General features: G+C 25.4%; 3 protein-coding genes across 6 annotated transcripts in view; all 3 read left to right on the top strand.

Moving 5' to 3' along the window:
* Positions 1-36,305: 36,305 nt before the first annotated feature.
* LOC145829887 (nipped-B-like protein) lies at positions 36,306-84,221 on the top strand. The gene is made up of 44 exons (XM_082937762.1): positions 36,306-36,478; positions 38,286-38,388; positions 39,733-39,880; positions 40,315-40,400; positions 40,762-40,874; positions 43,342-43,445; positions 44,024-44,202; positions 46,904-47,648; positions 51,035-51,122; positions 58,226-58,417; positions 61,453-61,629; positions 61,977-62,159; positions 62,295-62,506; positions 62,971-63,054; positions 63,752-63,977; positions 64,040-64,194; positions 64,442-64,623; positions 64,730-64,958; positions 65,089-65,168; positions 65,353-65,485; positions 67,518-67,751; positions 70,220-70,315; positions 70,585-70,847; positions 71,450-71,657; positions 73,247-73,393; positions 73,541-73,675; positions 74,006-74,158; positions 74,311-74,428; positions 74,575-74,647; positions 76,194-76,356; positions 76,516-76,750; positions 76,949-77,106; positions 77,303-77,518; positions 77,663-77,776; positions 77,866-77,985; positions 78,127-78,294; positions 78,976-79,149; positions 79,814-79,909; positions 80,056-80,202; positions 80,321-80,547; positions 81,020-81,209; positions 81,446-81,604; positions 82,955-83,020; positions 83,161-84,221. Exons 1-44 carry the CDS (start codon positions 36,376-36,378, stop codon positions 83,221-83,223), a joined length of 7,245 nt encoding a protein of 2,414 aa, XP_082793888.1. The 5' UTR covers positions 36,306-36,375; the 3' UTR covers positions 83,224-84,221.
* Positions 84,222-95,671: 11,450 nt separating this feature from the next.
* LOC145849997 (rhophilin-2-B-like) lies at positions 95,672-118,979 on the top strand. 2 transcript variants are annotated; one of them, XM_082955131.1, is made up of 14 exons: positions 95,672-95,786; positions 97,158-97,273; positions 98,468-98,596; positions 105,215-105,293; positions 105,652-105,860; positions 107,587-107,753; positions 110,571-110,758; positions 110,981-111,134; positions 113,837-113,950; positions 114,114-114,314; positions 114,836-114,912; positions 115,058-115,198; positions 117,398-117,553; positions 117,952-118,979. In XM_082955131.1, the coding sequence occupies exons 1-14, from the start codon at positions 95,715-95,717 to the stop codon at positions 118,249-118,251; spliced, it is 2,103 nt and encodes a 700-aa protein (XP_082811257.1). In that variant the 5' UTR covers positions 95,672-95,714; the 3' UTR covers positions 118,252-118,979. The 2 variants fall into 2 exon arrangements, with proteins under 2 accessions (XP_082811257.1, XP_082811258.1); XM_082955132.1 differs by lacking the exon at positions 98,468-98,596.
* Positions 118,980-134,219: 15,240 nt separating this feature from the next.
* LOC145829386 (1-acylglycerol-3-phosphate O-acyltransferase ABHD5-like) overlaps positions 134,220-144,179 on the top strand; it is a 10,432-nt gene continuing 472 nt past the window's right edge. Inside the window, exons 1-5 of one of the 3 annotated variants that reach the window (XM_082937156.1) lie at positions 134,220-134,345; positions 134,411-134,505; positions 138,229-138,365; positions 140,766-140,998; positions 144,067-144,179. The exon at positions 144,067-144,179 is cut by the window's right edge and continues 3 nt beyond it. In XM_082937156.1, the coding sequence (XP_082793282.1) occupies positions 134,317-134,345; positions 134,411-134,505; positions 138,229-138,365; positions 140,766-140,998; positions 144,067-144,082 (510 nt within the window). In that variant the 5' untranslated portion in view covers positions 134,220-134,316 and the 3' untranslated portion in view covers positions 144,083-144,179. Of the gene's footprint in view, positions 134,346-134,410; positions 134,506-138,228; positions 138,366-138,861; positions 139,057-140,765; positions 140,999-144,066 lie in introns of those variants that run through there. The other 2 variants (XM_082937158.1, XM_082937157.1) reach the window with 2 other exon arrangements.

The following is a 144,179-nucleotide window of genomic DNA, read 5'->3' as shown; positions in this document are numbered from 1 at the left end:
GTGCATAATTACACGTAGGTACTGTCCCTATATCGAATACGTGTGTTTACGGTGATGAGGTCGTGCATGGCGAGCTGTTTGTCACATCACGTGTTTGGTTTTATCCACGTCATACTCGATTTAAATTTGAGGTTCTCTTTTGTTGTTTTATTTTAGTTTTATTTTAATAGTAAACGACTTATAACTACGTTTTAGCAAAAAAGTATCTGAAACATGTTAGTTAACTTGTCTGACCATTATACAAATATTGAATAATTTTCAGCCGACAATAGAATAAGTATGCTTTTTTATATAAAGAGAGCACTATGTAGGAAATGGTCAACCTTGAGTGATAAAAATTTACGTCGAAATAAAAACTTTTTTTAAGAACATAAAAATCAAGTATTTGGTTAGTACACAAGTAAAACAAATAACATTTTATTTAGAAAGTTTAAATAGTTAGGCTACTTTTTATCTATCTTTTTTTAAGCTAAATATCTTTTTTAGATTTATATAAGCACTGACGAGGTCTTTGACCGAAACTTAGTTTGTAAAATAAACTTTTGAAAGAATAGATTCATTATTTCTCCTCCAGTAGTTGAGATCTCTCTATTTGTTTTCTTAAAACCAAAACATATAATAAGTAATAAGTGAGCTTAAGTTAAGATGCATTTTAACCAAGCTAATTTTTATTGTGGTTTGAATACTTGAAATTTAAGTAATTTTGTGCTTGTAATAGTTACGAAAATTTGAAATTTTGCTTAAATTATTGCTATAAAAAAACTTTCAGTTTCAAGAAAATAATAGCTACACAAAAGTTTATAAGCATTTAAAAAGTTCATTATTTCTTCTCCAGTAGTTGAGATCTCTGTATTTGTTTTCTTAAAACCAAAACATATAATATAAAAACTATTTTATACTCTACAAATGAAATTTTAACTTTACCAACAAACGGTCACTTCATTACTTCCTATTTAATCCCGCTTAGTTAAATCTCAACAGCGGTTTCACGCAACTATGCCTGTCTGATGATTCCTAATTAGGACGAAACCAGTCGTAGACTGTCCCGGATGCTGTTGTTGTTGATCTTGCGTTCATAAATTACTACAGTTGTTAAGAAAGAGTGATGATATATAAGATATTTTATGTAGATGTTTTTCTATTGGATTTATGGTTTATTTCAACAAGTTTTTTTTTTCTTAAAATTTAGCCTATTTCTTCATATTACCTTTATGATTTTTATCTTAAGTTTCAAACTAGGGGATTTTTAACTTTACAATGCCAATCTGCAGCAACCTCTAACAAAAAAAAAACACGCGATGCCACTGGCTTCACTGAATTGAGTAATGATAAGGGAAAGAAATTTGTAAAATAACTTGATCAAAGATATAATTATTTCTTAAGGTTAAATTACGTTAAAAAGTATATAACAAAAGGAATTATCTAAAACAAAGTTTCCTTTGCATAGTTTGATTAAAGCATTTATAAACCTACATTACTCTCTATAAAACTATACTAAGATACATTTAGTCAATCTCATCAACAAAACAATCAAGAAACTAATGACAAAAAGTTAAGTATAATTCTAATAAAATATTTTAATTTCAGCTATAAGCTTGTTTGTGTTGATTGCTTTTGTTGACTTGGTAAAGAGCTTATTTATATGGGAACGGGTCAAAATTGCACGTAGACAAAATTGCACGAGGTTACTAAATTGCACGAGAACAAAACTGCATTAGTGCACAAAATTGCACGAAGAAAAATTTTCACAAGGGCGCAAAATTGCACGAAGACAATTTTTTACGAGTTAAATTTTCGCACAAGAGTAAAAAAATAGAAATAAAATGAAAACAGAAAAAAAAAACTAAAAAATAAATTAATAAAAAAAGGAAAAGTATTACTGACCGAGAGTAAGGGTTAGGGGTAAAAGTTATAATAATAATAAAAAATTAACATAAGTTAATACTAAAAAAAAAGTAGCTAAAAATAAAACAGAAAATTACCGACCGAGGGTTAAGGTAACAGTGAAAGTAAAAAATAAAAATTCAACCCGTGCAAAAATATCTCCGTGTAAAATTTTCTGCTCGTGCAAAAGTGACCCTTAGTGCAAAAATATCTTCGTACAATTTTATCCTCTAGTGCAAAATGGTCTTCGTGCAATTTTGTGCCCTAGTGCAAATTTGTCCCTTTTTGCAATTTTGTACGCTAGTGCAAATTTGACAGCTACCCTATTTATATAATGATATTATGAATTATTAAATAGAATAGTTAATTTTCACCTCTACTATGATCTAAATTTAAGCTATAAAGAAATTAAATATACATATTAAGTTTCTTTTCTAACAATTTTTTTTCTTATAAAACTTAAATTCTTTAGTTTGTCTTATTATAGTTTTGTTTATAGTATCGGTAATTTGGTTTAGTCTAATTTTTAATTTAAACGCAACTACATTAAGAAAGTTACAACATTATAGGTTAGGTACTTTTAAGTAAAATTTAATGGTAATGCTAATATCAAATTACTCCAAAATTAATTATAAAAGTTTTGCAGTTTATGTTTTTAGATATTTAAATGAAATTATTAAAACTATTTTTTAATAATTATTACCTTTGTTTGGCTGGATTGGCGGTTAACTTACGTAATTTTATAGTTCATCTTCTAGTATAGTATATATTTTGGGCATAATGAAGTGTCTAAGAAGTCTGTTCTAAATACACGGTTTTGGATGGAAGTTCATGGTTATAGAATATTTTTTGCTGGTTTTTGAAGTTTAATTTGTCAGCCTTGTTTTTTATACCTTTCACGACAATAACTTAAAATCGTTAAAAATACCTAATGTCTCACAATTTTGTTTGTAATTTGTCTTCTATCAAATTTATCTTCCAGATCACAAAAACCTGTATAACGATAAATTTATTCAACGTGGATTTAAACAACTAAAATAATACAATGTCATTAATTTACCTAAACAAAATAAAAAATTGTGTAGTTTACCTTTTCTTTCTGTAGTTCTATTAAATCTAAAAAAAGCGTGAATAGTTCCGCAAACTAATGAAATTACAGTCTTTAAAAGATACACAAAAAGAAAAAAAAAACTTACTAAGTTACTGTCAGAGTATCCACAACTGTATGACAAACTTTAAAACTGTAGTAAAATTTTACAACCACAAAATCTACACAACTCTAATACGACATCAAAACTCTTTAATTTTAGAAAAGGTATCTCTTGCATATTCGATAATGGCCGGTACCTAAAAGGCATATAGATAGCAACTATCTCTAATTAAAAGAAATAAAGGGTGTTATTTTAAGACAAGGTTGAGTCAGCATAAACGTAAATAATAAATGTACACAAGCTACGCTATCAAATTGCATGAAATTATTTTAGATGATAGTGGTATAACCAAGTTCATAGTTTTCATAGTAAAAAGGAGCGTAGCTATAAAACCAGAATGCTGCTTAATATGTAACATGGAAGTAGTGGCACCCAGGGGCTTCACGTGGGGTGGCATGACACTTTAGCACGGGTCGTCAATTCAGCTCAGTGCGTCACTTTAGCACGGTGCATCAATAGTGCACGGGTGTTCACTTTTGCACGGCGTCATTTTAGCACGATGGGTCACTTTAGCACCGAGGGTCACTTTTGCATAGCTTTATTTTAGCACGGTAGGTAATTTTTGCATGGCGTCATTTTAGCACGGTGGGTCAATTTTGCACCGATCCTTATTTTTGCACAAACTAAAGCTTTTCAATAAAAGGATTTTAAATTTTTTTATTCAACTAATAAAAAATAAATGTTATTACTCTGAATTTGTAGGAATTTTATACTAGAATTAAAGTTTTTTTTTATAATTTTTCTATTAGTTTTTAAGAAAACTTAATTTCAATACTTTTTAGTACTTTGTAGTTTTTATAGTGTAAAATTTGATATCAAACCAAAAAGTATTACACTTTGTTACATAATAATCATATACCATTCAAACTAAACAAATAATACGTTAACATAGTAAATATAATAATTATAACACAGTATTTGTATTTTTTAAGACTTTTCAATTCAAAAAATTTTGTAGTTAAAACAATCTTGCAGAAATTATTTAATTACTTAACGTTTTTTTTAATTCCATATTCTGTAATAACATCTTTGATTTTAGTTTAAATTTGTCTGCAAGATTTTCATTATAAGCCTTTTATTCAATCGTAAATATGAAAAATCGTGAAACGTAAAAAAAAGGAATTTAAGATTTATTTATATGTGTATGAATGTTTTCTATGAACTTGATATTTTAAGTATTTAAAAATATGTATCAAGCAAATATAATTTAAATATACTTTTGTTTTGTTTTTATAGTTAACATCAAAACTTAAAATAATATTGTTAAGCATTTAATAACAGAAGTATATTAAACTTTGTTTTTAAGTTTGCAAGATTTCAATTTCATTTTATAAAACTGAAAAATAACTTAAATAAACAATAAAGTGTATTAATGTTTATACCAGTAAAACTAGCTACATGTTCGAAAATATAACTTAAGTATTTAGTGTTTGCTTAACATTTTTAGTTATATTTATTAAACTTTGTTATATTTATTTTACACCGTTGTCAATAAAACTTAGTTGAAAAATTATATTTAAAAAATTACATCCAAAACAAAATTTTAAATAAAGTTTGGACTTTTTACGAATCTAATGCGTGTTTACTTTTAGCTTTTTAATTAAACACGTGTTTTATGTATTACAAAGTTCTAAATGTTTATAATTGAAAATGTGTTATCCAAAAGTTTTTAAATGAAAGTTTGAAAAAGTTTGGTTTGTGCAAAATAACGCTCAGTCCTGAAAAAACTGTTAAAAATGACGCTTCAAGCAAAAATAGAAGAGAAAGAAATATTGCAAAAATGACGCTCGGTGATAAAGTGACGCCGTGCAAAAGTGACACATCGTGCTTAAGTGACGCTGTGCAAAAGTGACCCACCTTGAAAAGGTGAACCACTGTGCTAAAGTGACGCAACGTGCTAAAATGATGTCGTGCAATAATGACCTACCGTGCTAAATTGACGATGTGGAAAGGTGATTCACCGTGCCAAAATAACCTATATTGCAAAAGTGACGCATTGTGCTAAAATTACAACGTGCTAAAGTGACACCCCGTGATAAAGTGACGCCGTGTTATTTTGACCCGCTCCCTTGTAAACTTAGTATACGAACGTAAAGTTTACACTTTGAGTCGTCTATTGCAAGATTAAAACCCAGTGATTAACACGTATACAACAAAAAGAAAACTATCAAAGTCAAAAATTATAACAAATTGTTGAAAAGAATTATTCATAAAAATTACAAAATTTTATTGTTTTGTGTTTGTTTTATTGATAACTGTTAAATAATTGCTAATAAAAATTAACCATCTTTTTCTCATCATTACATTCTTATTTAACTTATTTACCAACATGTTTCAAAATCCCTCAAAAGTTGGATGAACACAGGTTTAAAAAAACATCTAACAGGTCATCAGCGATTGATGAACACTTATCAAACAATTCTGATTGTGCAAATAATTATAGTGACGGTAATTTTTCAATTATAAGTAAAGCTCATAATGATTATCATCTAAGTGTTTTAGAACCTTTATTTATAAAAACGTTCAAACCTAACTTGTGCAAGCAACAATACGTTTATAATCATATTCTTTTTAATTTGTTATGAACTTTATTTTAATTTTGTCGCTTATTTTTTTGTTTGTTTTGTTATCGTTGCTTATCTTAGTAAAATTGCTGATTAATTATTTATAAATATGTAGTTATGAATTGTGAATGTCTAATTAATTTTGCTCAATTATGCTAATTAATGTCAATTGATTGTTTTTTCTGATGAAACCTCTAACTATTTATTTACTCAAAAATTAATCTTAAATTTAGTTACTAACATAAGTAGTTGATAAGAGTTAGCCAAAATCGATTTTGCTTGCTTGTTTCTTTAAATAAAAATATTTTTGAACGAATCATGTCTTAAATTTCTGTGCAATATTTAACAATACCTTTAACTTTAAGTATTTATAGAAAATAAATGCTACTTATCCTGTCCTGTGCATGACTTTAAACTGTATCCTGGTGTATAACTCGATAACCGAATGATGGTTTTTTCGTGCACCAGGTCCTAAGCCAAATGTTTTAAGCGTTTTTTTTTATCTTATGCACATATAACACTTGGATGTTCTTAAAAAATAATTAAATTAATTTTTTGATGTTTTTTACCATTTAGAAAAGCAATATGTATCTAACAAGTTACATGTAAGTTTTAAATGTGTTTGCCTTTATTGATAATACAAATTGGGTAAAAAAAATACTCTTTATAAATAAGTTTGACAATAACTTAGTACGATAAATTGTTGTTAATAGCAAAACATGACTATTTCACTAAAATCCTTTATTTTCCTTTATTTATAAATCATTTATAAATGTTTTGTAAAAAATAAGGATAAGGTCAGATTCACAGCCTTTTATTAATTAAGGTCATGAGCAGGTGGGGTAGTAAAAAAAATTAAGTTAGGTTATAAATCTTTAGCTAGCCTACAAACTTATTTTACTGATTTTTAAAATTAAAATTAAGCTATTAAGGCCAGTCAAAGTAAGAATCTCTTATTGGATGGAAAACAAAACAAAACATTTAAAACATTATAAAACATATTTCTTCTTTTATTATTTAAGCAAGTAACCCAAAAAGTTTAGGAAGTCTTCCTAGCTTGGTTTGAAAAAAAAAACCTTGACATAACTTTAAAGTGTTTAGTAAAAAAAAAGGCAAAAAAAAAAATTAACAAAAAAGTACTCTAAAATTAAGAAAATGTTATTCTAAAAACATTTTTAAATCTTATATATTTTGCTGAAAAAAGTTCTATACAATTACTAAAAAATCAAGGAAAATAAAGGATTTTAGTGAAATAGTCATGTTTTGCTATTAACAACCTTACATAAGGAAGTTGCTGTTATCTTAATTTTTAATTCAAGTATTTTTTAAATTCTGATCAAAATACTGGTCTTTTTTTAAGAATTTAAAACTTTCACTGTTCATGAATAATTTAAACTTGAAATTTAAACTGATATTAAAACATTGGTAAATAAGTTTTTAAAGCTTAATCTTACTTTGTAGACTTTTAACGAAACTATAAGTTATTTTAACTGCTCTTTGGAATTAAATTTTTACATATAGCTGGTTAAAGTTGGAGCGCTCAAAGTTTTCTTTATGTGTGGGAAATACGAAATTTTCCAAAAAAAAAATTATTTATCTCCAATTTAATTTTTCAATTAAATAAATTTAAATTTTAGTTAAAAACATACCTACACAATATAATAAAAGCATATTAAAAAAGTTAAAAAATGTTTGGAAAATAAATAAGATGATAGATAAATCTTATACTTAAACTTACATCGACCTTTGTTTCAACTCATTGCATTTATTTTAAATGAAAAGTTATTTAATATGAGATTATAGAAAGTTGGTTAAACTGTTTTTGTTGTAGTTTTATAGTAGGGGTGGGCAACGTACAGCCCGCGGAGTGAAAATGACCGGCACCTGACAGTTTTTTAGATTTTAATGGAATCCGGCCCGCAAATGAAAATTACCGGCCCGCGAGTTAAGTGTCCGGCCCGCAAAGATCAATATTTGTATAGAACTTTGTTTTATACTTTTACAAAACCAAACTGTAAGAGTTTGACTTAAAAAAAAATGTTTGAAAATACTTTAATTTTTAATGTCTATTGATAAAAACACCATTTTGTCTTATTTGGCGTCCGACTGTAATTTAACAATGTTTCCCCTAATACTTGCTGAGGCACCTAAATATATTTTTTTTTAACCTATATCCATTACCCACCTTACCTAAACATATTAAAAGTTTATTAAAAAGTTGTGAAAAAAAAAATTTAATAACTAAAATTAAAAAAAATTGTGAAAAAAAAACCTTTTATTTTGATGACTTAACAAGTATTAAGGGAAACAACGTTAAATTGCAACAAGACTCATATTTTGTGTTGTTCTAGTTTAGTTGGAATATCTTGTTGTCAAATTACCCCAAGCAAAGTGTTTATTTAAATCTGATATTTTACATACTTACTTTGGTCAATAACTATGTCAATTCTATTTGAATACGTTATATAAACATATGACATGTCTTATTTTACATCTTAAGTCGTCACACTTCACAAATTTTTGTGAATTAGAAGGATTCAGAAAAGTGATCAACCGTATCCATTAAACAAGATTCCGACCGGATCAAAAACTTCTACTTAAATAAGAATCCGACCAGATCTGGATCTTGATATTAGTATTTAAACGAATCTAAAATCCGTACCTGCCTAATCCGGATCTAAAAAGGCATCCAGCTGGATCCAGATAGTCGATTCTGAAAATAACTAATTTTAAATGCTCCGGCCCGAAAAAAACTAAAATTGTCCGGATCCGGCTTGCCGATCAAAAACGTTGCCCATCCCTATTTTATATTATTTAGCTTCTTTTTTTTTAATTTTGTTTTATGTCTTTAAAAACAAGTTACCATCTAGTTTTTAATGTTTTCATGAAGTTTATCACTCTCTATCCTATGACATCATAAAGATTTATTTTCAGAAAAAATATTAAATGAAAATACCTTTGTCCCTGAATGCCCTTTTATTAATGATTACACACGAATGTTTTTTAAGTTATTTTACAATTTTTAAATCTCTTAGTTTGCAAATATTTTACTATTTCATAGTATTTGCTTTATTTGTTAATTTTGTATTTTAAAGCTAATTTAAATTTAACTTTATTTTTTATTTGATGAAAAAGTTAGTTTTTCCAGGATAATATTACTTGAAAAAATAGTTTAATAATTATACATTAATTTAATACTTTTATTTTTTTTAGTTTGCAAACAAGGATATTTTAGAAAAATTTTGCTTTTATTGTTAATTATGTGTACTTAAAGCTAAGTCTGACAAATATTTACTTTTTAGTTTTTTATAGTTTTTGAAAATATCTATATCTTTTATAGCACAGATGTTTTAGTGTCAAAACTTTATCCCGACTAACGACGTTTCACTACTCTCAAATAAATTTAAGAACAGATCCACGGAGTCTATAAAGCATTAACACACATTAGAAAAAAAGCATGTATAATTATGTATAATATTTATGTGAGTAGTAATTATAAACGAATTTTAAATTAAGTCTGAAAAAAGACTACCTTTTATTTTTTGTATATAAAAATTTTAGACATTTTTTTTTGTTTTTTACTACTAGTTACTCAATTCTTAATTTTAAGCTAATAAATTTATAACTGTGCAAATACAGAAACTTAAACGGTTATAAAAAAATAAAAAGTAGCTATAGTTGTTAAGAAAGAGTTATGATATGCAAAGGTATAACATATGTTTCTTTATATATATTTATTCTTTGTATTATACTTTTAAATTTATTTAAACAAATATGTTCAAGTTTTTTTTTTGGAAAATTCGTTTTTTCCTTATATTACTTTTATGATTTTTATCTAAGTATTTTAAGCTAGGTGATTTTTTAAATCTATAATCTCAATCTGCAGCATCCCCTAACAAAAAGACCACGCGACGTCACTGCCAAAGCTTACAGAGTAAAGTAATTTATTTAAAAAAAATAATTGTTTATGTTTTTTCTATATTTTAAATAAAATTATTTTAATCATTTATAAGTCTAGTCGCAATGTACTATATTTCACAACATGTTTAAAATATGAACCGTTTGGTATGTTTTAGTCCTTTAAGTTTAAATATTTCAAACTTTGTTCAAATGTGTTTTTTCAAATTTAGGGTATTTAAAATTTTAGTATTTTTTTCAATTTATTCATACCACTTGCTACTTATTTACTTAAAGATATGATATGATATTAAAGATAGCTTAAAGATATGATAATATATCTTTGATTATTTTTAGGGCTTATAGAATATAAACTGATTTTATAATTTTTTTTTAATACTTTTGCAAACCTCTAGTTTACTTACTAATATACTTTATTTGTTTTAAATTATGGTTTTTTAGTTTAATGTGCTGGTAATACAGTGAAACATTTGTTATGTATAAAAAAGCATGCTGATTTCGTTTAGAAAATTTCCTTCTAGACTTGGAAACAAAATGCTATGTTGTTAAGCCTTGTTTTTTTATACCTGATAGATTAGTTTATATAAATAGAATTTTTATCAGCTTAAAGTAAATGTCACAATTAAAGTTTTATTTTTGTAGAAAATCACAAAACTTTTTATAAAGTATCCACTTTAAAGATAAAAAACTAGCTTAACGATAAAAATACTTAGACTCAAAATTATTTATCAGCTATATTAATTTGCCTTAGTATACAAGTCAGATAAAATCTCAATAAAATTAATGATATGAAGTATTTTTGTAATACTTTTTATACGGATTTTTGCTTCTTTTTTATTATATACTATATTAATTTTTATAAAAATAGAGCTTCTACATTTAAAACACATCCAGCTTTAACAAATTTATTAACGAGAAAACGGTTATGAAGAGAAAATATATATCTCACATTAATTCATTTAAAAACCTTATTAAAAAATCAAAAGTATTTTTATATTTAATTTAATAATAACTTTTTTGCCGATATCATTGAGCAAAGTTACAATTGATCAAAACTAAATAATAATTTTAGTGGTAGGTGTCAGAAAAGCACAGCGTCACTTTAGCACGGAGAGACACTAAAGCACAAAGTGATTCTTTTGCACGGGGTGACACTTTAGCACGGAATGACACTTAAGCACAGAGTGTCACTTTAGCACAGAGTGTCACTTTAGGATAAAGTGACACTTTAGCACAAGTAATTAAATTAAATACTAATTAAGTGTTTATTATTGGTAAATATGAGTCCTAAAACTTTAAAAACTATCGTCTTGATATTAAAAAAAATTACTATTAAAATTTTAAATTATACTGTTCCTTAATATTTTAAAAGAATAAAAAAGCTTAATAGATAGAAAAAATTTTGAATTAAGTTTAATTACCTTTGCATTAGTTTATATATAGATCTTATAACACATACATACGGATTAAAAAGTTGCGACACACGTAGATGTAGAAAAAAGAGGAACTTTAACTCTTTTTGTATTGCGATGTTCAAACCTATATGTATTTAAGTATTTTAGTCTTTTTGTAATTTAAGTCAATTTTTTTATCAGTATTTAATAATGTTTATATTTTACACCATTTATTTAAAACTTACGCTTTAAATCTAAGCTTACTAAAATTAATTTAACCTTTAAAAAAATGTTACAACAAACCTGGATCTAGGCTTATACAAATAGTTTTATTTTGAAAACATAAAAGTAAAAGTTTTAAAATACCTTCGTTAAAATGTTTTGGTTAAATGAGTTAATAGAATTTGTAAAATTACTTTTATATTATTATTAAAAAGTCAAGGTTTGCTTTAAGACAGGGGTCGGCAGGCAGTTGGTGGTCGCGGGCCAAATTTCAAGTTTCCAAAGTCTTCGCGGGCCGCAGTTTTAGTTTTAATGACATTTGAATAATCTTATGGTTTTAGTTTTAGTCACACTAGAGAAAAGTTTTACTTTTATTCACCTTATTATTTAAAATGACTTTTAGCTATACATAGAATGCCTATTCAAATTAATATTCATTAGATTATGATTTACATTGACTAATATACTTTAAAAATATGTATTAGTATTGTTAATGAAATATGTACTTTCATAAGCACTTAATAAGTTAAACTTAATACTTTTTTAATTTTACTCACAACCTAACTGTATAAAAACTTACTTGAAAGACAATTTATGGGTTACTTTTATACATTTGTTATATCATCAACACTTATTTAAATTTCTAAGAGTATTTACTTCGGAAAAAGTTTTTGCGAGTTAAATAAATTACACTCATTAAGAATTTTAGTAATTAGTTAACATAATAAAATTAATACCTGTTTGTATTCCAGAAAGCTAAAACAAATGATTTAACATAATTATTTCTCAAATACTTTAATAAAATATTTTATTAGTAATTAGACTTTTACATGGTTGCCACTAAAAAGAAAAAATGTCTGAGATGTATCAAACCAGCTTAAACTTATTAAAATTTGCAAAAGCTAATAAATAGTTGTTAATCAAGCTTAAATACCTAGTTAAAATATCATCATTATCAAAAAGTACACAAAGTGTAAGAAATCAAGAAAAAAATGCAATTAGTAAACTACACAACAGTCATAAAAACTATACTGAGAATTGGAAGATTTCTTTAAAGTGTTTGAAATAAAAGCTTAACACACCGGAGTTTTAAAGCTTTTAAAATAGCCTGTTTGTGTATCAATCCAGTTAATATAAAGTTCACTACATAAAGAAATAACAAAGGTTATTACAAGTAAATAATTACATGCCAAAAATGTATAAGTCAGCTGGAATGGACAATTGAGTTTCTTAAACTAGTTTAACAAAAGTATAAAATTTTATTGAGTCATTAGCGAAGTAGAATTTTTTTTTTATTAAGTATGATAGCAATTCTTTATTTGCAATAGGAATATTGCATTTAAAAATATTAATTATAAAATATAAGACGAGCTAAAAGAATAAAAAAAGCGTTAGTTAGGATTAGGAGTTATTGCGAGAAACAATAAAAAAAAATTATCAAAGTCATTTCCGACAAAGCACATTATTATCTTCAGTAACTACAGACTAATCAGAAAAAATTGTTAAGGTAAGTAATAAAGTAGCAAAATTTACTACCTAAAATGAGTTATCGTTTATAATTGAAAACTTTTATAAAGAATTGATATTGGCGGTAATGAAAAACTTTTGTTTATTTCTTCAATGACAACATGAAGTCGTGTTTAGGAAATGCATTAAGGTTATAAAGTCGCATAAATCAAATTAGGACTTTAATCAAACTGTTAACATGAGAGCACTGATAGAAAAACTATTGCTTATCTGAGAATTTTTATTAGAAATGTTTTTACTAACTTTGACATTTTAGTAGAATTTCTTGGTTTAGTTCCAACGCGAAGAGCACAACAATCGGTGAAATTTTTCAAGTAAAGGTGCAATGTACCAATACGGAGTTTTAGGAAGTACAATTCCTTCTTTTATTTTTAGTATAAAGTTTAATTGAAGTTTAAAAAAATGTCTTAAAACATTTATCAATATTAAAAAATACTGTTAAGCTACTATAATATATTTTTTAATAAAAAAACATTTATTTGGTAATTTTTTTTGAGTCAAATCGAAATTTCATTACTTTAAATGTAAAAATTGTTTGAAATTCCAGGTTTTTTCAAAAATTCTCGAATTCAAGTTTTTTTCTAGAATTTTTAACCATATATTCACAAATTCAAAGCTTTTCCGGGATTCAACTTTTTTGGCAACACTGATTGTTCATTCTTTAATGTACACAATAGTATAAATAGTATTTTGAATTATATCAGCTGCAAGACTTAAAATTTAACATATATTAAAACTCAAACTAACACTGTGAATTGAGCAAAACATACGTCATAAGTTTAATTTGCCACTCTTTAAAGCAAAAAAAGCCAGCCTGAGTCAACAAAAACATTCCTGATATTTTTGTATACAAAAAGAAATTCTAGCCAAAAACTTAAAAAATGGCTTAGTTGACCTGAAATTTGAAGTTTTCAAATAGTGATAGTCTGAGTGTTTGGCAATGTTTAGTTGTTTATTTGCTTGAATTTGAACTATTTTGATTAACAATGTACAAACTTTATAAATTTACCATCCTTATATCTAGTTTATATTAAATAGGTAGCTCAAAAAAACAGCAATTGTGTGTATTGATATGCAAGGCATGAAAATTAACTTAGTTTGAAAAAAACAATGTTTAAAAAATGGAATGCATACCTAACAAAAACTATATTAACTTATGTCATATATATTGTTTTAAATGTGTCTGTACAAATTGTTAGAAAATTATGCATAAACTAACTTAAACTAACTAAAGTATTAAATAAAAAGTGGTTTAAAATATGAGCATTTTTTTAAGTTGGTGTGCATAGACAACTTATAAAAAATTAAAATGTGTCAATACAAAAATCAAATGAACCTTACTCTTATTACTATGTTATTTTAAATGTGTTCACACTAAAATATAACATTTACAAACAAAAAAATTATAAAAGAAACTGAGGTATAAAAAATATTGAAAAAGAATATCTAAGCTATAAAGAAATGACACTTTAGTTAATTACTGTGCATTACTTTTGTACAAAATGGAAGATATTTGCATTTAGTTAATTTTATAAATAGGTATTATATAACCAACTTATTAAATCCAAGCACTCTTGACACTATTTTTTCAGATAATTACCTACTGTTGTAAAAAAGAAGTAATTATGAAACTGAGAAATATATCCTGTTAGAACGCTAATCTGTCTTTTTCACATATTTAAACTAAAGCAGTAATTACTTGAAGTTATTTTAAAATGTTATAGAGAGACTTAAAATCAAACTAATCAAATTAAGTCGAATTACCGAAAAATTTTAACTAGAAATATAATTTTGCTCAGCGGGCCACATTTACATGCTCGCGGGCCACAAAATTTTCTTTCGCGGGCCGCATTCCATTCAAAAAAATAACATGCTCGCGGGCCGCAGATTTACCCTTTGCGGGCCGCAATTGGCCCGCGGGCCGCAGTTTGCCGACCCCTGCTTTAAGATAACTAGTAATGTTATATTTAAACACGAATTTTTACTTAAAGCTTTAACTTGTAACATATTTTAAGCTTGTTAACTTTTAGTCTACATGTTGCATAGTTAGTTTTCAGATTTTTAAACATAAGAGTAAATATTTTACGTAAGCATAAAAAAAGAGTGTCAGTCAATGCTAAAGTGACGCCGTGCTAAAGCTTGAGTGTCATTCCGTGCTAAAGTGTCAGGATGTGCTTTTCTGACCCGTTTCCCCATTTTAGAGCATTAATTTTCACTATGTTAATATTAATTGAAAATTAAAATTTTAAAAAATTGTGTTAAAAACTTAGCACTCAATATGATAAAACAGCTTAATATTTTATATTTTTTTACGTTTTTCTTCATTGTATTCAGGGAAGTCCAATTAAAAAAGAATAAAATTTAAAATAACATGTTCACTACACAAAAAGGTATAAATTAATCACCTAAAATAAACGCAGTAAGTTTAATTGAAAATAAATAAAATTTAACACAAAAGGAGTTTTAACTAAATAAGAAGTGTTATATTCAAATTCTATTTTCCTACTTAGTTTAGGTTTTCTTGAATTTATTAAAACAACATTGAGTCTGATTAAATCAAAGCTAAGTAAACAATGCCTCAAAACAATAAACATAGATATTTTAAAATGATCTCCACAAATAGAGTTGTTCACTAAGTGATCTACCAGGGTTGCCAGAATGATATTGTTGATATGTCAACTAAACACTTAACAAAATGTTTTTTTTAATTAAAACTTCATGTAAGAAATGCTAATTAAAACGCCAAGCATTTATTCTGCTATATGTAAAACAAAACCAAAACTAATTTTCAATTCATATTAAAAAATACTCAGTAAATAGTTGCGCATAAAAGTAAGTGAAGTGAGCTTCTCAACTACATTTGTGTTTTCTTATAGATTAGTAGTTTTCTTCGTAAAATATTATTCCTCAGCAACAACATATCATTTAAAATAATCTTTTGTAATAATGCTTAAAACTAAACACTACATTCTAGATTAAGTTTATATAGTTTAAATTTCATACTTGTAGTTTTATTTAAATTGTCGGTAAAGCTTTGAACGTATTCAAGCTATTTTTTCTAACTAAATCATTGAAAAAAAAAACTATATTCGAAATTAAGTATTCGTAATTCAAACTTAGTACTTGTAAAAATTGTTAGATTAAACTTTAGTAAACTAACTTTGTAGAGTTTACGTAATCATTAAAGTTCGTAAACAAAATCTCGTCTTGGTGTTTTAAATTTAAAAATATTGTAATACTTGTGTAATTCAAGTATTAAACTAAAATTTTATATTTTAAGCAAATAAGTTTTAGCATTTAACATTTAAGTTAAATAACGGATAACTGTCCTGTCTCTATCACTAACCAGGACCTTAAAACCCCTTTGCCAAGACGAAGTAACCAGCTTAACAAACCCAAGACTGTTGCTACCGAGGAAAATAATTCCTCTGAGTTTGATGAAAAACGAAAATGATTATATTTATTTTAATACAAAATAAAAGCAAAAAATATTTTTTTATATTAATAAACTTTAAATGTTGAAATACCTACTTAAGGAAAACTTAACATTGTTTGAACAAAATTGATAGTTTTAAACGAATAAAACTTCTGAGTTTGACTTAATATTTCTTGGTATTTTTTTAGCTTAAGAAAAAACACTTATCTTTAAAAATAATTCTTTTAATGAGTAAATACCATTGTAAATACTTTTATCAAGTTGCTGTAAACCAGAAAAATAGACATATATATTTTTAATACGAAAACTGTTATAAGGATTAAATTAGTTGGAGAACTTAAACATGCAAGACTTTAAGATGAATAAATTAGGGCTCATACACCAAAATACTATTCTCTTTATTCTTTAAACTAGAAAAAAAATACCTGTCAGTTAACGAAATACATAAAAAAGTAAAAAACAAAACAAGTCAACAACAGACTAGTAGATTGTAACTTGAAAAAAATCGAATAAAATAATAAAAACAAAAGATGCAAACTACTAAAACAATAAAAACAACGTATTAATATATCATTTATTTGTTACAAATTCTAGTATTTATTACTAAATAAAAAAATCTTGAGAATTTTATAGCAATGAGCTATTTATGAAAATTAATTTAAGTTGCTTTGATAATTTATTTAAAAAAAAAATTATAGATCAGCATATTGTTTAAACATTTTAACAAGAGCTAAATTGTAATAACATCTTATATAAACTTAATCAATAAGACAAAAGAAATAGCTTTAAAATATTGATTTAGTACAACCGTTTAGTGTTAATTAATTTTTTTTAGTTAAATTTATTAAAAAAAACTTACAGTTAAAATTACAAATACGTATCTACGATATGTATATTTAATTCTAGAACTATATTGTGATTGTTCATTTAATAAAAAAGTTTAAATGAAACCTTATTTTTAACTAAGATACCACTCAGTAAAATTTATTTAGTTTTATCTTTTAACATAATATAAATATATAACATAGTTCTACTAAAACTACATGCAACATAGTAGTACCGACGTGTGGTAGATTTGGTAGGGATACGGAAAGTTTTGAATGGCAAAATATTTCCCTAAGCTTAATGATTTTTAGCTAGCTTAACAAATATTTCTAAGTACTACAATTACATTTAATAATTTACAAACTTATTTATTGAAAATAAAACTACTATAAAAAAAGTGTTACTAATTTTAAATCATCAGTCTTTCTTAACAATATCAACTGCTTTTACAAATAATTGTAATCATTTTAAGTTTATTAATTAACAGTTAAAACTTTAAATTCTGTTAGTTTTACGTTTTAAGAACATTGAGATCGTTTTAAATAAAAAGTTATTTTTATTTTACAAAAAACTCTACAAATTTATAAGTACTCGTTGTATTGCCTAAAGTACTTTCAAACTCAGTAATTCGTCTTACATATATTGTAGTCTACAGCGAAGCTTATCAGCCCTACAAAACACGGCCCAAATAAATGTGTAGTATATTTAAGACTTTCATATTTAGGAAAGGAAGCTAAGCTTTTTGAAAACCAAGTTTTAGAAACCGTAGATAACACTTTTGGGGCAGTTATAACCCTCTGCTGTTATATTCTCTTCTACTTTGTATGTTTCTTCTTTAGTAGGTACAGTTTCTACAGTTGAAGGTTTGGTTGTAGATGTGTGAGAATCTGCTAACAGCTCGGAGTTACTTTGTTGAGTTTGCCTATTGTAACTCGAAGCCTTATCGGCCGAGTGTGCACGCTTCGTGTGCTTCTTGACCATACCAGAGATGCTGGATGTCGAAAAGGTTTTGAGTTTCTTATTATTGGAACTCATACGTTGAGGTATTAACCAAACGTAGAATTCTCGTAATCAAATCAACGGCAATTAACCGAGTTAGAACTCAGTAATGCGAACAGTTAAGAATTTACCGCAATTAACCGAGTTAGAACTCAGTAATGAAAACATGTAAGATTTCTACCGCAATTAACCGAGTTAGAGCTCAGTAATGCGAACTGTTAAGATTTCACCGCAATTAACCGAGTTTGACCTCAGTAATGCGAACAGGAAACAAGGTATGGTTAATCGAAGCTCGTCTAGTATTATGTTGACCACTTATGGTGGTCAATTGATTTTAGTAACTACTTAATTAAATAAAAGTTATTTTTGTAATTAAACGTTAACTTCCTATGCTCTAACTTAAGAAGTTAATATTTACTTAATTATATCTTACTATTACTAAATAGAAAATTAGCAAACTAAGTTTATTTACAATTTTTAAAAATACAATACAATATAAAAAGAGACACTCACACACGTGCAGGTCAGAGCCCAGAGGTTGATAATATCTCACTAGATTTTACTCGCGATTTGGTTTTAAAAGAACCAAATCAGTCTATGATGAATCAGATAGCAGTCGCCTAGGGGTGGTTTCTAACGCCGGTAGTCGTCTTGTGTTGAAACTGAATCCCTGAATCGAACGTCTAAGCGGAATGGCTAAGTGGAAACTGTCTCTTCGCTGAATGTGTATACTCAAAGCCTTCTGTGAGATCATATGCTTAAGTCAAACGTCTTCGCTGAGTGTGTAATTATGAATGCCCGCGCCCTTACTTTGTGCGGAATGGCTTGCGTAGAAAAAAGGTTCCTCTCTTCTCTCGGAAGCAGTGTAAAGCAGGCGCAATGCTTACACAGTTAATTTAAAAATTACTCATTCCACCAGAAAACCCCTTAACGGAATTGTTAAAGATCTCACTCCTGATCCAGAAAAATGCAATATAATCTATAAATACAAATGCCACTGTGATAGTGATTATATTGGGAGAACTTCGCAACGATTTCACATAAGAAGGGACGTGACCAACGCCTTAAGAAACTGGATGATCTATGGGACTAATAAGCCAATAAAAAGTCAATCGGCAATAGGTGAACATTTGTTAAATAATTTAGAATGCGCAAAAAACTATAACGATAATATGTTTTCAATTGTTTTTAAAGTTCGTAACATGTATCATTTAAGTGTTTTAGAGTCTATATTTATAAATACTAATAAGCCAAGTTTATGCAAACAAAAATTTGTTTATAACTCTAATTTGTTTAAATTATTGTAAATTCGCTACTAAGTTTTGTTTTTGTTGTTTAATTTTATTTTAAAGAAAGTTTAAATAAGTCGGTTTCCTATTATTAAAATTGCTATAAATACTTTCAATTTCTAGTACTTAAGCTTTCGACTTTAAATTTTGTTAAACAACTTTATATTAGCATCGCCTAGTACATGTAATTTTATTTACCTATTATGACGCATAATCTTACAATTTTATTAATTTTACTATTTTACAAAAATCTATTTAGTTATCTACAAGAACTATTGAAAAGGGTAGGTTGAAAAATTTTTAGTTCACAAAAAATAAAATATACTGCAAAATCAATTGTTGTCTCAAATTTTCATATAAAGTTAGTACCGAAACGAAAATATTTACTAGTATCTCTAGTTTAAACTCGCAAAAACTAAATGAAATAAAATAAAAAAAAACATGAAATAAAATCAAAGACAAAGGACTAAATGAAATTAGATTGTTAGACTTTGATGTGTTTGATTTAATGTTTTATAATACTTTAAAATGTAAAAATAAAATAAAAATAGTAATCGAGCCTATTGTTGGTTAAAGTTAAAAAATCAAAAATAAATAGAGTAAATAATCATAATAAATAAGTCGATAAAAGTAGTAGTGCGTATTACCTTAACTTATTAAGATATTTAGGAATGTATTAATCATTATGTTATATCATAATGTATAATAATATAAATAATGTCTACTTTTATTAAATTTGTATTTTTTGTAGACAACTTTATAATTTTTTGTTTTTATCCCAAACTTTGTTTTTAAACCATAAAGTTCATTTATAGTTACTACCTACATAAACACTATACACAATTATACATGATTTTCTGCTTTTTTTCTAATGTATGTTAATATTTTATAGACTCCGTAGATCTGTTCTTAAATTTATTTGAGAGCAGCGAAACGCCGTTAGTTGAAATAAAGTTTTAACACAAGAACATCTGTGGTAATATAAATAATATCATAATGTATAATGATTATACATTTCTAAATATCTTAATAAGTTAAGGTAATACGCACTACTACTTTTATCGACTTATTTATTAAGATTATCTACTCTATTTATTTATGATTTTTAACTTTAACGGACAATAAGCTCGATTACTATTTTTATTTTCTTTTTACATTTTAAAGTATTATAAAACATTAAATCAAACACATCAAAGTTTAACAATTTAATTTCATTTAGTCCTTTGATTTGATTTTATTTTATATTTTTTTTTTTTTTTCATTTAGTTTTTGCGAGTTTAAACTAGAGATACTAATAAGATTTACTATTTGAAAAACTTTTCAAATTTTTAAAGCCAGGCATTTTAAAACAAAGTTTTCTTTAAAACTTGATTTATAATTACGTCATAGTATACTTTTTTAAAACTTTTTATATGCACGAAAATTTTGAATTCAGTTCTAATTTAATAGCCTACTGAAGACGAATTACTGAATTTGAAAGTACTTTAGGCAATATAACGAGTACTTATAAATTTGTAGATTTTTTTGTAAAATAAAAATAACTTTTTATTTAAAATGATTTTGATAAAAACAAAAAAATTACGAAGACTAACACACAACTTAAGACTTGAGATACTTAAAACTATAATATTTTTACTGTAAGAACATTGAGAGAAAGTTTTAGAAGCTTAGTCTCGCTAGACAATCTTAATGTTTAGACACAAAAATGATGAAACAAAAAACTCTATCAAATTTCAGCTAAGTATTGTAGGAAAACTTTAAAGGCGCAACCTAAACTTACGTGCATATTCTTATAAGAATTTTGCATTGATAGCTCACTTTTTCTTCAAATCTGCACTTAGCTGTAAAAATAATGTATCAGTGTTTTCAGCAAAATACTTAGTATTTAAGTAGATGTTTCATAAGAGGCTTGCTTTAAAAACAAAGTTAAAACATTTTAGATATTTTTTTAGATTGTACAACAGCGCTAATGCCCCATCCTACGAGTCACCACTGCTCATAGTACTGTTTTCTTTATTATGATGCATATTAATAACCTTATTAATTTATGATAAGTATTTGTTTTTTCTTTGAAACTTAGCTTTGTAATTATGTTTTCATACTAGTTTTTTTTATTCACAACAAAAACCTGTAAAACAAAATTAATTTATAAACTATACTTGAAACAAAATTTAACTTTTTTTATTTTCTAGCTTTCTTTCAATTTTGGTTAATAATATTGTTCTTTACAAAAAAATAGTTTAATTAAAATAAATTAAGTATAAGGCTTAAAAAGGGTACTAATTAATATTTTTATTTAATCCACTATAGTTTTATAGCAAATTTTTGTGCTATCCAAAATGAAAAGCCCTAAGGTAGACTTTGTAGTAACCTACAATCATAAAATAAATAAAGCTGCTGAAAGCAAATTGTAAATAAATAATTAGTTTTATCTAATATCAAAGCAAATTACTTTTAAAGTCACTTTTTATTGATAACTTTAGCTATAATCAGTGGCGACAGTAGTATTTTTTAAGGGATGCGTAAAATTTACAAGTGAACCCCCTTAATTTGATATTATAAAGCATAGTTTGTTGGTATCAAATTACTGCAATTAAAACAGATCGTTTGTAAGCAATTTTTTATGTAAAAACAACTATTTTAACTGTATTATAATGATATTATATGTTTTTTTTTAGATGGAGCATCTACTCCAATCCTCCACCCCCGCAAATAATTTTTTTTTTGAACAATAATGATAAGTTTATATACCATTTGCAACTTAATACCAATAGGTTCATTTTGTTTTTTATATTTTATTACACAAAGCTTTTCAAAATCATGCAAGATTTCTTTGTCAAGTGATAAATTTTAAATGAAATTTGAAAAAATTTTCGTTGAGTGAATAGCTTAAAAAATAACTTTTAATTATGACGTATGAATAAATTAAAACAAATACAAAAATTAGAGATTCAGTAATTAAAACTAAAGGCATGTTTATTAATAGATTGTTAATAACTTTGTTTTGTCATTTAATGCTACTTGCGTATTTAAGTTAGGTCGCTCTTCTTCAATCAATATTGATTCCAGGCTGTAAAGTTCGCTTTTCTTACATCGTTTTAAAACTTTAAAATTTTGAACAATGTCAGAGTTTTGACAGGATGTGCAATTAAAAAGATGTTCAAATATTGCGCTGTTTTTATCTGTTCCGCAGTGGTCTGTAATTCGTCGGAATATTTGCCGTGATGTTTCTCCAATGTAAGAGATGCTCTGATCTGCAGAGCAGGTATATTTATAAATAACATTTGCGTCAAATACTTCCGAGCATTTACTTTTGTTGCTGAAGTAGTCAGAAACCTTTTTGCTGGTGTAGGCCGGTTTAATACTAATGTTGTGTTTTTGAAATATGGATGCTATTCGTTTTTGGAATCTTATTGAACAGCTTCCAACGTAAACTGTTGTGAAATAAGCGTAGTTTTCGGTTTCTGTTTTCTTTTCATTTTTTGTGTTAATATTTTCATTTTGTTTAAATGTTGAATTGTCGATTTTGTGAGCTTCAAGAAATTTGTTGATTTTGGATTTTATAAGGTTTATTGGATACTGATTCTTGAGTAATAAGTTTTCAATTTTTGTAAGTTCATCTTTAAAAGCGGTAAAATTTGAGCATATATTAAGCGCTCTGTTTAGATAAAAGTTTATTAAACCGAGTTTCCAAGATTTCGGACAAATACTAGTATATTGCATAATTAGACCTGTGTCTGTTGGTTTTCTGTACACATTTGTGTGTAGTTGGTTTGATATTTGTTTTACTTCAGTGTCGAGAAACGGTAGTTTTCCGTCAACGGATCTTTCTAGAGTGAATTCTAAGTTTGGGTGTAGAGTATTCATTTCATGATAGAAGTTTGTTAGTTCAGTTTGGTCTTGTGTGACTACGAATATATCATCTACATACCTTGTGTAGAATAGAGGTTTTGTTTTTGAATTTGTTTGTAATTGGTAATTTTCTTTTGATGCTACAAACCAATTGGCTAGGATTGGGGCTAATGGGCTGCCCATTGCAACACCGTCTATTTGTTTGTAGATTTTTTCACCATAAAGGAAAATACTTTGGGAGCACAACTGTAAAATTTTTCTTAATATATTTTTAGTAATTTTAGTTTCTTTAAAAATTGATTTGATATTTGTGTCATAAATTGTTGTTAATATGTCTTCAATTACTTCTTTTAGCGGAACGTGTGTATATAGGCTTTTGATGTCTAAACTAGCAAAAGCGTTTGAGTGTTTTATATTTAGCTTGGATATTTTGTTAACAAATTCATTTGATGATGAAACGCTATATTTGTCATACAAGCAACTTTTTATTTGTTTTTCTAACCATTTAGCTAGATTGTACTCTGGGGTGTTGATAGCTGATAATACTGGCCTTATTGGATAATTTTCTTTGTGCGTTTTTACTACACCATATAATTTGCCTGGTTGTGAGCCTCGTGGATAAATATTGTAATAGGTTTTTTGGTTAACTATGTTTTTAATATAATTTCTGCAATAATAAATGACTTTGTTTTCTTGTATAATCCATGGGGCTAATTTACATTCTTTTGTGTTTACGGAATTAAGATTATACTTTATTTCTTCAAAACGGTTTTTGTCTAGAACAATTATATTAAAAACATAGTTAACCAAAAAACCTATTACAATATTTATCCACGAGGCTCACAACCAGGCAAATTATATGGTGTAGTAAAAACGCACAAAGAAAATTATCCAATAAGACCAGTATTATCAGCTATCAACACCCCAGAGTACAATCTAGCTAAATGGTTAGAAAAACAAATAAAAAGTTGCTTGTATGACAAATATAGCGTTTCATCATCAAATGAATTTGTTAACAAAATATCCAAGCTAAATATAAAACACTCAAACGCTTTTGCTAGTTTAGACATCAAAAGCCTATATACACACGTTCCGCTAAAAGAAGTAATTGAAGACATATTAACAACAATTTATGACACAAATATCAAATCAATTTTTAAAGAAACTAAAATTACTAAAAATATATTAAGAAAAATTTTACAGTTGTGCTCCCAAAGTATTTTCCTTTATGGTGAAAAAATCTACAAACAAATAGACGGTGTTGCAATGGACAGCCCATTAGCCCCAATCCTAGCCAATTGGTTTGTAGCATCAAAAGAAAATTACCAATTACAAACAAATTCAAAAACAAAACCTCTATTCTACACAAGGTATGTAGATGATATATTCGTAGTCACACAAGACCAAACTGAACTAACAAACTTCTATCATGAAATGAATACTCTACACCCAAACTTAGAATTCACTCTAGAAAGATCCGTTGACGGAAAACTACCGTTTCTCGACACTGAAGTAAAACAAATATCAAACCAACTACACACAAATGTGTACAGAAAACCAACAGACACAGGTCTAATTATGCAATATACTAGTATTTGTCCTAAATCTTGGAAACTCGGTTTAATAAACTTTTATCTAAACAGAGCGCTTAATATATGCTCAAATTTTACCGCTTTTAAAGATGAACTTACAAAAATTGAAAACTTATTACTCAAGAATCAGTATCCAATAAACCTTATAAAATCCAAAATCAACAAATTTCTTGAAGCTCACAAAATCGACAATTCAACATTTAAACAAAATGAAAATATTAACACAAAAAATGAAAAGAAAACAGAAACCGAAAACTACGCTTATTTCACAACAGTTTACGTTGGAAGCTGTTCAATAAGATTCCAAAAACGAATAGCATCCATATTTCAAAAACACAACATTAGTATTAAACCGGCCTACACCAGCAAAAAGGTTTCTGACTACTTCAGCAACAAAAGTAAATGCTCGGAAGTATTTGACGCAAATGTTATTTATAAATATACCTGCTCTGCAGATCAGAGCATCTCTTACATTGGAGAAACATCACGGCAAATATTCCGACGAATTACAGACCACTGCGGAACAGATAAAAACAGCGCAATATTTGAACATCTTTTTAATTGCACATCCTGTCAAAACTCTGACATTGTTCAAAATTTTAAAGTTTTAAAACGATGTAAGAAAAGCGAACTTTACAGCCTGGAATCAATATTGATTGAAGAAGAGCGACCTAACTTAAATACGCAAGTAGCATTAAATGGCAAAACAAAGTTATTAACAATCTATTAATAAACATGCCTTTAGTTTTAATTACTGAATCTCTAATTTTTGTATTTGTTTTAATTTATTCATACGTCATAATTAAAAGTTATTTTTTAAGCTATTCACTCAACGAAAATTTTTTCAAATTTCATTTAAAATTTATCACTTGACAAAGAAATCTTGCATGATTTTGAAAAGCTTTGTGTAATAAAATATAAAAAACAAAATGAACCTATTGGTATTAAGTTGCAAATGGTATATAAATACATTCAAAAACCTTCCTACAATAGTACTAATGATAAGTTTAAATATGATAAAATTTCATATAGTAAAATAGTTCAATTAAAAATTGTAATTTTTAGGTTATGATTATTATTTTACAAGTAGTGTTTTTATATTAAGATAAAATCACATTTATTTCATTTTGTTTCGTTTGACTAATTCGTTAGATTAAAAATAAAACCAAGCAAAGCGACATTTATATATACATATTAAGTTTTTTTGTTCAAATATTAATGACTGGTTATGTTGTTTAACATTATTCAAAATTAATAACAATTTACATTTAAGTTTAATTAATCATTTTTTTTGCTTATAATAAAACTTTTTATAACAATAAAGATGAAAAAAGATCTTATAAGTGCCTGCCTGGTTTAACAAAAAGCACTCTTTTTGTAGATTGAACAGTTAATGAAATATAAAATTAAATTAGTGCAATATACTGCAAAAATATTAGCAGAAATTATATTTTACACAAATGTAAAATTTTGGTTCCCTTCAGTATAAAAAACATTTCCTTATTTTGTGTGCAAAAAAAACACGAATTTTTGTTGCTTGAATACAGATTTTAAACAAAAATTGTAAACTTACATATCAACGAAAAGTGATAAAGAAGAGCTAGTGAGAAGTCAAATAGTACTGTTTGTCAGTGTAGAATAATGAATAAATATTTTATTGTTTTATTAAAATTTGGTATTAATTCGTTAAACTTTGTAACTTGAATAAAATTTTATTTTTTATGGTAGAAACATATACAATCTGTTTATCTTGTCTATATGTATGTTTATACTTTAAATGTGTGTGTGGTGTGTATACCGTATAGTAGACATTTTTTTCAATCAAAGGAAATAACAAAAATTACTCGGTTATGCCACTTAAAGCTAAAACAAATTTACGCTTATTAACAATAATTTGGCAACTCATTATCATTCTGGTAACCCTATTGTATAGGTAAAATGTAAAGTATAGACACCTTACACACACAACACAAGCATAAGTTGAGAACTCTAGCTTATAAAACAATTATAATGAATACTAAAACGTATTTTTTAACTTAAATATAATGCTAGAATAATTATGTTAAGGTACGTTAAAAGCCAGTATGGTAACTTTGATGTACAGATAAAAACACAAAATGGTGTTATTTTAATAAGAATAGGCGATTGTGTAACTTAGTACATTTGACTAATACTTTTTTCATTCAGTAAGTAACGGTTTCAGCTACAATTGACATACGTTAAAATTTAAAATTTTTGAAATCTTCCTCGAACTCTGATTTTTTATTTTGAAATGATAAAGTTCTATTTTATCTACCTTCTTTTTAGATCAAACCAAACCTTTTAAAATATTAACAGTAAAAACTTGTTAATTTAGTATCGTTTTTTATTATGGTTTAATGTAGAGTTGCAAGAATAACAGAAATAAAGAGATCTGATAACTGAACAAACTTAAATGTCATGCTGAAAAATATGTGTGGCGATTTATAACAAAATCTAGCAGCTATAGTTCTAAAATTTTTTTTTTGTTTGTACATTTACCTTTAAAATAAACTTTCGGAAAATTAAAAATACAGTTACTTCATCTCACTACAGTTTTTTATAGATGTTTTATGAACATATTACATTAAAATAACTATTTTTTATAGTTTGACTCAAGTAAATAGATTAAAAAAAAATTTTTGTCTTAACCATAATTGGGTATGCAACTCGATAACTGAGAGGCCTTTTTGCGTATCCAGGTCCTTGAACCAAAAAGTTTTGAACAATCTTGGTTTTTATTCAATAAACTACTATAAACACATATCTTTATGTGACTTTTTAAATCCTTCAGTACTAATGTTTTCAAAAATTTCAGTCAAGATATTGTAAAAATTTAACATAGCATAAAAAACATCATTAATTATAAACAAAGTACTGTAAAAATTTTTGATTATTATTATTTAATGTTTTTTTTTTTGTTTCTATGTGTAGTGAGAAAACATTTAAAAGAAAAAATTTAGAAAGTCTTCATTTGATATTTAAAAGGAAAACCTAGAATTAATTACAGTTTAATAGTATATTTATTTAAATTCTAAAAGTCTGAGTAAAGAGTAAAAAATATTTTTAACAGCTCCTGCTTTTTACTGCTTCTTTTATGTGAAGTTGCCTCTGTAGCAGGTTCGGCAGTCTCGACAGGGGTCAGATTCGCATTAATTTCGGGGCAATCTTGATTTTTGGTTGAATTCTCGGTCTGCTAAGTGCAACGTGGTTTAAGAGTTAAAAACTTTTTAATAGTTATGTACAATTTAAAAGTCAATTAAATACCCCTTTAAATGTTTCTGTAAGAGAAATTTTATTAACAAATATAAACTAAATATAGACAAGCAAAAATCTATTTGCTTTTTATTTACAATAAATTTACACACAAAATAAAAAGGTGTTACAGTTATATACTTTAAAAGGCCTCTTGTAGTTCACGGCTTTTAGTTGTGCTGCAAGAGACGGTTGTTCAGGTAAATGACTTAATTCAAGATCTGATTTACCCTTTTTTATACTTGCTTTCGCGTAAATTAATGCCATTTAAGACCATATATGGCGATGTTTGACGCATTTAATTCACGTGTGATTTAAATTTTTGAGCTAACGCAACTTATCAATTACATTCCTTTATCGATTTTATTGAGAGTTTACTTTAGTTCAATATTCACAAACAAGTCATTGTAGTTAAATCGAGAAGTCAAAAAATACAACTAGAATAAATTTGACTTTTATTGTCTCTTATTTGTGAAAAATTGGTTTTTAAGAGTATGATTATGTATATTTACTTTGAAATATTAATTTTTACAGTTTTTATAAATATTTATTTGAATTATTGAACTTTGGACACTTGAAGCAAAAAAGTAAGATTTTGCCTAAAGTGTCCTAAACGCTTTACTGAACATTACTGTTATTGTATTCATTCAAACATACATTTTAAAGTGTTCTACCCTAAATTTAAAGGTTTCAAGCAGTTATAGGAGTGGGACCCCGTGCGCTTTATGTTTTTTTGTTTATCAAACATTTGCTTTTCGTTAAAGATAGAACTTATTACTTAATTTGTTTTTTTGCCTTTAATCTAACAGGTTTTATGTCAAACAAAAACTAACTCAAAATTAACTTTATTTTAAATCTTTTAAAATTAAATAAAGCTTTAATAAACTTTTCTGCACAGCACTCTTTGTCAGCATCAACATTAAATCAGTTGCATAAATAAAAACCGAATAAGCAAAAGAAAACTTGTTTTTCTGATTTTTCGCCCAACATGACAAAAATAAGACTTTATAGTCTTAACCAATAGCAGCTCAGAATAGTCATGTATTATTTTGTCATTTAAAAAAGAAACTATTTGGTCCAGGCCTATACACTGTATAACAGCTTGTTGGCAGCCAAGAGCTGTACAACCCTATTACCCAAAGTTGATTTTCAAGACATTAAGTTTAATTAAGATAGTATCCATAGCTTAAGAAAAAATAATAGATAAGTTTGATTTATTATTTAAAAAACTATATTTTCATTTTTATTTATTGAAATGCTGTTCATACTTATCACGATTTTTGATATATTCATTTATTTTATGTTAATCTTTTTAAAGAATAGAAAAACTTTATGGATTTCTGGAAAACCATAAGGTTTAAAACGTGAGCAAAAGCACTGGTAGTATCATGGAACTTCTTATACTTTGGAAACATCCTGAGGTTGAAAAAAGAATGCTCCATAATTTTTAAATATTTTTTTAAAGACTTAAACATTCTTATATTAGACAATTTTTCAGTAATTGAGCACAAAAAGTTATAAACCAAGTAAAATATAGAGAAGTTATTACTCGAATTTTAAAAGTTAATTCTTATAACGTAGAGTTAATTTAAGCAGCAGTATACTATCATACACTTTCTAAATATTACTAAAGCTTTTAGTAGTTTTAAAAAAAAAAAGATTAAATTGGTTGGCTGTAAAATACAAAAATTAAAAATCAAAGGAAGAAATTAAAAATCAATTAATCTATCTTTCTTAAATGCCAATCTTTAGGTTTCAAAAAAGCCTGCAAATACCTCAAATTTGACAATTTAGGCTAAAAAACCTGGAATTTTAGAAAATTTGTAAAAAACCTATAAATTTAAACTATAAAGAAAAATCACTAATAAACCTGAAAAAATCAAGTATTTATAATAATTTTTGCATGTAAAATAATGAAATTATAAATAAAAAATAAAAAATCTATTGTATACAATTTAAAAAATACTTTTTAACTTTTTGAAAAGTTTTAAACACAATTTAGTAGAACTACAGTGTCATTTAATTTTTTTATACAGTTTAATTCAACTTTAGCCTTAAGTTTAACTTTATACTTAAAATCAGGGTTGCCACTTTACCTGGAATCCTGGCAAAACCTGGAATTTGACAATTTAGGTAAAAAAACCTGGAATTTGAGAAATTTTCACATATTCTATAGTCAAATTTTGATTTGACTCAAAAAGTCTTTCATATAAATAAAAGAAAATTGTCATCATCAAAATTTTTTTTATGAAGAATATATTTAAAGTAGCTATACAGTATCTTTTCAATGTTTTTATTATTATTATTATTAACACAGTTTTTTACCCTAAACTTAACTTAAAACTAAAAATAGATCCAAAAATATGTATTTTTAAAAACCTGGAAAATTTGAAAAAAAAAAACAAGTGGCAACCCTGTTAAAATGGACAAAGAACTTTTATTTTCAAAAACCTCATAGAAATTATAAAAACATGGAAATTTTTTTAAAGACCTTTGGCAACCCTGCAACCTTTGTAGATTTTTAGACTTTGGAAGTCTTTTCATTACTGACTAATATTTTAATGATTTTCAGTTAATTTTAAATTTATTTATTATTATTATTAAAAAGAAAATTATTAATTAAATTTTTTCTTACAAAATTTTTGTTTTAAAAATAGGTCTGCCAAAGAACCTTGAATTCTGGAAAACCAGGAATTTGAGTTACTTTGAAACAAACCTAGAAATTTGCACAAATTTCAATAAAAAACTTTAAGTGTAAACTATTTTTGCATGTTTAAGTAGAAAATTTCAATGAGATACCAAAATCTATGACTAATATAAAATAAATTTTGTATCACTTATATTTTTCATTAATAAACACATTTTAAGTAGCTCTGCAATATATTTTAAATGTTGTTAAACTATAAAGACAGTTTTTTAACTTAAGTTTAATTTTAAACAAAAATTAGTCCTAAAAACTTGCTTTTTGGAAACCTGGAAGAAATTCAGAAAATCTGGAAGAATTATCACATAAACTTTTAGCAACCAGGTAAAAATTTTTTTCAAATCTAAAATTATGAAAAGAGTAGTTCTTAAAATAAAGAGGTCCCTAGCTACGAAATTTTTAAACTCTAAAATTTTTAAGTAAAAGAAAGATAAAATAATTCAGGTGGATATTTTTATATGAAGAATTATAAAGGATAGATATATCTTAATAGTTAAGATAAAAATCAACAACTAAGTTACCAGTTGTTATTTATATTTATAAAAATTAAATGTAACTTTTAAAGTTAGAGTATTGAAGACGTTCCAAACTTAAGACAAAAAAGACTATTTCATACTAAAAATTTATCTATTACTAATATTGAGCAATTACTTTTAAACTTTTCAAGTCTAACCTTGAATTAGTATTTAACTACTTGTGAGAAACAATTTTTTACATTTTTCACTAAGTTTTTTAATAAAAAAGTTAATTTTTTTGAGGTTAGAAATGAAATATATATATATCGTTTTTTAATTTGTGTCTTTAGTAAAAAAGTTATTTAATTCTCAAATTTTGATCTCTTGTATAGCCTTAAAAAAAAGATTAATAAAATATTTCAAATAATATTAAGTATTTTTCCTATAGTTGATGCTAAGTAAAAACGTAATACAGTTCACTTAAATTTAGTTGTCCAGTTTGAACACCTTCAGAATAATAAACTTAAGTTATTTTTTAAATTTTAAAGAAATTTGTCATAAAAAAAAGTTTGTTAGTTAACAAAATTGACCATATGCAAAAATAAATAACTTAATTACTAAATATATTATTGTTTATGCTATATGAGTTGTTCATAGTTTATGCTAATGCTTTCTAATGATAATACTTGCAAGTTTATTTTATTGAAAACTTTAGGTCCTTTTTAATTCATTAAAATTCAAAGCAGTTTAAAAGATATAACGTTCTATTTAAGTTTAGGGTCAATTTTTTCTTATAAAAAGTTTAAATAAAAAAATTTAAATAATTGTTTATCATATAGTTCTTTCTACAGTGTTTAGGCAATCTTTTTTAGCATTTTATAATTTTAAACAATCTAGTACGGGAGAAATAGCAGTTTTTAGTTAGTTATATTTGATTTAAAATAAAAAGATTCTTGCATTTTAAATATTTAAATATTAGGAATGGACCTACTGTGAAAATTTAAAGATTGCCTAAAAAATGAAGGTAATGATAGAATTTTAGTGAAATAGTTTTTTTTTGTGTTAACGGTTTGATCTGTCTGTAAGAAAATTATTTAGCTCACTGACTTTGATTGCATATATCTCTACAACAACATGATCAACTTGTATGTAAAAAAACAAGCTTTTAAAAAATCATTATGATAATGTCATCATCAATAACACTTTAATCAATTTAAAGATTAGTTTTTAACAAAGTTTAAGATTAATAACTTTTTACTGTCTCAAGCAGAGTTGCTAGACTGCAAATGTTGCTTTGCAAAACATTTGTTATTTTTGTCTAGTGTGAATTTAAACTAGTTTTATGCTGGAAACTATGCTGTAAAGTTATAAAAGTATATTGAAGTGATAGTAAATCTTTCTAAGTTCTGTGATGAAGTCTGATTTAATATAACTATTATTTTTGTTTTCTTTGTTTTAATATTTTTATTTAAATTGTATAGTTTAAGGTATTGATTATTTGTCTTCTAAAAAATATAGCTGAATTTAATGGAATGTAAAGAGCTTACTTTAATATTACTAGTTCAAAATAAGTATTTAATTCACTAACAGGTTTAGGAGGCAAAAAAAAATGTCTAGTATAATAAAATAGTAAACAGTTTTTTATTTTATTATACTTGACAAGGTCATGAATTGCTTTTCCACCTAAACCTGGTAGTAAATAAAATACTCAATTTGCACTAGTATTATTATTAGGTAAAACATTCAACATTTTTTATTGCAAAATAAGGAATAATTTCTAACACTTTGCAGGGTTGCCACTTTACCTGAAATCCTGGAAAAACCTAGAATTTGACAATTTAGGCAAAAAAAAACCTGGAAAAACCTGTAATTTTAACATGTTCAGTAGTCAAATTTCTATTTGACCCAAAATTTTTTGTATAAATTAAATTTTTTATCATCAAATCTTTCTTTATCAAAAACATACTAAAATTAGCTTTTTAATGTTTTTATACTATTTAACACAGTTTCTTACCTTAAACTTAATTTTAAACTAAAAATAGACCCAAAAATATGTACTTTTAAAACCTCAAAACATTTAGAAAAAAAAGTGGCAACCCTGACTTTAATACTTTTATTTTTAAGATCTAAACAGTGTTACTACACACCAGTGACATAGCAAAAAAGTTACAAATCTTCAAAAATTAAATCATCTGAAATGATCCGAAATGACATCCTAGCGGGAACATAACAATTTGAACTACCTCTAATGTTATTGAATTTATGGGCATAGGGGGGGTAAACACCCCTTTTTGGTTTTTTATCTTATTTTATATAGTTTTTACTAAGCTATAAAATACTTTTTACAGATTTAAAAAATTCAAAATAATTTTTGAGATATAGCCGGTTGAAGTCGGAGGCAACAATAGGTTCCTTATGGGAGGCGCAAACTAAAACGGCAAATAACTAGAAATCACTAAAAATCTATCTTTTCCTACGTTTTTTGAGATAACTACCTCAAATTTTTAGGAAATGTTACTTGATATATTTAGAAAATTCTGTCGGAAGGAATTTTAAAAAAATTTAGAAAAAAAATATAAATAAAAAAATAAACAAAAAAAAACAGTTTTTTTTAGTTTTTTTTGTTATAATTTTTTTATTTTTTTATTTTTAAAAATTATGTTCCAATAGAATTTTCTAAATATTGCAAAAAACATTTCCTGAAAATTTGAGGTAGTTATCTCAAAAAAGGTAGGAGAAGATAGATTTTTAGTGATTTCTAGTTATTTGCCAGTTTAGTTTGCGACTTTCATAAGGAACCTATTGTTGCCTCCGAGTTTGACCGGCTATATCACAAAAATTATTTTGAACTTTTTAAATCTGTAAAAAGCATCCTGTAGCTTAGTAAAATAAGATCAAAAACCAAAAAAGGGTGTTTACCCCCCCCCCCCCCCCCATGCCCTTAATATGAAAGTATGCAGTTATGTTAGTACTTCAAAAATTAGTGGAATGTTGAAGTATGAGTGATAACTGTACACAAGGTCACTTGTGTTGCCACTTGTGTAAACCCATAAAAAACTTTCATTGAAGATAAGTATAAGGAAGTGAAAGTTTTACTCGAAAACAATTATATAGTTAACTAAACAAATTTTTTAATTTTGTTGGATTTTTCAAATCAATCATTTAACGTATTTGACATTTAATTATTTAAATTTTGTTTGATATTTATAGATTTAATTTATTTTATATATAATAGAAACAACGTTATATTATGAAAATTTTTGTAACATAAAATTGTATGATTTTGATTAAAAAAAAATTCCACATATTTTATTAGAATCAATTTTGCAATGCATAGCCTTATGATAAATAAAATCTATATCTGCTAAATGTATTCAATTTAGATGTATTTAATTCATCCAATTTTTAAGACACAAAAAGTGCTGAGAAGTACATATATGTCAAAGTTATATCTCAGAAGTGTAATACTAAGTGTAAATTAATACTAAAATCTAAGAAAGAAATTTATTAACTGAAGAATTATAACAAAAACAACTTTTTTTTGCACAAAAGTGTACATTTCTGCAGTTTTGCAAAAACGTACCAAGCTACGTGCCTGCCACACACTCAGGATACTGAGTATACTTGGTACATTTGAAATTTTTGAAAATCTCAAGATAGCTCATGCTAACTCAGACTAGTTTAATTTTTTTACAAAAACTCAGGATAGTTTGAAGATTTTTTGAAATTATCAGCCCATTTTTGTTTTTCTAGATCTTAAATGATATTTAGTTGTTCCAATTTCGATATTTAGATGTTTGATAACCAATTTTGTTCAAAAACTTCATTATTTTAACTTTTTAAAAATTTATCTAAGATTTCTTCAAGAGATTTTTAAAACTCAGGATATATTTTTTAAGAAAGGTTTTTGGTCACTCAAGATATACTAGGTAAATCAAAGAATGGCAACCATGTCTAAATAAAGATATATTTTGATGTATTTTTTTGATATTTAAAACTAATAAGTGATAAATGAATTGCCCTTCATAAGTTTATATGTAAAACTTACAATATTATTTATATACCATTAAACTAAACAAAACTTATTTACTTCAAAAGTTAAATAAAACTTTTACGACTTATATAAATAAATATAAGATAACTTTTAGTTCATACTAGTTAGCATGGGTTTATTTTGGCATTAATGTTTCTATAGCATTAGTAAGATATTGTTATTACTAAAAAATATTTTTAAATATTAGTACTCATACACTATAAAGCATGTTTTTATTTTGCATAAGCAAACAGTCTTCAAAATATTTAAGTTAGAATGCATGACTGGTTTAAAAATATGAACCTTTATAAAATTAAATATATCCAATACTTCTTTATAATTGAATTAATATTAATGCTTGTTAGTAGCTATAGAAAATATAACAAGAATCTTTTTGCATACATTTAAATTGTTTTAAATTCTCAAATTTATTTTTGCTTATTTAAATTAATTTTTGCTTATTTAAGTATATTATATTCACATTAGTGAGCATAACTGGCTTAAGAATATTTGTGCAGAAAGGCTAAAAAAATTGTTTCAGGTACTTTGATAAAATTTTAAACTCAACTAAAATAATTTTCAAGTATTAATTAAATGTTTTATAAATAAACAAATTATGTAAGTTTTAATTCAAATACTCCATATTATAAGTTTCTTAGGAGCTTATAATAAAAAGGTTTTTATAAATTTAAAAGTAAATATTAAATGACAAAAAGTTGTTTATAAGTTTAACAGTGTTGTTGATATAGCATTAAAAGTAATTAACAATAAAAAAAAATAATTAAGCTTATTTTTAATTTTAAATAAATTCAGCTTAAAGTAAACTTTTAATACAGTTTAATAAAAATAAGAGGTGTTATGATTAAAAATTAATAAAAACAAAAAACTATATACAGAATAAAATTTAAAAAAAAAAAATATATAGGCATCAAAAAAGGTTTTAGGTGCTTGTACTTATACCTCTACAAAATAAATTTTCTAAGTTTATTTATTTTAACAAGCTATAATGTTTCTTAGTATTTTTTAAGTATTTTTTCTAAACAATTTAGCTTGATGTTTTAATTTAAGTTACTTTTTTTATATATACTTAAAAAAGTTATCTTTTGTATAAAAAAATCTTTAGGTGAAATATTTAAGCAGTTGGACTCAATAGTTTTTGAAAAAGTACTGACGGTATGAAATTTATTCAAAATTGAAATGAATTACAACCCATATCAACATAACATTCATCCATCTGATAATCCTGGCCCTTCATTTCCTGGTCAGATACAACAACCTTCAAACAATGTTTTACCTGATTGTGAGTTAAATGATTTTTAATAATTCAACATTATTGGTAACTGATATTTTTTATTGTTACCTAGTTGTACTGACATTAATTTTAAGCTAAGATAAAGTAGTTTTAAAATCTATTTCAATTAGGATTTTGTTTGCCTTCTTTAAACTTTCCAAATTGTTCTTAAATTTATATTTAAATGTTAGCTGTTTTTTGCAACTTCAAACTTTTAGTCAAGTCTTAAAATTAAAAAGAATTAGTTTTAAAATCCAAGTAGTATTATACATGCATATATTGTAACTATAATTTATAAATTATTTACTTGGAAGTTCTTACTAAAAAAGCAATTTTTTAAATTGACTTTTAAATATTTTACTGAAAGTTAGACAGCGTTATGTACGTTAAAAAGGTTTAGTGTTTCTTTAAAACATTGAACTTGGTTATTTATTAGTTTTTTTTGACTTATTGTTTTTTTGGTAACATGACAATCAAAATTTTACTAATTCAAATTTTGACTATTGCCAATTCTTAGAAATTCTCATCTCAAATAGCAACATATTTAAAAAAAGCTCATTTAGGTCTAAATAATAAGACTAGGATAGTATTTTTTTTTTTCATAATATAAGTAGTGAATTAATGGATACTAAAAATTAATCTATTTTATAAATTTCAAACTTAGTTTTAGCCATATCTCAAAAAAACAGTTCAAGTTTTTAATAAAACAAAAACACATATTTTTCTAATTAATAAAGTTATAAACTATTGATAAAATGTTTAAGTAATTATTAAAGATAATTAACACTAACTCAGAATAACTAAAAAATGAGTGGTCAGAATTTGATTAGTTGTGCATCCATTGCTTTATAATATAAAAGACATATGGGAGGTCCAACATCTTTTTTACAAAAAACTGACATTGGCTTGTATTTTACAACTTAAAGTATATTCTAAAAAATACTTCTTATAAAACAAAAAAATTTATATTTAAACCTCATTAAAAAAAAAAAACTATATGGAATAAATAAATTTCATTGCCAATTTACTTGGAATATTGAAAAATTCACTAAGAATCTATCTCCACCTTCATTTTTCGAGCAATTTAATTCAAAATTTCAGAAATAACTTTTTCAATTATAAAAAAAATTATAAATTATTAAATCTGTTCCTTACAAGTTTAAAAACCTTAAATTAAAATTTAACTAACATTAGGCTGAGAAAGTTTTAAAAAATAGTTGAAAATTGAAGGACGATATAGATTTTTAGTGAAATAGCCTATTTTTGCCTTTTAAGTTTGCTATTCCCTTAATAAATCTTTTAAACATTCTATTTTTGATCACTTACATCTAAAAAATTACTTAAAACTTTTAAGGGCCGTAAAAATCAATTGTAAGTTTAATTTATTATGTTAAAAATTAACTAACTTTTAAAAATTGATCTAGCCCCTATGCCATTAAGTATCTTTATGTAAAAGTTTAAATTTGCTCTGTAGCAAAAACTGGCTAATATAAATGTTTACATATTTTTATTAATAGTTTTAAAATTGTTTTACATTAGAATATTATTCTGAAATTTTTATAGTAAAAAATTAATATTTTCAGTTAAAAAAATTACCTATCATACTAATTGCTTATTTTAATTGTTTTATAAAACCTTTCTCCAAAAAGTTAAAGCTATTGAGCTATATTTAAGTTAAGGAGATTAAGTCACTTTGAAAATGTAAGTCTTAATTTGTACATAACTACTAAGCTACTAGTTGTTTTTACTGTTTTATAAAACATAACATAGCTTAAAAATTTAAAGTTTATTTAAGCTAAATTTATAATTTTAACAGTGATTACGGATTCAGCTGGAAAAATTTCAAACAGAGTAGATAACAGTTATCAGTTTCAAGCCAATAGGTATCAAAATCCTCAATACAGTATGGAACAACACGTGTAAGTTTAAATGTTGACATTAAAAATTACGAGTTTTTTACAGATTAAATTTGTTACATTTGCTTATACATTTTTTTGGTTTTAGATCTTATTTTATATAGTTTTTGCTAAGCTACAAGATGCTTTTTACAGATTTAAAAAGTTCAAAATAATTTTTGAGATATAGCCGGTCAAAGTTGGAGGCAACAATAGGATCCCTATGGGAGGCGCAAACTAAACTGGCAAATAACTAGAAATCACTAAAAATCTATCTTTTCCTACGTTTTTTGAGATAACTACCTCAAATTTTCAAGAAATGTTTTTTGCAATATAAAAAAAAAATTCTGTTGGAACAGAATTTAAAAAGAAAATAAAATAAAATTTTATAACAAAAAAACTAAAAAAAAACATTTTTTTTGTTTATTTTTTATATAAAATTTTTGTTTTTATATTTTTAAAAATTCCTTCCGACAGAATTTTCTAAAAATATCAAGGAAAATTTCCTGAAAATTTGAGGTAGTTATCTCAAAAAAAGTAGGAGAAGATAGATTTTTAGTGAAATAGTCTATTTTTGCCGTTTTAGTTTGCGCCTTTCATAAGGAACCTATTGTTGCCTCCGAGTTTGACCGGCTATATCTAAAAAATTATTTTGAATTTTTTAAATCTGTAAAAAGGATCTGTAGCTTAGTAAAAACTATATAAAATAAGATCAAAAACCAAAAAAGGGTGTTTACCCCCCACCTTTGCCCTTACATATTTTAATGTGTTCTAATTTTAAATTTTTTAACTAAATTGTCTAAGATTTATCTAGATTTTACAAATAAGTTAATTTTTATTTTCATCAAGTACAAAATTCAAATTATTCAACTTTAAATTATATGAAAAAAAGTTAGACCATGATAGGCAGGTTGATTGATTAAAATAAAAGAATTCCTTACAAACTGCAAGGTTCAAAAAAAAAAAAATTTCATTAGCTATTTTTCTAGTTATGTAAATTTTATGGTTTTTTTTTAACATATTATGTTATGTATTTATTATCCACATTGAATATATATAAAGCTACTACTTTAAATTAGTTTAAAGTTTGTCTAATTTCTATTTCGTTAACTTTTTTTTATGAGAAAATAGATTTGAGTACTTGGAAAGTATTCTAAACTAAACCAAGCATAAGTTATTAGTCTCTTTTACTTAAACAAATTAAAATTCAAAAAATTAATGTCGTTATTTTTATATTCTATATTTGAATATTTTACTTAAAACACTTATGTTGATCTTTTAGAATCATCCAAATTTCAAATAGTGTTTGAAGAAAAAAGGTTAATTAAAAAGTATATTGAAGTTAATGGAATGTTTTACCTATTTTAGACTGCAACAACAACAAATGATGAGGCAACAACATCATATAAATTATAAACAACCAATTTTAGCACAGCCACATCATGTTAACTACTTCAGTTCGCAGCAAAAAGTCACACAAGAGTTCTACACAAAAAAACCTTCTTCCCAACAACAGGTTTTATATAAAATTTTACCAAAACAAATATATTGAAATTAGTTGTTTTTATGCACTAGTTGTGATGTATTCAGTGTAGAAGGTGACATTTAAAGTTTATCTTCAGTAGAAAATTAAAAGTACTTAACGTTCTATATTTAGTCAGTATCTTTTATAATGATTTTGTCTATTAGTGTTTTTAAAGCTTTTTTTTAATAATTTTAGTTTTATAAAGTATAATGCTTTTTTTACTAAGAGTATTAATTCATTTGTTTATTCTAAGTTAATATGTTTATTGATTTTAAGATGTAATTTTTATGAGTTGTTTTCACTTTACAATACTCTTATTAGTTTCAATATTGAGTATTTTTTTAAATTGTCTGAAGAGCTGTATTATATAATAGAGTGCTGTATATTTACTATAAAACTGTTGTTTTTAATGTATTTTTTTGCAGCAAATTGCCTCAACTCAAAATCAGGTTCATTCTACCCTGTTACTACAACCCAATGCATATGATTCCACAAATTTTATACGACCTGGGTAAAGAGTTAAATTTGATAACTAAAAAAAATATATATGTTCTCCCAATATAGTTTAGAAAGTTATTATATTTTTAAGTTTGTAACATTTTAAACACTTTGTAGCAATTAGACAATTTTAGTTAAAGTTTTCATAAAATCAATATAAAATAAATATATAACAATATTTCTAAAAACTTTTCTTTGACCTAGTATTTTAACTTATTAGTTAATAATTATTTCAGTTTATAGTCATTACTTTAAGTAAACACTTTAAGATGATAGAGTGAAAAGTTATTAATCGTTTTAAAACTATTAGGTGTTTTACAAATTTGTTTCATGTTTTAACTATTATATGATAAGTATAGATTTTATTAACTAAGGTTTAGAGATCAAGATTTGCGGACAACAGCTACTTATTTAAATAATCCTTCTGTGAACAGCAGTTTTACAAACGATCTTAATTCCAGAACTTCGTCTGCTATTGGCGCTAAAGGTAACTTTAAAACTAAAAAGTTAAATAGTTTACACTTATACATTAGTTGAAAAGTTTAAAAGGTAAAAGTTTTCATTGTTCGCATACAGTAAAAAAAGCTTACTAGGAATGTTATTATTATTTTCAACTTGCTTGTTTTATATTTCTCTACATGTATAAATTTAAATACTTTCTTAAAAATTATGCGCTATTACTAAAGTTTAAAATTTACAAACAAAGAAAAATATCACAAGTCTTTGTATTTAACTTTATAAACAGTATAAATAAGAATCAATATTTAGAACAAAATATATTTCATGCTTCTTTCATCAGTTGTATACTAAGCAATAAAAATAAAGTTTTGAATCTAACTTATATAGTGGAAATGCAATCAACGTAATTGATAATAATAAAGCAAAGAGTAATTAACAATACATAAGTACTTCTAATTACAATGCAACTAAAAAAATGTTAAAACAGAGCAACAACTTATAAAACAATTTAAGAAAAGAACGAAACAGTATAATCAAAATCTTTATGTTTACACAACTTAGGTTTTCTTAATAAAATACAAATAGCCTCAAGTTTAATTAAATCCGAAATGTGAAAAATTTTTTTAACAATTTTAAATCTTTTTAAATTATAATTACTAGCACAATCAAGGTTATTTACTAAGTGTTCAGAAATAGCAGATCTTTTTGAAGCATTTATTACTCTAATAGATTTAATTTTCTCATTATATTTACAAAATTCATCAATACTTTTTGGAATATGTTCTTTTATTCTTATGCCAAATTGTCTTGAGGTCATCCCGACATAACCAGCTTCACAGAAGCAGTTAAACTGGTAAACTACCATACTTTGTTTAAATTTTGCTATCGGATCTTTTCCTCCAGGTCTGAACATAGGTTTCGATATAAAAATAACAATCGGCTTGGCCGAATGATACGTCCTACTTACTAATTTACAAATCTCTCTTTCTAACACTCCTGAGTTCTTATTGACATAAGGCAATACTAAAGGAATCAAGCATTTCTCAGGCCCTACTGGCTTTATTTTGTTCAAACTATTAAGATGTAAATTTATAGTTTTATTAACAAGTTTTTGTGGATAACCATTTTTATTTAATATCAATTTTATCTGTTTTATTTCATCATCAATTAATTCTCTTGAACAGATCTTATGTGCTCGATGGCAAAGCGTTCTTATTAAATTTGTTTTTCTCTTCATGCTACAGAAAGAATGGAAGTTTAAGTAGTTACCAGTGAAAGTTTTCTTTCTAAAAACGGTTGTCAAAAATTGATTCATGTGTCGTTTTACTAAAACATCAAGAAAAGCTAATTCATCATTGTTTTACTTTTCTGAAGTAAATTTTATTGAAGAATGTGTTTTGTTCAACACATTAAAAAGTTCATCTATATCTTTCTCATCTTTTCCTAGTACAAAACAATCGTCGACATATCTATAATAAGTTACTTTGTATTTAGAGACCACCTTTCTTTCTATAAAACCCATAAATATATTTGACAAAGTTGGCCCTAACGGGGAGCCCATGGCTATTCCATCATGTTGGGAATACATTTGTGAATTAAATGTAAATTGTACACCACTAGTGGATAACTTTAAAAGTTCACGAAAATTTGTTTTTGCTTATTCTGGGTGTCTCAAGTCTATACAAAGTGTCAACACAAATATCCAATACTTCATCTAGCGGTACATTTGTGAATAAGCTTTTGACATCAAAGGATGCCATAAAAGTGTTATTTGAATTAATCTTTTTTATTTAATCAGCAAAAGAAAATGAGTCTTTTAGCATATAATATTATACTGTATTTGATTATACTGTTTCGTTGTTTTCTTAAATTGTTTTATAAGTTGTTGCTCTGTTTTAAATTTTTTTTAGTTGCATTGTAATTAGAAGTACTTATGTATTGTTAATTACTCTTTGCTTTATTATTAATTACGTTGATTGCATTTTCACTATATAAGTTAGATTTAAAACTTTATTTTTATTGCTTAGTATACAACTGATGAAAGAAGCATGAAATATATTTTGTTCTAAATATTGAGTCTTATTTATACTGTTTAAAATAATTTATTTTAATGTCAAATAATGTTTAATTATTAACTTTATAACCGAATTATTTTTCTATTGAAAATTTTCTTATTTATTTAATAGAATAAGTTTTGTTAAAACATACTTGTAAACTATTTTTAAAATAAAAGAAAACATTGAGTATAACGATTAAAAACTTAGTTTTCAAAGTGTTCTCATAGAATGATTTAATTAATTGAATTGACATTTTGTTGTATAGATATTATTAATAACTTAGAACTTTATAAAAATTCATAACTTTTTTATTAGGTTTACCAGAAATTAAAAAAAAAAAATATTTGGTTGTTTTGAAGTCTGTAGTTAAAATAATATTTAAACTTTTTTATTTACGTAGCTATAACTTAAAAATGCAACATTACATATACTATCTAGTACCTGTATCAAATCGACCATCTGGTGTTGCACGCCCAGTCCAAAAAGTTTTTCCTCAGAGGAGGCTTACATCCACTGTTTCCTGCGACAACATTAATAAACAAGTTAGCATGAAGTTAATAGCTCAACAAAGAAACATATTTGTAGACTTAAATTTGATTATAATTTAATGTATTGATTTTAAGAGTAATTATTGGCTTGATAGTTTGGGATTTATTTAAAAAACAGGTTGTTGTTAATTTGAAATTTTGTTTTTTCAGCACTATTAAAACTAATAAAAGTTTATAAGTTCTTTATTGTTTATATTCAATTAATTACATATTTAAAATGGTTTATAAAAAAATCAAATTTATAACCAGCTCTAGCTCTCAAAAACTCGAGTCTTAGTACACCTAAAAATTTGCTACATCGTTTTCTGTAAACAAAATTATTAAATATATTTAATTCAACAAAGTAAGTTTAAAGTAACAATCGAAGTCACTAATAACAATAAAACTTTTATTGTGTTAAAAAAGTAGGTAAGTTGACATATTATAATATAAAGCAAATGTTTTTCTGATCCCGTTTCTTGGTCTTCTTAGCTGAAAGAATTTTAATTGCTTTCTTTTGGTAGATTTTTTGTTAATAAGTTAGGTTTTACGTTTTTAAATCAAAAATTTATTCAGTAGAGACTGTATTACAGAGTTTAGCAGTAGACGGTACAGCGCAGCAAACTGCAGATGCCAATCACTTATTGCAGCAAGAGCGCAGTAAACAACGTTTTGAGAATCAGATGAAGCAAAATGATCAAAAGAGCACAAGCAGTGAATTTAAATCAAAGCCGGATGAAACTAAACAAATTAACAGTTCAGGCGGATCAAGGTTTAATTTTAATATATGTAAACTTGTAATAAAAGGTATGATTAACAGTAAAAAAAACATTAAGCAGTAAAGAATTAGTACTCACCATTTCGATTTATCCTTGTATACTTATAGTAATTATTTTGCTATTGTCTAACGCTGGACCCAAGCATCAAAACCTTGGGTATTTATAAACTGAAAGAAACATAAAAGTATTCTAAAAATGCACAAAAAGTACATTACATTTAATGATTGTATAACATGAGTTTGAGTTAATATTTATAATTAAACTTCAAAAACCAAACAAAAACACTTTACTAACAAGTTAACGAAAAACATTTTATTAGTGGACATATGTAAACTATGAAATAAAATTTAAGTAGAATACATTGAACTTATAATGTTTTCAAATTAAGGATTTTTACAAAAATTATCATTGCCTTCAATTTCGAAGCTTAGAGTATATACTGTAAGAAACTTTTTATTTTGAATTTAATAATTTCAAATAAATTGTGAGGTATAAGCAATTAAAAAAAATCCGATACCATTGTATGGAATCAAAATTTTCAAGGCCTATTTTCTTGAAATTTTGAAAAGTTCACTAGAATTTTATGTGCTCTTTAATTTTTAAAGCAATTTAATTCAAATTTTCAGAAAATGTGTTTTTGAATATTACAAACAACTTGTAGAAAGCAGATTTTTAAAAATACATAAATAAATTAATGACAAAAAAAAAGCAGTTTTTTTGTTTATATTTTGTTATTTTTTTATATAAAAATTAGAAAATCTGTTTCCTACATGTTGTTTAAAACTTATTAAAGATTATTCAGAGAAAGTTTTAAAATATTTGTTCAAAAACATAAAGTAGGGAGATATCTTTTTATTGTTATAGTATATTTAAGTTTTTTTTTAGTTTGCGCCTTTAATAAAAAACATATTAAACCCCCTAAGCTTGATCGCTTATATCTCAAAAGTTGCTTCAAATTTTATCAAGTGATAAAAAGTATCAATAGCTTAATAAAATATGTGAAAATTAAAAAAAAAAGTATTTTACCCTCCGGGACCCCCTATGCCCTTAATTTTTATAAAACAAGTTTTACTCAGCATAAATATGTTATTAAAATACACTTTATACTGTTCGCCAAATACTAAGGTTTAGAATATTAATTGTAACACTGTTACATTTTTTTTTTTTAATTTTCAATTTAAACTTAAATTGTCTAATAAACAACTTTTTATACTAGAAAGGTTTAACTAAAGAAGTTAGTTAGTATTGTTTATTGTACTTGTATACTATTTACGTCCATAACTGAAAAAAATAAATAGATTTACATGAATAAATAATATACTAAATGTGCTGATTTAATATTACTAAACTATTGAAGTTTTATTAATTTTAAAAAATAAAATGATCATTACCTGTTGCTTATTTAGTATAGTATTGAAATAATGATTCTAAACTTTTAATTATTGTTTAGATAAAGAGTATATGTTTGTTTTTAAAACAATATTTTACAACTTATATAACAAACATTTTCGAAATAATTATCACTAAGCACTAAACTAAGTCGTGTAAGCATTTAGCAGCTGTAACTTAAAAGTAATACTATTTACAACTTAAAACGTGAGTTTGTAAAAAAAGAGAACGTAAGTAGTAAGCAAAAGAGAAAGATGAAAAAAGTTTTTGAACATAGTAAATTTTTGTGTGTCTCTAGTCATTAAAATATCTATCAACTGGTTTAACTAATTTTTTTAGTTTTAATCAAGTTTTATCAATTATATTGGTATATTTCAATTTAATATTTGATAAACATTACTATTGAAAACAGATTACAGGTTTTTAGCAAAAAGTTTTAGGCTCTAAATAGTAATTTTTAAAGGTCATTACTTTTTTATGTCTAATTGTTTAACAAAAGTTATAAAATGCTGCAAATTTAAATTTTTTTTTGACTAGATGCAGATAAATAAATAACTTAAAGCAACAAAACCTAACATTAGCACGGGTTATATTTGAATACTTACAATATATAATTGTAATATATAATTGTAATATACAATATATAAATATATAATTATTTTTATACTTACAATAAAGGTAAGGTTTTAAAACTCCATTATATTTTTAATATAAAAACAACTATTTTTAAGCGCAAATACTCTATTAGACTGACCACGTTTTGCTATAGACAGTTCTGCAGAATCTGTGAAGATTAACACACAGTAGTAAAAACCATGCAAAAACTATTATCATTATGCTGTAGTATGATGTGTTAGACATAAATACTACAGCATATGTTTAAGAATACAAGTTTTTTTTATAAAATTTAACTAGTTCTAGAGGCGTCTCGAAGGGTGGAACGCTGGAGCTCCAAAAAAAAAAACTATTAAATTCAGCTTTTTTATTGAACTTATTTGTTAAATTTGTTTATTTTTCAAACTATATATTCGATCTTTAAATATTTAATAAGTTGGAGCTGCAAGCTTAATCTGTCTCAGCTGCAATTTAAACAAATACATATTTTCAATACAAAATGTTCTTTTAAAGCTTAATTCTGCAGCTGCTTAAAGTTCAGCACCATGTTAATTATAAAATTAGTTTTCAAACATTATGCATTAAAAATCTACTGAATGTAAACGAAATATCTAAAACAAAAAAATAAAAATAATAATGTTGTAAATATGATTATTATAGTATTATATTATAAATAATAAATAAAAACAGCAATCAATGCACGGAGTCTCAAAAACAACATGATAAAGATCAAGATCATTTTTACCCAAAAAAATACAAAGTTCAAAACAATTGCTCTGAAAAATCCGGCGGGTCTATAAAACTTAAAATAAGTTTAAAAGGAGAACAAGAAATATTGCATAGAGTAAAAGATAAAAAAAAGAAGAAGAAAAAGTCATCTAAAAACAAGGATAGAGACAGGCACCGCTCTAAAGATCGAAATCAAGAATCAACTTCATACAATTACAAAAGTTCTCAGTTAAGCCAACAAGAAAAAACAAAACTTAACAGCCTGGAACCGTCTGCCCGCTCTGGGCAGCGAAATCCTTATCAACTTGGTTTTCCACAGCGAGATAATGTGCAGTGGAAGCGAAGAAAATCAGTTGATAATTCAACTTACCAAACTAACCAACAGCAAGTTAGCAAAAAATGTGCTGGTCACTATTCCCAACAATCACGACAAGCTCCTTACTCCCATAATGATTTTAGTATTTCACAGAAGCAGCATTCGAGTTATACTACTTACAATCAGAATCATGATAGACATTCTGATAATAAAAGTTCTCATCTAAGTAATCAAATGAATTACGGAGATACGAATAAACCTGAAGAATCTAAAATTCATTCGAAAGATTTTCGCCAGTTAATGATGCAGGCTTCCCGAAATGATGCTAATACTAAGTACAATCGAAATCAAATCTCATCTAACAACTATATTTCTGTCAACAGTAAATATGTAAGTTTTGTATTCAGTTATTTTTTCTAACATTTCAAGTAAAACAATAGTTTACTTAGCTTTAATTTAAAACTAAATTTAATTAGCCTGGAAAAATTTCAATTTATTTGAAAATATTTTATATATATCTGAGAAGTTAACAAACTTAGTTTGTGTTTGTAAAAGAAATTAAGTAATTTATACATGTTTCCTTTTGCTCTATATAAAATTTAATATATTTCAAAAAAATCCACAAAGCTTACACTAAATATATTGCTTGAAGAATAATTGACATACCTATAGGAGGATTTAAGAAACTTAAATATTATAATATTGTTACTGTACATGTTTCCTTATAATTAAAATGTTTTTAAGTTATAAAAGCAATTGCTTATTAGCATGTTGTAGTTAAAAAGATAAAGTTGTTTTTAAATCTTGTGTTTAATTCTTGATTACTTAAATGTTTTTACTTAAAAAACTGTTTTTTTTTGTAAAATGTTTTTTATATAATAAAACTGTATGCAAATATTTGTTTTCAAAGTACCTTTCTAACTGAACACTATTAGTTTTTACTTAGAAGTTTAATTAAAATAATTTTGGCCATTGGTCGTCCAATTTTATATTTACAATAATTAACACTGACCCCTAACTTAAGATTGAAGGATTAAATCATAATTTTTTTATAGAATACATATTGTAATAAATATTTTAGGTATAGTCAGTTTCGTAATAAAAAAAAGAAAGAAACATTATTTTATTGAATAAGTAATTTTGATTGGCAGTTTCCTCAGATATAAAAATATTAAGAAATTTGTCTTTTCTTTATAACTATTTATGCTCAAGATTTTATGAAATGTTAGTTGTATGGTTTCAAAAATCGTGTTGTAGCATTTTCAAAGTATTAGAAACATAAACACCATATAACTAACAAATAAATTACTAGTTTTGCTTTAAAAAAGCTTAAGGAAATATTAATGCGGTAGATTTATTATATAATAACTATTAAAAAAAGAGTACATATATTTATTTACTTTATTTTGTTAATTTATATATATGTATATGTAAGTATTATAAAAATAAGAATATAAACATATATACTCTTTTTTCAAAGTAATCATAAAAAGAAAAAGGCTCTCCACAAGAAATTGTAGGTGCAAATTAGTGTTTAAAAAGATACTACGTTTGTTTACAATAGTTTTACTAGCCTTCAAAAGTAGACCAGATTGTCAGTCATTCTATAAAACAGAGCATAATATAAACCGGATGGTACACATATTAAAATAAAAGCATCTGTATCTAAGTATTCTTATTTTATTAAATTATTTAGTTTTAAAGGAGACATATTAGAATCCCTTAAAAGATAATTTTTTCCTTAATAATAATAGTTTAACAAATGTTTACAATTACTATAATGTGCTATTATTTAAAGATGAATTTAAATGAAATTTTTCACACTCATTCTTTTTCCATATTACAATGAGTTCAAAGATGTTTTTGATTAAATTATTTATAGTAAGGGCTAAAATCACCAGCTAATGTTATTGTCTACACTTTTTTATTTAAAATCCCAAATAATTCTAAAAAAATAGATTTTAAGTTTGTAGTTACTATCGTTAAACAATAATTATGCCTGGTGTATGTGCTTTTAAACATTTAACCCTATTACCAAACATATTGCTCACTGTCCTCCGCTGTCGTCATTCAGCCTTATAGATGTTATTAGTTAGTAAACAATTGCTATCGATCACATATTTTCTTTGAAGCTGTATAGTTATGGTACTTCTGGTTTATCCTCTAACATTTTTCGTTTGCAATACATTATCTGGCTTTCATGCTTGGCTTCACAGGTAGAAAGTTATTAATAATTTTCTTTAAAAATTAAATATTTTTGATGTATTGGGCCAAAGTTGGTTATAAATTTTTAACATCATCCAAAGTTTCTTTGACTGATAACTTTTTTCTAGAACTATTTTTGAAGGCCATTGAAACTATAGTATCACACAAAACTATTTATCGATTTAAAGTACATATTAGATTAATAATTTTAGTACTTAGACCTACTACATGAACATTTTTTATTTAAAAATTTTTAATTAATATTTGAGATTTTAGTAAAATATTTACATTTACCAAAATATAGTAATGTTTGGTAATAGTAAGTTTTCTCTTTTTATAAATAATTTTTATTTTAAATTTTTTTTTAACCATTACCTTTTTACTAGTTATTATTATAACCTACAAAAGAATTTTTATTTTATTTAAAATATTAATCACTTTGTAGGGTTATGGTGTAGTGTACTACCACACTAAAAACCATAATTATATTAAAACTTAACTAAAAAATAAATGATACTTCAAGATAAATGTACTCTATACCACTTATAAAAACTAGGTTTGGCTTTTGGTGGTTATTTTATATTAAAAAACATATCAAACATAAAAAAATAAATAACATATTACTTTAGAAAATACATTAAATGCGGTCAAAACTTTTTCACAAGAATTAAATCTGACAGGAATATACTATAAGAATATATAATTAAATTAGAAATTAACTAGTTGGAATTAAAATTAAAAAAAAAAAGGAAAATATATTGTGTAAAAAAGAACTTTATAATAAACTATATAATAACAAGTAAGTTCAGTTCTGGAACAACATCTTAAAGTTCTTGTCTAGAATATCACTGCAATCACACTGTGACTGGTTTATATAACTATATCTTAGAAATGTAAACTTTCTTCAGATCAACTTGCTTTCGGTTGACTGATTTTATAATATTTGATGTTCAACTAAATGGAACAGCACTGAAACTGGTATACCATTCCACTTTTTAAGATTTGGCCCCTAAAAGTATATAAGAATCTTAATTGCTAGAATTTAACTTATTGAAACCTTACTGACTAGTAGCTATAAGAAAAACAGGAAAAAGAATTCATTAAACTAGAATTATTTTGAGCAGATCTGATCAGTAGAATGCAAAGCTAACATGAGATAAGGTTTTAAAACTAATATAGTAACCAATTAATCAAAAGAGTAATAACAGAAAAAAGCAATAAGCAACAATTAAAACTAATTAAAATAATTTACAAATAATTAACTTTTAGTAAAACTACACATTAATACAATGACAATAACATGCCTTATAAAATACAAAGTATTTCGAAAGAAAAGAAATAGTAAAATAGAAACATGAAAAGCTTTGTATTCTACTGATGAAAATTGCTCTAAATATATTTAGTTTGTTGAACTGTGTGTCCTGTTATTTGTTATATAGAATTTGTATTATCATGTGACCATAAAAATCATACAGATACTTCAGTTGAGTAGAAATTTTACTAAATAGTTGTTTTGATTTATTTAAGCTTTGGAAGCATTTAAAAACATCAAAAAATTGTTTTCACTTTAGAATCAAAATCGAGCAAATAAGCTAAAAAGTGTGCATCACCAACATACCACTACATCACATTCCTTCACCAATAACAAGAGCAACAAAGGTAATTATTTGCCGTGATAGATAAACATTTAAAAGAAAATTATAATACTAGTTTTATAATAAATTATCCTGTTTTTTGCTAAGTTTTATAGTTGTTAAGTTATAAAATTTTTGATTTTTAACATTATAAGTTTAGCTGCTTAGTTATATAAATTGTAAAATAAAAAGTATTACATGTTTATATTTTAAGAACCGATTATATCTAAATTTGAAATAATTTCAATCATTTATAACAGTGTTTCCAAAAATGTGCACACACTTTTTACTGTGCACAAAAAAATCGTGAGTGATAATATTTAAAGATTAGTTTTAATTGTTTTTTTATTATTACTAGTTCTTAATAAATTTTTATGAAGTTTACATGGTTGTCACTTAGTCAAAAATTTGGATGTTGTTAATGAAAATATCAGGAATGTATTATAGGTGTATTCGCCTTACAGCCAATGTGAATTCAGGGTTCCCACTTCCCTATAAATTTGCAATATTCTGAAAAATCCCTATAAATCCCTAGAAAATTTTTAAAAATATGTGAAAATCCCCAGAAATTACATTTTTTGGTTGGTGATTTAAATTTGAAATCCATAACAGCGACACCGCGTTGTGAAAAAGCCCGTATTTGTATTTTTTTTATTATTTATTTTAGTTCAAAATCTCTAATGGTTTTCTTTTATATATTAAATACAGTTTATCTAAAATTTGCTTATTTAAATAAAATTAGAGATCAAAACCCCTCGAACGTTCGTAAATTTTTTATTAAGGCTGTGCTTATAAACGGTTAATGACATATTTTACTTCATGTACCTTAAAAATATGCTAGTAATGTTTAACGTTCATTGTTTTTGATTTTTGACAATTTCCCTATAAATTTGCTATGTTTTATGGATTTTCCTATACATTTTTACTTTGAAATTTTAGTGGGAACCTTGTATCTATTTATTACTTTCTTAATTTAGCATTAGTAATTACTTATGGTTTAACAATCTTTTTTGCTCTTTAGATAGCTTAGCTATTTTAGAATTTTAGATTTTAAACACGAGTTCAGGGTGGTCACCGGTTTTTTATAAATTTCTTCCATGTTTCCGATTTTCTTCTAGGTTTTTGAAAGTACAAGCTTTCTTGTCTATTTTCCACTTTTAGGTTAAAATTAAACTTAAGGTACTAAAATAAATTAGAAAAATATACTGTAATGTTTCTTATAATGTGCTGAAATTAATTATAATTTTTTTAATAAGACTAATAAAATAATATATTAATAAGGTTTTATAGATCTAGAACACCTAACCTATAATAATGGTTTATTAAAACACTGCTACTGAACCTAATACAAACACTATCCATACTTTAAATTTGAGATAATACAGTTCACTTTTAATTCCAAATCCTTTACACTATGTTTATAAAATGTCAAAAACTGTTTTTTACAAATTATTTTTATAAGTTAAAAGTAAACAAAAATTTACATAAAAGATACACCTAAGTAACTTTAAACAAAGTAAGACAAAATAGAGTATGGTACAATAGTTCAAACCATTGAGGTCTAAAATGGCCAGACGATGTAATTACCTGTTTTATGATTTATAAAAATGACTACTAGCGTCTAAAAAAGTGCGCCCTAGTAGATAGTCTTTACAATATATAATTCTTTTAAAGCCGGAAAATTTGTTTCATGTTCAGGAGTTTTATTTTCGATATTTCTAGTGGCAACCATGAGTTAATATTATTAAAGACAATAAATGATAGAAACAGTACATTTAGAATTTTTTATTTTCATAATAATTTATCCTGTATATAATTTTTCTTTAATAATTTACTGTGCTCAGTTTTTTGGAATAACAAATTTATACTACTCATCCATTAATTTTTTTGTTTTTTTGAAATAAAATATAGAATAAGATTTTAATTTGACTGGTTTGTATACCCTTGCAGCTGTAGTTTTTAAAGAAAGAGCTTGCTTATTTACTCAAGTTAGGAAGTAAAAAAAAATATTGAATATAATTTTGAACCTATTAATTTGTATATTACTTTTTTATATACCAATCATGTTTTACTGCAAATAAAATAAGTAAATTAAAATTTTCTAATAAATTATGTAATATGTTAAGCACTTTTTAATGATATAAGTACGTACAGCAAAAGTATTAACAAGTTTTTAATTAAATTACATGACCTTAATTTCTATCTTACATCTTAGATTAGATGCAGTAAAGTGTTTTGTAATAAATATAAACCATTTATAGATTTCATAGAATGTATTTTAATGTTAAGTCTTTTCTTACTTGAAAAAAATTTATGGTTTTTTTTCCATTATTAAATGCAATGAAAGTAAAGTAAAGATTTTCTCCATACACTTATACTAAAGATGCACTTAATACGTTTAGCATAGACTTAGTCAGGTTTGCTTATTAAAATTTATGTGAAGCTTACAGGGTTCCCACTTCCCTATAATTCCCTGTAAATCCCTATAAGTTTGCAATATTCTGAAAAATCTATCAATCCCTAGAAAATATTGAAAAGTAAGTGAAAAACCCTATAAATCTCTAGAAATTACGTTTTTTAGCTTGGTGATTGAAGTTTGAAAGCCAAAAATTAATTATTATTTTTAAATCAAAATATTTGCCATCTCCGAACAAAACTGTGACTGTTGATGCCATCTAGCGGACAAAATTGTTCCTTTTTATATTAAGTTCAATTTATCTAAAGTTTGCTAAAATTAGAGCTCAAAAACTCTCGAACTTTCGTAAATTTCTTATTTAGATTATGCTTATAAACGGTCAATGACTTATTTTACTTTATGCACCTCAAAAAAATGTTTGTAACGGTTAAAGTTCAGTGTTTGTTGTTAGTAGGTTTCGTGCCCGTCAGGCTAAATCAGGCTAAGTCAGGCTAAATCAGTTTTTTTGAAAAAAGTTGAAAAACGTCAGGCTAAATCAGTTTTTTTATTTAAATATTTTGAGAATCTCAGTTTTTCTCAGTTCAAATGCTTCACACTTTTTGATTAAAAAGAATTGAGAAAGATGTGAATTTATTTCTAAATAATGATTTAGTTATTTAAGACAAAATCAGTCAGTATTTGTAAAAATAAATGCTTAAAACCTTTTGTTGAATCTCTAAAAATTTAATATGAATCTTCATTGTTTTGTTTTGAGTAGATTATATACGTCATAATTATGAAAATTCATAAAAAATACAGTTTAAACATTAAAGTTTAGTTCAACAACTTAGCTGTTTGTTTGAATTTCAATACTCGTGTAAGCGTTTCATTTTAAATTTTAATAAAACAAGACAATGCACGTTGTTTTAATATAAATCTTCTGGTTATAATGTTTTTACTTAGTGCTTAATTAAATTGAACAATTGTCTTTAGTAATGTATATTAAATTTTTACACTAGTATAGATATAACACTAATTTTAAAACTTATCACTGAATCTGTTATGTTAAGGGCATAGGGGGGGTCAATCACCTTTTTCACAATTTAGTCTTATTTAATTGAGTTGTAACTAAGCTATGAGTTGCTTTTTGCAGATTTAAAAGCTCAAAATGTTTTTGAGATAAAGCTAGTTGAATTCGGAGACTATGATAGTACTAATTAAGACTAGTGATGTACCGGACTCACTATCCGGGTCCGGCCGGATATTGCCATTTTTGTCTGATATCCGGATCCGGCCGGATTCTAAATTGAAAAAAAAGTCCGGATCCGGTTCCGGCCGGATTCTAATTTGAAAAAAAAAGTCCGGGTCTGGTTCTGGCCGGATTCTAATTTGAAAAAAAAGTCCGGGTCCGGCCGGATCCTAACAGAGATCCGGCCGGACCCGGATCTAGTTAGTAAAAAAGAGCATACTGAAAAGTATTTTTTCAAAAACAAACCCTGTGTAAATTAATAAGAGTCATTTTTGTTAGTTAAAATTAAACACCTACCGTGATTGGCTCATTTTGTACACGTGACTAATTTCCATTTGTTTACATTTAAACTATGAAATAAACATTTTATGAAATGCAACTCTTTACATATGTTGTAAAATTGAAAACTTTGGAATGAATACTTGCATTATTTATTGTTTAAAGTTGAGCTCAGAGAATATTTAGAGTTAATACGTTTGAATGTGCAAGTCAATGAGAATCATATGACGAAATGTTTCAAACTAAATACTGATGCAACAAAACATCAGAACATGACAGGCAGTTTATATGTAAGCAGTTAGTTAGTTTGGTGTGTAGCTTGAAGCAACAAAATATCTTGAACGTTTTTGTGAATGCGTATTGTAAGTAGTGTTTTGTTTTAAAAGTGAATATTTCAACATGTGTTTAATTGTTTAAATATTTAAGCCAGGTTTATAGTTTAATAGTTTATTAAAAGTTTTACAGTTTCTTGTTTACTAAAAGTTTTATTTAATTTTTAGTTTTTTGTTTTAAGTCTTTTGATATAGATTTAAATAGCTTCCAGTTTTTAAAGTGTTACCAAAGTAATTAATAATTTTGTATATGCTAGTATTTCTTGTTGTATTTTATATAAAAGATTCATCACTCAAAACTATCGTGTCTGATTATAGAAAGTAGTCTCAGTTGGAATTTAGTATTTGTTCGATATTAATTAAATAAGTCAGGATTTAATCATGATGGGTAGTACTAATAAGTTAAGTGTACCACAATCAGTCCACAACTTTACTACCAAATTGTCAACCTTTGCTAGCTGTTCTTCTGATTATTAGATTAAAGTATTTGTTTCAGTTTTTAAAAACCTCATTCTGACTCAGGCTTGTTTATACTCACTCTAGCTAGTTTTAATGACTTGAACAGTGGCAACCCTGCTAATTTGAAAATTTTTGGGAATTTTAACTGCCTCATGCTAGTTTAGTTTTTTATAAAAACTCAGGCTAGTTTTCTTTTAGATTTTGAATGAGTTTGAGCTGATTTAGTTTTCAATATTTTGTTATTTTCTAGTGAATTTTGTTCAAGAACTTGATTTCAGATTTTTAATTGTAAATAAAAGTCCGGATCCGGTTCCGGCCGGACTCTAATTTGAAAAAAAGTCCGGATCCGGTTCCGGTCGGACCCGAAAATGTGGGTCCGGTACATCACTAATTAAGACCCATCAATATCTAAAATGACTTCTAAAAGAGATTTTCCTTACTTTGAAAAAATGTCAGGCTAAATTGGTCCCAGTCAGGCTAAATGAAAAAAATTTCTAACTACCTCAAATTTTCAGGAAATGTTCCTTGCAGCATTTAGAAAATTTTGTCAATAAGAATTTTTAAAAAGTTAAAAACAAATATTTTATATATAAAATAAACTAAAAAAACAGTTTTTCAGTGTTTAAAAGTTATAAATAAATGAAATAAGATCAAAAACCAAAACAGGGTGTTTACCCCCCTATGCCCTTAAAATAACATTACCTTTAGAGTCTTAATTCTGAATTATTACATTTTTTCCTTGACGTTTTTAAATCAAAATTTCTCTATAATAGATCATAAATTTATTTATTTTCTTCAGTATATTCACAAAAAAAAGAGAAATTTTTTATTAATATAAATTTTTCAAAGTGTAATTTGTTATATAAGTTTTTGCTATATAAAATTATATTAACTATGTAAGTTTGACATATTTAAATAAATTTATATTAAGTATATAATTTCTTTAGTTAAAAATTGTGGATTGTAAGCTATTGTAAGAAAAAAGTTATTATAATTATTATATTTTAATTTAAAATTTCCTATCCGTTTTTTTAAACTTTTAGCCAGTTTACAAAAATTTGTTTTTTCGAGTTTTGTTATGAGTTATAGCAAAATTTAAATTGTCTTTTAGATTACGAAAAAGAACTAGAAAGCATTTAATAAACTGAATTGTTTTGTGGTTTAAAATATTTTGTTAACTTTTTGTGTTTAGTTGTGTTATATTTTATATTAGTTTAATACAGGGTTTCCTAAAGTGGGCAAAAAAGCTAATGGGTTAATAACTAGCTAAGTTATCTAATAAATGTAGGAGGGGGTAGTTATTTTTAAATTTTTTGTTTAGGGGGTGTTTTTAAAAAGTATTTTAGGAAACCCTTGCTTTAAATTTCAAAACTAGTTTTTAGAATTAGCATGGTTTTGTGTTTGGAATGCCTATTAAAATTGTTTGTTGTTTTTTTATTTTTTCATCTTAGTTTTTTTTAGTTTTAAGTTATGTTTAAAAATGTATATTTCACATGAAAAGATACAACTGAAAAGTGTTTTAAGAACTATAAACTGGATTTTTATCCTGTATTTTTATTATTAATTAAGTTGTTTTTTCAAAATCTGATACTTTAAACTACACTTCATAAAAAAACTGCAAAATTTTGCAGGATTGTATAAATTATTATTTTAAATATTTCAAAAAACTCAAAGTTATTAAGAAATGTCAGATGAGCCAAAAGTAAAAATACGAATAGTGTTAAAGAAGTTGAGTCCTTCAACATTGCAATTTTATTCAAATACATATATAAAAAGTAATTTTTTATAATTCGTTTTTTAAATGTGCGACGTAAAGTGTACATTAACCATTTTGTTTTTGATTACTTAAAACATTTGCATTTAAGTAGTTTTGTTTTTAAAATCAGTTTTTAAATATCAGTTTGTCAAAAATAAGAAGTATATTTACATTGTTAGTTTTACTTAGTTGAGATATGTGTTAGATTATATAACATATTAGATAAGTGAAATACGTTTTTTTGACTTTGTTAAAAAATTGATAATTTTTTTTTAGTTTTATGATATGATGATTGTTTATTTTGTTTTAAATAGAGGAATTTTGATACATTACTTCAAATGAAAAATAAAGCTATGCAAGAAAAAGGTTTATGTATGAACTAATAAAGAGCTGTTAAATTTTAGTATACTATATCTAAATGTAAAATTTTGTAAAACTCTTTTAATATTTCGTTTTTAGCTATTTAGACTAAATTGATAGGTTTTAAAATGATTTTATTATTCATAAAGTTTAGTTTTTACAGTATTATGTAAAATTATGCGAACTTTTTTTTTTGTATTTGGCTAGTAATTTGATTTATATGTGTTTTTATAATTATGTAAACGAAGAATGAAGCTGTTTGAGTTTTCTGCTTTTGCTTATTTCATTAATACTTTAGAAGTTCGAGTGAGGTTTGAAGCTGATAAAGAGGAACTAAATATCTACAGTTTAAGAGACTTGTTGTATACAGATGAAAAAGCTGTTAAAAGTTTTGATGAACTTGTTCCAGGTACAAAATTAAAAGCAAAATGGCCAAATAATAGCAAGTTCTATGAAGCTGTTGTAATAAATCCTCTTGCTGAAATAAAAGGTTTGTTTTGTTTTAAAACTTTTTAACTGTGTTTTCACGATCAAATAAAATATACTCAAAAAAAAAACTTAAAACGTACACTTTCAGTTCATAAATTTATTAATAGTAGTTACAGTTATATCTTCTTGTTTATTTTTTGTCAAACTTAATGTATTTCGACGTTAAATCTTTATCTAGACAAACAAGGTATATTTGAAAGTAAAAGCAACTGTTTTAGTATGAAATCTGACATTAAAACTCATTAATTACAAAATTTTGTAATTTGTATTTCCTTTTAAAGTAAATATGTTCTAAACTTATTGAGAAAAAAGTTGAAATTCTTTTTTGAAAAATCTTTAAAAACTTCTCTCTAACTTTGTTTGGTTAAGATTAGTTTCAATGATTATCCATTTAAGTTGGTAATGCAGCAATTTAGTTGATGTTTTCATATAAGTGAAAATTATTACAAACGGTTATACCTAGTTAAGACATAATAAAGTATATTAACAAGCTACAGTAACCTCTTGCTTAGTTACGCACATTGTGTCCACAGAAAAAATGCGTAAAGATACAAGAGATCGTAAAGATACGAGAGGTACCAAATATATTTATTATAATGGCTAGTTTTTGATATTGCTTCTATTTAAAAGCAGACTGGGGACTTAAACAATTTGTTTACTTTGTATATAAATTAATAAAAAAGATAAAACTATACATATATTAAAAGAAGGATTTGAATTAATATAAAATAATAATACTAATAGAAAAGTTTTACAGATTTTAATAATAAGTAGATTTTATCTATATCTTTATTTATATGTGAATAATTTGATACTAAACACTTATATTCTATTCTACTTAGCAAATTCAATTTATATTTAAGCATTTGAACAGCTTTTTTCCGGTGCATAACTTACTAAAAATATATAACAGAATACATCTCATTTTCTCTAAATTTATTTAAGTACTTTCGTAGTAAGACTCATCAGAAATAGTTTCTTACTGAATTGGAATGAATACAAATTGAAATAAAATCATACTGAAGTTTAAAGTTTCAAGATATAAAATGACGTAATAATCAAATCTTGTTAAATTTTATTTTTAAGCATAGTTTTAATTTAAATTTTTATCGCTTGTTTATTTAGATTGTTTAATTAGTATACCAAATGTGTTTTGCATTAGCACTTATTTAATTTTTAACATTTGATTATTACGTCATTTTATATCTAAAACTTTAAACTTCAGTATGATTTTATTTCAATTTGTATTCATTCCAGTTCAGTAAGAAACTATTTCTGATGAGTCTTACTACGAAAGTACTTAAATGAATTTAGAGAAAATTAAATGTATTCTGTTATATATTTTTAGTAAATTAAGCATTTGTTTACAATAGTTGGTGTCTATATTAAAATTTGTTTCTATAGCCTTTTACAAAAATATGCATTTGGTGCTGTAGTGCTTCTTTTGAACAAAAATATATAAAAATAAGAAAAATGTTTAATAAAAATTGTTTATGTTACTACAACTTTTTTTAATTTGACCTTTGCCCACATAAGGATAAACTTGTCTTGCATGTTATTAAATATATATGTGAGGTTAGTGGTGAGTTTTATATAGGTGAGTTAGCATTTAAAAACATATTTAAAAAAAATATACAATAAACCTAGTTTGTGCAACATTAAAAAAAATATAGTTTTTATTTTTTGAATTTTTTTAGAATTCTAAAATGCGTAACTAAACGAGAGTGCGTAACGTCCTGAGTGCGTAACGTCCTGAGTGCGTAAAGATGCGAGAGGTTACTGTACTTGCTTATTGAATACAGTCTATTTTTTTGTATCCGTTTTATGAATACTTAAATTGTCGTTGAAGATAACTAAGATATGTGTGTCTTTTAGTAGATTCAATTTTGATCAGTGTAACCAAATATCATAGAATTTGGACTATCGTTAAAATAGTAAAGTAAAAAACTAAAGTGAAAACCCATGAAACTTAGTATTAATAAAAATCATTAGATATCCTAGAAACCTGAACAAAAATCATAGGTTATCATGAAGTTTGAACACTATTTTAAAATTCTTAAGTTTTTGAATTTTATAAAAAATGTTTACTTGTAATTTTGTTGTATAATTTTTGTTTTGATAAAATAAGTTCTTACTTAATTTTTAACGTTAGGACTTATTTTGAAAAATTTTATCTCACTTACAAAACATTTTTCACAGTTAAACAAAATTTCAAGTAGTTTTTGAGATCAAATTTGGTTAATTTATTAGGTTCCGTATATAATGTGCCAACTAGAACTACAGTTATTAACAAATCTTTACAAACTTACTTAGTTTAAAATTTTTTTTTTTATACTTTCTAAATTTTTTAAGTTATTTTGATTTTAATAAACACTTATTTTTTTCAAAATCAACGGTTTTTTTTACGCTAATTGTCACAAAGTTTTTTTTTTTTTGATACTTAAAAAATAAATTTGTAACCTTTCTAAAATTATTCAAAGTATGTTTGATGAATACAGAAGTATCTAGCTCAAAAACAAAAATAGATTAACTTTTTGTGAAGTTATAAACTTTCAGCCAAAAGACGATTTGAAAAAAATGTATTTAAGTACAAAGTTTCCTCAAATAAGACTTAATCTCAAAAGCTAAACATTTTTTTAAGTATCTTTTCAATGTTGGTATACTGTTGAAGACATTTTTTTTAACTTAAATTTAATTTTTCCTGAAATTGACCAAAAAACTTTCTTTTTAAAAACCTGGAAAAAATTCAGAATACCTGATAGTAATTTACAAAAACTTTTGGCAAAACCGTAGCTAGACAAGTTTGTAGTAATTTACTACTATAAGCATTTTAATATAAATCTGCTATGATAAATAAATAAACGGTATATGTCTTAAGTGTTTTTTCATCCTTATTTCAACTCAACACAAAATTCTAATTGTTTGTATTCTAGTTCTAAATCAAAAAAATTGTCTACAAAAAATATTAGTTATAAAGTTTTAGTTATAATTTTAAATTTTCGTGATATTCTAGTAAAATTATTTTATAATTTTCAGGGCGGAGATTTCGTGATAGAAAACCAGCACCTAAGCCATATCAAGCGTCAATCTCACATAATGATCATACAAAATTTAACAACGATGAAAACAGTAAAGGTTTTGAAGCTTATAAACGAGTAGAAGATCGAATTAAGAACAGAAAACGTGAACTTAAATCTGGCGATGATTGTAAAAGTTAGCTTCATTGTTTATTAGAATTTAATAAATTAAAATTATTTTCACCGAAGTTTAAAGATTGTAATTATGACTTTGATCGTTTTACACCATTATCTTTTTTTTTTTCTATATACTTTTAGGATTCGTAAAAATCTTGTTTACGCTTGTTCAAATAAAGTTGTCTATGTTTTAAGAACTTTAGTTAAAGTTGTACGTAACATTTTTTATACAACCTACTTTAATTGACATTAAAGAAACCTGAAACATTGGAGTTGTGAATATTGACAAGTAATTTAATTTAACTCAACAAGTAATTAAATTTTAGTGACGTTTTTTTTTTGAGGTTTGTTATTACAAATAAACAGTTGCTGCAAAAAAACGTAAGAAAATTCCCGGTTTGATTCAATTAGAAAGCGAAGAGAGTGCTAATGAGTCAGAAAATGAAAAACGGAAAGAAGAAATGAGGAAGCGTAGAAAAGATCGTCGAATTATGGAAGAAAGAAAAAACGAGAGAAGAAATCAAGTTGAATCTCGATTTCAACAATCTGGTTTGCATTTCTGACAGCTTGCCTGTCTAAAATTTTATTTTGGTGTTACATATTTAAACTTTTGTTCTTAAGTGTATGAAATTAATATTTGAGAAACTATACTACCATGATAACTTGTAAGTTTTGTAATTTCAGAGGAGGCTGGACCACACAATAAAGTTTTATCGTTAATTAGTAGAATATTTGACAAAATTGATGCGTTAGACGCAGGACTGCTTAATGAAATCATGTCAAATGATGAAAATAAAGAGTACAGTATTCGCCCATATAAATTAATTTCTAAACAAAAACTAGAAGAGCTTAATGAAGAAACATCAAAGTTGAAAGATAAAGGAACCTTAAACCAGGTTTTTATCCAATACAAAGTATTTTAGCAATAAGAGACTTAAGTAATTAAAAAAATGTCTTAAAACTGTAGCTAAAATAAGTTTTAAACTATTTTGTAAAAATAAAATAACCAAAAAAAAAAAAAACAATTGTTAGAAAAGATTTGGTTTTAAACAATTGACAGTAGTTATTTCATAAACTTATCAATTAAAAAAATAACTATAAGTATAATTCTACAGTTCTTTAATTCCTAAACATTAAATTTTAACAAAATTTATTTTAATTAATTAAACATTATTAAAATCATTTTATTGATTCAATATTGGTACGTTGTTGATTTATGATTTTATTTTGGTAATATATTTACTTTTTGTGTTTAACCAGCTAATTTTTTACTTATAATTTTATTTTTATTTTCCGGTTGGATTATGAAATTTTAATTTTAATTTTTTGTTATAAAATATGCTAAATATTTTTCAAACAGATTCCGAGAAAAAAAGCAGTTAAACTACTAACATACCTTATACCCGTAATAAGGGCAGGAATAAAGGTGAAACCCTTATTAGAGGTAATGTTTTTTCGTTAAACAATAGAAGTATAAAGAACTAAAATAGTTTATCATTTTATTCTTGTTTCGCATATTGTTATTACTTATAGAATGAACATTTTGTATTTGTAGATAAACTATTTCATAGTATATTTGCGGACACTTATATAATTTTTACCTAAAGTTGTTTTTTATTTTATGACAAATTTTTATTTGAGGTTTCTTTTTTATTGTTAGCAGGGTTGCCACTTCACCTAGAAACCTGGTATTTGACAATTTAGGCAAAAAAAACCTGGAAAAACCTTGAATTTTAACAATTTTCACATGTTAAGTAGTAAAATTTCGATTTGACTCAAAAAACTTATCATATAAATAAATAAAATTTGTGATCATAAAAAATTTGTTTTATTAAAAATCACATTTAAAAAAGCTTAAAGATATTTTTTCAATGTCGTTATACTATTTAACACCGTTTTTTACCTTAAACTTGAACTAAAAATAGAGCCTAAATCGTGTAATTTTAAAAACCTGGAAGAAGTTTTTCAAAAACATTTAGTAATAATTCAATAATTTTTGTATTATTTTTAATTATATTTATGCTAAACTTATTAATATAACGTTTTGTCATTAATGAAAAAAATTATAACATAAAAATATATAACATTGTCTGTAAAATTGTATATTAGTAGTACCAGTAGGAAACATTTTTTCATTTTAGAATCGTAATGAAAACGATAAAAAAATGAGCAAAATCGAAATGGTTCATTGTTCTACTGAAGCTTCACTGATTGCTATGAATATTATGACGGCACCAAACATGAGCAAGTCGGTTTACATTGACGAAGTCATGGAAAGATTGGCTCAGTTTATGCGAAACCAATTAAACAATACTGTATACCCTGAGTATGACCCTGTGTATAAATCTCCTCTGAGTAAAAAAAAAGGTAAAGTCTGTTAGAGAAAAATTTTAGGTTGTGTTAAGTTTATAATTTTCTTCTGAAAACAGAAATGACGCATTCTAGTGGAAGAATGAGGCGTGCTCATTATAAAGGAACTAAAAACAGACGGATTCTTTCATTGTACAACAAATTAAATCAACTTATTGAAAACTGGACTGAGCTTGTTAATTTACAACCACTAACTGATGATACTGTAATAAAAGTACCTTAATTTCTTATAGTTTTCTAGATTTTATATGAATTATATTTAAAAAATGATTATTTTTAACGTATTTTGAAATACCTATTATTATTTTATTAAGTATCGTTTATTATTTAAATTTTTTTAAATATATGTCTTCTAGCCGATAAGTTGATGAAGTTTAATCAGGTTGTTTAAGTTAAAACAAACTACAGTTTACTATTACGTGCTTACAAAAAAGTTGTTTAACGAAGTTTAATTTACACAGATTGCACCTGTTGGTGTGTCAACGTTTTTTGTTGAAAATATTAAAGAAATTCAATTATCAGCTATCAGACTTACTACATGCCTGTTCTCTAAGTATGAAAAGCATCGTAAGCACATCATGGACGAAATTTTTCAATCCATGTCACGCTTGCCAACTAGCAAGCGAAATCTTCGTAGTTTCAAGTACTTAAATAATTAAGTATTGATATTTTACTGAACCAAATATTTATACTTATATGTATTTTTATGTAAATATAGATTTTGGTTAATATTGTTTTTATCAATATAGGCTGACGCATGCAGAAGAAGCTGTTAACTCTTCAGATGACGAAGAGGAGCATGTTTCTTCAAAACTAAAATCTAAAGAAGCAAGTAATCTACAATATATTCAAATGATTACAGCTCTCATTTTGCACATGATACAATCAATCATTAAATTACCACAGCCGATTAAAAAGCATTTGATAGACGATGTGTACAATTCTGATAATACTGAAATTTTCACAGAAATGGAAACTGTTAGTTTTTTAAGCAACTAAATTTTTGATGTAGTTAATTTTTTAAATTGTTTTTATGAATATAGTCTCAAAGTATTTTTCTTGCTACTGCAGCTAGTTTATTATTTTCATACAAGTACCATTATTTCAGGCAAATGAGATAAAAATGGTAAGCAGTTATGACCAAGCAAGACATACAGCACAGACATTTCTTGGATCCTTCCTTAAAAAGTAACTAGTACTTTTATGTTTTTTAAATTTTTTTTATAAAAAGTATTTATATCTATGGTTGTAATTTTTAATTTAAACAATCTTATTCTATCCATTTTATCATTTTATATCTCTTATCATTCATAGATGAGGTTTTGAAATAGAATTTAAATGAATTTTAAATAGATACATACTATACTTATAGGTGTACTAGCAAAAGTGATGATACAGACTTTCGACCGTTGTTTGAAAACTTTCTTCATGATTTATTAAATACCGTTAACAAGCCAGAATGGCCCGCTTCTGAAATGTTGTTAACGGTATTAGGAAGGCTACTTGTTAGTAATTAACAGTTTAATACTAGTTTTTATTTTGATATGCACTGTTATCGTCGTTAATAATGTAATGAATGATTTAGATGTTTTTGTACGTTTTCGTCTGTAGTAGGATTTGCTTTTAATAACAAATATATATAGTTAGTTAAACTAAAATACTATTAACGGAAACAAAGTGAAACATTTAACTAAATAAAGACACTTTGTAATCAAATTCATTTTGTTTTCACAGTTCATGTTTCTTTAAAAATATAGAGATAGCCTCTAACTTAACGAGATCAAAAGCACTATTACAAAGATGAATTATTTTAAATCTAAATATCTCATATTTCCTAGCACAACCTCTATTATTTATTAAATGTTCTGCTACTGAATGTCTTTTAGCTGCGTTTTTGGTTGCTGTTGTCTTATTTATTTCAGATTCTTGTTCAATACGCAAGCAGGTAAATGTTCCTTTATCCTTGTTTTGAAATGCCTCGAATTTTGACCAATATAGCTTCTTTCGCAGAAGCAATTAAATTTTCTATATTACACAAATATTGTTTAGGTCTGGTATCGGATCTTACAACTGCACTTTTAATAAAGGTATTAAGAGAAATATAATTCTTGAACTAACTTGATTGTAAGTTGTTTTTGTTAAATATTTTACTTTATTTTCAAATATACGTGATGTTTCTCCAATATATGGTAATTTCAAAGCTGCTAGGAACGGCTCCGGTCCGTATATCTTAGGTTTGTTTAGGTTATTATCATTTGATTTTATAACCCTCTTAATCAATTCTGGTGAGTATTCATTTTTTATCAAAATATATTTTATTCTCCACCTCAAAATGAAGGAATTCTTTAGAACAAATGTTGTAGGCTCTATGGTATAGTGATTTTATTAACTTTAGTTTTAGTTTCTTACTACAAAAAGATTGGTAGTGCAAGTACTGCCCAGTAAATGTTGTTTTCCCATAAACATTCATTAGATAATTTGTTCTATCTTTTGTTATCAATATATCTAAAAATGGCAGTTAATTGTTCTCTTCCACTTCTCTAGTCAAAGAAAATGTTTTATGTAAATAATTTAATTTTCGAAATATAGCTTCGTTTTCATTTTCTGTTTGGATATAACTAAACAATCGTCATCGTATCTAATGTAGACAACCTGTGAAGACAGGTCTTAAGCAATTTTGAATTCTAAATATCATACAAAAATGTTAGCAAGTGTTGGGCCCAACGGCCAGGATAAATAAACATTTACCTGCTTGCGTGTTAAAATTCATTGAAAAAAAAAAGAACGTGAAATTAAGATAACCGCAACAAAAAACGCAGCTAAAAGGTCTTCAGTTGCAGAACATTTAATAAATAATAGAGGTTGTGCTAGGAAATATGAGACAAGTAGATTTAAAATAACTCATTATTGTAATAGTGCTTTTTATCTCGTTAAGTTAGCGGCTATCTCTATATTTTTAAAGAAACCAGAATTGTGCAAACAAAATAAATTTGATTACAAAGTGTCTTTATTTAGATATATACTTATTTAATTTTTAAATTTAATTTTATCGTTTTTTATCTGCTCATGCGAATGCTTGCTCCTTTGAAAAAATCGCAGTTAAAGAGTTAAAATTCTTCAAATGTAGATCTTATACATAGGTGATTTATTAATATTATACCTGTCAACGTATACTTAAAGTATAAGTTATGGTACACTTTTAAAGTGATATTGTTATATAAAACATCGTTTTAATCGCTTAATTTTATTGTTTCAATCTAGTACAGTGTATAGTTGTATTATATTTTAAATTAATAGAGTGTTTTTAATCAATGTTAATTTTTTTAATTCGCAAGTACGCATAGTTGAGTAAACATTTAATTCAAAAAACATCAAATATTAAACATAAAAAAAATACTTGATAGTTAATATATAAGAGTTATATAAGTATATTTTTAGCTTATATAGTATATATAGAGTACATTTGAGAATATTAATTACAGAAAACATAATTAATAATAAAATTTAACTTGAACTTAATACGTGTTAATTTAACAGGTATTAAAGTTTAGCAACAAGCAAACAGAAATGTCGCTCAGAGTTGCTTCACTTGATTACTTGGGTGTTGTTGCTGCAAAATTGCGTCGTGATGCTATCACATCGGCAGCAGGCGATGCCACGCTACAAGTCAAACAGTTGTTGAAAAGACTGGAGGAAAGTTACATGCAAAATGTCGATAATCAAGAAGAGTTAGAAGATGAAGAAAATGAGGAACAAACTTCTAACATTAAGGTTAATAAACGATAACTTAAAAACTAAGTGGAAAAGTTTATTTTTTAAAAAATTTTTGTATTTAAACTTGTATAAGGTATTGTATAAATTATATTTGATGAAGTTTGGTTTTTGAAATAACTTAATTGAAAATTTATACAGTTACTAAGCTTCACAGCGAACGGATTTTCAAACTGTGATTCTGCAATGAAAAATTAAAATGACAAACCATGCAAAAATTGTTGTTCAATTATAAAGTTAAAAATAGTTTAAAAATATCGTGGAAAAACATGTTGTATAAATTTTAAATACTAAATAATGATTAAGAATTTCTTGTATAGAAACTAAAAATAAATATGAATAAAGGAGTTTTAAAAAAAACTATAAATGAATTATAATTTTAGGGTTGCCACTTTACCTGGAAAAACCTGGAATTTGACCATTTAGGCAAAAAAAAACCTGAAATTTTAACAGTTTTCACATGCTCAGTAGTGAAATTTCGATTTGGCTCAAAATATCTATCATATAAATATAAAATTTTTATCTTCATCAAAATTTTTATTTATTAAAATACATATTAAAAGTAGCTTTACAGTATCTTTTCAATGTTTTTATACTATTTAACACATTTTCTTACCTTAAACTTAACTTTAAACTGAAAATAGACCTATAAATGTGTACTTTTAAAAACCCTAAAGACATTTGAAAAACCTGGAAAAATTTTTGAAAAAACGAGTGACAACCCTTACAGTTTCTTACCTTAAACTTAAGTTTATACTAAAAATAGACCCAAAAATATGTACTTCTAAAAACCTGGAAGAAATTTGGAAAACCTGGAAAATGTTTTGAAAAAACGAGTGGCAGCCTTGTAATATGTTAAATATTTAAGTTGTTATGTTAAGTTTTGAATTGCATCACTAATTAGTACAAAAATGGCTTAAATTGAAAGAGGCTTATTTCTAAAAACTAATTAAACAGAGCTGTATGATTTTCGTTAAAAGTAAGAGAGAATTTAAACTAAGAAAACAGTAAAACCTATTACTAACAAAATCACCAAATAAGAGATAGTTATCTAGCTTAGAAGTCTAAAAAATATTATAAACGATATTAAATATGTTTACCTTATACAACCTGAAAGACTTCATATTGCACAGCAAATAAATGGAATTAGATAATTACTCAATGCCTGCACTATTTAAACAACATTTTATAAATCAACTATTTAAAAATATATTGAGTGCTCTAAATAAGTTTTGTACTCACCGTCGTTATTAAAATGTTTTAATTCTATATTTAAACATATTTTTATTAAGTTTACTTTTAGATGATTTAGTTTTATTGGTAAAGATCACTAGAAAACTCTTATATTGTACTTTTAATAGTAATAAGTTTTACTGTTTTCTTAGCATTTAAATTCTATCTACATTAATATTAATTTTACAAAAGTCTTGCATTTCTGTTTAATAATCACTTGAGTTTTTAGAAATAAGCCTATTTAAATTTAAGCCATTTTTATACCAAATAGTGATATAATTCTAAACTTGAACATAACAACTTAACTAGTAAACAGCGTTTAACAAATTTTGATTTAACTTTTTTTTCAAAATTTTCAATATTCATATTTATTTTTAGTTTCTGTACAAAACCCTAGTTAAGCAGTATTTATTATTTATACAACATGTTTTGCCATAACTTGTTTATTTAAATTTATTATTTTAGGTTTTTAAATTTAACAAAATTTTTTGCATGGTTTGTCATTTTTATTTTTCATGCAGAATCACAGTTTGAAAATCCGTTCGCGGTGAAACTCAGTAACTGTATAAATTTTTCAATAAATGTAATTTTCAATACATGAGTCTTCAACTTGAATCGATACCTTTGTTCAACTGTTTAAACCATATATGTATTTTTTTCTTATAACCTACCATAATTTTATTCTTAACAATAGTTGGCGATTTAAATCGCCAGAGCTGTACAAATAAAAATAATTTAAATTGATAAAAAAATAAGAAAATGTGTCAAATTTTTAGAAATTAGTTATTTGTTAACTAAAAATAAGCTTTCTAAAAATTTAAAACTTTTTAACTTTAGAACTTTATAAATATTTGAAATAATTGTACACATTTTCACATTTAAGCTTTATATATATAAAGCTGGACATCGATAAAACTTTAATAAAATGCAAATTTTTTGATATAGAGTAAAACTTATTTTATTAAAAATAAAAGCAATGAATAAAATAATAAATTTACATTTTAAAAATTTATTAATTTATATAAGTTATTTTGATAGTTTCTTTTTGATTCAAAACTTATATTTTCCATTAACGGAAACTTTTGACAAGACAAAAAAAAATAGTGTTTTATAATAATAAAATTATAAATAAGTGTTATAGTATTTTGTTTCACACGTACTAAAATCCCTATTTTTTTTTCTATTATTCTTTTCAGTTTTTAATTTGTTTAACTGAACCATTGTAAATTAAACAGAAAAAAGGTTTAGCAGCAAAAACTTTGAAACAAAAGCTACAATGCCTCGTTCTTGGATACCTAAGAAACAACATGAAAGCGGATGATGCTCTTGCAGTAAGTATTTATTTGTTAAAAACAAATTCAAAAAAAAAACAGTTTCTTAAGTTATGTGGTGATTAATAATAATTGCCTTATCTTTGATCAAAAATAATTTTATACTTTAGTACAAGTTTTAGCAATTTGGCAGCGCTTAGATAGCATGAGAATATATATTAGTTTGGAAAAACTGCATAATAAAAATCCATAACAAGTTAAACTTAAAAAAAAGTTATTGTTTTAGTTTGTTAAATAATCAAATACAAAAAAGGTTATTTATTTTTCAGTTTGCACTTAACTTTTACGTTGGTCAGTGGCATCACGACCTGACGACTGAACATAAGCTCCATCAGGATAAGTTAAAGAAAACTGGTGCGTACAAAGCGGAAGAAGAAAATGAAGAAACTAAACAACTTATTCGATGTCAGAAAAAGAAAACTTTTTTACTAAAACTTTCTCAAGCGCAAGCTCTTTTGCAGATGAGTGTAGAAGAAAGGAATAGTTATAAATTTGCTGATGGCATTTCTCAATTTGCTGTTCAGCAAGAAAAGTTTGTTACAATTTGAACATAAAACTTTAATTAGTTTATCTTCAGAACTTTTTTTTTTTGATTTTTCATAAAGTAATTTATTTAAAGTATTTGTTATGATTGATTTTTGTAGTTTGTCAATTTAGTTCTTTATAACCGATCATAAATGTATGTTCAATCAATATAGTTTAAAATATTTCTACTTCTGTGATTTTGGTTTTGCACTTTAAGCTTATTGTTTAATTTGTTGAAGATATTCTTTAGTAAAAGTTTAAAACTACTGTAAAATTTGTAAAATAATAAATAACTAAAAGAAATAAATATAGTAATAAAATAAATAATAACATTTGTTAAAATAAAAAAAACGATTGAAAATTCTCTTCTTTGTTAAGCTAAGTAAAAAATTTTTGAATATATTTAAATTTTACAGTTTGAAATACTTTTTTAAATCATTAATTATAAAATGTGTATATTTTATTCAGTAAAAATTAGTTCATATTATAAAATCAGTCTACATTTTTATTTAAGGAAGAGTTTCTTTTAAACGTTGAAACAAAAAAAGTACTGAAAGTAAATTTTTAAACAAGTTCTTTATATCTTGTTTAATAATAATTAATATTTAGATCCGACAAATTAGCATTGGCAGTAGCCAACGAAGATGCAACGCAGATGACAAGATTTCTTGCATCAAGTAGAAGCTTCAGCAAGTCATTTGACAGTTATCTGACATACATACTAAAAGTTTGTCAAGAAACATCCGGGGCATTAAGAACTAGAGCAATGAAGTGTCTTGCTGAAGTTGTTTCTATTGATCCAGCTATAATGACTAGAGTCAGTTTTAAAGTTTACTAAACTTAGTTTAAAAACATATAGAAAATAGTTTGCTTGCTGTTAAACTTTGTAAAACTCTAAGATTTTTTCAAGTATAAATCTGAAATTTATTCAGATATTACAGTCCCAGTACATTGTAAACTATTGTTGAAAAGTAATCGTTCATTGTTTTAAAGGTTTTGATTTTAAAAAATGTTAATATATTATCAATAACTATCAAAATAATTAAGTCAGTCTACTTAGAGCTAAGTTTCTGGTAAACTTGTGTTAACTTGATAGTAAAAGCAGGGTTCGTGCGCGTCAGGCTAAATCAGTTTTTTTGAAAAAAGTTGAAAAACGTCAGGCTAAATCAGTTTTTTTATTTAAAAATTTGAGAATCTCAGTTTTTCTCAGTTCAAATGCTTCACACTTTTTGATTAAAAAGAATTGAGAAAGATGTGAATTTATTTCTAAATAATGATTTAGTTATTTAAGACAAAATCAGTCAGTATTTGTAAAAATAAATGCTTAAAACCTTTTGTTGAATCTCTAAAAATTTAATATGAATCTTCATTGTTTTGTTTTGAGTAGATTATATACGTCATAATTATGAAAATTCATAAAAAAAATACAGTTTAAACATTAAAGTTTAGTTCAACAACTTAGCTGTTTGTTTGAATTTCAATACTCGTGTAAGCGTTTCATTTTAAATTTTAATAAAACAAGACAATGCACGTTGTTTTAATATAAATCTTCTGGTTATAATGTTTTTACTTAGTGCTTAATTAAATTGAACAATTGTCTTTAGTAATGTATATTAAATTTTTACACTAGTATAGATATAACACTAATTTTAAAACTTATCACTGATTCTGTTATGTTAAGGGCATAGGGGGGTCAATCACCTTTTTCACAATTTAGTCTTATTTTATTGAGTTGTAACTAAGCTATGAGTTGCTTTTTGCAGATTTAAAAGCTCAAAATGTTTTTGAGATAAAGCTAGTTGAATTCAGAGACTATGATAGTACTAATTAAGACCCATCAATATCTAAAATGACTTCTAAAAGAGATTTTCCTTACTTTGAAAAAATGTCAGGCTAAATTGGTCCCAGTCAGGCTAAATGAAAAAAGTTTCGCGCACGAGCCCTGTAAAAGATACATAAAGTTGAAAAAAGGTTACATAAGTTTATCTTATTGTTTATATTTTTATTCTGTAAAAGCAGTTGTTTCTCATGGTAGATAATAATTGTGCTTCTTAGTTTTTTAAACAATTAAAATTTTTGATAATTAATTTAAGGACATATTAAAAAGTTCATTACATATAACTTGACTTAAAAAATTTAGAGCTCTGTGACATATATTTTTATATAAGATAGATAAACTAATAAAGCTATATTCAGAGATGTTTTAGCTTTTAAATTTTTGTATTTAAAAAATAAAGTTTATTTTTTGAGTTAAATCAAGTGCCCCCATTTCTTCAATTTTTACTGATCTTGTATCTTTCATGTAGTAACTATGCTCTTTTTCTAATTTTGCTACAGAGTTTTTTTAACAAGTCAAAATACAACTTTTACTTTTGAGAATAAGTTAGAGTACATTATATGTTATAGGATGATATATCAAAAGGAGTTCGTATAAGTTTGATGGATTCTTCGACAAATGTTCGAGAAGCTGCTGTTGATTTGATAGGAAAATTTATTATATTGAAGCCAGAACTTGTTGATACTTATTACGATATGCTTACTGCTCGCATACTAGTTAGTTTTTTTTTTACTTATTAAAATTTGGATGATCTTTTTTAATACATTGATTAGCAAAAGTTTTACAATTAGAATTATTTCTGATTTAAACATCTGAAGCTAGGTATATGTATTACAAACGTCTTTATATTTAAAATACAATAGGATACGGGTGTGAGTGTCAGAAAACGTGTGATAAGAATTTTGAGAGATCTGTGCCACGAACATCCACATCTTCCCCAAATGACAGATGCCTGCATTAGAATGATCAGAAGAGTCAATGACGAAGAAGGAATAAAAGTAAGTTGTAGTTATCAGGTATAAAGGTATACTTATAAATGTTATAAATTAGCTTGACAGGTATTTTTTTGTTATAAACAGTAAGTTTACAATATCTGTGTGTAAAAGTAAAAACATAAAAAAAAGGTTAAAATTAGTTAATGTTTTACAATTACAATATTTTGTGTGTTGTTTTTATTAGGATTTTAAATTATTATCAAAAATATTTTAATTGAGAAAAAGTGTTTATACTTTTCTAAATAATTCAAAATAAATTTTAATTATTGTAAATTTTTATATAAATACATTTTAATTGGTGGAAATTGAACAAAATGAGTTGTCATTATGTAGAAATTAGTACACGAAGTTTTCATGAAAATGTGGTTTACGCCATTAAAAAGTGCGAATGAGTTAGAACTTAAAAAGAAGGCTTTGCTTATAACTGATATTGTAGCTGCTAATCGGAATAGAGGATACGAATGGATTGAACAGCTTTTCAAAAACGTAACTTTTATAAACACAGTAGTTTTTGTTAAAAGTAATTGTAATTATTAAAATGTTTACTTTTAGAACTAAAGTAATGTTTTTTTTTTTGCAAATTCTTTTAATTTGTTTATGCACTTTAAGCTCTTAAAAAATAATTTATTTTCTTTTAGCTTATTGATACACCTGATGAAAACCTTAAAGTAGAAACTGCATGCCAACAAATTGTAGATTGTTTGGTTCAACATATAATAATCTTAGAGGATAAAGATAACGGTTTACTTGATTGTGGTTCGTTTCTTTTCGAAATTTTTTGAAAATGACTAGTATAGCAAAATGTATAATTGTTTGAATATGTGTTACAATTTTATATTTAAAAGATTAAAAAACACAAAATAAAGTACTTCCTAATTTGAACTAAGCTTTGTATTTTTTAGAAAAAAATAAAACTAAAGTTGAACCAAAAGTTGAAGACAAAAATAATGGTGGAAGTATTGATAGCAAGCAAAGGTTTTTTAAATACATTAACTTTAACTGGTTATTTAAATTACTTGTAAAGTTTTCGTTTCACTTATTATAAATATTTGTTTAAAATAACCAATTGGTTTATGTTAAGTATTTAATTTCTTTTAAAATTAATTAGGTGTATGCAATAAACCGTTAAAGTTTTTGTATAATCAGCAAAACTTTTTTCTTAACATTATGTTTTAACAAAAATTTTTAGTCAGTATATGTTTTTAAAATAACGTATTATAAAAATATGTTATTTACTTTTGCTTAAGTAGTGATAATAGGTTATTATTTAATTAAATTTATTTTTATTAAATTTATAAAACATCACTTAAACAATTTAGTGTTATAATTAATAGTTTTGCAGTTTAAGTTGGTAGCTAACTCAGTAAAAGTTAATTGTATCTACTTTAAAGTCTGATTTTAGATATTATTTTTGTAATAACAATTTTTTTTTGTTATATTGTGGCAATATAAAGTACCGTTTTTATGGGTATGTTTCAAGTTTGCACGTGCGGACAAAATTGCACGAAGACAATTTTACACGGTTGCAATTTTTTATTTATTCATATATTTTAACTTTTTATTAATTTTTTTAAATTAATTTTTTTGATTTTTCTATCACTGTTACCCCTTACCTTTTCCCTCGGTCGGTAGTTTTTTAAACTAATTTATTTTTGTTTATTCTTTTTTCTTGGTTTTTTTAATAATAATTTTTATTAGTTTTTTTTACTATCACTATTACCCCTAACCCTTACCCTCGGTCAGTAACTTTTTGTTTTCTTATTAAAATATCTTTTAATTTTTTTTATTTTACTCTCGTGCAAAAATGATCCTTAGTGCATAATTGTCTTCGTGCAGTTTAGTCCCCTCAAGCAATTTTGACCCCTCGTGCAAGTTTGTCTTCATGCAAAAGTATCTTCGTGCAAAGTTGACCCTTTGTGCAATTTTGACCCGTTCCGGTTTTTATACAAAATTATTACTTTTGTTGTACATGTTAGATCAATATATTTAAATGTTATTTAAATCGATTATCATAGTAAAAAAGAATTAAAAGTTTTCCAATTCGTTTTTACCCCAATTAAATAAAATACTATTTTTTATAAAAAGTTTTTGGCTGCATGACAATTCAAATTTCGACAATTCAAATTCAAAAAAAAAATTTAAAGAACCACAACTTATAAAGTATTATATATTTGAAAAAAATAAAAATATGTATGTTGGTATTATTATTATCTACAGGCCATTTTTTCTTTTTATAAAATATTTATTTTTTCTTAAGATATTAAAAAATAATAAAATTAAGAATACTTAAAACTTATTTTAGCCATATCAAAAAAAAAGTTTCATATTTTACAAAAATAAAAAAAATGGCTCGTATATATTAATAAAATCAACATACATATTTTTTATTTTTTTCAAATAAAATTCTTTTTTTTAATTGTGGCCCTTTATATTATTTTTTTAGAATTATAACTGTCCAAATTTGAATTGTCGTGCACCCATTTTTTTATAAACAGTTTTTAATTGACCATTAATTGAATAGCATTGCTGTAACTAAAGAATTAACTGAAAGTTCTACAACACGAAGTGAAAGGTTAATTGCAACCATACAAACTCTTGGATATCTGGCTAAGATTCGACCTCAATATCTAGTTAAGCATGTCATGCTTTTGCAGCCGTATTTAGCAACTAGTACTAAAAATATTGTAAGTTTTGTTTTAGTACTGTAAGCTAAAAGTAAATTTAGAAAATACATACTTTCAAGTAATATTATTTTCTATTAATATGTTTAGTTCGATACGCTATGCAGCTCATTTTTGTTTTAACTTTTTTTAGGTTAAAGTTTAATTTGTTAATCATTTCAGAACTCTGATTCTATTTTAATTGTGTCGGGTGTATGCAAAATTTTAGAATTATCAGTCCCACTAATGCAACGACCAAGTGGAGATTTTCTTGTAACTCTTGAAGGTGAAATGATGAAGATAATTTTAGTGCAGCAATACCGCATTGTTGTAACTGCAGTTGCTTGTCTAGCTTCTGTTGTTAATAATTTCACAAATAACTACAAAATCGTATGGGACTGCTTTAAACGCATGTTTGGTAAGATAAAGCCTGTAAATACTAATATATATTTTCTTTTAATTAATGTTTTAACTACTTCAGCAAAAACCTTTTTTTTTGCTTGTTTGCGTTCAATTTTATTTATTATATTTTTTAAAGTACTTTTTTAAAACTAAACTATTCACTCAATACCCAAGGAGTTACCTAATTTTAATTTGATTTTTAACGCTTATATAGGAGGAATGCAAAAAGCTAGAGAAGTATTTGAAAGTAAACCTCATATAATACTTCAAAATAAATCTCACACACTCCAACTTTTTCGAGCTATTTTCATTGTTGGGCATTTATCGAAAACATTTAATTTTGAAGATGAAAATTTTGCAGCAAATGAAAGTGTATGTGTTCAATACTTTTTTTTAATCAATTACTTAAAAATACGTTTGTTTCCTAGGTTTAATATATTAATAAGACATTTATGTTAATGTTTTGTTGAGTCTTATTTTAAAATATACTAATTCATGCTCGTCTATAGTTAAGCTGCAAATTTTGTTTGAAATACAACTTTTAAAAAAAATTTATTTAAATACATAGAATCGTGTTAAAGAAAATGTTTACGAGTGTTTGTTTTTCTTCTGCACACTAAACGATGGTAACAATACAACAATGACTAATTTAAGAACCATGGCAGTGCAATCATTAGGCTTGTTAATGATTCAAGATCCTGATATGATGTTTCTTCAAACAACTAGAGATCTCTACAAATCTCTACTTCAAGCTGAAGAGACTAAGGATAGCCTAAAAGCACAAGTATCTATTAAATTATATCTTATTCTAGATATAGTTGATATAATAAGTTTTGATTAAAATGAATGTTTTTTGAATGTTTACCAAATATTTAGTTTTCTACATGTCATATGAGTTTACAGTAAGTTTTAATACTTACTTTTTTAGGTGATGCAAAACTTGCAAAATTATCTACAAACTGAAGACGCAAAACAGCAAGAAGCAGCTATGGGAGTTCTTCAAAAACAACAAGTTTTTATAATGTTTTACTATATAGTAAACGTTTATGAAAAATTAGTAGTAAAGTTTCAAACATATGTGATTTACAAAGCTTGAATACTTTTATAAAACATTTATGAAATCTTTTTAAGGATCCTGAATCTGATGAGGAAATTGACATGAAAAATGAACTTGCTGGTGAAAACATAAAAGAAATATGTGATGTTTCTAGTGGAATGTCATCATCTGTCATGCAACTTTTCCTTAAACAGGTTAACCTACATTTTGATATTTATTAATTAGGTTTTTCTAAGTCTTTAAGTACATAACTTATACACTATAAACACGAGTAATATTATACAGTGAAGTAAGTTTATGTTTTGTAAAGATTAAACAAAAACATAAACTCCTAGATACTAGAAGCATTTTTCCACATTTCACCCAAAATCCGTAGAAACGCGCTTCACACAGTCACGTTGACACTTCAGCTAGGTCTTGTCCATCCAAATCAGTGTGTTTCGTATTTGATAGCTGCAACAAGTGATCGCGAACCAACAATTTATAAGGAAGCTGATCAACAGGTTCAAATCAAATGTTTTTAAATTGCAAAGAAGCAACAGATAAAGTATTTTAGTATAATTTATAAAACTTTTTATAGAGCATGGTACTGTTAAGTTAATATTTTTATACAATTTAATTAGGTTAATTTTTAATGTTTGAATACAACCAAATGAGATATATTTAAAACAGGATTGCCACAAAACCTAAAATCCTGTAAAAACCTGTAATTTGACAATTTGGTGAGAAAAACCTGGAATTTGTAAAATTTTAAAACAAAACCTGGAATTTTAAATAGTTTTTACATGTAAAGTAGTGAAATTTCAATTTGATACAACAAATTTATCATAAAGATTAAAAATTTATCATCATCAATTTTTTTTTAATTACAAAGTACATTCAAAGTAGCTTTACAGTATATATTTTTAACATTTTTATACCATTTAACACAGTTTTTTTTTTGACCACAAATAATGTAATTTCAAAAACTTGAAAGAAATTCAGAAAACCTGGAAAAAATTTCTCAAAAATCAGTGGCAACCCTGTTAAAATTGTCTTTTAGGCTAGGTATAAGCTCTGAGGCAATGATAACTATGAGAAACTTTATATGACGTATTTTTTGATAAAAGTTTGAACTTTCATAGTTATAAATATTATATAATAAGTTTAAATTGTTTTTACTATACTTCCATTATATTTTTCAGTTGGGGGAAATAGGAAAAAAGTATAGTGGTTTTATTACATCTAATGCTAACCAAGGAATCAACATGTCTTACAAACTACAAAAAATAATTAACAACAAGAATAAAATTGTTGCTCGAGGTTTTACTTTGGTTCAACAAATAACTACACTTGATGAGAACGCTGGTTATAACAAGGTTTTTATAATATACATTTCGGAGATGCAATGAATTGTATAATATAGAAAAAAAGTTGTTAAGTATGATTTTTTTATAAAATAAAATACAAATTTATATTGAACGTTGTTTTTAAAACTAAGTAGAGTGTTTTCAAATTTTATTATTTGTAACTGCAAGTAATGCTCTCAAGGTTAATTTTAATAGAAAAATTATTTATAAAATTTTAAAAAACTATAAAACTTGATAAAAGTTTAAATATAACTTCTTTCTTAGCCAAGTTGAAAAATCATTGCAAACTTACATAAACTTTTTGTTGTAGTTATTTGCTTTCTAGTTTAGTGGTGTTTTTAACCGAACTATTTTTAGCGCTATTTTATAAAAAAAATCTAGTTTGTGATCTTTGTCAAAAATGTTGAACTAAAATCTTATACCCATATTCTTCGAAAGGTTATTGATTTTTTATAAACAAGGTAGGCTAAAAGTGCTTGGACTATTTAAACACGGTATGTTTGCAAAAAATACTAAACAGAAATTCAACATCATTAAAAATTACAACTAAGGAAACAAAAAATAATTTCAACTTAGTTTTTTTCTACGTACAGTAATTTCTCTTGAACCTACGCACATTGCGTCCACAACAAAAATAAATAATTAAACGAGATTATTTTAATATTGTTTCCAGGCTTGTTGTTCCCATTTGTATCAACTAGTAAGAAGTGATCGAAAACATCGCAGAAGTCTCATAAATTCTTTACTTCGACTTTTTGATGATACTGTTGTAAGTTTAAATATTGTTCTATACATCTAGCTATTTTTGTTTAGTATTAAAAGTATTTATAGATTCTTATTTTATATCATTTTTCTTTTGTTTTTCTTTAAATAAGATGAAAATAGTCTCATATTAATAATACAATATTTATGTAGATGACAGACATGGGAAAGTTAATTTTTATTGCTGACAATTTAGCATACTTTCCTTACCAAACTGTTGATGAGCCCTTGTTTCTAATGAATGCAATTGAAGTGTTCGTTTCTGTTTCAGGTTCAAACGTTATACAAGCATTAAAAGAGGTTCGTTTAATTTTTTTAAACGTTATTCTTACCGATTTAATCTATAGATTAAAATTGATGTTGGGACGATCGGAAATACGAAAGGCATTTGTAGATAAATCCAATTTAACGTTATCAGGAATTGAATGCCTGTAAACAACAAGTTGGTGTAGGAAGCTCGGTCATTGCGTCATCAGATGATGAAAGTGACGTAGACGAAGAAAAAGCAAACAATGATGTAATGAGGAGAGAATTGTCTCGTATGAGCGAGCAAGTTTTATTAGAATTTAGTCATCATTCACTTGCTTGTCTTCTTCTTCTTTGGCTAAAAGACTTCCTAAAATGCGTGTTTGGATTTACAGACAAGTTAGGATGGTTTTTATAAGTTTTTTGTGATACATAAAATTTTGTATGTTTAGTATACAATTTTTTATCTACATTGTTCATTGATTATTTATTAGAATCTTACAACATGAATTTTATTTTTATGAAGATGATTTTTTTCTTTAATAATACATTTTAGCATCTTAAAAGTTTTGATTAATATTTTTGAGCTAACATTCAAACTTGCACCTATACAACTGTTTCTAAAACATACCTTTATAAAAAATTATTTACTTCTGAACTAGTTTTTTAAGATAATGGCTTTGTTTTTTTTACTTACAATCATTATACACATGGTATCAACTAATGTACTCTTCAAGATTTTGATCATCTGTTGTCTTTATTTTCATACAAATTGCGGTTTTTGTTAAGACAATAAAATGTGTAGTTATTAATATAGCGTTCTTAGCTTTTATGTTGATTATTATATAAAAAATATGAAATTATTTCTTAGAAAAATTCATAAGTACAATCCTATGGAAAAGAATCGAGCAAACGATAAGCAATGTCATCGAAAAATTAAGCTAGAGCAAAAATACAATATTAATATTAAACCAGCTGAAGACCATGTAATTAGATTACAAAATAATGTCAATATAAAAAGTACAACCAGTTTACACGCAATACATAGGCAATATTGTATGGTTTGTTTATTAATAAATTGTAAGCTTCTTTTACATCCATAAAATAAACTTCATATAAAACTTAAAGCTCAATTTTTTAGATTAGTAAAAATAAATTTATGTAAATAAGAAAAAAAGACTTTGTTTTAATAATTTTATATAGCTTACTTTATTAATTTTTAAAAAGTGTAAGTATAAACCAATTTCATGATTCAGTATACCAGAACATGATAATAATATGCAAACAAATTAAACAGCTGAAAGAGTTGATGAATAAGCTTGATCCTAACGAAGAAGACTCGTCCGGAGACGAGCTCAATAAAACAACTACTCTACCTCAATCTTCTCAACAAAACAATCAAGATTCAAGCTCGGACACTGACAATGGCGAATGTAAACAAAAAACTTCACTTGATGTTTGTTTATCTTTTAAAATTTATTGTTTAAGTATAAGTTCCTTTGTTGTACTATTTTATTTTATTGTTGTTTTAATTATCATAATTTACATTTTATGTAAATATAAATAAATAAGGTAATTAATGAATGTAGTTGTATGTAGCATTGCTTAGTAAATAGCTTAATAGACTATATTAAAACTCTACCATAATGTTTTTTTTAACGAAACATTGGTTTTAGTTTAAAAATAAAGTTTACTAAATACTTTTAAAAACTCTAATTACTAATATATATTTATATTTAGAAAAGTCGATTTCAAAAAAAAAAAAAAGAATATACGTTTCATAAAAAAAATCTTTTTTACATGAAACGTATGTTCTGTGTTTTTTTGAAATCGACTTTTCTAAATAATTTAATTAAAAACACTTCTAGTGGGCTCGGTGGAAAGTGTTCAAGTTTATTTAATAACGTTATTTCTAGATATATATATATATACTAATAAAACTCTAAGTTTTCGAATACAATTGTTTCACTGTTCTGTTAAACAGAACAGATCTTCAGTTTGTTTATTGTGATGATATCTTAAAACATAAGTCAAAGTGTACATGAAATTCAGCAAAAACTTTAAGGATCGTTACGTCACTAAATAAATCATTCAAAAATATAAGACATACCTAAATATGCATAAGTGTTCAAAATTATTTAAAATAAAAGCTTGGAAAATGTTTACAATTACTAAAAAGTTTATTTCGTTTATTTAAAGCTAGGTTTGAGTTTAATTTTGATATCTCGTGTTTTTCCATATTGCAGAGAGTGTAGCCATGTTTTAGATTGAGTTTGTTTTTTGTTAATGCTAAATTTTTTATTTCTATCCTTTTACATACAGGTATATAAATATATATATATATATATATAAATAAATATACCTGTATGTATTATCTTATTAGTCGTCTAAGAAGTTATAGTACTCAACACTGTTAAATTTAAACTTAGTTACAATCAAAAAAATTTAAATATTGTTTTTACTCGTTTAACTTAAAACAGTGAAGCAAATTGGAACAAGCAAAATAATATTTTTCTGGTTTAAAAGTTTGTATAATGAAAACTGATTTGTTTAAATGCTGTGTATTTTAGTAAAAATAATAGTTACTATTATTAAAATTTATTAGACCAACACTTCTATTCACAATGTGACCGAAATAGCTGTAATTTAATTTGTTGCACAAGTTAAAGTTGTAAATAAAACTGATGCGTTAAATTTCTTACAAAAACCAAGGACCTTTTAAGTGACCCATATTGTTATTGTAGAATCTGATAAACTTAACTTTTTATGAATAAAACGAATAAAATTAATCAAAATAAACTTACAGCTTATCAGAAAATCCACAGCTCTCAAAAGTCGTCCAAAATCTGGCAGAAAAATAGGTTCAAACAAGGTATGTCAATAGTTATTTTAATATAAACTTTAATAGAACTAAAATAATATACCAAATACAAAAATCTGTGCTCTTTTTTTTTATTATACATTTAGCAATTTTGCAACAAACTATTAGGTCTTAGATGATTTTTTTTAAAGGTTAGGTATGCAGAAGAAAGTTCGAGCGGTTCCGAAAGTGATGAAGATTTTAGAGGGTTATGAGTTCAATATATCTAAATCATATAGTTTGCTCAACGCCACTTAAAGCTAAAAAACATTTAGTAGTTTGGATTAAAAGTAAACTTTCAGTTAGTATGGTAACATAAGTGATTTATGGTGTTCGTTTTGATTTTTTAGCACAAATTTGTAAATCGTCTGAATTTATGATCCTTTTTACTAAAAAATGTTTCTTTTTTAAGAGTTCTCATTGACAGTTTCTAAATAATTTTTTGAAATATTTGATCTTGTTGATTTTTTATATTATTTAAGTTTTTTTATATTGTTTTATTTTCCAATGTTTTAAATATTTATGTTTATATTTATAAAACCTACAAGTAGATAAAGTCGGTTGAAAACCATAACAGTAAAATTTGTGTTTTGTTTTCTATCAAAAATAAACAAATGAGATTTTAAACTTTTCCCTAATTAAATTTGTCTACAGTTATTGTTTTTTTTTGTTTTACGATGGTTTTTTTAATTCTCTACTTCATATTTTTTACTTTTTTAGATTTAAGAGTTTTTTAAACTATGTTAAAGTACAAGAATAAACTTTTAGTTGCTTTTGGTAAAAAATAGTTATTTAATTGTTTGCAATTTGTGCTAATTTGAAAACACTTGATTCTTATATGTATTTTACGTAATAATAATGTATAACAATTAGGTTAAGATTTTAGTCAGTTTTTTTGAAGATTGTTCACAATTGATCTATGATGAAAATAATCTGTCTATGCCAAAATCAATATTTCTGTACGTTTTTCATTGAAATATAAACTAAGTATATGGACGCCTCATGAATGTCCAGGCTTCTGCTCTGACAACTTTTGCCAATTACCAACAAGCATACTGTAGCTGTCTTGCTAGTGTAAAATGTATTAAATGTTGATAAGCTATTACACAAATCTGAGATCACTGACCATACAAGTTTCCAAGTAAAAAATTATAAATGAGCACTAATAAAGATACTTAGAAAATTATATTTTCTCCTTTTCTAACTTTCTGAACATCAGCATTAATAATTTGTATTAATATTATAGCTACAATAACATATTTTTAATGTTATATTAACTTTATATATTATTTTTTTTACTAATTTATTGTATTCCAATTTATTCTAAAATATACTTTTTCAATTTCAACTTCGTTATAAGATGTGGCCAAAATACGATTTTTCTAGTTTTGCACTACGCTACATCTTTTCTTAGCGTATAATTAAATTATCAATGTCTAATTTTTAAGGGTCTTATCATTTTTTATATGACTTTAATTAATTTCAACTAATTTGTTAAATACAAACCTTAAAAATGTACTTTATTTTGATAATTTTTATGAGCTTTATTTATTTACTTACCAAATCAAGCACCAAATTTGAAACAAGTATAATACATAAATCATTTAACTAAAAATTTCTTACTAGCAGCAAAGACTTAAACTATAAATAACGAAGATGTGCTACAATGTTAAAATTAAAATATCAAATCATTAAGAAATATCTTTGTAAGACTTTGTAAGAAACTGTTGATATTTACAGAACAAAGGTTAGCAGTCTTTTACAAGTCGCGGGCCGCAGTTAATTAAAAGAGTTGTAGTAATTGACATAAAAGCATTGTTCTATAACATAAGTTTTTACTACAAAAACTTTTTTACGGTAATAAAAAAGTAAATTTTTGGCTGTAAGTTTCGTCGCAGTTTTTGCTGTCTACCCCTGATATTAAACAACAATTTTATAATTTACATTAAAAAAATACTGTTTTTAATAAAGAACTACTGATCTCTTTTAATATTTATATTAAACCTTAGATTTTAACTGAATGTTCGACTGTCCCACACGATATTACATCCCGTAATTAATTATTTTAACTAGTCTTTGTTCAATAAAATAATTAATTTTGCTATTGGTCGTTTTTAAAATTAGTTTACAACAAAATTAATAGTAAAAGTTTTAGTGGTAATGAGGCGATCAACTACTTAGTAATCAACACTTTTGTATAATATTTTTGGTAAATGTTGTAACTAAAAATTGATTATTTTGTGTATAACAAATAAATCTCTGAATTTGAAACCTCTTAAACTGAAATCGTAAATTTAACATTTTAAACTGAAAAATTAGCAAAACTAATAAACTAAAAGGCTTTTATTTGATGAATCTATCTTGTATATAAACAAGTTAAAAAACATTGAGAAAAAAATTAAGTTTAATAAAAGCTCATCGAAATGAAAATTATATAAATACTAATATTGTCTCAAAAGTATGATTGTTTGAAATAAGGACTCAAATATTTTCTACTATAACTGATATTTTCTAGGTAAAATCTACTTTTAAAACAGAATAAGAAGTAATATATTAAATTATAAAAAGTTTAAGTAATAATTCAAACAATTTTTTTTTTCTTTTAATAGTTCTAATTTTTTTCGATTAGTAAAAGTTGTAAATGATAATAAAATATAACAGAATTTTGGTGAAATATTTAAAAAAGTGTAAACTTAGAAAAAAAAATAGCGATTGATAAAATACCTTTTAATTAAACAATATATTATAATTTTATTGTTTTTTAATTCAAAAATATTTTTTTAAATAGTTAACAAAAAGTGTTAGCAATGGTTACATATTTTAGTTATAATTTTTTTTTATTGTTTATATACTTCTTAGTTTTATTAGATAATAATAACTTTATTGAATTTATGACTAAAAATGTTAAAAATGCTGTTTTAGTAAAAGCAACAGTATAAATCTTAAACAAAATTGAAGTTATCGATTAAAAAAATAATGATTAAAAACATTAATAAAGTAATGGCGCTTCATATTTATAATAATAGGCCGTTTGTAGATTGATGACTACAAGCTTTTTGGTTGTGACCAGGGGCGTCGCGTAGGGTGTTGCACTGCCGCAACTGCACCACCTGGAAATTTTGTAAGGAAAAAATTAAGTATCTATAATATTTTCGTTATTTTTTAGAACAAAATCTCTTTTAAAACTCCAATTTAAAAAACGACCATTTTTCTCACTTCTTTGCCGCAAACTCTTAGCTGACTGCCGCAAATGAACTCAAAAAAGCAAAATTTCTTCAAGAATTACCACAAAATCAATATCTTGCGGTAAGTAAGCTAAGTTGAAAATTCCCTAAAACAGGACATGCTTAAGTATCATCTACAAGCTATTGTAAACATAAAATAAAAACAAAGCTAAGCTACTGCAAAGGATTAAACTTGAGTTTATGTACTCACATGATTTTTAAAATTTAAACTTGTCATAAATTTAATATTTTGAAAAAAAAAAGATAAGAAACTTAAATCACCAAAGTCTAAGAAATTCGATTTTTTATTTTAATCTGCATACATAAACTTAACTATAACTTATTATTGTAATCATAAAGTTAATAAAATATTTAATTAAATAATATTTAAATGTCATTTTTGAGTTCTGAAAAAAAAACTTAAGCAGTTTATTATAAAAACATTTAGAGTTCTAGTTTACTCTTACAGAAAAATAATTTAGATTTATATTAAATAAAAATTATTATTATTGAAACAGTCACGTATTTAAATAAAGTAAATAGCCTTAACTTAAATATTGGTCTGACCCCCCAAGAAACTTTGATTACTTAGAGTAGTTTAACATTTTAGTCTACTTTATATGACTTTTGGTTTAATTTTTTCATAAACAAAGCAAAAATTTTAGATAAAATTGTTGAAATATGGTTGCCTTGCCTCATAATCAGGATAACTTAGAAATGTTAAAAAAACTCAAGATGACCCAAGATAAATTAAAACTGACCAAGTTAGAAAATACTCAGGCTGACTAAAGTAGTTTTAGTTTTTTACTCTGAAAATAACAAGTTTATTTAAAGTTAAAATATAAGTGTTTTACCCCTATGGCCACATGAAAACTAACTAACCAATTTTTTACTGTTATAATGGTTACATATTTATTGATTATCTTTAAATTTCTTGAAAAGTTCAACAGCCTCACCAACTAAACTTTAAAAAGTTGAGCTCCTGAGAAAAATACTGTCATCAAAATGAAAAACAAATTAAATTTAAATACAGAAAAGATACCCTTAAAAACAATTGAATTTTAAACCTCCAACAAAAAAACATGAAGTTTAGAAAAAAAGTTAATAAAAATCTTAAAGTTTGTTTAAAAAAAATTGTGCAAAATAGTGTGGTATAAGGGGGGGGGGATGTATAGGCACTTTTTTACATGTTGTTCTAATTCTAAGTTTTTTAGAAAGCTAATATTTACTCTTTAATAAACTTGAAATTTCCAATCAAACTGTTAGATACAACCGGTCAGACCAGAGATTACATTGATTTATTATACAAGGAGCAAACTAAAACAGCAAAAAAATACAATTTTACTGAAAACCTATATTCTCCATAATTTTTAAAGCAATTTTTATCAAACTTTTTCATCCTAATCTTTATAAAATTTTATACTTTTGTTAAAGAGAAGTTTTAAATTTTTACTATCAATATATATTTTTATATATACAAAAAAATATTACTTTCGTTATAACTTTTTTTGGTTAGTGTTTTAAATATCTATTTTAGCAAATTGTTTTATTTTATAAAAGAAACATCTAAAGATTTTGAGGCCAACTTATGATAAAAGATATGATTTTAGTGATTTGATTTATTTGTTGTTTAATATATATTATATTACGAAGGACTCTTTTGTATCTCTGACTGTGAATTACTATATCTCGAAAATTAAAATGATTTTTTATATTGATAAAAAATGCCTTGCAGTTAAATTAAAACTGTATAAAATAAGTTCAGTAAAATAATTCTAAAGTTTATGTTAAGGGCATAAAAGGGGGGTAAAACACTTTTTTTTTTAAACGCTGTTTTAGTTTGTGCCTCCTGTAAGGAACCTTTTGTTGCCTTTTACTTTGACCAGCTATATCTAAAAAAGTATTTTGAATTTTTAAAATCTGTAAAAAGCATCTTGTAGCTTAGTAAAAACTTCATAAAATAAGATAAAATTGTGAAGAAAGTGTTTCATCCTCCATATGCCCTTAAAAGTAAAGCTTATCTTCAGGTGTAGCAAAAGTCCAGTTGTTTTCAAACTTGATAGTAAAAATATATTTAAAAAAGAATATCTTCATGTCCTTAAAGTTATTGATAAAATGAAACTCTTTGTTTTTGAAATTATTTTATTCTTTTTTTTAGCTACATTCAGGATTGCCACACACTCAGGGTACTCAGTGAAACTTAATGATATTTTAAGTACAAAAAATCTCAGGGAAACTCAGGGTATTTTGATTTTTTCTCAAAAACACATGGTGACTCAGGGCATTTCAAGGTCACTCAGGACAGTTTCTTTTGACTCAAAGAGTGGCAACCTTGCTTTTATTTTAATTTTTTTAATATTGAAATTATTTATTAGTTTACTCTGTATAGTTAGAACAATTTAAGAATTTCCGATTATTATTGGCAAAATATTTTACTGTTTATGAATCCTGTTTTCCTTTAGAACTTATAGAAACAGTGAAGAAGTGTTATCCTGTAGTTGAATGTAAACAGTTAGAAAGAGAACTGAAAACATTTTATTCACATGCATCAGGATGATTTAGTGAAAATACTGTTATGTCTTGAAGAACATAACCTGACTAAAATATTTAACAAAACTACAAAGCTTCTTAGAACTTTGATAACTATTCCCATGACTAGTGTAGACGCTGAAAGAACATTTTAATCTTTGAAAAGGATAAAAACATTTTTGAGAAACACCATGGGTCAGTCAAGATTAAATTCTTTGAGTGTAATTTCGATTGGTAGGGACTTACTTAAAAACTGTACTAGTTTCAAAGAAGAGGTGATGGAGAAATTTATCAGCCAAAAGGAGAGAAGAATGAATTTTAGTTACAAAGTTGAAAAGTAAGAGTCTAAGTATTTATGTTTGCAAAGTTAGACTTTAGATTTAATTTTTTAGGTAGACATTCAGTAGTAACTATTTTCTGTACTAAGCAAGTTTACTTTTTCTTTAAAAAGTTGTAATTTGTACATAAATTTTTCTTTGTTTGTAGACTTTTTATTTTACTTGCCAAGCTTCATTATGTATTCCGTTTTTTGTTTAGTTAAAAATAAGTAAAAATATTATTTTTAGTTTGGTATTTAATCCAATATTTTTCAAGTAAAGTTGAAGCTAAAATGAAATATTATTATAGTTGCTGTGTTTTTTATTATAATATAAGTTTCTTATATCTAAATTGTAAGCTACTTTTAGTTTTAACTTTAGAGCCTTTGTAAAACTTAATATTATTTAGTTTGCTTGTTTTACTTTTGAGTTTTTTACTTATTTAGACTTTTTTTTATTATCATAAATGAATTTTGGATTTCTTTTTTGAGTAATGTAAGTTGTTCTTTAAAAAAATTTCAATTTCTACACAACATTTTATTTGTTTGTAGACTTTTTAATTTACTTGCCAAGTATAATTAGACTTTTTTATTATTAAATATTAGTAAAACAATTATTAATAGTTTGATATTTTATTAATCCAATATTTTTTAACTTAAGTTGAGGCTAAAAAAATATTATTGCAGTTGCTGTATTTTCTTATTATAATATTAATCTGTTTACTCTAAATTGTAAGTTAGAGACTTCGTAAAATTTGGCATTTATGAGCTTGATTATTTTACTTTTGTGTTTTTAACTTAGTAGTCAAGCTGTTTTTTTTTTCAAACATAAAAAATTTAATTAGTTATAAGTTGATACTTGTTTATTTTTTTCAATATTCATCAGTAAATAAGCAATTATTTTCTACTGAGTTTTAATAAATTTTACTTAAAATAAACTTGCAGTTTGTACATAACATTTTTTTGTTTGTTTGTAGACTTTTTAATGTTCTTGCCAAGTCTAATAAGACATTTCTTTTTTTTGTTAAGTTAAATATTAGTAAAATAACCATTCTTAGTATGATGTTTAATCAAATATTTTTAAAATTAAGTTGAGGCAAAAGAAAAACTATTAAAGTTGCTGTGTTTTTCAATATAATAAAAATTTGTTTTGTCCAAATTTTTTTCTACTGTTAGTTTAAATTTTAAAGCCTTCTTAAAAATTAATACTCATAAGTAAGCTAACATTTTTTGAGTCTTGTAAGTAACTTAAAATAATAATTTTCTTTTATTCTTATATTTACTTAAATTTTCAAAGTATTTACCTTTTTTTTAAAGTTATTTTCTTACATAATTTAAAAAAAAAAAAAAATGTTTTATTTCTAAACAAAATATTACAGGTTACATTAGCAATTTAATGTAATTGTTGTAGAAAAAAGTCTTTATTTAAGATAAAAAAGAGTTTTAAATTAGGGGATTTTTTTTTCTAAATTCTGCATCACCTAAAAAAAAAATACCACGCGACGCCACTGGTTGTGACTGACTAATGAGTCCTAATTAGGACGAACCATTCTCAGTCTACCGAAGGTTTGTAGTCTGATGATCTATTTGGTCAAACCTTGTTAACTCGAGCTTGTCACACGGCTTATGAAAGTCCAGAGTTAAGCTTTGCAGACTTTCGCCAATAGTTTCGTTGATCTTTACTTAAGTAGATAAAACTTTTTAGTTCACCAAAAAACTGTTAGTCACGAGTTCACGACATGTAACTAGTGAGTTAGTGACTTTGTGGCTCACGAGCTGACTTGGTAAAAAGCAGTGTTAATTTTTTTTTTAATCTCCGCTAGTAATATTTCATTTAATATTTTAAATTCTACGGTTAGAATTTAAAAAAAACTTATAACATTGCTTATACTTTTACTGAATCTGCTAAGAGTATTAAAGACTAAAGAGTGTTTGAACAAAGATAAAAAATCAGATTATGCTAAAATTTAAAGTTATACTTTATTTAAAAATATACTATGTTAAAAACTTAAATTTAAGTTTTATTCTGCTTATTTACAAATTTTAAATAAAGAATTGAAATTTCTAGTAAGAAGGCATTTAAATTATGTAAATTGTTTCGTAAGAACATATTAATTGAAAATAAAACAATATAAAAGTTTATTATAGCTTACTTTTTTATAAAAAAACTAGTCTTAATTGTTTTAAATTTAATTAGATTATTTCTTAGAGTTTTTTCTTTATACTTAGTTCTTTTTATTAAGTACATCAATCTTTCTAAATAAACAGCTTTATACAGGATTTTTATATTTACCTAAAAAAAAATGATTACCAAAATTTCAAATAAAATAATTTAAACTTAATGTTCTTAATTTAACCATTTACTTGAGCATTAAAAAAAAGCTTTAGAGTGTATATTATATAAAATAAAAGTTAGCATGTATGCATACATATTTAAATATATTTATAAACAAACTTGCTTTTTTATTTTTTTTGAAAAAGAAAAACAATAATTTTTTTTTAATAGTTTTGATTGGTATTCACTTAAACAAGGTTTTGAAGACTTTATAATTCACAATTTTATGCAAATGAGATAAAGTAATAAAACAGCAAGGTAGATTATTAACATAAAAATCGATCCGTTACCAACTTAACTTAATTTTTTAATCTATACCATTAAACTTAATCCACCTTATTTAAAGATACTTTTAAAATGAAAGAAATCAGATTTCAGCCAATTAAAAGCGCATAGACTATACAGCTGACAGACAGAAGTTTGCTTTTTTTATCTACTACTACTAACTATTAAAATGGTGAATTTTTGAAATGTTTTGCTTAGTAACAAGGTACATTATCCTAAACTTTTCACAATATGATAATTAAAATACTATTTTTAAATAAAAAAGTAACAGTGGTAGAATGATATCAAGAAAAAATGTGTACTAATTTACTTTTTTAGTAGTATGTTTTTTTTAATTTTTACTCCAGTAAAGATTTTATTCTTTTGTAAGTGCATCTGAACTATGTTTTAGTTGTAAATTATTTTACTTAATTTCTAATTACTTTCAAACAAGATTTATATATATATTATCAGTTTGAGATTTATCTATTCAAACTAAATTACAAAGATATAAATAAAATCTTAGCAACTATTTAATAGTTTTTTTATAACTTTAATTTATTTTGTTGAGTTTTAACTTAGCAATAAGTTGCTTTTTACAGATTTTTTATATAAAAACAAATTTTCAAGATATAGTTAGTTAAAGTTGGAGAGTACTATAGGTTCCTTAAGGAAAAAAAAAACTATTCCACTAAAAATCTTTCTTCTCATACATTTTCAGATAAATATCTCAAATTTTTAGAAAATGTTCCTTGCAATATTAAGAAAATATTGTTGCACCAAAATTAAAAAAGAATAGAAAATTTATAACAAAGAATAAAGAAAACTGTTATTTTTTGTAATAAGTTTTTGATTTTTTTGAATTTTGTAGCAACAGAAGTTTCTATATATTTCAAGGAACATTTTCTATAAATTTGAGGTATATATCTCAAAAAATATCGGAGGATATAAGTTTATAGTGTTTTCTTTTCTAGTTGTTTGCTGTTTTAATCATTTCCTCCCATAATATACCTAATATACTCAGCAGATTTAACAGGCTACATTTTAACGGCATAGGGGGATTAATCACTGTTTTCACAATTTGATCTTATTTTATAGAGTTTTAACTTAACACATTGCAACAGAATAATTACTCGAAGGATCGCCTTAAAACTAAAATGTGCACCTGTTCAGGTCATCATTAGTGAGTATATAAACTTTCATTCTCATACATGCAGTAACTTTGTTAAACCAAAACTATGGCCAGCTATCCCTTAATAAGAGATCCATGTTTTAATTAACTGGGTTGCCACTTTACCTGGAATCCTGGAAAAACCTGGAATTTGACAATTTAGGCAAAAAATCCTGGAATTTTGAAAAAAACTTGGAACTTTTAACAAAAATCACTAAAAAAACCTGGAATTTTAACAATCTTCACATGTTCAGTAGTAAAGTTTTGATTTGACTCAAAAAATCTATCATTTGAATAAAAATAATTTTGACATCATAAATTTTTTTTTTAATTAAAAAACATATTTCAAGTAGCTTTACAGTATCTTTTCAATATTTACATACTATTTAACATAGTTTCATACCTTAAACTTAACTTTAAACTAAAAAAAGCCCCAAAAAGTTTACTTTTAAAAACCTGGAAGAAATTTGGAAAACCTGGAAAAAAATTTTCAAAACGAGTGGCAACCCTGAACTAAGCTACAAGATGCTTTTATTTATTTAAAAAATTCAAAATAGTTTTAAAGATAAAGCGGGTCAAAGTCTGAGGCAACAATAGGTTCCTTATGGGAGGTTCAAACTTAATTGTCAAGAAAAGACTATTTCACTAAAAACCTATCTTCTCCTACGTTTTTTGAGATCGATAACTCAAACTTTCAGGAAATGTTCCTTGCAATATAAAAAAAAATCAGTCAGAAGGAATTAATAAAAAATTAATTAAAAAAATTATGAAAAAAATGTTTTTTTTTGTTTTTTTTTCTCATATAATTTTTGATTTTCAAAAATTCTGTTCCCACCCACATATTTTTTAAATATTGCAAGGAACATACCCTGAAAGTTTGAGGTAGTTATCTAAAAAACGTAGGAGAAGATATATTTTTAGTGATTTCTAGTTATTTGCTGTTTTAATTTGAGTCTCCCATAAGAAACCTATTGTAGCCTCTGACTTTGACCAGATATATCTCAAAATTTATTTTGAGTTTTAAAAATCTGTAAAAAGTAACTTTTAGCTTTATAACTCAATAAATTAAGACTAAATTGTAAAAAAGGTGTTTTACCCTACCTATACCCTTAAATAACTTTTTGAATTAAAAAAGTCTATAAAAAGCAACTTGTAGCTTAGTTTAAACTCAACAAAAAAAGATCAAATGTAAAAAAAAAATTATTTACACCCTATGACCTTAACAGAGTTGCCACACTTTTAGGCTTTAGGCCAACCAGGCTAGTTTTACAGGTAGAATTACATGTGATGTTACTTACTTGCAGGTGCTCAAGTATTGTTTTTCGAATGTAATGAACAAATTCCCAATTAATTTTAAAGTTAATATTTACATTTTGAAGTTTCTAGATTTATTTTGATATTTCTGTTCAATTTTCCTTATAAGTTTTGAAATCATTGTTGTAGTAATACCCTATTTTTTGAATGTGCCACCTGTTGATCATCATTAGTTCTTTTATTCATCTGCAGAGTTAATTGTTGCTTTATGTATAATGTTTTGGAACAAGCATTTGTTATTGAGGAGGCATTTATTATTTGTTTTATAGTTGCAAAAAGTGTTTTATTTTCTTCATTGTTTTTATACTTTAAGTTTTTTGTAATGTTATTCATGCAACTGTAAGATATTTTGCAATTGCTTCTATTTATTATTTTATTTATTTTTTGATCTTGTTTGAAGTGTTTGTCTAATATCTGTGAAAAAGTTTTTCCAATGTTTGTAATTACTGACCGGCAATAGGACAGATTGAAGTAAATTGTTTTTCTTGTTTGTACTGTTTTTTTTTGTTTTTTGTGTTTTGATCATAACTCACCAGCATGGTTTATTCACTTAAAAATATAGGTTGATTATTAAATAGGTATGCAAAATACAAGTAACAGCAACAGAGACAACCTATGCCTGCCTGAAAAGTCCTAATAAGGATAAAACCGGTAAAAGGTTATCTCTGTTTCTGTTAGTCGCGTAAAGTTCATTATTTATTATTTAAATTATCAGATAATGTTTTATTAACAGTGTACAATTTATATGCATTGCATAATATTAAGATTATTAAGAAACAAAATTTTGTTTTTATACTGCCAAAGACTATTAACAATAAAAGCTTTCCCAACATGGCCGGATAATAAGAGGAAGCACTGTACTGATGTTTCTTTACTATCAAAAAATACTTTGAAAATATGTTAAACACTTTAATTAAAGTTACACCAAATACAGTTCGAAAATTCTAGACACACATGACTTTTATGAAATCTGTCTTGTTTTATTTTAAATATTCTTTTTTTTTTAATTTATAATTTTGTATGTTTGATCAAATAACAACTTGACAAAACAAAAACTTTTCTTATTATTATTTTTAACAATTGACTCCTTGTATGAGTTTGTTTTGATCAGTATGAGTTTTGTTTTTTGCCAGCCCACTGTGCTATTTAATCTTTTCAGATAAAGTATATTAAAAGTCAGGTGATTTAAAAAAAAAATATTCAATCTTAACTTTAAATACAAGATGTACAACCCCTTTTTTAAAATCAAATGACTGAATTAGTTTATTTGACTTTAGTTTATAATCTTTTGTTTTAAATAGTTTTTTCTCTAATATGGGTTTTTACATAAATTAAAAATTTTAGAATTTTTTTTGTTTAAAGTTTTGATAGTTAAAAAACTATAAAACTGCATTAAAAAGTATTAATACATAAGGTACTAAGAAGTAATATATTACTTATTTATTGTGTGCAATTAAATTAAAAACCTAATATGCTAAAAATAAGTTTTCAATTTTGTTAAATATCAACAGTTTTAAGTAGTAAAATTAACAGTATACTAATATAAATAATAAATGAGTCAAAACCACATTCCTAAACTAAAGAGTAACAATAATGATGAATATCCACAAAGCACCTTTATTAGAGTTAGTAAATAAGAGCTTACTTGAAAATAGTTAGGTTAAAAACAACTTACTTAGTAAGCTTATATAGCTTTTAAATTAGATAGACTAAAAGTACTATTTCCATACTTATGTACATTGCCTGATTTATTTTACTTAAGATCAGTATACAACTATAGTGACCGTTTGTTTATTGTGTGCCTGTAGTGTCCAAGGAAGAATACTCTGTTGGAAAAATTAGCTAGCTTAAAACTTACAAATCTGCAAAAAACAAAAAAAAATTGGATGAAGCAATAGGGTGTATAGGGCAATTTATACTTTCTCTAGTGCTATTGTGTTTTATATAAAGTATGCAGTTGAGTTAAATTTTAAAAACAAAAGGAATTTTGATTGATGAGAAATAACTGTATACAAGGCAGTTTATGTTGCTGCACACCAGTGGCATCACGTGGTATTTTTTGTTTAGGAGCTGCAGAGAAGAAAAAAGTCCCAAAACTTAATACTTTTATTTTAGATTAATTTAAGAACTTTTTACATTGCAACTGCATATATTAGTCTGTGTAAAAAAAAATTATTTACTTAAAGAATCAAAGTAGTTATAAAAAAATTTTAATGTAAAAAAATATGTTTTTTTAAATATTTAAACCAACTTTTTTTTTTAACTAAAACTAAAATTGTTTGTCCTGGGTATGACGTTAAACTGTTCTGGTGTATGAAAAGTCCTTGGACCAAACCTTTTGAGCGTATTTTTTTGTCGTTCAATAAACAATATATATTTATTCTGGCCCTGTTCAAGTTTCTCCTGCTCGAGATTTCTCTGCTAAAGTTATTTGTGCTTGCGTCAAAATAGTTTTTTATTGACATCAAAACATGAACTAATCAAAAATCCTTTAAATTGCCTCTAATTTTTTTAGTTAATGAAAAGTATCTTTAAGTTTATACACTTAGCTTTTATACTAGGTTCTATGTTAATTTTTTTAAAAAAAGTGTGGGACCCTTATGGCTTTAAGGGCATAGGGGTAAAACCCTTTTTTTTGAAATTTAGTCTTATTCCTACATAATTAGTTAAGCTACCAGTTATTCTTTACTGCTTGTTTAAATTAAAATTAGCTTTTGATATATAAGCAATCAAAGATAGACAGTTCTATAGGTTCTTTATTGTAAGCACAACCTAAAAAGGAAAAATAGTGTTTCACTATAAATTTAACTCCTCATTCATTTTTGAGCAATCATTTTAAAACTTTCTCCAAATAATCTTCAATAAATTTTAAACAACTTGTAGGAAACATATTTTATAATTTTTGTAGATCAAAAATTGATTTATTTTTCTTTTGTCTGTTTAATTTTGTAAAATGGTTAGTTATGCATCATTTAATTATTTTGTTTATTTTACAGGGAAGTGATTCAAGAATGGTTACTATTAGAAGTAAAATACAGTCAGAACGATTTGTGATCAATAAAAAGATGACAAAACAATTAAGGCTTAGAGCAGGGGCAGAAAACTTATTAAAGTCAGTGCATAAAATTTTTTGTAAATAAATTCTTTAAGTTTAAACCCTAATATATTTACCTGAAAAGTAGTTTTAATTAATTTCAAAGTTTTGTAAATGTACATTGTACATTATTATTGTAAGTAGATGAAAATTTATTAAATTATTACACTATAATTTCACTGTCTTTAATTTTTGAACAAAAACACTTTTTTATTACACATATTTTGCCAATTAACTTATTATAATACAAACTTTGTCAATTAAATAAGCCTCATTCTATTTGTATAAGCCATTATTACTTAATAATGTCTTGTAAAAAACTGAAGTCAGAGTTACCAAAAAACCTGGAATCTTTGAAAAATTTTGAATTTGATATTTTAGGCAAGAATAAACCAGGAAACCCTTTGGGTTTGAGAAATTTTGAAAAAAAAAACTGGAATTTCTAACAAAAATTACTATTTGAACTAGATTTTTAAATTACTACTACATGTAAACTAATAAAAATTCAATTAGATACCAAAAAGTTTTTTTTTTGTATCATTAATTTTTTTATATTAAAATCACAATTGAAGTAGTTTTACAATATCTTTTCAATATTTTTAAACTGTTTTAAGACAGTTTTTTTTACCTTAAGTTTAAATTTAAACTATAAATGGACCATAAACTTGTTTTTTAAAAACCTGGAAGAAATTAAAAACAATTACCTGGAAAGCGTGTTTTTGTTCAAAAATTAGAACAGTGAAATAGCATTGTTAAAATTTTAACAATTTGTCCTCTACTAAAAAATATAAATTCACTGTCTGAACAAATAGTGTACATTTAATCTTAGACACCTGAAAAAATAATAATAGTAATTATTATAATATTATAATTTAAAGTTATATAGTTCCGATTAATATGAATTGATTTTTTTTTAAACATGTATCGACTTTAAACAAAATTTTAAAGTTTTGTTCAGATAACAAGTTTAAATCTTAAATATTCAAGTTATTTAATATTTTAATTAGAAAAAAAAAGTACTTTCAAACTAGAGTATTAAAGTTTTTTCTAGTTTCTAGTTTTAAAAGTAAATCAAAATAATTATAAATTTTATGATGTATTAGTTTGTTTAAGATTGAATGTACTTTCATCTTATTTTGTTATTTTCTTTTTTATTTTAGTAGTTTACTTATTATGTGGTAAGCTACCTTTTAATAGTCAATAATCCTTTAGTGCTTCTACAAATATGAAGGTAAAAGAATCCGTTGCTTTAGAACTAAGTTATCTAAACTCAAATTTACAACTTTTAAAAGAAGAGCTCAGCTTGATAAATTCAAAAGTAGAGCCATACCAAAGTAAAAGGTAGTTTTTAACGTGTTTATATTTTAATTTGGTCCTAATACAGTTCACTAAGAGAGAAAATGTTAATAGTTTTTACAGCAAGGCTAGTCAAATAATATTCATATCAGAGAGTTAGTACATATTGAACACAATAAGACACTTTTTATTAATTTCTTTATACTATTCAAAAATGTTTAATATCCCAAAAGATTTAAACAAATTTCTAATTTTCAGCGGTTGTGTAAAATTAAAGTTCAATCTTTGTAAAACACAAACGTACTAAATATAAAGACATTACCACTATTATATTTTAAAGTAAAAGAAATTAATATTTAAAATAAAAGTTCAATCTCTGTTAAATACAAACGTACTAAATATAAAGACATTACCACTATTATAATTTAAAGACTACATCGCATGTTTTATTGGGGTTGGTCTTTTTATAAGTTTTCTTATATGTGTTTCCTTTTTATAATCTTAATCAATTTAATTTCACTTGATGTATTTTTTGTATTTTTTTTGTATACTTGTTTTGGTAAAGTTTTTTTATAGATAAATTTGTAAAGCTATTTTATTTTCGTTGTCATTTTTGCAGCTTTTTTCAGGTTGGCCACTAAACCTCGAATCCTGAAAAACCTGGAGTTTGATAATTTAGACTTAAAAAACCTAAAGAAACCTGGGATTTTGAACAAAAATCACTGAAAAACCTGGAATTTTGAACATTTTTTACATTTTTAGTAGTGATATGACACAAAAAATCTATCATATTTATAAAATTATATTGTCATCGTCAGTTTTTTTAAAATTAAAAAATATATTTAAAAAGCTTTACAGTATCTTTTCAATGTTGTTATACTATTTTACACAGTTTTTTAACTTAAACTTATTTAATCTAAAAATAAACCTAAAAACAAGTACATCAAAAACCTGAAAGAAATTTTTAAAACATGAAGATAATTTTCCAAAAACTTTTTTTATATAATTTCTAAAATTAGTAAATTGATGGTATCCCTCTTGTTAGCAAGTGTTATATAGCTTCAAACTTAATGGGTTTCCTTTATAATACCATACAGCAGAAAAATAATTGAACATTTATTTTTGTGTTTGAAGCAAAATATGTAAATTAAAACATATATATGCTTACTAGTTTTTTTGTTATAATTTATGTAAAGTTTACTTGCTTTTCATATAAATATAAATTTAAAAACATTATAAATATAAATTTAAAAACAAAATCTAAAAATAAACCTAAAAACAAGTACATCAAAAACCTGAAAGAAATTTTTAAAACATGAAGATAATTTTCCAAAAACTTTATTTTATATAATTTCTTAAATTAGTAAATTGATGGTATCCCTCTTGTTAGCAAGTGTTATATAGCTTTAAACTTAATGGGTTTCCTTTATAATACCATACAGCAGAAAAATAATTGAACATTTATTTCTGTGTTTGAAGCAAAATATGTTAATTAAAACATATATATGCTTACTAATTTTTTTGTTATAATTATGTAAAGTTTACTTGCTTTTCATATAAATATAAATTTAAAAACATTTTGATAACTTGCTAAGACTAGGAAAATAGTTGTAACATTTAAAAATTTAGTTTTGTTATTGTAGCAACCGCTGTTTACTAGTAAAAGAACTAAACACTTTTCAAGTATATTGCTGATGTCACCATAAAAAAAGTTTAGCAATTTTTGCAAAATTTTTGCTGCAACAACAAGAAAACCCATAAAATGACTTAGTAAGTTTATGGGTTCTCTGTTTTTAAAAATTCTCTAAAGCCTTAAATTTTATGGGTTACCTTTATAATAATATACAAAAGAAAAAAAAAATTGTGCTTAATGCATAACAACATTATTTAAACTTATACATGCCAACTTGTACTAACTTTTCTTCATTTTAATTTTTGTGAAACAGTTTAACAAAATATTCATAAAAAGACCAAACATGGACTTAATTTTTTATGGATTTAAATTTGATTCGAAATCACTTTATTTAAACTTTTTTATTATTGTGATAACTTTTAAAACTTGTTTATTTTAATTTGTTTTTAACAATTTACTAACGTTAGTTAATATATATATTAGATTTTAAGTCGTCCTTTTGTCTAAAAGTTCATTAATAGTGAAGAAAATAAGTGAATTTAAATTTTTATTTTTTTTCATATAAAATTTTCATGTTTTTAATTTATCAAATATTTTCAGTTTAAATTTTTCTCATTATGTAAGGAACATTTCATGAAAATTTGAAGTCAATAGCTTGAAAAAATAAGAAAAAGATATATTTTTGGTGATTTGAAAGACTTTTGAGTAAATTGAAAGTGAATTTTTTTAATTCATTTTTTAAATCAGAAACTGTTTACAGAAATTAATATTACTCAAAATTAATGAAAGTTTTTGTATTCTTAAAGATTTACTAACAGTTTATATTTTTAGCTTTTTTCAGGGTTGCCACTTTACCTGAAAACCTGTAAAAACCTGGAATTTGACAATTTAGGTTAAAATAACCTGGAATTTGAGAAATTTTGAAAAAACCTGGAATTTGTATCAAAAAACCTGGAATTTATAATAATTTTAACATTTTCAGTAGTAAAATTTTGATTTGACACAAAAAATCTATTACATAATTAAGATTTTTTTTCAAAATCTATTTAAAAAAAAAAAATTCAACAATGAATCAACAATGTATTAAGAAAATCAACCAAATACCTCCAGTGGCGAAGTTCCCAAGAAGTCTTAAACTGGTACAAAAAACTAAAAAAACACAAATACAAGTTCATGAAGTTTGACATTGTGGAGTTTTACCCATCTATATCAGAAAAACTATTAAGTAAAGCCTTAGCTTTTGCAAAAGAAAGTACAAAAGTAAGCGAACAAGAAATTAAGATCATCTTAAACGCATCTAAATCTGTATTACATAATAAAGAAGAAGTATGGGTAAAAAGAAAGAGTAACACAGAAGAGAATGAACTTTTCGACATCACCATGGGAGGTAAGCATGGAGCGGAAATATGCGAACTAGTAGGTCTCTATATACTACATAAACTCAGGAATGCGCTCCCAAACCTAACAACAGGATTGTACCGCGGCGATGGCTTAATGGTCATAGAAAAAAACAAAAGTAATGTTGATATAGAGAAAATTAAAAAATCCATGCACAACATATCAAAAGAAATGGGAATAAAGTTAGATATTGAAAATCCTTCACGTAAAATTAACTATCTAGACTTAAGCTTCAATCTATACAACCACACATTCCAACCATATAGAAAAGAAAACAGCAAAATTATATATATTAATTCAAAGTCCAACCACCCTCCAGCAATACTGAAACAAATCCCAAAAATGATAGAAGAAAGACTTTCCAAAAATTCTAGCAATGAAAATCTATTCAATGAAATAAGTAAAGATTACAATGACGCAATAAAGTTAAGTGGCTATAATTACAAAATAAAGTTCAAAGATGAAGATGATGAAAAGAAACAGCCTAGAAAAAGAAAAAGAAAAATAATATGGTTTAATCCACCATACTGCAAATCAATAAAAACAAACATTGGCAAGAAATTTCTCCAAATAATAAACAAATACTTCGGAGTAGACAGTAAATTCAAAAAATACTTGAATAAGAACAACATCAAATTAAGTTACAGCTGTTTGCCAAACATTGAGACAATCATAAAGAATCATAACAAGAAGCTCACAAACTGCAACAAGAATGATGAAGATGAAACATGTAACTGTAGAAACAAAGAGAAATGTCCTTTGAAAAGCGGTAACTGTAGAGCAAAAAATGTCATATACCAGGCCACAGTAAAAACTGACAATGCAACTAAATCATATATTGGTCTAAGCGCCAACCAATTTAAAAAAAGAGTGGCAACCCACAGAACGACAATAAATAGCAACCCAGAAGATAGAAATTATATTCAATACAAACAAGCAACTGAGCTATCAAAATACATCCACACATTGAAGAACGAAAATAAGAATTATGAATTGACTTGGACAATACTGGAAAAAGAATATGAATCAAGACCGAGAATCGAGACGTGCAGGTTGTGCTTGAAAGAAGCATTAAAGATCCTACAAGCAGATAAGAACTGTATTAATAAAAGATCAGAAGTAATGAGCTCTTGCAGGCACAGAAACAAATTTTTATTATTCTATTGGAATGAGTCTAAAACCTAATAATTTAAATATTTTTAGCATTTTAATCATCCGTTAGTTTTTTCAGAATTTTGTTAAGAATTTGTTGTGTTTTCGTTTATATTACTGCATTTAGTTTTTTAATTTCTTTTATTTTTATTTTTATTTATTAATTAATACCAATATTTAGTTCACCTAATTATGCATTTTTCATTAAAATTTGAATAGTTAATGTTTATTTATTTTTTACGCATCAATGAGTTCAGATTCACATTACTGCCAATGTCTAAATGTTATTTACTGTTTTGAAATTATTTGAAAAGGTCGGCCAAGGCTCACCGAAACCGGTAATAAACCAAAGCAGTGCTTAAACATTTGTTTTATTATATGAAATTTTTTAACAAATATATTTTATTGTTTTGTATAATTTTGATAATAAATTTATTATTAAACACAAAAAATGCTAAAATTGAAGTTAGAAAAACAAACTTTGTTAATTCAATTCAATAGTATTAAAGTTAGAAACTTGTAAAGCTAGTTAATTTCAGAATATCAAAAAAAAAAAAAACAACAACTTATTAGGTTTAAATAAATTAAAATAAACTATCCAACATAGCTCTTTGCTTTTTCGACCAATTTATTAAAAAAAAAAAGAACCTGCTTGACAAAAATACATTAGTATAATAAAAATTATAACAAAGTTGTAACACAATTTAACTGTTTTAAACTTTAAATTTGTAAACACCACTTCATTATTATTTAGTAATTTAAATCAGAATAAGATTAATTTTGTTTATGCTTAAATTTGCAAGAATAAATGAAATGCTTGCATATAAATTATTCTTTACTTTTCACATATTTTTATATGAATAGTCCTACTTTATAAAAAAAATAATTGTTTAACAATTATATTTATTTCTTTTTGCTCAATTAATTAAAAAATAGAACTTTTTAAATATTTCAATAATTTGCTTAGGTTAGGAAAACAGTTTTAAAATAGCATTTTGTGTTTGTTATTGTAGCAACCACTTTGTTTTGATTTAAAGGATAAAAATTTTTCCAAAGTTTTTTGATAGCGTCACTATAAAAAAGTTAAATAATTTTAGCATTTTATGAAAATATTTATGTCACTAAAACTAGGAAACCTACCGATTTTATTGAAACAATTCTTTTACCTCAGCAAAATTAGATTCTGAAATAAAATACTAAACAGTTATACTTTCTATTTTTTAAACGGATTTTCTTTTAATTAAACCTAAGTGAAATTTTTATTAAGATAAGTGTTCGATGTAAACTTACTTGAAGTAATTCTGAAAAAGTAAAGTTTTTAACTTGTTTCGTTTAGTTAAACTTTCTTTTCTTTGTGTTAAAAAAGTATGTTGAATTTAATATTTCCTTCAAGAAATATATTTTACGGTAGAAGAATTTTTATCAAAAATATATAATCATAGTAATGTTTTTAAGTATTTATATAATTTTCTTTTCTTTGTAGTTTGATAGAATTTTTATGGTTACTTAAATTAGTTGTATTTTAGTAAATATGTATATTTACTCAAAAGTTATTAAAAAAAGGATTAATATTAAACTTTATTTAATTAAAAGTGAAGTAAAATACTGCATTAATATAGATATTTTTGCATATTTAAAGATACATATTTAATTTTTTTTATTTATTTTGGTAAATTTTACAAATTAAAGTTAAATATCATGTAACTTTAAAGACTAGATATACTACATCATATTGGAGTATTTAAAAAATTGAAATCGCTAGCATTAAGTTGCAAGAATTTAAAACTGATTTAATTAAAATAATATAAAATACAAAATTACACAATAATTGTGGACAATAAAGTTTAATTATATCCAAGTGGTGTACTCAATGACCGAAGTTTTTTTTCGTACACCAGGTACTAGCACCAAATATTTTGATCGCTTATTTTGTTTTTAAACTCAGAAACTAGTCTCTTGTCATGATTATAATTTAGTTATTAAAGGTCATAGGAAAAGAGATAAATAACTTTTTTTTAGTTTGATCTTAATTTGTAGAGTTTTAACTAAGCTATAAATTGTTTTTACATCATTTTAATGTTTAAACATACTCTTCAGATTTATCGAATTAGAGTTATAGTGTACAATAGGTAAATTATGGGAGGGGAAAGCTAAAACGATGAATATATAAAAGTCACTTGAAATCTATCTTCCCTACGATTTTAGAAATTAATACCTAGTACTTTATCATACTATTGAAACACTGTTAAAGATAAACATTTATTTTTTTTATTTACAATGTTGCATGTATATTTTTAGCTAGCAAATTTTTAATCTTAATATGCGCTTTTAAACTTTTTACTAATTTGTAGAAAACTAGTTTAGTAGGGACTTGTATTAAGTTCATTTCACATTAATTTGTTTTAATTGAAAGAAAATATTTAAACAGTTTAATTGAAATTTGTTTTTATGGTTTTTGTAAAATAATTACTAATTTACAGTGGGAAAGTAGTAAACATTCCGTTGATTCCACTTGGATTAAAGGAGACTACTGAAGTTAATTGGATTCCGTTTTTAGAGGTATAATATAAATTCAAAGTAATTAGTTTCAACCTTTTGTTAAAAAATTTTATTAATTTTTTTCTAAATTATAGTTTTTTTTTCATATCAAAGAAAATTCCAACAAAATTGTTTACAGTAAAACCTCGAATTTTATTTACCAAAACCTGGTAAAAGATAGAATAGTTAAATCGTGTGTATATACTTTGACAAAAAATTTTACTTGTTAAATAATTATTCATAAGCTTATAAATTTATTATCAGTAAACTTCATTTAGTTTACATATAGTTTTATTTAGTTTTAATATTTTTCAACATAATATTTATATGAATCAATTTTACTTATTTTGTTTTGTTTTTTATAATAATAAGTTAACAGGAAAGAATATCCGTTCATTATGGTGAAAATACTGATAATTATACAGACGAAATTTTAGATTTGCAAGATTTAAGAAATTCTATTAAAAATCCATTTAGAAATGAAGAAGGAATTTTAGCGTTGCTGAAATATTACAATCAACTGTATTTTATAGAAAGCAGATTTCACTTTTCAACAAAGTTCTTTCCGCGTGTTCTTTATTTTCATTGGTAGTTGAAAAATATTTAATTGAAAGTTTTTCTATTGCTATTTTTATTTTTTGAATTATATATCTTTGTAAGACTTATGGGAATGTACGTACCTGTGTAATGTAGTTGTTCAAAGTTTAAACCAGAAGTGTTTTTTGTGTTATTATAGCATTAAATGCACAATAAAAATATTGAAATATCCCCTTAAAAGATAAACATTTAAATTTATAATTATTTAGGAAATCAACACAGTTTTTTTTTGATTACGGGTTTAAACTTATATACTTAAAAGCCTTTTCTGTATTGAACTTCTAATTACGCGAACCTAATAAGAAAATGATACTAAAACCGCCTACAGGCTTAACAGTTATTGAAAACATTTTAACACCGCGCATAAACTAGAGCATTGTTATGTTCCGTAAAAACAATCTTTCAAAGTTTTAAATAATCAAACGTAATTAAATGAAAGTAGTAAATATTTACAAGCACATCATAATAAGTAAGTAAAGCATTATTTTTTATATATTATTTTATTTTATTTACGGTAAATCTGTAGACCATAATAACAACAACCGTAAATTTTAAAGCAAGCAATTCACTGTAGTGATTGTATTGGTTATATGCTCAACTTTTTGTATACTAAGGTGTTTTAGACATTTGATAAGTGAAATTATTTTTTCAGTCAAACGACTATACTACGAATTCGATCCGATTGACATGTTTCGTTTAGATTTTGAGCAATTGAAACCTAAAAATATCAATTTTTTTAACTTGGTTTTTTAAACAGTCCAACGCATTATACTTGAACCAAAAATTTTATTCTCTAAAACTATTGAATGTATATTTTTTAAATATGATTTCTATACTCAAAAATATATACATTTTATTTAAACGTTTTAGCCCAGTTTACATAGCTTTTACTTAAAAGTATCTTAAGTATTGCAGTGATGTAGTTTTATGAAAATATATATTTTTAAAAGAATACTAATTTTTACAAAGAAGTATTGTTTTGTTGAAACATTATTTATATTTTACAAATAGATTAAAATTCAAGTTTTTACTCATCAAAGAAAATTTTGCACTTGTATTCTAAAATTATGAAATTTCTTAACATATTCTGTTATTAAATTAGTTATAATGTTGTGAGCATTTAATTTTTTTACTTAATGTTTAAAATTTAGTCAGCTGCATAATGTGCATTTCTTGTAGCAAAATAATTAGTAGTTTTTAGTATATGATTCTATTTAGTTCTTTCAGGTTGTGTTGCCTTTTAACCTTTAAAATTAAATCACCTAAATTAAAACTAAAGCAAACTGTTGTTTGTTTAAACTCCTTTGCTTTTTATTTGGAATTTTAAAGTATTTATTACGAATTAGGAACACTACTTTATCTGAAGTTTTTTAAGTGTATCAATAATTTTAAACTTTAACTAGAACTATTGTGTAATGCTGTCATATTTAGAAACATATATATAATGTATTTATATAATACCAAAAGTTTTAAATTGTTTTTATTTACTAGTTTACAATACAATTATTGTAAATAGATATTTGTTTTATAATATATTAACTAAAAGATTAATTTTTTAAATGTTAGACTTTCCACTCTTACTAAAATTAATTTTATATTAGAACTTTTATTTTGTTTGAAATTTGTTGTACCTAGTTGTATAAAGAAACAAGAAACTAACTTTAGACTTATATAAAATACTTTAACATTTGAAAATTTCTATAAGATTAAAATAAAGGTATGATTCACTCACTGGAATACCTTCTGTTCAAAAATCTTTTTCGCTCGAAAAAGCTTGTGTGTTGTTCAATGTTGGTTCGCTTTATTCTCAGTTAGCTTGTAAGTGTGATAGGTCGAATAAATCCAAAATTCAAGCTGCTATTGTCTACTTACAACGTTCGGCAGGTGTGTTTTTCTTAAATTTTCTATAAATTTTCTTATTTTGTACTAAAAAATACTTTAAGTAATATTTTTGCTAAAACTTAAGTGTTTAAGCAAAATATTTTGTATAAAGATTTGATAAAAATATGCTTTGTGTTACGCTAATTGTTTAAAAACTCTTCAATATTTTTGATAATTTTAGTTTGTGGTCGGCCTATTCATAAGTTGTTACAATTTCAAGTAAGAACTTAGTTTTTATTTTGTGTTAATTTTATATGTTGCTTTTTATGTTTAATTTTGTATTTTTTAATTTACTATAGTTTGACTTTTATTTTTAGTTTTAGTTTATTTAAGGCTATTAGAAGATTTCTAAGTATTTAAGTTTATAAGTTGACTCTGAGAAATTATTTATTTTTAAAGTAACGATGGCTAACTTAATACGTCGTTTTATTTTTTTGATAAAAAGATGTTAAGGCTATAGGGAGTTAGATATTTTTTACTATAGATCTTTTTTTTCTCATTTTGAATATTTTAAGCTTAGCTAGCGGTTAGTTTTTACCGTTAATTGAAACTCTAATTAGTTTTTGAGATATGAGAGTACAAAGTCTCAGAGTTCAATATGTTCCTGTCAAAGGACCAAATTTAAAAAGCACAAAAAGATTCCTTCAAAAAAAATTTATCTTCTGTATTTTTTAAGCAATCGTTCTCAAAAGTTTTAGTATTATAATCAACAGTTGATTTTAGGGAGTTTATTTAAAAAAATAATTAATATATTTATTATATTTTGGTCATAAAATGTCTAATTTTGAATGTTTATTTAATCGTTAAAACAACCAATTCGTTTAAAGCTGGGAATTTTTCCTAAAAAATTAAGGTTAATTCCTAAAGAAACAAAAAAAAGGGTTTATGTCAGCTGCATTTTTAATGTAATGTTTAAAAATATCATTTCACATAAAATGTTAACTTTTAAAACTTAGGTTACATTACATTTAAGATTCTTACTTTTTTTTTGTAAATTACGCCATACAAGTTTTATTTAAAATTCAAATCAATATATTTCAACAATTTTTTTTGACGTTTAATTGTTTCTTTTTAAATTTATTTTGGTTTTTGATGTAAACCATAAACAGCTTTTTTAATGTATGAAATTTTTGTACTTGGTTTAAATGAATGCTTGCTTTATTCTTGAATATGATTTTTTTTTATTCTGAACGTTTTTTAAGATAATACAGTGCTTCCTCGCTAATCCGGCCAAGTTGGGCAAGATTTTTTTGAAAATACGGCCGGATTTGCCTTTGGCCGGATAAAAACAAAATATCCCTTTTTTTACAAATTATCTACCTTAGTTATATTATAAATGTATACAACAAAACGTACTATAAAATTTCTGTTAATTTGTTATATTTTACTTTATTCTAAGAAAAACGAATTTAAACAAACGAAACTAAACGAAACAAAATTTTATAAGTTCAAAATTAATGGAAAAAAACTACACTGTTAACACTTTAACTAAATTAAGATTTTTTTGAAAAAAGAAAGAATGGAAGATTGTTTTACAGTGCTTCCTCGTTTCTTAGCAGAAAACTCACGAAATTGGACGAGTTTTGACATATCTTCAGGTGTGGCTTCTGGTTGGCAACGATATTAAACTAAGTAATCGTCCATTTTCTGCATGGCTTCAGCATGAGAAAATGGACACTTAGAAGGCTGGGAAACACCAATTTCATCTTCAACGACTTCAACAGCCTCTTTTTTGTTATCCCCAGTAACTAGTTCAACAATTCCTTGCTCGTCCATATGCTCATATCCAGGACCATCGCAACTCATCCATCTTTGAATATCGTCTTTTGTAGATGTGATATTTAATCTCGCAAATTGCTGTACAAACTCGTTGTCTTGAGTTTTTTCTGAAGAGTCTATGTTTTGCATGGAAGAGCTTTGCTGTAATGGCATTTATTTCTTCCATGAGTTTCTAATGGAAAAAGGCTTTACCATACTTATAAAACGTAAATTGAATACTTTTTCGAAGTAAAATGAAATTAAACGCTAAAAACGCTAAATAAGTAAATAAGTCGACTTCTCGACTAAAACCGGCCGGATTAGCGAGGAACCGGATTAGCGAGGACCGGATTAGCGAGGAAGCACTGTACTTCACAAAACATATCTTAGAAACAGTTAGTGTCAAAAATGCACGGATAGTAATTTTTGCACGGATTATTACTTTTAAATGGCGTCACTTTTTCACTGTTGTCACTTATAAACAATTCTTCACTGTCCAATTTTTAGTATAATTTCTAATTTGATTTTTATCTAAACTTAGTTTTGTATTAGTTTCACAAAAAGTCATCCGTGCAAAATTAACGCCGTACAAAAGTGATGCTCCGTGAAAAATAGGCGACTCATTCAAAAGGGAGGCCGTGCTTATTTGACACGGTCTCTTTGGCAGCACTCACTAGTAGATATCTTAAAGACCTGTTGATTTCTTTTGATATCTTGATTGATAACTATAATAATGTTTTGAAATGAAGTTGATATCTTAGCTGCTTAACCAATTCAGCAAACATACTGTACTTTTCTAATTATTATGTGTACATCAGCCAAAGTATAATTATGTAGTTAATGACTCTTATAGTTTGTACCAAAAGTAGTTATAAAAGAATGTTTATTTGATTTTTTTTTAGTCCATTAAAATTTGTTTTTAATACAATGTAATGTTGTAAAATTTTACTAATTATACTTTCATATTTGATTTTTATAAATTGTTGGTATGCTCAATAAAAAAGTTCAGTTAGATCTACTTCCGAAAGCATTTATTTATCAAGTACGTTTTATACTTTGAAGGAGCTTTCAACTATCTGAGATTTAACTTCAGCAATGCGCCAACTCATGATCTCACCCACAATTTTTTATCGTGTATCACTAAGTTGATGCTAGCACAAGCGCAAGAGTGTGTTTATGAATTAAAAGTTTTTGGTGGATTTGAAGTAGAGCTGAGAAAATGCATACACCTAGCTGGTGAAGCAAAAAAAGTTGGTGTTAATTCTTAAACAAAGTTTTTGGTTGTTTTTTAATATACATCGTAATCTATTAAGAACAGCATTGTTATGTATTTGAACAAAAAATATTTATTTAATTCTAGAATTAAGAAATTGTACAACATTTTCTACCATTTTAAAGTATATATCAAAACAAATAGAATATTATTTTTTGGTATTATTCGTAATTTATTTAAAAAGTGTTTTGTTGTTTAGGTTTCGGTAAAGTATAAATATACATTAATGGATATGCAAAGTGAATTATCATCGTTTTTACCTGACATGTGGAGTGTTATTTGTGAAGTTAAAAGCATATATTACGATGCAGTTGCACATTATTACACAGCTATGGGTCTTCTTAAACAGTCCGGTCAGTTAAGTTTTCATTAAATTAATAACAACACACTTGTTGAATATAAGTGTTTATATTTTGATTTACATATTTTTTGGTTAATTTTTTTCAAATAACTTGATTTAAATACATTTCTTGTTGTTTTGGAATAAAAACTGTTTGGTATGTTATCTAATACTTATACTGTATAAGCAATAAGTTTTTAAAGTGAAACTATAGTATTAAACTTTGTTACAAATGGTTTGTAGCATTTATGATACTGCTTAAAGCTTTATTTTGGAATTGCTTAACTTTTGTTAACTACTTAAAAACCTAAACATATTTAAGTAACTTAAAATTCAAATATCTAACGCTTTTGTGTGTATAAACTTTTAAAAATGTGTTAGCTAAAAATTTTCTGTTAACACATATAGTGTATATAAACTAATTAGTGTTATTTTTAGCGTTTTATCAACAATGATAACTTATATTTAAGTAATGATCTTTAAGACATAGAAATTGTAGTTATTGTAATAACATGTAGAAAGATTAGTGTAAAAGTATATTGATAATGTATTCAATGATTTAAAACTAGTGATGTACCGGACCCACAATTTCGGGTCCGGCCGGACCCGGATCCGGACTTTTTTTTCAAATTAGAATCCGGCCGGAACCGGATCCGGACTTTTTTTTCAAATTAGAATCCGGCCGGAACCGGACCCGGACTTTTTTTTCAAATTAGAATCCGGCCGGAACCGGATCCGGACTTTTTTTTCAAATTAGAATCCGGCCGGATCCGGATATCAGACAAAAATGGCAATATCCGGCCGGACCCGGATAGTGAGTCCGGTACATCACTAAAATAAACTAGCCTAAGTCAGAATGAGGTTTTTAAAACTGAAAAAAAAAGAACTTTAATGTAATAATAAGTAGAACAGCTAGCCACAAGGTTTACAAATTTAGGTGTTATTTACAATTGAAAATCTGAAATCAAGTTCTTGAACAAAATACACTAGAAAATTACAAAATATTGAAAACTGGATCAGCTCAAACTCATTCGAAATCTAAAAAAAACTAGCCTGAGTTTTTATAAAAAACTAAATTAGCCTGAGGCAGTCCAAGATTTTCTAAAATTCCCAAAAATTTTCAAACTAGCAGGGTTGCCACTGTTTAAGTCAATAAAACTAGCTAGTGTGAGTATAAACAAGTCTGAGTCAGAATGAGGTTTTTAAAAACTGAAAAAAATACTTTAATCTAATAATCAACAGAATAGCTAGCAAAGGTTGACAATTTGGTAGTAAAGTTGGCGACTGATTGTGGTACACTTAACTTATTAGTACTACCCATCATAATTAAATCCTACCTAATCTTACCTTATTTAATTAGTATCTAACAAATACTAAATTCTAACTGAGACTACTTTCTATAATCAGACACGACAGTTTTGAGTGATGAATTTTTTATATAAAACACAACAAGAAATACTAGCATATACAAAATTTTTAATTACTTTAGTAATACTTTAAAAACTGGAAGCTATTTAAATCAATATCAAAAGACTTAAAACAAAAAACTAAAATTTTAATAAAACTTTTAGTAAACAAGAAACTGTAATATTCTTAATAAACTAGTAGACTATAAACCTAGCTTAAATATTTAAACAATTAAACACCTGTTGAAATATTCACTTTTAAAATAAAACACTACTTACAATAAGCATTCACAAAAACGTTCAAGATAATTTGTTGCTTCAAGCTACACACCAAACTAATTAACTGCTTACATATAAACTGCCTGTCATCTTCTGATGTTTTGTTGCATCAGTATTTAGTTTGAAACATTTCGTCATATGATTCTCATTGGCTCTTACATTCAACCGTATTAGTTCTAAATATTCTCTTAGCTCAACTTTAAACAATAAATAATGCAAGTACTCATTTCTAAAGTTTTCAATTTTACAACATATGTAAAGAGTTGCATTTCATGAGTTGTTTATTTTATAGTTTAAATGTAAACAAATGTAAATAAGTCACGTGTAAAAAATGAGCCAATCACGGTAGGTGTTTAATTTTAACTGACGAAAATGACTCTTATAATTTACACGGGGTTTGTTTTTGAAAAAATACTTTTCAGTATGCTCTTTTTTACTAACTAGATCCGGGTCCGGCCGGATCTCTGTTAGGATCCGGCCGGACCCGGATCCGGACTTTTTTTTCAAACTAGAATCCGGCCGGAACCGGACCCGGACTTTTTTTTCAAATTAGAATCCGGCCGGAACCGGATCCGGACTTTTTTTTCAAATTAGAATCCGGCCGGATCCGGATATCAGACAAAAATGGCAATATCCGGCCGGACCCGGACCCGGATAGTGAGTCCGGTACATCACTATTTAAAACTTTTTCAAAGTTTAGATTTACTATTTAGGTTGAAAAATGTTATTAAACTTATACTACCTTTGTCATTAAAAATGATTTTTATTTTATTAAAGTATCTAAAGATTTTTGATTAGACTATGTCTACCTGATGGATTCTAACAAAAACCATAGCATAGTTGTAGTCAGTTGCAGGTCATCGCGGTGCAGTCTACGATAGTTGTATGATGGTCAAAAATATCAGCAATACTGACGACAGCCAAAAAAATTATTGCTTTTAAACTATTAAAATAGAATCAAATAAGAGACTTATTTACTAAATTCAACATATTTTCATATATAATAATATTTCAACTAATGATTTTAAAGATGAGATTGAAGTTCAAGAAATAAGCAACTTATTATCTGCTTTGTACGTATCAGCTCCCGCACATTTAAAAAAACAAAAGAAAATAACAAAAAATGAAGACAAAAAAAGATTAGGTTTGTCTTATTTGCTTGTCACCAAAACATATTTTGTAAGTAGTTTGCACTGTTTTGATTCATTTTTTAATAAAATGTTTTACTAAATAAATCTCTAGTTTATAAGTACTAAAATTACTATATTTATGAGTTTACTCTTGATATAATTTTTTATTTATTTAAGGAAAAGCTCACCTCAAAGAAGCAGCAAAGTTGCATGAAATTTCATTAAACACGTACAACCTCTACGATTCAAATAAAGAGTCAACAACAGACGTTTTAAAGCAGTATCTGCAACATTCTTATAAAAGATGCAAAAATAAATTAGATGAATACAAAGATGAGTACGACTTTTTTGAACTCTCAGAAGCGCCATCGATTCAAGGTTACCTCAATAGTTTTTATTATTACTATTATTGTTTATTGTGCAATGTTGGACTCAGGCATCAAAATCTGAGCCACTTCAAAAGGACACATAAGAAGAAAAATAAAGATAAAATAGAATTCATTTATATTCAACAAAAAATAACACAAACAAAATATTAAACAAAGGTTAAATTATAAAGAACTAATAATTAAGTTTAAACTTATTTGCTTGATATAAAATGCGAAAACTTAGTACATAAAACCACATTTGTACAAAATTAATAAAAGTTAATCAATAGTCTGTTAGGGGAGAGGCATAGGGAAATAAAAATAATTAATATTACAAATAGAAAAATGAACAAATCAGTACTTAATTTACATGAGATAACTCTTTTAAAAAGTTTATTTATTTATTTTTCTCTATTGTTTTTAGTGGAAAGTTTATGAATTTTACTGATATTTATGCTATCTAGATTAAATCTTTTTGGCTCGAGAAAAGAGATTTTAGTTTGATTCTGTTAAAAAAAATTGTTTGTGCAGCAAAGACGGAAGTTGACAGTGAATGTGTTAGTCCTGATTTTACAAGTGCTCCTGTAAAAGACATTTTCAAGAAAATGGTGAGAAAAATTTATAAAAAAATTGAAGCTGCTATTTAAGTTTTTTATTTAAATTGAGTTTATAAATGCTCATTAGAGTTTTTGAATATCCTTTTTTACTGGAATCATTGTTTTGATTGAAAGATAATAAAGTTTATTCTTCTAGGGACCTATCGGGATATTTTCATCTAAAATGAAGCTTGGAGCACATAGATACTTTGATTTCAAAAAGTTAAGTATAGACCTAACTTTTCAAATAAAAGGCGATGCACCAGTAAGGCTTCATAGCGTCGGAGAAAAGTTAAAGGTACTATATTTTTTAATTATGACTATTTGTAAAAGATTTTTTTATTTAAATTTTAATGTACCTTAAATGAAGTTAAAAAAACCAAAAATCTATGCTTACATAACTTTAGATGTATTTCAATGGCTGTCGAGAAGGTTCTTTAATAACTACTTTTGGTATTTTTATGAAATTAATAGAATTTTAACCTAAAATATTTCAGTAAAAATAATTAAAATGAAGTAAGAAAAAACTTATACTAATTGTAAGTTTATTTTTCAATTACTAGAGTTAACTGAAATTATTTGAATTTAAAACTATACAAACAGTTTTTAACAGTAGAGTTAGTTTATATATTAATCTGTATAACTGTTTTAAAAAGATAAAGTATACTTTACTTGAAAGAAAAATACACACAAAATTTTTCTTCTATTCACGCTAACGCAACCTTTAAAAAACAGTTTAATGATTTAAAAAGTATTGTTTGTTAGACATCTAGTTTGCTTACACTTTGTAATAAAAGAGTTACAAAACAAGTAGTTAAATTCTTATATCAATTTTCGCTAAATTCAAATAATCATTATAAAGATTACCCATACACTTAAGGTTCTCAACTAAATGTAAATTAATAACGTCAGAATAATTTTTCTGCATTCTTTATGACTAAACTTGAGTTCACTCTGTGGAAATTTTCTGCAGCCATTGGTTGATCTGTAATATATTTTAACTTCGTAACCATTATGCTATCTTATCATACACTCGAAAATAACACTTGTAATTATAATTTACATGAGTCTCTTTGTATTCGAAATACATTTTTTTTATTTCAGTCGACAAGTAGAACAGCTTAAATATAGTTATTTAATTATTAGAAATTTGCTTTACTTGATTGTAGTTTAATTTTCTTTGACAGTTAACTTTTTATATACAAAACACTGCTTTAGATATACTTGAAGTATCTGGAGTTTTATAATATTTTTAGCATCGAGCTTTTTGCTATGGTAATACATGTGAATGTACTAAAGCAAGAAATATTTTTTAAATAATCTTAGCTTGCAATTTACAGATTAAATGTGTTTTAAATATTTTTGAATTTTTCAACTATTTTCGATCAGTCTAAATGCCCATAGTAGAATTTAAGATTAAAAGAAAACCCACGATATTGTCTAAACAGCCATGTATAACATTTCTATACAAACTAATTTCAACATTTTAAAACTTGTCTAATGTGAGCAGTAAAGTACTTATTATTATATAATACTTGAATATTAGTAAATAAGCTTTTGATAAAGTACTAATATTTGTAATTACCTATGTTTAATTATTTTTATTATCAAAAAAATTTGGTTACCCATAATTTTATTTTATTTTTACTTCTATTTTTATTTTAGTTCATCGCTCTGTATTTTTGTTTTACAGATTTTTTTGTGTCTGATGAGCTACTCTGCAGTGAAACGGCGTATTGCAATAAAAGTTAAACAAAAAATTAATTTATTAAGCTTTAAATGTCCTAAAAAACCATACAACTAGCTTTAGTTCTAGTTACATAGAATTAATTGTTTGCAAAAAAGTATAAAAGAATGCTAAGGTGTTTGTTATAAATGTTTGTCTAATTACTTATAAGGACTTATACTAATGAAATCTCATACAAACTTAAGGAGAGCCTATCATAAGTGCAGTTCTTCTTTTCTATACGTTTGAAAACAGTTTGATTTTTTGTGCCATGAATATATAAGCTTAGATCCAAAATATTTATTTAGAATAATTTAGAATATCTCTCCACTCAACAATAATAACAAATTCCTCTTAGTTTTGTATTTTTTATAACTAAAGGATAATGATCTATTGTCTGTAAATATTATTACCAAAATGTCATTTATTCTTATATATATTTATGCTGGGAACTTAAAATTGACTTGATTTTTAAGAAGCATTATATATTACAAAATAAAGTTTTTTGTAGGATATTTGTCAGTCAATAGTTTACAATGGTTTTAAAATGATTTTTTGTCTAGTAACAAGTTCTTTTTTTCATGAATTTAAAAACTAAGAAAAGTAATAGCTAGTTTGAATCATATAAAAAGACGCTAGTATTACTATTTTTAGTTTATCGCACTAAAAAAATCATAAGGTTTGATCTGTAGTGACAGAAATTTGCTTTAATTACAGTATTTTTTTGTTTTTTATTGATAACATTTAAATTAACTAGTGATATTTAACTAGGAAAAAGGAGTTTGTGAAAATGATGTAATAATAGAGATATGTGGTGAAGATGTACGATGGGAAAGTTGTTCGAAAGTCAAAGAAATTATTGATGCGTCATCAAATCTTACCATGAAATTAATCGCTACACTTGGAACTATTAACTCTACATCACCTGTAAAAATATTTATAGCTTCATTTAAGGCCATAGGAAGCCCCTTTTTTTACAATAAAATTAGTTCTGGTGGTTCAGTAAACATATAGTAATTAATAAAATTTTAAGTTACGAGGTGGACCCTGTGTAGTCTTTTATTTGAATATACTTAGTAGCTTTTAATATTTAGTTCTATTTTTTTTCACTTTTATTGAATTTTTATTGGTCTGTTTAATATCTTTAATCTTAACCGAGCTAAGTAGTTTCAAGCCACCTTAGTAAATTTGAATCTATTTACTTTACTGGAGCAATAAGCCTTAGTGGTAAACTTTTGTCGCTAAACAGTTAACCTATTTTTTATTATACAGTTAATAATAAACTTTTTAGTTTTTTTATTAAAAAAGGACATTTGTAAACACAGACTGCCGGATTCGGTCATCATCAACCACCAGAAAGCTATTTGCTAAAAGGCGAAGTTATAAATCAACAGCAACAAACTCTTCCTGTTCGTATGAGACAGCAAAATAACAACAATAACTTGGAAAATAGTCGCAGCTCCCTTAGCTCTTTACCTAAACTAATAAAAAGTAATCCGTTTTCTAGTTTAGTCGGAAGAAAAAGAGAAAAAAATAAAAGAAGCTCCTTACTAGGATCGCTTAAAAAGAGTGGCTCACAAATTTTATTTGGCTCTAAAAGTGCTCAAAACGGCACTGCTTTCTAGTAAAAATTTAAATACTTATGGCTTATAAAAAGTATTATAAGTTCTGGTATAACTAAAAATCAAAGTTTTGCCCTAACATTAATAAGTTATTTTATTTTAGTGATAGAATAATAAAAATATATTCAATTACTAGATAATTAAAGTTTTTATGCATTAAAATGTTGCACTCAAAAAACAAAGTAATAGTGTATTCTTTATACTATGGTGTTAAAAAATCAAACAACTGATTTTTTTTGTACATTTCGACATAAGTTTTTTTGTTTTGATAAGTATTGTAATCTTTTTTATGGCTTTTAATTTAGGTAGTTTATCAAGTTTTCCACACTTTAATATTTACACAAAAATAAACTTTATTTTTTAAGAAAAATTTTCAAATATATTTATATAATAAAATTAGGAAACACCTTAATGATTTTTAATTTTATTGAGTTTATTATACTAAAAGTTTTAGAGTTCCCATAGTGCTGCAAACCATTTCATTCAAGTTTTGTTGTCTATGTTCATGACCACTGCTTTTTTTTGTTGTTTTTTACTTGTTAAAGTAGTTTTGTGTCAGAGTATATAAGTGACCAGTTAAAAAATAAATAAAAAAAATAATTTTAAAATAAATCTGCATACAATCAAAAGTTTTTATTCTTTAATTAGTTTGTAATTTATTTCAAACGTAGTTTATTCTTTAATTTAAGAATTCTAGTTTACTTCATTACGTTTTTGATTTAAAGAAAATCGTTATTGAGTTTACATAACGTGAGAGTTATCATGATCGCTTTTAATTTTGTGCTTTTATAATTGTGTTTAAATTCATGACAATTACTTTTATTCAAATGCATCTTAATTGATCAATCCTCTTTTCGATGTAACAAGTTAATAAATTATGTATTTTATTTAAATTTGTATTTAACACTTTAATCTGTTCAAATTATTTAATTTATTTAATGGCACTTGTAAGAAAATTGTTTTTGTAAGCTTTTGCTTATGTTTTTCAATGTGCACATATTTTATAGATATCTAATAACCTATGAAAAATTATTGAAATATGTGTGGCGTAAATAAATCTTATGTGTAATAAAAAAGCTAAACTTAAAAGTGTTTATGAAAAACGGTTGACATTATTTTTCCCTGATTTGCATTATTTTTTTGTTAGATTTTAAAATAACTGATTATGGGCATTATGTCAAGTATTATGGCATTATGTCAAGTATAAATGCTTGAAAGTATCTGAATTTCTAAATGAAATTTGAGAAAATATTTTTTTTTAAGTAAATATCATTGACTTCCTTACCAGTAGTGTAATTTTCAAATCATAGGTTCAAGAATTGTTTGCAAAGTGGTGGGTAGCTTTACAAAAAATCTCTGATTTTTCTAAATCAAATTTTTAATAAACCCAATTCAAAAATACATAACTAAAGGTTTAAAACTATTTAAAGTTTTCAATCTTTTTTAGATTGATTAAAACAACAACACTGTTGCTGGATTCAATTATCAAACTTCCATTACACCATTTAAATCATTTGTGTATGATCAATGTATTTGCAATAAACTGCTCTATCAGCAAAATAATTTTATTTTCTTAATTTTAACCACAAGTTGTCTAAAAAAAAGAAACAATTTTTTAGCATTTCTTACAAATTTCCTAATTTCCCAATGCTAGCATAACCTTACGAGTTGGAGCACTTGTTTTTCTTTGCTGAGTGCACAGTGTTGACAAAACGCTTAACAAAAGTTGTGGCTCCCAATTTTTTAAGGCTATGCGGATTTAAGCATGACATATTTTTTACGAATGTACTCCCAATAACCATTCTGCTCCGGAGATTTTCCAATGCTTTTACAGCAATTACTTTACAATCTATGTTGAAACTAAACACCTTTACTTCATTTACGTTTATGGAGACTTTATAAATTTTTATCTAGCTTTTATTTGGTAGCGTGTGAACAATGTGGAAACTGCAGCTACCAATGTTTATAAGCTCATTCAGGTCCTCTCTTTCCTCTGATACCTTATTTTTTATATAATGACCAATTTTAACTGGGTCCGTCCATACTTATTTGGACCAGTTTAGATTCATCTAGGGGCTGTAAAGCTGAAAGAAGGTTTTCTTTGAGGTACTCATCGGTGGTGTGACCAAAAATTTTGAGTATAAGTATTGTGAAACCACTCAGTTACTTATACACATGTACTGAGCCACAATTCCCATTTGGGCTTTGTTAACGATGTCATCAAAAGGTACGCTGTTTATTGCTTCAGCAAAGTGCTTTGGAAATGTGGTCCAAGGTCAATATTTATCATATATGAAGGGTTGCCAAAAACCTAGAAACCGGGAATTTGACAATTTAAGCTGAAAAACCTGGAATTTGAGAAACTTTGAAAAAAAATCTGAAACTTTCATTAATCTTTACATGTTAAGTAGTAAAATTTCGATTTGACACAAAAAATCTTTCGTAAAATAATTATTTTTGTCATCATTAAAAACTTTTTATTAAAAAACATAATTATAGTATCTTTACATTATCTTTCTAATGCGTTTCTACTATTTAAAACAGGAACGGGTCAAAATTGCACGAAGTTACTTAATTGCACGAGGGAACAAAATTGCACAAAGACAATTTTGCACCAAGGGTCAGTTTTGCACGAGTTACATTTTTGCACTAGAAAAAAAAAAAACTAAAAGATAAATTAATAAAAAAATAAACAAACATTTCTGACCGAGGGTTATTGGTAACAGTGATAGTAAAAAAAAAAGTTACCGACCGAGAGTTAGGGGTAAAAGTGATAGTAAAATAAAACTTAATTAAAAAAAAATACTTAATACAAGTATACAGCTCGTGCAAAAGTGACCATCTTGCAATTTTATCCCCTTGTGTAAAAGTATATTCGTGCAATTTTGCACGCTCGTGCAAATTTGACAGCTACCCATTTAACACAGTTTCTTACCTTAGACTTAACTTTAAACTAAAAATAGACACAAAAATCTGTACTTTTAAAAACCTGGAGAAAATTTGGCAACCTGGTAGATGACATTTTGGTTAAGCCATGTGGCATGATTGTGCTATCACACTGTCATGATACAGCTTTTTGGTAAGTTCTGTCACACGAATTGGCTGAGTAATTGTGCTTGACAGCGTGTAAAGCTCACAGATTTCAACGTTTGCGGTTTCAACTTACTCACAAAAAATACTGATGGGCTTATACTACAACTGCTTTCATAATTTGCTACTCTGCCCCTTCTCTCACCACACTGGAAATTGATCCAGCATTATAGAAATATAATTTAATTTGGTTAGCACCTAGCTCTCTACCTTATAGGAAACACACAAGTAAGATCATAAAAGATTTTATTTTTTTTCAAAAGTTCAACTAGATCCTGAAAACAAGATCAATTGCATTAGGAAATAACATTAGCGAAATGTAGTTTTTAGTGATGATAAACTTTCTTATTAAGAGGATTTTTATTTTATATTTCTTGACTTTTTTTCAAAAACCCCCATTTTTTCCAGACTTTTTTTTTCGTTTTTCCTGACTTTGTGGCAACCCTGGGTGGGTGTATTTATTTGTATGTGGGTAGTATCATAAAGAATGTATCAGTGTTTATGTAGTTATAGCAATTTAAAAAAATAAGAACGTGCTAGCACTCTAAAAATAAAGTGTTAAGTATGGGGAGCGGGTCAGAACAGCACAGAGGACCTTTTTAGCACGGTGCATCACTTGAGCACAGTGGGTTACTTTAGTACTGTGCGTCTATTTAGCATGAAAGGTCACTTTAGCATAGCGTCACTTTTGTACGGCGTCACTTTAGCACGATGGGTCACTTTTGTACGGTGTCAGTTTATCACAGAGCGTCATTTTTCAACCATTTCTTTCTCTTTTATTTTTGCTCGAAACATCTTTTTCTAACAGTTTTTTTTAGGACTTGGCATTATTTTCCACGAAACAAACCTTTTTAAACCTTTTTTTGAAATTTTTTATAATAAATTTTTATTATAAATATTTAGATCGCTGTAATACATAAAACACGTGTTTAAAAACTTAAATCAAAAATTAAAAGTAAACACGCATTAGATTAGTAAAAAATTCAAACTAAATTTATTATTTTATTTTGGAAGTATTTTAATAACTTTTAAAATGTATTATTAAGTTTTTTGAAAAAGGTGTAGAAGTATATATAACAAAGTTTATTAAACAAATATAACTAAAATATTAAGCAAAGACTAGATACTTTAATTTTTTTTTTTGAAAATGTAACCAGTTTCACTGGTATAAATACTCAAAAACTTTATTATAAATTAAAGTTATTATTTAGTTTTGTAAAGTTAAATATTGCAAACCCAAAAATCAAAACTAATTTACTTATGTAATTATTTTTTTAACAATATTATAATTTCAAGTTTCGATGTTAACTACTAAAAAAAAAACATACTTAAATGTTTTAAAATTATATTTGCTTGATACATTAGTTTAAAATACTTAAAATTTAAAGTTCATAGGCAACATTCAAACACACATACAGAAATCTTAAATTCACTTTTTTACGTTTCATGGCTTTTCATATTTATGTATTGAATATAACGGTTATAATGAACATGTTGCAGAAATAATAAAACTAAAATCAAAAATATTATTCAAGTTAAAATAAACAATGTTAAATAATTAGTTAATTGCTCAAAATTGTTTTAACTACATAATTTTTGAATTCAAACATCTTAAAAAGTACAAATGCTGTGTGAGTTAACATTCTAAATTATAAAATGCGACTGGTAACTTTCAAATACATTAAAGAAAACTTTTGCATTTACTACGATATTAAACTATACAAGTAATAAAATGTTAAAAAAAAAGTTATGATTGCTAAGTTCAGTTTAAAAAGTACAATACAAATTTATATACTACAGTAACCTACCAACTAGGTACGCACTTCTTAGGTACGAACTGCCGGTATGGTACGCACGTTTTAGCCGTAAAACGCTATGTTAAAAATACAACTTCATTTATATAAGAACCAAGATTTTCATACTATATAAATTACACCACTTATGTTATGCTTCATTAGTGCAATTTTTTTCTGGATATCCATCCGACCATACAACTGTATAGTTGTTGATAGTTTTTGGGAAAAATAAATAGGTAATTAAAAAAAAATCTAATATATTAATCTTATATCTTATATAGTTAATTATGAGTATTTTATTTGTAAAATTGTTTAACTTTTATAAGTAAAAATGTGTAAAAATATAAAAGTATTCAAAAATAATGTTTTTTAAACGAATTAAGTAAGTTAAGAATACATTCATATCGGAACTGTTTCTAAAACTGTTTCAAATACTTGGAAATTCCTATTCTAATTATAACAAAGCTAATTTAATTGGAGTCAATAAAAACCTGACAAATTCAGTTGTTTTTAAAATATCAATGCTTTAAAAACAAGACATGTTTTTCATCATGACTTTATAAATTCTTATTATATGGGTTTTAAATTTAAAAAAGTAAGATTGATAATTGTGCAAAAATTTTATAAATAACACGTTTTTTTATGAAGTTACTTAAAAATATAAGTTTAACATTTATTTTGACGTTTAAAAATACAGACTATATCTAAGTTTATGTTGTAGGAAATTAAATTCAATACCTGAAAAAAATGTAGTTGTTTCAAAAAGTACAGTATAAAATGTTCAAGTTTTTGGGCAATTAAATTGAATTTTTAAGTTTTGATTTTATTAAATAAGGTTAATACTTAAAAACTTTTCTTAGTTTTACTAAAATATTTAACCTAAAAAAATTAAATTGAAAACTTTAGAATGTTAGAAACATTGTATTGGCAAATGGTTAAGGAATTAAAAAACATTATAGATTAATTACAATCTCAGTAAATAATTAATCAGTAAACAATACACTAAAAGTCTCTAAAGGCAGACTTTAATTTGTTTTAAAACAATTTTTCGACTTTGTACTCTTCAAATTTTTTACAAAGTTAAAAAAAATCTCAGCTTTCTTTTAATTTAAAAAAAGTATATTATCGTATCGATTACTAATTATCTTTACTTCCTTATCGTACTACTTATCGAGATTAAAATTTATATGATTATTAAGTAACAAACTTCAACATTTTTTATTTGACATTAAATAGTGTAATAAAATTTAATATTATAACAACTGAAAAATACTAAAATGTACAATTTTAAGCTCTGTTAAAAAAAAATAGACAAATTTGTTTAAAAACAAATAGTTAAAGCTTAAAATTTCTACTATTTTAGATTATTAACATTTATTTTTTATCAGTTTATTAAAAAGGTTCATAAATCCTTTTTGTAAAACTTTAGCTTGTGCAAAAAAAAGGCTCCGTGTAAAAATGACCCTCAGTTCTAAAATAACGCACCGTGCTAAAATGATGCTATGCAAAAGTGAACACCCGTGCTAAAGTAACGCTGTGCAAAAGTGACCTTCCATGCTAAAGTGACGCACCGTGCTTGACGCCGTGTAAAAATTACTCATTGTGCTAAAATGACGCACAGTGCTAAAATGACGCCGTGCAAAAGTGACCTACAGTGCTAAAGTAACGTCATGCAAAAGTGACCCACCGTGCACAATTAATGCACCGTGCTGAATTGACGACCCGTACTAAAGTGCCGCTGTGCCATTCTGACACCCACCCTAAGTATGTCGGTAGAAGTTACTTAACAATCAAAGTTCCGAAAACTTATACTTTTTGTATTTTCTAAGGGTTATATATAATTAAATAATAAGAGAATGAAAAAATTATTATTAGTAGGCTAAAAACATACAAAAAATTATTATTAGTAGGCTAAGCAGTTACAACTAATCTAATAAGTTGTGTCGCTAATCTGTTTATAAGTCAACTTTTAAGAAAGTGTCTAAAATAGCAAAACTTTGCATACAAAACGAACCGTATTAAGATAAGTTTGTATTATTCTAAAAAATTAAATGTTTGTAAACCGGAAGCTTACAAATTAAAGCTAGAAGCTTTAAAATTCCGTACAAAAGTGACACCTGTAAAAGTTTGGCGACACGTTTAAAAGTTGTAAAAAAAAGTGAAAGTATTTAAATTTAAGCTCATTGTTTTTTAATAAAGGTCCTAGCGAAGCAAGTTCGCTTTAATGTATGATAAAAACAAATTTAACAGTATTTTATTTTTATTGAACTAACATATGTTTCTGTGTGTTAGACAAGTATACTCAATCTTATCTTCGGCTCTATAAGCTTTACAATATATATAAGGTAACACCCATGCAAAAATGGCGATACATACGAAATTAACTTATGCGATAGTTTCACCCGTGATAAGCTGACGTTTTACTCGCAAAAATTTACTACTTAGACAAAAGTGACGTCGTACATTTTTCAAATTTCTATGTAAGACAAGACTAAACAAGCTTATTTTTATTAAACTAGATTATAAGAGTTAGAAAGAGAGTTAAACACCAGTAAATGTTTATTTTGTGTAAATGCTTGTATAAAAAATTCGTTCTTCCCGATGACTAAAACTTTTAGCAACCCTAATTTATAGATTTATCGGAAATAGCTAAAAGTTTGATAATTAACTTACACTGTTATAATAGTTATAAGTTGGATAATATTGAACAAACTCCAAAACTAAGAAACGTCTATCATATAAAAATTTCAGAGGAAGATTTTACCATTAGTAAAAAATCTAGCCTTTGTATTAAAAAAATGCTTATTATTTAAACATTGTTTCATTTTTGTACTTCTTAAATTCATATTTTGTACACAGAAAGTATAAACTTGTTTTCTCAACTGTAATTTTATTTGCTTATTACTTAATTGTGTTTAAGACAGCTATATTTATTCAATGAAAAGCGTAGCAAAAATAAGTCGTTTTTACCTTATTTTATTTTATCAAATTTCACGAAAGAATTAGTTTAGATTTAGATCATTTGTATAAATTAACCTACTGTCGAAATACTTTTAAGTAAGTTTAATTTATTTCATAAACAACATTAAATTTTTTTTATTTAATTTAATTAGTTTTATAATCTTGTTTATGTTTTAGGTAAACGTTCAGTTAAATTTATTATGTCTTCAATTTTGACTTTTATAGGGTAAAATATTATAGCCTTTAGTTTTTTAAAGTTACTAATCAAGCAACCTGTAAAAAGTTTTTAGTTTACTATGTAACATTTTTATGTTGCACTTTAGCATTTAAAAAGTTCAAAAACTAATCCATTAGTATTAAAGAATAAAATCTTGTTGTTCATTAATTTAACTAATTAAAACAAAAAACCTGAAACAAAAACGAGTGTAAGTAAAAGTATATTAAACTGACAAACTTATAAAAATGCTGAAATGACTTTTTTATAAACTTTATGTTCGTGAGGTTGCTTTAGTTCAGGGGTCGGCAGGCAGTTGGTGGTCGCGGGCCAAATTTCAAGTTTACGAAGTGCTCGCGGGCCGCAGTTTTAGTTTTAGTGACATTTGAATAATCTTTTGGTTTTAGTTTTAGTCACACAAGAGAAAAGTTTTACTTTTATTCACCTTATCATTTTAAATGACTTTTAGCTATACATAGAATACTTATTTAAATAAACATTTATTAGAATAAAATTTACATTGACTAATATACTTAAGTGTTAATAACTATGTACTTTCATAAGCATTAATAAGTTAAACTTAATATTTTTGTAACTTTACTAACAACCTAACTCTTTATAAAAACAAATTTGAAAGACAATTTATAGGTTACTTTTATATATTTGTTATACTATTAACCCCTTTTTTCATATTTCTAAGAATATTTACTTCAAAAAAAGGTTTTTGCGTGTTAAATAGTTTACATTAATAAAAAAATTTAGTAATTAGTTAACTTAATAAAGTTAATACCTGTTTGTATTCCAGAAAGCTAGAACAAATTCTTTAACATAATTAATTCTCGAATACTTAAATAAAATATCTTATTATACATAGTCTTTTACATAGTTGCCACTTAAATGCAAAAATGTCTGAGTTGTATCAAACCAGCCTAAGTTTATTAAAAGTTGAAAAAACTAATAAATCGTTGTTAATTAAGCTTAAATACCTAGTAAAAATATCATCATCATCAAAAAGTACACAAAGTGTAAGAAAACAAGAAAAAACTACAATTAGTAAACTACACTACAATCATAAAAACAATTCTGGAAATTAAAAGATATCTTTAAAGTGTTTGAAATAAAAGTTTCACACAAACCTAAGTTTTTAAGCTTTTAAAATAGCCTGTTTGTGTAGCAACCCAGTTAAAACAAAGTTCACAGCATAAAGAAATAACGAAAGTTGTTAACAGTAAATAAATTACATGCCAAAAAAACTTACAAGTCAGCTGGAATGAACAATTAAGTTTTTTAAACAATTTTAACAAAAGTGTTAAACTTTATTGAGTCATTAGCGAAATAGAACAACTTGTTTTTTATTAAGCATTAAAGTAATTCTTTATCTGCAATAAGAATATTGCATTTAAAAATATTAATTGCAAAATATAAGACGAGCTACAAAAAAAAAAAGTTAGTTAGGAGTTATTGCGAGAAACGATAAAAAAACAATTCACCAAAATCAGTTCCAACAAAGCACAAGATTATCTTTAGTAACTACAGAATGATCGAATTTATCATTTAAAATGAGATACCGTTTATAATTGAAAACTTTTTTAAAGAACTTATGTTGGTAGTAATGAAAAACTTTTGTTTATTTCTTCAATGACAACAAAAGGTCGTATTTAGGAAATGCATTAAGGTTATAAAGTCGCATAAATCAAATTAAGACTTTAATCAATATGCTAACAAGAGAACACTGATAGAAAAACTATTGCTCATCTGAGAATTTTTATTAGAGATGTTTTTACTAACTTTGACATTTTAGTAAAATTTCTTGGTTTAGTTCCAACACGAATCACAACAATCGGTAAAATTTTACAAGTAAAGATGCAATGCACCAATACAAAGGTTTTAGAAGTACAATTCCTTCTTTTTATTTTAGTAAAAAGTTTAATTAAAGTTTATAATGTGTCTTAAAAAATATATCAATATTAAAAAACACTGTTAAGCTACTTTAGTGTATTTTTTAATAAAGAAATGTTTATTTGCTAAATTTTTTGTGTCAAATCGAAATTTCATTACTTTACATTAAAAAATTGTTTAAAATTCCAGGTTTATTCAAAAAATCCAAAATTCAAGGTTTTTCCAGAACTTTTAAGCATTAATTTTCAAGTTCAAAGCTTTTCCGGGATTCAAGTTTTTTTGGCAACACTGATTGTTCACACTTAAATGTACACAATAATATAAATAAAATATTGAATTATATCAGTTGCAAGACTTAAAATTTAACATATAATATAACTCAAACTAACACTGTGGATTGAGCAAAACATACATCATAAGTTTAATTTGCCACTCTTTCAAGCAAAAAGCCAGCCTAAGTCAACAAAAACATTTCTGATATTTTTGTATACAAAAGACAGTTGTAGCCAAAAACTTATAAAATGACTTAGTTGGCTTGAGATTTGAAGTCTACAAATAGCGATAGTCTAAGTGTGTGTCAATGTTTAGTTGTTTATTAGCTTGAATTTGAACTATTTTGATTAACAGTGTACAACCTTGATAAATTTACCATCCCTAAGTCTAGTTTATATTAATTAGGTAGCTCCAAAAATCAGCAAATGTGTGTATTGATATTCAAGGCATAAAAGTTAACTTAGTTTTACAAAAAAAAAATGTTTGAAAAATAAAAATGTATACCTAACAAAAACTATATTAATTCATATCATATATACTCTTTTAAATGTGCCTGTACAAATTTAGATGATACATGTAGAAACAACAATGTTAGATAATTATGCCTAAACTAAACTTAGACTAACTAAAGTATTAAATAAAAAGTGGTTTAAAATATGAGCATCTTTTTAAGTTGGTGTGCATATAAATTAATTTAAGTGCAAAGAAAACTTCTAAAAAATTAAAATGTATCAAAAAAAAAATTAAAAAAAACCTTATTTCTTATTACTACGTTATTTTAAATGTTTTTACACTAAAATATAACATTTACAAATTAAAAAATCTATAAAAGAATTCTTTATACTTAGGTATAAAAACCAGTGAAAAAGATTATGAGCCATTAAGAAATGACACTTTAGTTAATTACTGTGAATTACTTTTGTACAAAATGGAAAACACTTGCATTTAGTTTATTTAATAAATAGATATTATATAACTAACTTATTAAGTTCAAGCACTCTTTACACTCTTTTTTCAGATAACTACTTGCTGTTGTAAAAAAGAAGTTATTATAAAACTCAGAAAAATATCCTGTTAAAATGCTAATTTGTCTTTTTCACATTTTTAAACTAAAGCAGTAATTTCTTCTAATTATTTTTAAATGTTATATAGAGACTTAAAACCAAACTAATCAAATTAAATCGAGTTACCGAAAAAAAATTAACTTGAAACATATTTTTGCTCAGCGGGCCACATTTACATGCTCGCGGGCCACAAAATTTTCTTTCGCGGGCCGCATTCCATTCAAAAAAATAACGTGCTCGCGGGCCTTCGCGGGCCGCAATTTTACCCTTCGCGGGCCGCAATTGGCTCGCGGGCCGCAGTTTGCCGACCCCTGCTTTAGTTACAGTAAAAGAGAAAAAACCTTTTTTTTTGTTAATTAGTTGTTAGATTTTTTTTTTTCATTCAATAATGTTGGATAAGCTTGTAAAAGTTCTTAATTCTTTTTTTTTACAGCTTACTCTTAGAATAAAGTATAAACCTTAATCAAACAAAGATATTGGCTACAGATAATTGTCACAAAGCTTTTCTATAATGATCTACTATGCTCATTTATTAACAGTTTAAAAAATACTAATAAAATTTATCAATAAAGATTTTATACACTTATTCAGATAAAGATTTTATTTGAAACTTTCTTTTTCAGTTTAAATTGTAAAATCAGTTTTAACATCAGAATCTCAAAAAAAAATTAAAACTCATAAAGTTTTGCACCATAAAAATTAAAAAGTATAAATGAAAACTTATAAAGGGAATTTCCCTGTTTTAGAACTTTTTGTAGCAACATACTGGTTATTTTGGTAAAAATAGTATTACAACTGATAATTTCATGAAAATCCATTAAATCTGAAATCCCTGAAGTTAAGTATTTAGGAAAAATCCTGAGATTTTTTATTATTTAAATAACTTGTTTAGTGTTACATTCTTATCTGATTTTTCGATTTCTATTTTTTCTAAGTTACAAAGTTTGCAGCCAAATTTAGTATTGAATTTTGATTTTGTCCTGTTTAATATTTCCCATTTAATTTTGTAGTCTGTATTGTTATCTTTTATATTCCATATTTAGTTCGCTAGTTCTGTTGTGTGTCTTTTATTAATATTGTTGAATGATGGTTTTGTGGTTTCTGTATCTTTTTTTAAAAGTATTTCCTGTGGATCATATATACTGCTTTGTTATTTTATTTGATGTTACTGTTGCTTTAAATATTATATTTGACACTAGGCATTCGTTATTTAAAGGGCAAGGTTCTTTACGGCAATTACAAAGTTTATCTTTTATAGTGCTTTTATTGTCTATATCATTTTTGTTTAATATTTTATTTTTGTGAGCTATTGTTTTACTTCTGAAATTGTTTGTACAATTGTAAGATATTTTAATTGCAAATATCTTAACCATAAAAGATAAACTTTGTAATTGCCATAAAGAACCTTGCCCTTTAAATAACGAATGCCTAGTGTCAAATATAATATATAAAGTAACAGTAACATCAAATAAAACAACAAAGCAGTATATAGGATCACCAGGAAATACTTTTAAACAAAGATACAGAAACCACAAATCATCATTCAACAATATTAACGAAAAACACACAACAGAACTAGCAAACTACATATGGAATATAAAAGATAACAATACAGACTACAAAATTAAATTGGAAATATTAAACAGGACAAAATCAAACTTCAATACTAAATTTGGCTGCAAACTTTGTAACTTAGAAAAAATAGAAATTGAAAAATCAGATAAGAATGTAACACTAAACAAGAAAAGCGAAAGACAAAACATATGTATCGATTATCAAAAATACTTTTTAACAAAATTAAAACCAAATCAATATTAAAACAAAATAAAATTTAAGGGGCAAACATGAGTATTTTATAACATTTTTCCAACAGTCCAAAAAAAATTTCTAATAGCTTAAATTTTTTTTTTAAATAGCCTTTCTAAACTTTCCTAAAATGCATAAATTAAAAACTACAGTGTATTATTTTCAAATTCAGCTAACTGTACAATAAACTGTATCATTACTACATCACAATTATTATAAAAAATTTTAAAATCTAAATTTTTGTTTACTATTGTAATAAACTGTAGCTTACTGAGGAGTACATGAAATTTTATATTTCATCTATGAAACAACTGTATAAATTATAGTTTTTTATACAATTAGATAAATATTCAGCTCCAATTTAATTTGTCAAGCACTATCAACTAGAACTTTTTATAAAACCTTTAATATATATATATACTTTTTATTGAATGACAGATAAAAACGCTCAATAAATTATACATATAAATTATATAGGTGTATAAAGTAAACAAATTTATTTATACAAAAATTTTAAATCAAAAATATGAGCTAAATATAAAACATTAAATGAAAACACTGTAAATAAATTTAATGGTGAAACCTATAAGCTTATAAAAGCACACAACGTAGAAGGCAAAATCCTAAAACCCCAATAAAGCTAAGAATTCCTTATCATTAAAGATCACAAAGAAAATTTTCCCAATAAAATGCTATACAGAGTCACAAACCCAAGTAATCACCTTTCACCAAATACTCAAAAATATTGATTTATAAAATAAATTTAACAATATAAACAAATTTTAAACTAAATCAATAGAGAAATACAGATAAAGGAATTACATAATCTAAAAATTCAAAATTTAGTAAAAAAACAGATTTATTAAAGTTTAATATTACAAAATTCTATCCAAGTATAACTAAAAATGATTCAGTTAAAGCATTAAATTTGCTGAAAATTTTACCCTATAAGAGACAACAACATAAATCAAATAATACACTCTTTTAGAGGAATTTTAACTTTAAACTTCCAAACCTGGGAAAAAATAAGTTTAAACCAGCTATTTAATATTAACATGGGATCTTTTGATAAAGCAGAAATCTGTTGTTTAATGAGATAATTTTTTTGCTAAATAAAACTAAGAAAAGTAAGAGTTTTACAGATAATGAATTTGGATTACATAGAGATGACGGGCTAGGGGTGATAAGTATCAAATCACCAATATTAGCTGAAAATACTGCTAAATAACTAACTAAATTATTTAAGCAAAACGGTTTTGAAATAACAATAAAATCTGGATAGTCCAGACAGATTTTGATGTACCCTTTAACATATTAAACTCAAATTACCAACCTTACAACAAACCAAACTCACCAATTCTAACTATTCTTCCAAGTACATACTAAATCAACTACTTAAAACTATAAACAAAAGACTTATAAAAATTTCTAACAGTAATTTTTTTTTTTTACTTAAAAATGAATATTAAAAGTCATTAGTTTCAGAAAACTAAAAAGATAATTTAAAATACAACAAGGATTTTTTTTCAAAAAGCATAAACAAGAAAAGGAGATATAATATTTTTCAATACCCATTTAGTTTAAAAGTAAGGTTTTAAAATAGGCAAACAACTTTTAAATTTAGTTAGTACACCCTTGACAAAAACCACCCATATAAAAATATTATTCAATTGCAATAAAATTAAAATACCACAGTTTCACAAGTTATTTTAAAATTAAAATTAGAGCACATAACAGTAAATTAAAAAAATCAATTGAAACAATAAAAGTAGCACAAATGACAAACTTTGCAATTGCTGTAAAGAATCCTGCTCTTTAAACAACCAATGAATTATTTCTAATCTAATGTATAGAGCTATAGTAATATCTAATAAAGCAACCAAACAGTACGTAGGGCTCCACAGGAAACGGTTTCAAAGAAAAATATAGGAATCATAAATCTTCATTTAACAATATAAATAAAAGACATACAACAAAACATCTAAAACTATACTTAAGATCGAAAAAACAACAATACAAATTGTAAGATATAATAGGAAAACTATGCTGAACAAAACCAAATTTTAATACTTAATTGTTTGCAAACTTTGTAGTTAAAAATCTTATTTTTATAGCTGTTATTAATAATTTTTACTGAATTGATTTTGTTTCAATTAATTTTAACAGTTTTTCATATCTAATAATAAAATTTTTGGTTAGTACAATACATGGATGAGCAACTGTAGTTGTTAGATAAAATTTACAATTTTTTAAGTAACAGTTCTGAGTTAATATTTATATACAATATTATATACCATCTTAATCACACTAAAAAAAAATACTTTAATTTTTTGAACTTAAAGTTATTTTACAAGATGCGTTCACTTGTCTGTTAGCTATACTGTATTTAAGCAACCCTCAATTTCTGAATTTTAACAAAAAATAAATTTGATTCTAATCAGATTTTATGATAAATTTATGTTGCAGAAGGTGTAACTTATAACTTTTGCATAAGCAAATTCACTAAAAATATTTGTGTAGTAAGAGTTTTTTTTACCTTAAATATTATTAACATTTAATAAAAATAACAATTTAGCTAAATGGGGTAGGGATCCTAATTCATTTAAAACTATAAAAGTAAACAATGTAAGATTAAGATCAGTAAGACTGCACTTTTACAATTATTCCAATTGTTTTATACTGTATTTATTTACTTAGTTTTTTATTATTCCTATCAAACTTTATATATTATTATTACTTATCAATTTATTACTCTTAAGTATGTTTTTTGTAAATTCAATAAAAGCAGTTTCAAAGTATGCATACATTTTAAAATAAAGTTTTATAGTTTTGTTTAATTTAAAAATTAGTAATCAGTTCATTTAGATAAGGTGATCTTTGTTTTTAAATGTAATGATATGTAATATGTTTGAGATATTAAGTCAAATTTAAAGTTTGTTTTATATAACCGGATGGAAAGTCAATTATGTCATTAAACTTTGAAGAATTACACGGGTGAGTTATTAAATATATTTATAAATAACAGTGATATCTTTTACAAATATTTTTTCTTTGTTCAGAAATAAAATAATAAACTCAGATGAAAAATCGTGTCTAAAATGGGTTCCAACATCTAGTGAAAAACTTTACAATGCTGAAGAAGTTTTGTTACAAGGTTATTTAAGTTTTTCTTTAATTCAAATATATCAGGTGTTTGAATTAATAAAATCAATGAAAGTTATGATTGTGAAACCTTGGAGACATAGCTTTTTAAACATTAGTACGATTTAAGCCATTTTATTAATACTATTTTTTAAATTTATAGCATATATAAGCTATTGTAGAAAGTCATCAGAGTCAAATCCTGAATTTTTTTTTCGATATTACCACTAATAAGATTTTGAGCTGTCTTGCTAATGTATTTTACACTGCACAGAAAATAAATGACTTGGTTTAGGTTGCTGATTATATAAGCTAACTGTGGCTTTGTTGTAAAAATGATCACTGTTTGTAGGATGACTACCACAGCTTTCTTTAATTACAACAGAATAAAAAAAGTCTCAATGAAAATAAAACCTTGGCTTACAAATGGCCATTTTTAAGTTACTAAGAAAAAGAATAGTATTTTAAGAAAAGTGGTGTATCATACAAAGTGTATTTAATAAAACCACACTGAGATGAAAGGAGAGATCAAGCTTAAATAGTTTTAGTGAATAAAAATTTAAAACAAGTTTTACCTTGTGGGAAAAAACTTTTTTTTTTTAAAGTTTTTGTTTATTTTGTTCCAATGGTTTTAGGAGTTTATTAAGTTCAAGTGTGTACAAATTTTGTTTTTCAAGTTTGAAGTTATTTAAGATTCTTTCATAATTTTGTTTAAAAATAAAGACCTGATTAAACAGGTGAATTCAAAGTGTTGGCTGAATTTGTAGAACTGCTTTATATACATGCAGTTTTTTACCCATATGGTTGAGTATTTTTTTTAAACTGTTACAGTTAGGGTTAAAGTTAAACTATGTGTTAGAACAGAAGTTAGCAGACATTTGGTAGTTATGGAACAGTTTTTGAATTTAAACATCTTAGCCGGCTGCAGTTGTAGTTTTAATTACAATTTAATCTTCTTTTCAAATCCTCATTCAACTTTATCTATGACATTTTTCTAACTCTTCATTTAAACCATAGAAGATCTTATCTAGTGTAAGTTTTAGATTAACCTGTAAATTGTGCTTTCGACCTTTTTACTTTTTCTATTTGAATAAGATTTATTTAAGCACTGAGGAGGTCTTTGACCGAAACTTAGTTTGCAAAATAAATTTTTGAAAGATTAAATATATTACTTCTCCTCCAGCAGTTGAGATCTCTCTATTTGTTTTCTTAAAACCAAAACATATAATTTTTACTTTTTATTTCAGATCCAAGATTAATTAGTGTTAAATTAAAAAAAAAAACTTACTCTTCAGCAAAATTTTACGTTTTGGGGGCTGCATCCTATTTATAATAAAAACAATTTGCAGACCATTGTTTTACAAATTGTAAGGTTAGTTAACAAGTTTGGTAAGGGTAAAAAAGTTAGGATCCAGTTATACAAACTAAGCCCACACCCGATTGATCTACAAAAAATACTTATATATATTGCAATTTTGTTTACCATTTTTCTTAATATAGTATAAGTGAGTAAGAACTTAAGAAAAATAAAATAAGTTGTTTGAATGCTGTTTTTTATTTATTTAAATTTAAATTTATATTTTTATTATTATATTTTTTATTTGAAAACTCTAGTACTTTTAAAGCAGTTTAAGGGTTTATTGATGGCCATAAACTCACCTAATTTTATCTAGGTTAAACATGTTTATAAAAAAATTTAAAAACAAATTATTTTAAAGAAACAAAAAAAATCTGGTTTTTCTTAGCAATATTTTGAAGTCTACTGACTTTTTTTTTGGAAAAATAGTAATTAAAAGTATATAAAAAACTTTGACCTTTTAAGCAACTTAATTTAATTTTCGATGAACACTCTACATTGCCCAAGAAAAACAAGTAAAATAAATTTATAAGTTTAAACATAAGTGACTCATTTTCGAAAGAAGTTTATTGATTAATTTCGTTTAGCTCTCTTCGGAATAAAATTGCTAAAAACTATGAATATTGTAGAGTAATTTTAGTTATATATAATGAATTTGAAAAGTCTAACAAAAAATAGTTACGTCATAAAGTAAAAAAGTCTGTTTAGAAAAAGTTTGAAAAATAGAATAGAGTTGTACTGAACTAACTTGAAGTAATTTATAAGACAAAATTGCTAAAACAAAATCATTTAAAATAGTAGAAATTTTTACCTGAAACTGAATTAAATAAAAAGCACATTAAAAAATACGACAATAACAACAACAATAATACTACTAAAGACCTACTAACAATAATACTACTAAAATAATGACTACGTAGGTCGAACATCTCAACGTTTCCACGTCAGGCGAGAGCAGCATGTCACGAAAAAGCTTAAAAGGTATATTTTTAATGAAGACGTGAAACCTAAAGGTGAACAGTCATCTATTCACCAGCACCTCCTCAACAACCCTGTTTGCGCTGAGAATTACCTGGATAATAGGTTCGAAATCCTATCCCGAGCTAGAAACACTTACCATCTTTCAGTTCTAGAATCTTTGTTTATAAGAACTCGCGAGCCAAAAATTTGCAAACAAAGAGATTTTTACAATTTAAAACTTTACAAATAGGGTCTTTAGTAGTATTATTGTTGTCGTTATTGTCGTATTTTTTAATGTGCTTTTTATTTAATTTAGTTTCAGGTAAAATTTTCTACTGCTTTAATTGTTTTTGTTTTAGCAATTTTGTCCTATAAATTACTTCAAGTTAGTTCAGTACAACTCTATTCTATTTTTCAAACTTTTTCTAAACAGACTTTTTTACTTTATGACGTAACTATTTTTTGTTAGACTTTTCAAATTCATTATATATAACTAAAATTACTCTACAATATTCATAGTTTTTAGCATTTTTATTCCGAAGAGAGCTAAACGAAATTAATCAATAAACTTCTTTCGAAAATGAGTCACTTATGTTTAAACTTTTTAATTAAAATCAGTACCAAAACCAATTTATTCAAAAATTTATAAGTATGTACTACATGAATTTTTTAAATAGTATTTGCAATGGTTTTTTGACAAAATTTATGGAATTTTTTTGGTTTCTTATTAGATGAAAAGTAGCAAATATTATTAGATTTAAGCTTACATAAATTTTGAAACACTTTTAGCAGAAAAAATCATAGCCAGTTTTGAAAACCAAAAATCCAGTTATACCTAACTGTATATAACACATGGTTTAATTTATCAGTCATCAAAAAATTCAATGGTTGCTTGTTATTAGCAATTTTTGAGCATGTCCATGATACAAGAAAAACAATGTTATTAATAAATGAGTTTTAATGTGTTTATTATTTCATTTATCATATGCTTGTTTTATAAAATAATTGACTGGTTAATTGCAAGGTTTACTTAAAAAGATTATTTTTATCATTTTATTTTTTTTACAATACTGTTTGCATTAAAATAAAGAAACCACAACCTAAAACAAAATAATACTTTATTATAAAAGAATAAAATATTTAAAAAATGAATAAAGCTTAGATTTCTATAACTTAGTGTTGTCTGTTAAATAAAAAAAAACAACTTGAGTAAAGATTTTTAAATGTATTTAATTATTCTTATCTACTTCGTTCGAAATTGTTCTTTTGGTGAATTTTGATAAAGTGTATCATACTGTGTATCATACAATAAATCCTTTAATACTATTGATTTTTTTTTATTATATACTAAAATAAGTTTAGTTTTAAATTACCTCATTGTAATGATGTTAAGTAGAGTAATACTTTTGATACCAACAGCCTCAAAAATTCAATTATCAAAAGGATATGTAAAATTACCCAGCAATAATTATATTTGGACAGTTGTAGCAAATCACAGAGAACATAAAACTCCACTTGTGCTGATTCACGGTATGGGTGGGGGAACTGGATTATGGGTGAGTTTTTTATACAATAATGCTAAACTGAAATAGGCTTATAAGTTTGAAATTAGTTTTATACTTGTAGAAAAAACTTAAATAATTTTAGTTGTTTATTTTTTATTTATTGCATTGTTTAATCATTATAATAAAATCCGTTTTAATCTACACAATGTGTTACTTTTAGTTGTTTGATAATTTTTCAAAATTGTTAATCAAATTTGGTATGTACTAGTATGTGGTTTAATGTGTCATTTGTGTAGGTTTGATAATAAAATTGCTGAGAGTGTACTTTATTTGTCTAACACTGCTACTAATTCGTGGAAATAATTTTTTTAGTTATATTTAGACTAGAAAACCTAGAATTTGTTTTGACTGAGTCTAATATGTTTTTAGTCATCTCTTAAGATATCTATCTAAACTAGTTGTTTCTCTTTTAGTAAATTTAGGATACTTTAAATTTAAACGCAAGCAAACCTATATTTAGTTATTTTAAATTATTTATATGTTACAGGGCCGTGTCTAGACTTCTCTCAGTGGATTAGCACCGTTTTTTTGTTCAATAATAGATTACAATAACCTGTTAATTAGGTACGCATTTCTTAGCTATGCATTTTTTAGTCGAAAACCGCTGTGTTCAAACTCCTTTGTTTTTCTACTTAGAAATTAAAAATCAAATCTAAAAGTTAGTAATACAAAAGTAGTATATTTTAAGATAAATGTTCTGTAATAAATTTAAACTAATTAAAACTAAACAAACCATTAAAAAAGTTATAAAGTTCCAAATTGTATATCAAATATTTGAAACAAACATATTATAGTTTATTTAGTTTGATAAGATTATCCTTCCTTTTACTTGTGAAATGATATTATAAAATAAATAAAACTGTAATAGTTAAAAAAATATAAATACTTGAAATTTTAAGACGTTTATATAGATGATGTCCTTTCAAGTTTCAATTTTAAATTTGAATTTCAACTTCTTTTACGTTTAAGTATCTTTTGTTAATACTTTTTTTTTAATAATTATATTTGTAAAAGTTTAAATATCACTTGAAAAAAAATTGAATAAATTTATACAATATAACGAAAATATGTTTAAATGGTTATTAAATGTGTAGCCTTATGGTGTAGGGGATTTAAGTTGGTTTTGTAAACTCTCTGAGCTGAACATTATAAGTTCCAAACCCAGTGGTTGACACAAGTACTAATATAAGATATATGTATAAAAATATTAAATTTAACAAATGTTTAAAAAATTGTTGAACTTTCACTATAAAATTCTAGTGGTAAACTTGTTATAATATCATGGTAAGTTTTCAGTGAGCAATAAGAATTAAAAATTGAAAAACTATTGTCGCCCTTGAGATATTCAATTCAATTTTAAATCACTACATAGTTTGCTATGATTTACTTTAGAAAAAGTTATTTTATCAATAAACTAAATCTATTTAAACTTTAGTAATTATATTTAACGCTTGTGAAGTAAAATATGACTTACTTATTCATAAACAATGCATAATAATCATTTATACACATTGAAATATTATAATGGAAATTTTGAGCAACTGAGTAAACAGTTTCCCTTAACAAAATTGAAACTTTAAAATGTTTATTCTTTGTGACTAAAAATTCAAATTTATAATTTGAATTTATTTTAGATGACTGTTAGCGGTTCACAAGCTAATAGTGAAACTTTTTAGTTCTGATCTTTATATTTAGTAAATTCAGGATTAATTATCTAAAAATGTTGCAAATAAGCAAAACCAAATCTCTAAACAACATTTTTAGTGATTAATCTAAGCTTCTTTTTTTTTCCTTTCTCTTCTTTTTTTAGGGGTCGACCAGGAAACAGGATAGCAGTCAAAACACGCCCCTGATATGTTATGGCTACATACACATATTAATTTGTTATTAAACAATTGTATTCCTTTTCTCTTTCTGTTTTTAGTTGCTCAGGTTTTGATGTCTGAGTCCAATGGTGTACAAAAATTATAACAATAAAGTACAACTCAAAAGTAAACTCAATTGAGAGTGGAAGTTTTATTATACTTTTTAATATACTTCAAGATTTTAACTAGTTTATATGATTCATATTAATTAGCTCTTGGTCACCCTAACTTTTTTTAGTAAAAGAGTGACAAGCCTGTTATAATCGATGTAAAATAATATTTTTAAAAAATAAATGCTTGATTAAAAATCTAATAAACTTGTTATAAATAGATAAAATTATAATCTTTTTTTTATACTATTTGTAATTATAAAAAAAAAGTAAATAAATTAATACTACAGTATTAAACTATTTAATTTGATGTAACAAATTATAAGTTTCTGAATAAATTTTTCTCAATATTTGAACACATTTTTGTACAGCTAAAACAACAATGTAACTTTTTATTTTTCATTAAATTTACCTAGGCTCTCAACTATGAAGAGCTTGGTGCTAACAGACCTTTGTATGCAATGGATTTACTCGGTTTTGGTCAAAGCAGTCGTCCTCATTTTAGCAGTAAACCTGAGAAATCTGAAAATATGTTTGTAAACTCTATAGAAGAATGGAGGAAATCATTAAAAATAGAAAAAATGATTTTACTTGGACACAGTTTTGGGGGGTATATATCTGCAAGTTATTCTATTCTTTACCCAAACAGGTTAAGTATAATTGATTTTTAAGTTTGTATTTCTATATACTTTAAATTTTAAAGTACTGTAGCTCGTTCTATTGTACTTTAGTATCTATTATTATCTTTACAGATCATTATTGATAAATAACTTAGAATATTTAAATAAAGAGTTATTTTTTATCACAGCTACCATATAACTGAGTAATATTATTATTTTTAATGATTAATTCAGTGTTGTAATTAGCAATATTGTAAGTAGTCTCTCATTGTTAACAGTAATAAGCATAATCACTAATCAATCATCCATTTCATCCAATTATTCAGGTTTTACATATACAGCTTTGCTAATTCAACCAAGTGTTGACCAGGGAATCAGTCAAGAGAAGTGGCTATAGTTTGTATAAACAGGGAGGGATTTAAGTAAGAATCAATTATAAGCATTAAAAAGTAATTTAGGTGTTACAATATGCGCAAGGCAATCTAGGTGATGTTATGCTTGCTAACGACCTGCAACTATTTACAAAATCTGAAAACTTTGTAGCAGAATTAATGAAGTTGGTTGCTGTAATTAAAATATATTAGTGTAAAAAAGTAGAGCCTATTGGCTTGCACCATGACCATGATGAGCCTTTTAGAAGATTTGTTAATCAAGTACAAGGATAAGGCTGTTTAAATGCAAATTTGATGAGCAGAATGTGATAAGCTATACAGAAGAAGCAAAATAGTACAATATGCTTGCAGATGTGGGGGTCGATGACAAAAGAAAAGAAGTACTTAGCACTGAAAATATTTTGTATAAATCCTTATCTAAGATAATTTCTTTTATCATTGGCGAAAAAAGAGTTAGTCATTTATTTGAAATTTTGCGGACTATATAAACAGTCTCCTCCTATTAACTTCAAAAAAGAAACTAATTAACGATCATTTCTACCCTTTTAATAAATTATGTTACTTTAATAAATACCTTACAAGTTTTCAAATATCATTCAAATATCAAGAGTTTGACAGGGTCTACATTCACGCAAGTGATTGGAAATAGCACTACGTTTGTTTTTTCCTTTGTGATCAGCAACTCTTCGAAACATTTGAAGTGATATCTTTTGAAAAAAAAATATCCAAAACTGTTTTACATTTCATTTAACTTTTGACAAAGAATTGCTAAAACTGCCCACTCCATCAATATAATAGCCCTCCGCTTGATGTACATTTGAAGGTTGATTCCAAAATACTTTTAATTTACTCCTGTGACAAAATGCTTTTACGATATTTCCCTATTTTTTCTAAGTTTTTCTATAAGTTTGCAATATTTTTTCAGACTGGTTCCTTATTCCGTGGGTTAACTGCTTAATAAAATGACTTTGCGTGTTATTTTCTACATTAGGAGTACCTGAGGAAATTTGAAAAATTGGTGGTTAAGGTTTTACGTCTAGTGAAACAAAGAAACTCTTTAAAACTTAAAACTTTATGCACCAAATAGCTTCTGCTTTCTATCACAGTGAATGAATTTTGGTGCACAAGGAAGCCTGAAAAATAATAAGCCTTACTTGCAATTCTTCAGTTGAGAAATACTCATGATAGCAATTGTTAATTATCCTCAGCTGAAATCATATGTAGGCGTCAGTTACTAGATAGATTTGAATTTTTAAACTTCAAAGGTAGGTAAATCCCTGAAGGTAAATTCCATAGTTTTAGGGGGTGAATTTTGGCGTATAAAAATATTACCTCTCTTATTTAAGACCCTTAAAATATTACAGGTATATAATGTTTTACAATAGTTTTAGATGTAAAGTAAGAGATCATAAATTGTTTAAATAATTCTTATTCAAATTGTAATAGTTCTTATAGAAAAATATAATAAAATTGTAAAATAAAATAATTCAAATTATATTCGAACAAGAATTATTTTAGCAACTGATGATATCTTATAATTTGTTATAAGAGTAAAACATTGTGTTGTTTGTAATAACCTTTGAGAATAAAATCAAGTGCTTGTATTGTATTAAAATTTGTAGTATTTTAAAAACATATTTAATTTTTTTTAACAACAACACTAAGTAAAATATACGTTACGCGACTTTTAGCAGTGATTTTTTACTTGGTAAATGTTACTGTAAAGACTAATTTATAAAGTGTTAGAAATTTATTTAAAATAAGCAAACATTATCAATGATATTAAAAAATAATCTTATTTAATTTTAATTTTAATAAGTTTGGCACTATAAAAAAATGCTATAACAATTATTATTTAACTAAATTTATTCAAAGATGCAAAAATTAATTAAGCACAAATTGAAAGCAAAACTCAAAATTGCCTTGTAACATGATTCTTTTGTCTATATGGGTTAGGCTTTAAACTTTGTTTATAAAAAGCTTTCAGCATCTTTTAAAATTTCTTTGTTTTTTAGACAAAAGAAGTTTGTTTACTCGACAATTTTATTTCTGTATTTAACACTAAAAAAGTAGAATTTTTATTCTAAACTGTTTAGCTCAGTTTAAATTCTATTACTTACAAATAATTTCCACTCTTTTAATTTCACGCATTACTTATCTATTTAAATATGTATTTTTTTGTTGAAATTTTATCTTATAAGAACTATTCAACAACACACTAAATTTGTTTTATATATCTAATAAGTTTTGTAATACAAATTGTTTAATTTGTAATTTTCGTATGTATTTTGAACTAAAAGAATAAATAAGTTAGATTAATTTTTTTTTTATAAACTATCTAATTTTTGTAGAAAATATGCGTAAAAAAAAAAGATGTAAGTTCAAAAATTAAAACTCAAAAAAAGTTTTTACTAAAAGTTAAGCTTTATGTTTTTTAAAGATATTTAGCTCTTGTATGTTTTTTTACTTAATTAATCGTTATCAAAGTAGTTTTTAGCTGTAAAATTAGACAATTACTTAAATATTTATAATACTTCTGAAATTTTTGGTTAATTTTGTGGTAAATTATTTATTTTTACTCTAGCAAGATTGGTTTAAAAAAAATTAAATAAGTTGTACATAATTAAACACAAAAAAGCTTTTATTACTTTTATATTGTCAAGTTTTTTGTTAATAAACCGGTAATAAATTAAATAAAACATCAGACAAGATCAGTTGTAACATCCCCATAGTTTATATTTTCGGAGCCGATTCCTGGTTAGGAGATCAAGCAGGCGAAAAAAGTAAACATTTATTGCCCAATCACTACATAAAAATT

The sequence above is a fragment of the Thalia democratica genome, chromosome 2 (genome assembly GCF_965202585.1).
Source record: "Thalia democratica chromosome 2, ktThaDemo2.hap1.1, whole genome shotgun sequence".
NCBI lineage: Eukaryota > Metazoa > Chordata > Thaliacea > Salpida > Salpidae > Thalia > Thalia democratica.
The sequence above is the reverse complement of the archived record's forward strand: the minus strand, read 5'-3'. Positions and strand labels throughout refer to the sequence as shown.

Coding starts and splice junctions, on each gene's coding strand:
- LOC145829887 (XM_082937762.1), top strand. CDS start 36,376: ATGAATTACAACCCATATCAACATAACATTCATCCATCTGATAATCCT. Junction 61,630..61,976: donor ATCTGGCGATGATTGTAAAA/GTTAGCTTCATT, acceptor ACAAATAAACAG/TTGCTGCAAAAAAACGTAAG. Junction 64,959..65,088: donor TTTTCACAGAAATGGAAACT/GTTAGTTTTTTA, acceptor CCATTATTTCAG/GCAAATGAGATAAAAATGGT.
- LOC145849997 (XM_082955131.1), top strand. CDS start 95,715: ATGAGTCAAAACCACATTCCTAAACTAAAGAGTAACAATAATGATGAA. Junction 105,861..107,586: donor CGTGTTCTTTATTTTCATTG/GTAGTTGAAAAA, acceptor ATTAAAATAAAG/GTATGATTCACTCACTGGAA. Junction 115,199..117,397: donor GCGTCGGAGAAAAGTTAAAG/GTACTATATTTT, acceptor ATATTTAACTAG/GAAAAAGGAGTTTGTGAAAA.